At 42.6% G+C, this 144,179-nt stretch overlaps 3 protein-coding genes across 4 annotated transcripts in view; 1 reads left to right on the plus strand and 2 right to left on the minus strand.

The window, feature by feature from the left end:
* Positions 1 to 3,393, plus strand: part of tshr (thyroid stimulating hormone receptor) — a 20,759-nt gene extending 17,366 nt beyond the window's left edge. Inside the window, exons 9-10 of the mRNA XM_068708649.1 lie at positions 396 to 584; positions 1,060 to 3,393. Of these exons, the coding sequence (XP_068564750.1) occupies positions 396 to 584; positions 1,060 to 2,512 (1,642 nt within the window). The 3' untranslated portion in view covers positions 2,513 to 3,393. The remainder of the gene's footprint in view (positions 1 to 395; positions 585 to 1,059) is intronic.
* Positions 3,394 to 10,472: 7,079 nt separating this feature from the next.
* On the minus strand, positions 10,473 to 20,462 carry gtf2a1 (general transcription factor IIA, 1). 2 transcript variants are annotated; one of them, XM_068708651.1, is made up of 10 exons: positions 20,249 to 20,462; positions 18,445 to 18,546; positions 18,138 to 18,324; positions 17,034 to 17,098; positions 15,929 to 16,004; positions 14,991 to 15,112; positions 14,307 to 14,411; positions 13,778 to 14,053; positions 13,385 to 13,474; positions 10,473 to 12,253 (listed from the first exon to the last, which is right to left on the minus strand). In XM_068708651.1, exons 1-10 carry the CDS (start codon positions 20,276 to 20,278, stop codon positions 12,146 to 12,148), a joined length of 1,161 nt encoding a protein of 386 aa, XP_068564752.1. In that variant the 5' UTR covers positions 20,279 to 20,462; the 3' UTR covers positions 10,473 to 12,145. The 2 variants fall into 2 exon arrangements, with proteins under 2 accessions (XP_068564752.1, XP_068564751.1); XM_068708650.1 differs by having other exon boundaries at positions 14,973 to 15,112.
* Positions 20,463 to 22,644: 2,182 nt separating this feature from the next.
* ches1 (checkpoint suppressor 1) lies at positions 22,645 to 82,377 on the minus strand. The gene is made up of 6 exons (XM_068708652.1): positions 81,940 to 82,377; positions 54,255 to 54,854; positions 42,137 to 42,288; positions 35,558 to 35,616; positions 27,541 to 27,649; positions 22,645 to 26,456 (listed from the first exon to the last, which is right to left on the minus strand). The coding sequence occupies exons 2-6, from the start codon at positions 54,834 to 54,836 to the stop codon at positions 25,919 to 25,921; spliced, it is 1,440 nt and encodes a 479-aa protein (XP_068564753.1). The 5' UTR covers positions 54,837 to 54,854; positions 81,940 to 82,377; the 3' UTR covers positions 22,645 to 25,918.
* Positions 82,378 to 144,179: the final 61,802 nt, after the last annotated feature.

Raw genomic sequence — 144,179 nt, forward strand, 5'->3', positions numbered from 1 at the left:
CTTATGTCTGCCTGGAAAGACAAAATGGAGCATTTAAATCCAATATTTCCACAGACTACACACTGACCACTGCCATGGTCCATGCAGAGGACTTATACTACGTATGTTTCCAGTGAAAAAGAAAAGTAATATATTGGATTTCATGGATTTGTTAATTTTGACCCATGCACACATTGCATCATCACGCATTTGTGAAATCACTAAAAAACCTTTGAAGAACCCTGCATGGGGTTGGGATGTTGCCAAGAACAGTCCCATGCTTTGGAGGTGACTGTGGGGCCGCCTCCACTTTCTTTCATGACCACTCTGCCAATATTAGAGCCAACAACAAAAATCTATGTTAATGCACCTAATTGTATCTTCTTAAATTCTTTAATTTCCTTTCTGTCTTAAAGAGACGTGTCCCTAACAGGGATCACTTCCCTGCCGACTACAGGTGTTGATTCTCTCCGGGAGCTGAAGGCGCGCGATGCCTGGGCCCTTAAGAAACTGCCGCCCATCAAAACCTTCAAGCACCTCACTATCGCCAACCTCACCTACCCCAGCCACTGCTGCGGCTTCAAAAACCTAAAGAAAAAACGAGGGTGAGCTTTCGTCAATTCTTCTAATTTTGCATTTTAGGAATGTACTTACAAGAGTCAGAAAATTCAAGTTGAGGCATCACAAGAAGTGTGTCCATAGTGTTTGAAAGACAGAGTCCAATAGAATGCTCTTGTGTTTTTGTGTATTTGGATTATCTACTATAGTGAGTGGGGCAGCTGCACTTGTACAATGTGGATCTTGGCAGTGTTTGAATTAACTCTCTGACGTGTTTACCTATAACTTCTTACAGTGCTGCCATAATTAATGTCACTCATTGCTGTTATTGTAGGAAAAAGGTTGAGCCAGACTAATAACGACTCTCAAAACAAGAACCACTTTTCCTCAACTGGATATATAAATGAAATGATGTGATTTGACGCTTGAGTGTGAGTGAGAATTGAAGCCAGGTCTCTGTATTTTTGTCTAAATTAGGACCACAGTGTTACTTTATGAACTCAATCTGTATGTGTTTTTCAGCTTTTTGGAGTACCTTATCTGTAACTTGACTGCCTTCTACGACCAGCATCAAAAGCGCTCTGTGGGGCCCCTTGGCATGCCTTCCTTACAAGGGGACGTTGTGGAGGAAACAATCCCAGACCAGGATCCAAATGGCGGAAGCCACAGAGAGTCCCAAGACTGGAGGAGAGGTGACTTCCATGGAAGCCTCCACTACCACGCCTATTTTGGGGGCCAGCCAGATGAGGATGTGGGTTTCGGAGAGACCCTCAAGAACCCCCAGGAGGACACCAGCCAAGACTTTAACAGTCGTTACGATTATGTGGTGTGTGAGGAGGGAGAGGAGGTGGCATGTGCACCAGTGCCTGATGAGTTCAATCCTTGTGAGGACATAATGGGTTTTGGCTTCCTGCGAGTGTCTGTGTGGTTTGTGAGTCTGCTGGCTGTTCTGGGAAATGTGGTGGTGCTCCTGGTGCTGCTCACCAGCCACTACAAGCTCTCAGTCTCCCGCTTCCTCATGTGTCACTTGGCCTTTGCAGATCTGTGCATGGGAATTTATCTGCTGCTTATCGCCTCTGTAGACCTCCACACACGAGCCGAGTACTTCAACCATGCCATAGACTGGCAGACGGGCCCTGGCTGTGGACTTGCAGGGTTTTTTACGGTCTTCGCAAGCGAGCTGTCTGTCTACACCTTGACGGTGATCACTGTGGAGAGGTGGTACGCTATCACCTTTGCCATGCGGCTGGATCGTAAGCTGCGTCTGCACCATGCGGCAGCCGTGATGCTAGGCGGCTGGATCTTCTGCCTCCTACTGGCCCTGCTCCCACTGGTTGGGGTGAGCAGTTACCAGAAGGTCAGCATCTGTCTCCCGATGGACACCCAGTCCACAGTGGCTCAGGTCTACATCTTGTCAGTGCTGATCCTCAACATCCTGGCCTTTGTTGTTATCTGTGCTTGCTACTTCAAGATCTACTGCGCAGTGCACAACCCTCACTATCGTTCTGGATCCAAGGATACCAATATCGCCAAGCGCATGGCTGTCCTCATCTTTACTGACTTCTTGTGTATGGCGCCTATCTCCTTCTACGCCATGTCGGCCGCGCTGGACCGGCCACTCATCACTGTCTCCAACTCCAAGATTTTATTAGTGCTCTTCTACCCGCTCAATTCCTGTGCCAACCCGTTCCTGTACGCCATCTTCACGAAAGCCTTCAGGGGGGACGTATTCATCCTCCTCAGTAAGGTGGGCCTTTGTCAGCAGCGAGCACAGCTGTTCAGAGGCCAGACGGTCTCGTCAAAGGGCAGCAGCAGGACATCTCAGAACCGTAAAGACAAAGATAAGATTAAGAAAGTTGGAAACGGGGCCCAGGAAGAAGTGCCCATCCACCTGAAGAAGTGCTCCGGACAAACCGACCACCAAGCAGTCTGCCAGCTGACAAGTTCTGAAGAGAGCCAGAGCCTGAACACGTGAGCCAAACACCAACTCAAAGTAGTAATGCAGGGCAGGTTCCGGTGGGAAAGGAGAGGCCTTGATGTGTTTGTGGACAGATCTGTTTGGATATTTAACAGAAAGATCCAGTATTCTGTATCTGCTTCAGCTTGCAGGCCAAGTTCAGCTGTTTTCACAATTTCGGCTGTGATGATTTTACGGTTCCAGTTGTTGGAGAATATCAAGTGTCAGTGAAATGTGAGCCCGACTTCATCTCACTTATAGTCCTTTGTATTTGGAGGGACAGACTGGAAAAGAACAGAGATTATTTTAAGAAAAAAATAGTAAAGATAAGAACTATAATCATTTAATAATAATAATTATAATAATTTATGAGTTAATAATAACTCATACTTATAACTATGAATACAATCTTTTTTTCAGTACCTTTAACTTAGTTAAGATTTTGTTTAATTTAAAATTATCCTTGCACAGGGATAGCATTGCATATATATAATGCATAGCATTGATATACAAGAAAATATAACAGATTTTAAAAAATACTTAATTTTCCTGTGATAAAATAACTTTTCTGAGGCACCCTATTAATACTTGGTAATTGTATTCAAGGACAGCCTGCTGGCTCAGTGCTGTTCACAGTGGAAACTTTATCCAGAAAATGTAAAAAAAACATTGCATTTGTTATTGTCATATCAATACCTCTATATATAATGTCAGTACACAATAGTGTTCGGTGATTTATAGATGAAAACAGGACACATTGTTGGTGTTAATTTAGTCTTTTAACATTCCAGACAGGAATTGTATAGTACGAGATGGTGATGTTGGATGTTGGTGATGTTTTTACAGTGCTCTGAAATTGTACTTTCATGTGGCTTATACCTGCACCAAATTGATGTATCACTTTGTTAGATTCATAAAATATTTGTACAATTTTGTTCTTTGTGTTATTGTGAGTTTTTTATTATTATGTAACCAAATATTTAGCTTTCCCTTTTTTCACATCCAGATCCACCAAAACAACTTGCAGAGGTACATCCTCATCTCCAGAGAGCATGCGATCTAATTACAAAAGTAAACACAAGACATATTTTGATTATTAGCAATTTTCTACAAATTACAGACAGGTATGATAATAACAAATATATACTGTTAAAGCCTTGTCTCTCCTCTGGAATGTCATGGTTGTTTTTCTAGCATGATCGTGACATTTTTCCATCCTCTTACGGAAACAAGTGACTTATACAATCAGCTTTGCCTTTGCCGGGAGAGCTTAAAGCAAATACAGCTGAGACATGTGTGAGCTGCACTGCTGTAACTTGTGCGATATTGAGCCATTATGAGTTAAAGGACATCCTCTGCCAATGGCAGCTTAACATCTGGTTAGCATTTCATCTGCTGGGTGACATTTTTTTCAAGGAAATATACAGATGAACAGGGGGGACTTTCCAGGAAAGAGGGATCATTTCAGACCTTTTTTAATTTAGCTTGCAAAGTCGTTGTGAAGTTATTTTACCAGACAGCTGGACAGTGTGTTTCAGTATGGAAAATATAGTACATTTCCAACCCAATACCACTCTTATGGATTCTCAAAATATCAGTGAGATGAAACCTCAAAAAGTGGAAGGATTTCGATTGGAATGTATTAAGAGTGGCATCTGTTCCAGGTTTGCAGATCATTATTTTCAGCTAAATGTTTTCCACAGCATTGTGTCCATCTCCTCCAATCACCCATCAACAACAATCCAGTGTGGACCCTTCAAATGCTAAGCACACTGAGCTGGAGCATGATGTGCCTGGCTGCATTTGTGAGGGGCCTCCTCCATTCCACTGACAGTTAATGTTAAGCCACATTTCATACTTGTTTCGCTTGTGCGCATGTCCAGTTTGATCAAAATCAAAACCACTTCACATTTGTGTGGGTGAGCGCGAAGAGACTGGAGATAGTGACATACCTGCCCTCTGAAACTACACCTCATTTTAGGACACCACAATATCAGAGATTATATCAGAGAAACCAACAGACCGAAAGAGCCAAACGAACCCATTGAGACTTGGACTGGATTTATTTTGACACTCTTCATGTAGCTGGTTCTCAGGCCTGCCTCACCATTCCTCGATTGGTATTTGAAATAAACCCATCGCCGAGTCGTTCCTCAAATAAGCAGGGCACGACAATGAATCGCGCTAGCACCAGATTATGTTGCTAAACTCAAATACAGTGGGAAAAGAATCATGTGAAGGACTGAACAGAGAAATCGTGGTTTTTATCATAACATTTAGAATAGCCTTGGTCGCTCAGAGGAGGTCAGAGTCTTCAAGAATCCATCCAGCTCTTGTTGCTGGGAACAGAAAATCCCTGCGTTTATGACGTCCTTCCTTAAATTATTCCATGGGCCAGTAGGCATGGACGGTCCTCTTAAAGAGTCAAGTTTCTCTCTCTCACAGAAAAAAACCTCTTCAATCACTACTAGAGTGAACCACGGAGTTGAAGTCAGCGAAGACATTTGTCCTAGTGTTGTTCTGAAAGTGGTTCCACTCTTCAACCATAACACTTAGAACAAGTTCTATGTTTTCTACTATCACCAAACATTCCACCATGACATACAGTTGATCTGTGAACAATCCACGCAGGGCAATAAGAATCTCACTCTGTGTGTGATCTATTTGTGCGAATGTCTGGGTCATTACAAACTCTTTTACATTGCCCAGGTGGAGTGCAGAGCATGAGACCAAAATGACTAAATCAGAAGGACTTATTGTTAATTAAATGTGCACAGGAGGAACACCTTGCTAAAGGCCTCTGTCACAAATATAGTGTTTCAAATACTTAATGGAGCCGTATTTAACATTCTGAACCAAAAAACTATTGTCTATGTAAATATATAGAAGAGTAATGTCTATCTGAGCAGAGGATGAAGTCTCTCTCCCTTTGTGTGCGTTGTTATCAGAGCTTCACATTGCTTTGTTGACATAGCCGGGCCGGCAGCATATGCCCTTTAGTGCACGTTAGTGCATGTGAGCGTGGAAGCGTAGCTCCTACGGTTCCCCCTCAGGTAAACACTGTTATCTCTGTCAGCAATTTCGCTGTAGTTAGTGCCGTCAGCACTGTTAGCTATGAGGCGCTGGCTCGCCATCAACATATTGAAAGCCGTTGAGAGGCTGTAAGTGTGTTGCAATCTGTGGTGTATCGCTTCCTCACAAAGGACTGTTCTTGCTACCACTTAATTTTTTCAAGTTCTCGTCATAGAAACCAAAAGATGCTCTCTGACCTTTCAAAGCCTAACCAATGACATAACAGCTGTATGTGACATAGACCCTTTGTAATGAAGTATACCTGTGCAGCGCTTTGCCTCTGCAAGTGTCTGCTCTGTGCCCTACCTCGTTTAAAGGCAGCCTAAAGGTGCAGTAGAAGGGATACAGGGCAAGTGATACAAGTGGTCGCAGTGCTTAGTCGTGCACCTCTAAAGTTTTGTAACTAGGCACTCACTGTGAACCCCTCTGTGACTGTAACAAATAGTTGATTGATATATGCACTATTATGATGTCTGGGGATTTTACAAAAATGGCCAATTCTTATTGAAATGCTTTAGAAACAGGAAGTGTGGTGCAGTGAGATCTCTGCTTGCAGGAGGCCGCGGACCTCTCGCTCTTTCGTTGTTGTTTGAGCAACGAAGTCACGCCAAGAAAAATCAGCTGGATCCGGCTTACAATGAAAAAGTATTTATAATTCACAAATGCTAAAAGACAGTTACAAACTGAATTACACTTTCAACAGTAAGGAATCGCGAAACCGAGTTCAAAGACTCTCCCCCCCCACCGGCCTACAAACGCCAGTTTACAGTAAAGAAGATTGCCAAGAACTGAATAACATCTCTCCGAACAATGTTTTTATACCCAAAAGTCAGTAGTTTACTTTCATAAGTCCTTTGTCAGCTTTGTGATTGGCTGAAATCCGATTGTCTCCTCCTGTCCTCTGACAATGCTCTCCATTGGCCTAAGGGAGAGCATCAGAGGACACTAATGTCTGAATAGTGTCCTCTGATCCGACCTGTCCTCCTCCTCGTAAAACAGCATGTACCCGACCCCCACGTTTTCTTAGGGCTGTCTTCATCAACATCTCTGCTTGATCAATACATCTCCTTCCCCACTGTTCACACCTCACATTCCTGAAGTCGGCTCACCAAACTCATCTCATTATCATACAGTTGTTTTCGGATCTGAAAAGCCTGTCTCAAAGGTCTCTCTCTTTCCCTCAAAACATTCAGTAACTGTGTTTTATAATTTGATACATAAAATGATTATACTTTTATGATTCAACACTTCTTCAAATAAACATGTTATAACATTATATCCACCACTAGGAGTGCTTATTAAACACACTAACATTGCTTTTTAACTTTAAATACTTCACAGAAGTCTAAAACATTTACACTTAAGTATATATTTTGCCAGCTAAATTAAATTGTTGTAGTGCATTGTGTAGGTTGGTTTACCGGTTACACTCGTTGCCTTCTTACTTCTTCACAGTACATTTAGTTTTGTCTGCTCTCTCTTTTTGGAGAATAATGCAACAAACAGCACGTTGAGCACTTGAACCACGGTGCCACGTGCAAATGTAAACAAAGCTTAAACTCTGTCAGCAGTTTTGCAGTAGTTTGCACTGTTAGCGCTGTTAACACCATTAGCTGCAAACCGCCGGCTCAGAAGAGCCCAAGAGAGGCAATAGAATTCCCAATCTTCTTCAGCTTTATGCATTCACAGTGTGGCACTCATCTGTACATACAAAAAGTGACAGAGGTATTTGTGTGAAGAACAAAAGAACAAGTTTCACAGAAAACCCTGCTAACTTCCTCAACTCAACTCACCTGCTCAATTGCTCAGTGAAATGGGTATACTTCTCATATGCTGGAAAGCTTTTGGGGGAGGAGGAGTCAGACACTGTTTAACAAAAATGCACTTCAGTTGGAGCCTACTGTTATTTAGACTTGATTGACAAAATCACAAAAGACTTGACTTTAATGAGAACACAACTTCACTTGACTTTTTGCCCTTTGATTTGAAATAACTGGATATCTTCTGCAAGCTCAAAGATAAGAATTGACCTCACAGGACAGTGAGCGAATCATTTTGGCTTGTCATAGCAGGAAGAGCACAGGGGTTACTAATAACATAACGACGGCTCTGTTCTATTCAAGTGTCCCATTAAGCCATGACAGTGTGACAGTGAGCAAGTATGCCCTATACCAGAACCCTAAAACTGAAGTAGCTACATGGAATTCAACAACGGATGAAAACCAGGAAAGGAGGAATCTCCATTAGAAATGGATAGAGGCTCTTTGTTTCAAAGAGCTTCACAGACTACGATAAACTCAACATGCCTCAGCCAACAGGCCTGGTTACTACATTCCACTGAAGCCTACAAACTCTATTTTACCATGCAGCTGATTGGCAGTCACCGCCAGTTAGGTGGTAAGCAGAGAAAGCTATAGAATCTAAGTTAGACATCTCCAGGGCCTCATTATAAGCTTCATTCACCAGCAGCACAGACTCTTAGGTCGTAGTGCCCAGTAGTAGCAAGAGGGCCCACCTCATCAGTAGCAGCCAGGGATACATTCTTCCTCAACCAGGTCTGTTCGGGACTGAATAAGTCTTTGTGAAGCATGATATATCGTAGAAATGACAGCTTGCCTCAAATCCATTTACAATCAAGGGCAGAAATCTCCATGTAGTTTCTGATTCAGCTTTAATCCCAGACAGCACCACACCTTTATCTCATAATTGCCCACAAGGAAATACACAGGGATTGTATAAGTTTGGCTAGGAATTAGAAGAAAGGCAGGGAGAACGCCCAGTGCTGTGCATAAACTGACAGCTATCCAGACACCGGATTACACAGCTCCAAAAGTGGAATTGAAGACAGGCTGAGGCAGATTCTGGGGCTCACGCGCCCATGTAGCATCAGATGTAGTAAGGAAGTGATTTCCAACCAGGGCTCCCTGTACCCCACAGGCTACTTCTGCAGTTGCTAAGATACGTGGAAAGATTAGTGTGACTAAACTCATTTGGAAAAAAAGAAAAGAAAATAGGATATGATTAAAGAATATATAGTCTACACATTTTGGGTCAGCTGTAAGACTTGAACACCAAGTTGTATTTGAGCATGTAGTTGGCAAGTGAGCAGTCAGGTGAACACTTAGCTGAGGTAATACATGCATAAATAAATAGTTAGCAACAAATAATTGATACACAGTTTTAAAATAAAGCAAAGTGGTTCAAATTGCTAAAGGTGATGGATGAATTGTTACAATAATAACTAAAGGTAATTAATTAATTGTTACAATATTAGCTAAAAGTAATGAATGAATTGTTACAATAGTAACTAAAAGTAATGAATGGTTACAATATTAGCTAAAGGTAATAAATTAATTGTTACAATAGTAACTAACGGTAATTATTGAATTGTTACAATATTAGCTAAAAGTAATGAATGAATTGTTACAATATTGGCTAAAGGTAAGAAATGAATTGTTACAATAGTAACTAAAAGTAATGAATGAATTGTTACAATAGTAACTAAAAGTAATGAATGAATTGTTACAATATTAGCTAAAGGTAATAAATTAATTGTTACAATAGTAACTAATGGTAATTATTGAATTGTTACAATATTAGCTAAAAGTAATGAATTAATTGTTACAATATTGGCTAAAGGTAATACATTAATTGTTACAATAGTAAATAATGGTAATGAGTGAATTGTTACAATATTAGCTAAATGTAATAAATTAATTGTTACAATAGTAACTAAAGGTAATGGATGAATTGTTACAATAGTAACTAACGGTAATGAATGAATTGTTACAATATTAGCTAAAGGTTATGGATAAATTGTTACAATAGTAACTAAAGGTAATGAATTAATTGTTACAATATTAGCTAAAGGTTATGGATGAATTGTTACAATAGTAACTAAAGGTAATGAATCGTTACAATATTAGCTAAAGGTAATGAATGAATTGTTACAATATTAACTAAAGGTTATGGATGAATTGTTACATTAACTAAAGGTAATGAATGAATTGTTACAATATTAACTAAAGATAATGGATGAATTGTTACAATATTAGCTAAAGGTAATGAATGAATTGTTACAATATTAGCTAATGGTAATGAATTGTTACAATATTAGCTAAAGATAATGAATTGTTACAATATTAGCTAAAGGTAATGAATGAATGACCAAACTATATCTTTGGCAGTTCATTGTATAAAAAAGAAACTACTTAATCTGACAAAATAGTAACCAGTGTAGTATTGTAATAGCAAATAGACTTTTCCACTTGAATTAAGAGGTTTACAGTGAAACTCATTTCTTAGCCTGTTTAATTAAGAGTAGGGATAGGGCTTTTGTTGTTCCAAATTGTAAGAACACATTTCCCTTATTAGAACAGCAGTTAGAACACACAACAGAACATTCTGAAAGCAGAGAATACATTTTTAATATACATCCTTTTCATAAGCTCATCTACCATTTGTTGATATTGAAAAAATGAAAAAGTTCAAAAGGCACACGCAACATCCAACAATAAAGATAACATAATAACTAAGCAACTGTGAGCTGATTTTCTTTTACCAATAACCATGGAGAGCTACTGAATGCTGTCCGTCTTTAGTGTTCTTCCTGAAATATGTTGGAAACCTGTTGGCCCATCTATATTTATTATATGAATTCTATTTTAAAGTGCCTGTTTTTCTCAGTGTACATTAATCAAAATAGATGCAGACACTTAGTTTGAGCAAAAAAAATCTAAAATTAAAAAAATGATTGTTTTCCCATTAGATTATGCACGGGGGAAATGTAATTTTTTTTTATCTATTATTTTCATTGGTTCTGCATCGGTAACCTTGTCAGTGCTTCCTTGGTATCTCTTGAAAAACATACTCTATATAGCCAACTATCAACCAAATTGACACAACAGTCAAAAAACACATACTTTATTTCAAATTGCTGCAACAGGGGCACTAAAAACAAACTGCAGAGAAACACACAGGCCCCCCGAGTTAAACTCGCTTTAATAGAAAATATTCTCATTTAAAAGTCATGAATAAAATGAAAACCAAGGAGAACATACGGTGGACGAAATGATTTGAAACAGCGTTATGTAGCTTTGTCCAACCAACAGAGAAAAAAAGGAACACTTATTAGATTATAAGAGCACAGTTTGGTGCGGCTTTCCAACCTTTCAAAACAGAAAATTTCTTGAATTTTCAGGAATAAATTAAAAAAAAAGTAAAAAAAGGAAAAAAGACATTGCCTTGTCTCCACCAAAAAAAAAAAAAAAAAAAGGAAAAAAATGAAATTTTTAACTTTTTTACTGTTCTAACCGAGACATTTTGAGCCTATGGGTATGCAAAAAAAACCCCAAAAGGAATACATTACCAGAGTAAAGCGGTGACAACACGCACGCACGCACACACACACACACACACACACACACACACACACACACACACACACACACACACACACACACACACACACACACACACACACACACACACATCAATCAACATCCACACTCATCAACACACTCACCACAGGCCTGTACAGTCAGTCACTGTATCACACTTTGCCTCTGAACACAAACAGAAGAGAGCCCGCTGTGGCTATGGATTAACTTGACTGATTTCACAACACATTGATAAACTGACAGTGCAAATTCTCAGACGGCTGCAGGGAACTAAAATAAGAGCAAAGAAGATACACCGACGGGACACACCTTCAGACAGTTTGTACAGTTCTAAAATGAATTCAGTGTTGGAACGGCTCTTCCTTTTTTTGTTAAGATTAAAGATGGAATGAAACTCCAGAGAAGCAGATGAGAAAAATAACAGTATTTTTGGATTGAGCACTCATTAGATTAAAATAATGCCTTTAAATCACTATTAGTTATTCTAGAATTAATGTAATTGTACCTTCTTTTTCTTAACCCTTCATGAAACACATTTTTAAAAAAAAGTTTAAAACAATAACAGGTTGTTAACTACATAAAATGCTCCGGAGCACCATTTTCATAAACATGAATTGAGACAGAATTACAATCCAAGAGCAAAAATTAGAAGCCAAAAGTTGATTCTGGCCGCTCTAAAGGCAGCGATCTTGACTGGTGGCACTAAGTTTGGACTTAAATGTAGACACGAGTCAATCCAGTCAACCGACTACAGTGCATCATGAAGGTGTTTCTCATCTACGGGATATAATGAATGACCTCTGACCCTCCTGTGGCGGGGTAGGTCACCCTGGTCCACTACACCTGCATGATGTGAAATGCTTACTTTCCATTGTGTGTGAATTCTCTCAGGAAAAATGTAGAGAAGCCAGCAAGAAGCAAAGAAAGATCAAGAGGACTCTGTTCGCAGGCTTTCACTTCCCCTGTAGGTTTCTCATCCCGAAAGGCCAGTCGAGTGTTTTGACAACACCCGGGTTGTACGGTACCTCACAGTCCGCTGGGTTAGTCAGAGTTCTCAAAGACTCACAAGTTGTTTCCTGAAACGAATCCAGTCACAGGCTATGGAAGGATATTGAACTGTCTGTTAACTGGATAAAGGGAGTTATAGAGTTCCTGCCCCTGTTGCTTTCTTTTTTCTCCTTCACCATTCAGCATCCCCAATGGCTTTGGAGAAGACATAGTCTCTCCCATTCAGATTCATGATCCCATCCTTCAGGTGGAATTTCCATTTGTTCTTACTTCTGTGAATCTGGGGAGGAAAGAGAAGGAAATCAATGTTGTAGGCATCAAAGACAGATGGACACCGTTTCATCTCACAGTGGACACGTCACTAATGTCTTTATCCCACGCACATCGAGGGCTCAGCCGCACACATGCACATACATATTAACCAGCGTTGACCAATGGGGGGGTGAGGCAGACATCTCCCGAAAGAACACCACCGTTAAATTTCAGCCCGCCTGCATGCACGTTTTTTCAGCCCAACATTGTTGAAACAGAGCAGCTAATATTGCTAGCAAGAGCTACATGCTAGCAGACTGCTGAGTGCCTTCTCTAAGCTTTGAACACACGAGTGTGTGTGTGTGTGTGTGTGTGTGTGTGTGTGTGTGTGTGTGTGTGTGTGTGTGTGTGTGTGTGTGCGCTCCGTGTGTGTGTCTGCCCGCAACCCTCTGTACAACACCGACGGAGAGGAGAGAAACAGGCGTGACATATTCTTGCTGAGATGAGATGGAGCCAAACTCCTTATTATGTTCCGTCTCTACATCAATGCAGACTCGTTGACGTTGCATCGTGATGCATCTTAGAACCGAGAAAGTTCCACACCTATTATTAGCATTTCATATTTCTGTAATACACTTAAGGGTGTATGATACTGGTGATCAAACATTACACTCCAGGCAAAAAGGGGCATCCAGCAAAAGCAGCGGCAACATCCAAAAGTAAAGGATTGTGAAATGTCTCAATTTCGACTAAATGCTAGCAATTTCCTTAAAAAAAGGAGATGGCAACTGCCATGAGACAAACAATTAACGAGGCATTGATCACATTTACAATGGGACTGTATGATACAGGCAACTATTTCATAGCTCCAAAGGTAAATCAATGTCATAGTATTTTTTTGCAGCTGAAATAACAAACGTTTTACTTAGGTAATTTTGTTATAGTGGCTGAAAAGGTAAATTTTTTTATGATTACTGAAAAAACAAACGAGAATCAACGTTAGCCTATGTGTGTGTGTTAGTCCTGCAGTAGATGTGTGACCTGACCAGGGTTACACAGTTAATATACTGAAATTAAACAAATGATGTATGCGGGCTAGTGTAAATCAACCGGTATAAGATAATTACACATTTTGAATACTCATTGGTTTAGTTCTTACCTTGTCATACTGGCACACCACTACATTCTCTGTGTCAAACAGCTCCTGGTCCTCCTCATCACTGACATCATCACCACTGTTCAGAGGCTCCTGGTGAGGAAACAAAACCAACAACATTAACTCTAGCGTGCCCCATTGATTACGTTACAAGAAGGTCGGATATTTATTATATCTTTGGAAAGAAGATATCACTACACACTATAACATAACTTTCTCCTTAACATCATTAGATCATATTGCTTTTTGACAGATAAAGCTATACACTGATCCACTAACAGCTACTTAATGTATTCCTGAGAGCTTGACCTCATCCAAAACCACAGTACAGCTGTCACTACACAGCAGCATCTGTCCTGTGTCTGTTTCACAACGTTTGGTTCCTCTGGTGCCCACCTCTTCCACCTGCCCGTCCTCTCCCCCATCCTTGTCCTTCTCCTCCTCGTCATCCTCATCGTACTCCTCCTCTTCATCCTCGTCCTCCTCTGAGGAGGTGTCTCCGGTGCCGTCCGTCTGCAGTATCATGGGAGGCTGCTGCTGCTGGGCCTGCGGTAGGACCTGTGGTGCAGCTGAACTCTGGACCTGCTGGACCTGCTGAACCTGCTGGACCTGCTGGACCTGAGCGGTTGCTGCCTGACCAGGCTGCTGTGCCAGAGCTGCTGCCTGCATCACCTAACGGCAAACAGTGATTGTCAGGTTAAGAATTTATATTAAAAATAAAAAAAATCCAAATCAAGCTTCCTGTCTGACATTGTGCTAAGGATAACATTAACACACCAAGACACAGAGGCCCATTAGAAACGTAAAAAGGTAGGAGATATAGTGGAACCACATAAGAATGTTTTAGACAAGACTCTTAAAAGTAAAGCAACCTTCCAGAAGAGAGCAACTCAATATGTATTGAAGGAATTGAAGAAGTGCTGACCTGTGTGTTGCCTTGGACTTTGTTTCCTGAAGCTAAGACAATCTGCTGCGGCTGGATGATGACTCCCGTTTGCTGGGGCAGGCCTCCCTGCAGAGGAGCCAGGACCTGGACACACAGTAAACAGGAAGAACTCACATTTTGCGAAAGCTCTGGCATGAACATTAAGTGTGTTGTCTTTGGAGACCTGTGAAGGAATTACATGTTAAAATGCCAAAAGCTATTCATTTAAAACTCAACTGACTTATTGTAATTGTAGGTTTTGTTGAAAACTGGATTGTGGCTCATCATGTAGTGATGCATTTTACTGTTGCTGGTTCATTTTGAGAAGCAACTGATAAAAGGTCATGGATCAGATTTCTTAGGGTGAAGCGGTGATGTTTGGGTAGTCAAATGTCCGGATTTTCCAGAATATGTGATTTTCATGGCATTTCTTTTACATATTTCAAGTCTTTATTTCCATAAGATGCTTCTTCCACTGCTTCAACACCAGAGGACCCACAGCCATGCAGCCAAGCAGCTTACTGATTTGTATACACTATGAGCTGTTGATTGTTGTTCTGAAGACCACAGATAAACAAGATACATTCAGCCACGCTGCACTTTCAGCCATGGTGTTCTTAATTTTCAACAGTGTGGACTCTGTTGACCAAAGTGAGATGTTCCTACCTGTCTAATGGGGCATACCTGCTGTATGACCGGGGCCTGCACGCCGCCAGGCTGCATCTGCTGCTGCAGGAGGATCTGCTGCTGGGGCTGGATGATGTACTGAGCCCCGTTGGGAGCACGGACCACCTGCAGGATCTGACCTGAGAGACCGTGAAACAGAGGAGTTGTGAGTGCTGGAAGAGTGAACGTATTGATGAACTAACTTAAAGGGACAGTTCACCCCAAAATCAGAGATGCATATTTCCCCTCTCACCAGTAAGGCTTTTTATCAGTCTAGATATTTTTGGTGTGAGCTGCCTAGTGTTGGAGATATCGACCGTAGAGATGTCAGTCTTCTCTACAATATAATGGAACTATATGGCACTCGGCTCAAAGCGCCAAAAAATACCTTTGAAAAATGTAACATCAATGTCTCTCTAGAAATCATGACCTGGTTACTGAAGATAATCCACGGACCTGGTTGTGAGTAGTTTCATGTAGGAATTCTTTCTATCAAACCACATCCGTCAACCATATCACCGTGCAAAAGGAAGCGTGCATCTATGAGAGGCTCGTACTTATAGCTAACCAATACCGCTAGCTCACCTAGCACCACTGAGCTCAGCCAAGGAGGACGTCATTAATGTTTACATCTCATGCTGCCAGTAGCACAAGCCTCTCGTCCACGAGCCTACAGCAAAGTGCTCACAACCAGGTCTGTGGATTATCTTCAGTATCCAGGTCAGGATTTCAATAAAGAGACATTGCTGTTGAATTTTTCAAAAGGTATTTTTTAGGCGCTTTGAGCACCACAAGCCGACGATACAACCGATATCGCCAACACCAGGCAACTCACACCAAGACTATCTAGATTGATAAATAGCAATACAGGTAAAAGGGAAAAAATATTTTTTGGGGACTTTGGGGAGAAATATTTTTCCCATTTTGATGCACAGATAAAGCAGTGAGTGTTTCACCTTGGCTGGTGATGAGCTGTTGGTATGGGGTGACCCCTGTGGGCAACGCAAGGGTTGCTGCTGTTGCTGCTGCACTCTAGAGGAGGAGAAGGAGAACACACATGAGGGACTGAAACAAGGCAGTCAGGTTCGTTCACTCACTCACTCACTCTCTCTCTCTCTCTCTCTCTCTCTCTCTCTCTCTCTCTCTCACTCTCTCACTCTCTCACACTCTCACACTCTCACACACACACACACACACACACACACACACACACACACACACACACACACACACACACACACACACACACACACACACACCATGTTGTTAGGGTTCAAGAAATGTTGAAAACAAGAGTGTTTAAGGTTGTCACGGTGTAAATTGGCTTCTAAAATACACACCAGGTACACACACAGGAATATATAAAGTGTTAAGTACATTTCTCTGGAGAGAATTTAATATTCATGAAAGACAACACAACTTAAACAATTAAAGTCCTAATATTCATATTCCCTTGGCTGCTGTGGTAAAAGCAGCTGTTTCATATTTGCATTTGTTCATTTCACCTGCCAGGTTTGATGGCAAAAGGGTTAGAAATTTGCAAGTGAAGCTTAAACAAAGCGTCTGCGAATTAAGACAAAAACAACAGTTTACTAATACAGCCCAGATGCAGGCCTTGACACCAACAGATGGCTTGCTGAACCAAAGTGTTGTTGAGAGAAGGAAGCACAAAAGGATGGGAAGTGTTGACACTCTGTTGAACTGATGACGACAGAGTGTGTTTGTCAGTGTGTGTGTGTGTGAGAGAGGATGCTTCATCTCCTCTGTGATCCAGACTACAGGACAGCTCTCTGAGGGGCCTTCTCCTCTGCACTGAGGCAGAGACGCATCAAGATCTTCCTCTTCTTTCTGGCTGACTGTAAAGTATGTGCCTGGATAACACATTTTCTCTCAATAAAAATACATTACACTATCAGAGGGCCTCAGTAAATAAGGGAGTCACTGTAAATGTGTGTACAGTTGAGATCAGCGATAGTCGCATTGCATCGGCTGTTACTGTTATTAGCATGAATCACCAAACTATTATGGTATGTTCATTTTGACTGTACATTATCGACTTACCATCCCTGTTGCACTCATGTGCTGTAGAATCTTGGAATCCTGAACAATAACTTGCTGCTGGGGAGCTGTGCAGAGAGATAGGTTCATGTTAATGTTAACATACCATAATATGCCCCAAAACTGATTAGAATGTTCTGCTAACAAAACTATTAAACAAAGAAAAAGATATCTCGGAACACTTATTTAGTCAAGTCATTGAATCTAGTACTGGCTCTTAAAGCTACAATGGGCAACATTCATAAAAATAACTCATACTGTCATTGATTACAGAATAGTAAAGTACATGAGAAAGATAATCAGTGAAAAAATTCTGGTTCCTCTTAATGCTCCTAATGACATTTGTAAGATTCCACCGTACCGAAGGAAAAACAGCCAATCAGAGTCGAGGACTCTCCAACAAAGCTGCCCATCACTGCTTGTGACTTCTGATAAAACTGTCATACTAGACGGCGCTGATCCGCAGACCAAACAATTCTAGATTCTGTTACTGCATCGCCTATTTCTTGCTTCAAATAACTTCAGATACATGTTTAAGCGTTTAGCTGTAAAATGAGAACGTGGGCTGCTGATCACAAACTTAACTCATTTTACAGATAAACACTAAAATATGTTTCTGAAATATGCAATGCAGTAACAATCTTGATTCATATTTGATCAGTGCTGCCAAGTTAGACAGTTTTATCGTAATTCACAGACAGACATTGACAGCTGTGACTGGTTGTTTTGGTGGCATCAGGAGCACTAAAGGGAGGCAGAGGAACCAGGTTTTTTCTGTCTCGTGTACTACTTTTGTACTACTGTCAGGATATAGTGACAGTTTGAGCAAATAACACAAAAAGTTACTTTCATTTAAGTTACCAATTGCAGCTTTAAAAAGGTTAAAATACTCTGGTAGTATAATTAAACTTTTTCTATATCAACTTCTGTCAAAAAAAGCTTCTCTCCAAAACCACTTCATTTCAGTAGGAGGACAGTATATGACTTTTCCAAATGGATATTTGTTTGTGTAGAGAGGGCATTCACAGATGTTAGATAATTCTGCTGTAGCATTTAGAGCTAGTTGTTGTTTACCAGTGCAGTGTGGCAGCGACAGTGCCGACCAACCTTGCTGCTGCTGAGGGGGCAGAATGACTTGCTGGGTCTGTGCGGGCTGGGTCACCTGCTGGACTTGTTGGACCTGCTGAACCTGCTGCTGGACCTGCTGCTGCTGCTGAGCGGCCTGCAGGGCTGCCTGCTCCTCAGTATGGAAGCCCTCCACTGCCTTGGACTGCAACAGTTTGTTTTCCCACAGCTGGAGCATCAGGCAGAAGAAAAAGGATGTTTGATTAATAATACTTATAAATCCATCCGGGGCATTCACAATATGCATATACTTCATAACTGTATAGGGGTGAGGAGGGGGGACGGTTACCGTTTTCAGTTCCAGAAGCACCTGCTCATCCACTCCCTCGTCCAGGAACAGCTCTCGCACCTCATTGATCACATCCTCAATCACAGACTTATATAGTTTAGGCTATGAGGAGGCAAGCACAGAAACAGGAAAGACAGCTCTTTCATTACTGTGTTTGATAAGGAAACAAAAATATCTGATGATCAAAGTTACCACTTAGGGCTTACTTTTACAATGACAGTATGGTGTGTGCTATTCAGAAATGTTTAATAGGAACACATCAGTTACTAATAGTGCTGCACAGCTGCCATGACAGCAGCAGAGCATTAAATGTCTAACAAACCAAACATTCAGTTCCCCCTCGCCAGACAAGCATAAATTAGTAGATTATAATAAAGTAATATTCGGTGTATATCCGTTTCAAATATTTAACTCAATTCTAAATTTGGTCCATGGAAATAAAAGCTGGGCTTTAGCTATAGTGCGTCTATTAAAGATACATGTGTCTCTCGGTCAGTAGGCTACATGTCCATCTGTCAACACCAACAGTATACAGTGTGTCTCTCGGGATATACATGGCGCACGCTAACTACAGTGCATGTATACCGTTTAAATGTCTACAGCGACACGACAGTCGCATGTCAGGAAAGCGATACAACAATGGAAGCCTCCGCGACAGAGACACACTACACCGCACTGCGTTCACTGAACCGCATCGTCCCTAATGTCCGCAGCACGGACCTCGGTCTCTCCTTCCTCCCCCTCGGCCCGTCTGCTCCTCCACTATTTAAAGCTTAGTCTGCTGTTTATATGTAGAGGCGGTGACGTAGCGTCGAATAGCACCTTCCCATCCCGGCCAGTCTATATTAGAGCCAATATGGCCGTATAAAACCAGGCGGCAGAAAAGAGGAGGGCCAGAAGCGGAGCGAGGGGAGACGTGGAAGCCATTTTACGGAGCGGCGAAACGCGCGCCCGACAGCCCCGTACATTGAACATTATGTGGCGGAATGTCAGGATGTTTTCGGTGTGTTATCTTGCTCGGCTTTCACTAAGTAGTATGGCCGTTTCGGTGGGGAGCGGGACTACTTTGTTATGAGATGGGTAAAGGTGGTGGTTTGGGACGGCTATCCTGGCTGCTGGTCGTGGAATGGTGGACAATGATGAGGCATTAGACTGAGCGTTGGCGGTTTTCGGCTAAGGAGACTTTAATTAAAAAGGGGAAAAAAGCATAATTCATTCGCAGTGGATGGTGGCGAGGTGCTTTGCGAACATCGGCATCTAGTAAATTAGGCAAAATAAACTATTTAGCTCATTTAACGTTACCGACTTGTCCTTTGATGTCAGACTCATCGACACAAGCATTGCTTTGACCCTCAACTAAAGCAACAGCACAGACATCAAATCCAGAGAATCAGTATTAACTCAAATGCATTGAGCCATACATATGATTTTAGAGATACTCTTCTGAACTAATTCACGTAAAAGTCCAACTCATAAAAGCTTCGACTGGACAAATAGCCCATAAATCAACTTTTGCATTTTCATCCCCAACCCTAAACTTCCAGCACCATCTTGACTCTAACGTCCTTACATTAGCCATCGCTCTACCAGATGGCTTCATCTGAAGAACAGACTAACCTCAGTTTCGAAGAATGATTAAAATGGCCGATTGACTGAAGTTAGTCTTCATTTTATTTGATAGAACAGTGAAGTGTTTGTTAAAGCCCATTCATTTTACTGAATGATAAAAAAAACAGCTTGTTGACAGCTTTCTCTATCTTAACCCCCATTTCCCCGCTGACAATCCTTAGAGATTGATCCTTACCACTGGGTTCGAGTTAGCCGAGCTCGCCATTATACGCGTAGTGTAAAAACCACACGGAAATAGGCGAGAAATAGAGCCAAAAAATTACGAAAAACGACTTAAAACAACTGGGAACGGTCTCTTAAAACAGCCGGCATTACTTTTGTAAATAAAACACAGTTTAAGCGGTCTTATTTACAATCCCGGGCTGCGACTCCCAGCCGTCCTCCTTCCGTCGTTGTCCTGCTTTATATACTGAGCATGGAGCTGCGAGTGCGCGAGACATAGGGCAGGGTCAGTCCGTACATCGCGCGAGATCTCGTACGCCGTATGACGACCAAGTGACACGCCTGCTGCTGGGAAATGTAGTTTAAAGGTGTTTAACGTGGTACGCGGTAAATAAACGTGCACGGATCGCATTAGGTTTATAATGCTCAGTGATCTTGTTTACTGAATTAGGCCACGTGTAAATATTATGACCCATATAAGGAGATAATCACAATATCCCACGAGCCATAGTCTCCACACTCTGGTAGATCATTACATAATAGACAAATACTATTGATATAGTCTAAGAATATATACATCACACACGTATGAACCCCAAAGGAAAACACAGACCTCAGTTTGAGCATTCATGTGTAGTGTTTGGTGATAGAAGTCAGTTGACATAACGGTGCGAATTTGTGCACAATCTGAGGACAGAGAGGAGAAAGGACTGTAAAACCACACTCAACCCCCAGTCCTTAGTGATTGGTCTCCATTAAGACTTTAATCTGACCCTATTTTAATCTACATCTATGTGCTAACTAACTTACTCTGGAAACGCGTCTGTATTCTGTTTGAAGTTCTTTTTGCCTATACTTGTGTCAATGATTGCTTGTTAAGATGTGACGATGAGTTTGTAGCGTATTTCCACTTTTTTTTATTATAGATTTTCATTCCATTAAGTGTATTACTTTTGTAATTACATTTCTGTAGTGTAACAGTACGTCTATATGGGAGTATCTGGTGCCTTTGTTTATGTTTCCAGAACACTTTTAATTAATGTAGTAACATCTTGCTGCCACAAGAGTGTGATCACACCACATCGCAGAGCTCCGGAAAACAAGCTCTCCTTTTCTGATCCCATGACACACAAACACACACGATCCATCCACTCTGTCTAGGATACAACTATATCCTAGTGGGGGGGGTTGGATTAGCCACATCCATAGGTTCTGTTTAATCAGAAATACACCTGTCCTGACTACCAGGGGAACATTTCTAAAAAATCATTAAAGCTTTGCAGTAAATGAGAGCTGACAAGAGAACGTTACCTCCACTTCTGTCTCCATGGAAACTTGCCTCACTGGTCATTGTGTGGATATGGATGATATCGCCCGGGAAACACTCCGCTCTCTGTGCATCAGTCCACTTAGCACCTCAGTGAGCCTCCTCCAGGGTGGAATGTCACAACTGACTTCATTACATTTATTTCACTGAGGGGAAATTAAACGTCGACCCGACACTGATGAGAATATGCTTTTGAATTCACTTGTCACCTTTTTCTTTAAAAAAAAAACTAAAACGAAAGTGTTAGTTGTAAAAAGAGATGATTGGAGTCTTGTGTTTAATTGGTTTCTAAAACTATGAGATGTGATCAAGTATGAAGCTGCATAATGTGAGGCATGTCGTCGCTACCTTTGAGTCTCACTCTTGGTAACGGAGTGGTATGATGCCCTCTAAAGATCTAGAGAACGCACACTTTTCTCCCCCTCTTTCTTTGCTGTAGTTGCATAGCAACAGAGGAGCAGCTAGCTCCAGTTGTGTTGGTGGTGGGAGCGCACTGCACAGGGAGGCACTGGCTCCAGATTAAGCCTGTCTCGGCTTCAATTATGAATGGGCTTCCACTGCCACACGGCTCCAAAATGGCACCACTCAGATTGATAAGGCGTTGAGGAACTCTTTGGTACACTTAACTCTTTTACTTCCTTCCCTAAGGGGGACGCTGAGTCTGACTTTAATCAGAAGTATTGAACTTAAATGATTAGAGGAAGTAAATGAATAATTAACTGGCGGAAGAGGCATGGTTATGATAAGACCCTTGTTGATGGGAATATGTGAGGTTAATGATTGGGGTCAGTCTTGAGAGCAAATTAAAGAGTCTCCAGTCTCACAAAGCTAGCACTTTACCAGTAAATGGGGGTTAGTGTGTGTTGTATGTTGAAGTGGTGAAAATGAGGGGGGGTAGAGAGGGGGATGTGCTTTCTTGTCAGCCATTACTATATTTAACTCTGAATTCTGAGAGGAAAAATAGTTAAATTGCTGCTTTTTTAAGTTTGAAGTTATGCTGTGATTTAATGTGTCATGGATATTATTATTCTCTATGACGGACTTGTTCGGTTCAAGTCCGTCAGAAGGAGCAGCCAAACAAATCTTCTGCAACTTGTATTTTTTATTATTGCAACCAACTGGAAGACAATACATCACATAAACATCATTGCAGTTTTTCAGGAAATGGAAAACAAAATAAAACAACATTTATATATTTTTTGCCACGGTATTGGACAACGTTGATATTTACATGTAGTGATGAAATAGGTCTTAAAATCATTCTTTGGCAATATGATTGCACAATAAGGAGAGAATTGAACATTTACTGAAAAAAAAAAATCAACACCCCGGTGCACTCTGCATCACATCTCACAGATCAATAACAGTTTTGCATTTTGACATCTCTAACCTATGGCTTTCCAATATTCAGCTCAGACAGTCACCAAAGAAATAATGGCAGTATTGTAGATCATTTTGTCACAGAGAAAACAGAACAGAAAATAAAAATGCGCATAAAAACATCAAAAAACAAAAAAAATGGCAACTGTACTTTTTAGAGCGTTTCATTGTTATGTTTGGCAGGTTTGAAACAAACACTTGTTTTAGGGGCTTTTCAGGCAGTGAAGTATATTTCCTTTGCTTTGAAATGTCCAAGGTATATTTTATGTGTTGCCCTGTTTTTTCAGAACTCGTAGGTCAGGAGTTCATCCTTCCTGCATGTCGCCGAGTGAGTCAGAGGAAAAAAAGTGGTTGTTAAAGCAACACATTCCCCCCTCGACATGGCTCTTGCCAGCTGAACACGTTATTAGTCACCACAACAGTGGATTGTTGCTGACCCGGGAGCACTCGGACAGATATCAGACGAGAGACGGATGGCACACAACAAGAACACTGACAGTGTCTCCTTTTAGCCTTTTTTGTATATTTCGGCATGGATACCATCAAAAATGCGAAGCCAGTGATGCATGCTACAGGTGGCAAAAGACTGTACCAGTGGATGGGTCATGCATTCGTTTGCCTGCTTGGCTTGCTGACAATCACTCAACGTCCATTGAGCTTAAGAAAACCCTCGTGTGACCACTGCTACAACCAAACCCAGCTTATGTTTGCTCCTGCAAAGCTGCTTTTTATTTGCACTGCATCTCTGCAAGTGCGGGGAAATTAATACTTTTATGCATTCCTGTTTCAGCAAAAGCATGCCAAATCATGGCAGTGCAGTATTTATATCACTTCTGATGTAAAAATGTCAAAGCTCACTACTGCCCATGTGGATTTCAATTAAGTCATTGTTTTCTTGATCCTAAGTGAGATACACGTACTCTTTGAAGAGTGGCAAAATATATTAAAAACCCCTCTGATCTCCGGATTGGGCTCTTGAGATAAATATGTAAGCTTGACATCCACAAGGACAAGTCATTCCTTTAATCAAAGGGTTAACAATACTGTATGTAAAACAAAAAACAATATGCCATCTCCTACATTCCTCTTCCTTTTCTCTCTGATTTCTAAGTAGCCTATTTGGAGATATGAGGTTCTTTCAGGACACCTACAAAGCTTCCCATGCCTGTCTGATCCATACATTTACACTGAACAATGCCGATGGGAAATAAGGACACATGTACATTTACACACAGGAGAGAAAAAAAACAATACTGTTATAAATAAAGACAAGTAACGTTCTGTCAAAACATGTCAGAGACATGACAACAGAGGTACTGAGGGCAGGCAGGCAGGCAGGCACAATGTTAAAGGGTGTGTGCTGCTGGGCACACCAACTCACACACACTCTACACATGTGTTCTGAAATAACACTGGGGTTAACATTGAACACCTAAAAATCACTGTACAGGCAGAAGAAGACGGAAGCCCACCCCTAAGAGGTGATTCAGCTGGCCTACATAGCCTGAACCCGAAGCCCAGAGGTGCAGAGTGATCCCCCACGCTCCTCCCTGAAGACGTGTCTTTGAAAGCCCGCTCAGAAAAAAAAAAAAAAGAACCCAAAAGATTCAAAGAAAAAAATCCAATATAATCACGGGTATAACAATTGGCGGCAAAACTTTTTTTCTTTCCTCTAGGATCAAGGTTTATATGAAAATAAGTCATGCTTCATGCTAAATACATTGTTTATCTTACATGATCTTTGAATAAAAAAGATTTGCTTTTTATCTTATTTACAAGCACCCATGCAATATAACTGAGAAAGTCCTGCAGGTCAAATTGCTTCAATTAAGAAAGGAAAAAAATAAAATATTTTCTAACCTTTTTACAGAGTTGTCCACATGGGACAAATTGCTTATATCTTTATGAAGGTAGAGTGAGGGTAAACAGACACAAACGGAAATCTAAACCCACAGCTCATGTCTATAGTTCTTTGACATTGTTAAATGAAGAGGAAGGTGTGGTAGCTACTGGCAGCTACGATATCTATACCAGGTGTCTACGTCTATGGACAGAAGTACTGGGGAAGTTTAGGGGACGTTTACATTATGCAACAACAACAACAAAATGAAGGAGATATTGCCTCAGACCCGGCACACTATCCATCTCTATGGTGATAAAACATGATCATTTTTTTATTTTTAAATATCTATTCTTAAATACTATGAGTGCTCTTGAAATAAACCATGTCTTTACCCATGATGCTTCTATTATAAGTGGTGTTAAATAATCTTAAGTGCATGAATATATATCACATTGGGTTTTACAATTATTTTGACGCTTAAAGTCATTCTCCCTAGCTCTTCTTTACTACTATGCCTTCTCTTTTTTTTCTCAGCTGTCGTATCGGCTACATGAAGCAACCTGGTCGCTTATCTTTGGCACAGTCTCACATTTGTGCTCGTGGATGTAGGAGAGTGATGCTAGCGAGCGGCCAAGGGAGCTCTAAGTCTTGTTAAATAGGCTCCGCCGTCTTTGCTGGCATCGCTGCAAGATTGCTACAGATTCACATAGAAACAAACAGGTAAGACAAACAGCCATCTTCTGTGTTTATGTACTGTACGCTCCTCAATGTGATTCGGTTTTGTCGTGTTCAACTTGTCCAAATTAGTGACAAAACATGCATTTTTTTATGGCTTTCATCCCCTTTTAAACAACAAAAACAACAAAGACACATGAGAAATACCCATTGATGTTAGTGTTGCTGAACATGTAGGAAAACATAGATTTTTGATATTGCCACAAATAAGTAGGATTCACCTAATGCCCTGCAGATAGATAGAGGGAGATGAGAAGAGTCCGTTGAGACTAATGCTGTAGTAACGTTACCTGTTGACCTATTTGTGTATTGTATGTCTGTGTCTGTGTGTGTGTGCGTGCTTTCAGCTGTATAGCGTCTGTGTGTGTTTGCATGACTATGTACTGGTTCTATGAGTCTTAGTTTCTCAGGGCCTCTTTCTGCTCCTTCTGGCCCTTGGCGGTGCGGTTTGTGATGTTGTTGAGGCAGGCTCTGACCCCCGCCAGGTGGAGCAGCGACCCCGCCGCCTCCTTCATCTCCTCGTCGTCACTCTCCGGCGGCTTCTCAACCGCCGCCGCGCGCCGCTTCTTCAGCGGCAGCGTGTCGCTAATGCCCCTTGCTCGGTTTTTGGTCCAGGGCAAACTGCTTCCCGCCAGAGTCCCAGCTCCCGGCCCCGAACTACGTCTCTGTCCGCGCAGGGCCTGCTGGGAAATGTAGGCGGCGGCAGTGGTGATGTGAGAATCCAGCGGGATCTCCCGGGGTTCGGGTTTGACGTCTGACTGGATCTCCACAGCGATGATGTCGTCGTCGTCCAGGGGAGAGGAAGAAGAGCACAGCCTGCTGGGGGATTTGGCGGTGCTGTAAGTGTGGTCGTCCTGGAGGTCCTCGCTGCAGAGCGGAGGAGAGTACCGGGATGGGCTGTCCTGTCCTCGGCTTAGATAATCTCCCAGGGATGATCTGTATGAAGCAAGGACACAGAGTGAGGGAGAACATTGTTACTCGTGCTGTCACCCTGCCAGCCAGGTGGCCGGCCTGTATACGCCTCACTCCACCCAAGCTGCTCCAGTTTGCGCAGCGTTTGGCTGGAAAGCAAAAAGAATCCACGTGATAGTCTGTCACCCTCAAATAGCCCCCGAGGGCCTCATGTGCACGGTTCTCAGGTCTGATCAGAAGCTCGTACCTCCAGAGAAGAGTCAGCCTTTCCTTACAGAAATGAGCGGACTCATTCTCAGATTGCCACCTATGCATTTTTGGAATGAGACAGTGCATTTTGAGCAGCTCTCGCTCTCCCTAAGGTCGTGAAACTCGCTCAGCACATAAAGGACCTTGCAAGCTTTAAAGTCAGAGTGCCACAGAATGACGAATCTGCAGCGAAGCCATTTAACCACTGTCCACTAAACATCAGCCTCTACATTATATTGCAACACATATTTTGCTCTATTAGTTAGAAGACACTTTTCTCTGTAAGGTATCAAAGGACATGGGTGTATTCTGACAACCAATAAATCAAAGGGAGCTTCAGCAGCATGCCCTGTCCCCCGGACATTTCCTCCCTTCAGAATGAGAGGGTTAGCATATTAATATCTTATAAGAAAAACATGCACCTCATACAGTGATCAAATATTCACTGCATACCTTTAGTGAGACTTTGGGTATGTTTAATTCATAATGCGGTGCGGGCCATCATACTCTTATGCTCCTATGATGGATGTGCATGTCCATGCATGCTCCGAATGTTCTTTGAATCATGAGGCCTCTCCCTCTGATAAACCTGTTTGTGTGTGAGAGACCGTTATATAAACACACCTGGATAGAATGTGAACAGCAGGGAGCGTGTGAATGCCTCTCACTTTTGGACACAATGAAGATGTCATTATGTAAACTATCAGTGGAAGATTTTGGAGCGAGGTTTGCTTTGTGTGTGTGTGTTTGTGTGAGGCTACTGTGTGTATGTGCCTGTGGGTGTGTCTGTGTATGTCTGTGTGTACCCTGACTGACATTTATGACATGTTGGAGGGCAGCAGGAGCAAAGGTAACCCACCGTATGGCCGAGGTTCTGCTCCCCACAGGGCTTACAGGTAGGGGTCTTATCACAGGGAAGAGGGCCTGGCTCCTGACGCGAGCACCATTTTGGATCACACCACGAGGAACTAAAAGGGAGAGAGAGCAGCGGACGTAAGAACTTATGCACAACAGACCCATGCCACATTAGTTGCGTGCAACACACAAATGAGTTTCTAAGTAGGAAGGAAACAGAGGAAGCTTCTCCAGAACCCGATCGGACCTCGATAAGACCCGGGAGCAGCTCGATGAGCAGCCACTGGCCGTCTGAGGAGGCCAACAGGGCAATATTGATGAGAAAGGCAAGGTTAAATTGAGCGGGAAAGCGTCATAAATGAGTTAAGGCCGCTGCGAATCATTCAATTACCAACGACCGCTGGGCTCGGCTAAATCCAGCCTGTCTGATGCTGAGGGCTGAACAGCAGGCAGATGCAAGTTAAAGGGAGATACCACGTGTTTAGTAATGACGCATTTCTCACATTTAAGACTAATTAGAACTAATTAAATGTTGTTTTTAAAGCAATCCACATATGACAAGACATTTATTTTAATAACTGAAGTATTTAAGTATGATTCCAGATATTTTTTTTCAACCCTTAATCTGAAGATTATCTTTCTCACATAATTGTCAGTTTCCAAAAACCCAAGTCGGCATATTCAAATGAGTTGTTTTTTTAATCCGATCAAGGCTGCAAAACCAAATAGTCTGTTTAATAACATTTATAACAGAGGCAATTGGGGCATTTTTGCTTTTAAACTGTTAATCAATCATCAAAATAGTTTCGGGCAATTCATTTTCTATCAAATACTTGTTTTAGCACTTAAATACTTTTTCAGTGGGCTCCATCACGAAAGAGAAAAGGTTTGGAACTACCAAGGAACTACAGCCCGTCTGTAGTAACCAGTAACCAGGCAGACAGGGTGTTGGTTGGGGAGGAGAAGGTGGCACAATGTCCATGCTGACCAACTGAATATTGAAGGAAGCTGGAGAATCTACCAGAAGGACAACTCTCCAGCACTCCATCTAAGAGCCATTTTACTCCACTGAATAAACAAGCATATGGCAACCCACCTGGAGTTTACCAAATACAGTTTCCTCTGATCTAATGAGACAAAAAATGATTTCTCTGGTCTGAAGGCCAAACATTTCAACTGGCTTATCAGCTGCTGTCACTACACTGCAGCACCATGTTGGCTGCTTCATACAGACAGAGCCAATGATAGACAGGTCCTCCAAGACAACGCCACAGAATGGAGCAAAGATTCCCCTTCTATCAACACAACTCCCTGAAGCACACATCCAGGATAATGGACTGGCTTTGGAAAAAATCCCTGAACGTCTTTCAGTGGCCCACCCAAAGCCTGGACTTCAAGCCATTTGAAAATCTGTGGGGACCTGGAGATCACGGTTTACCGCCGCTCCTAATCCAATCTGACAGCTGGTAGACTCAAAGCTGTAGTCACTGTCCATGCATCTCCTGCGCACTGTACTGACATTTCACTTTTTGACTTTGAATACATCTGCATCTTAGAATTGTTCAAGATTTTGGCAACGCTTATTCGCTTTCTTGTTCAGGGTTAGACAAGAGGATCGATACCACTCTCATGTGAGTGCGCTAAAAATGAAGCTAGAGATAGCAGCCGGTTAGCTTAGCTTAGCATTAAGACTGGGAGAAGGAAGACAACGTGTCATTTTTACACTTCTGCTTTTGTACAGATTAAACAAACAACATGTAATGTATGAATTAGTGAGCTTCAGAGGTGATGGAATGCAGCATTTCATGATCCTTGGACTGAGCCAAGCTAGCAGTTTCCACCTGTCTAAGCTAAGCTAACAGGCCTCCTATTTGCTGTACAGATATGACATGACTGGTATCAATCTTCTCATCCAATTCTCAGCAAGTGAGTGAATACGTTTGTGTCCCAAAATTCTTTAAAATTTCAGAATATTTTTTTACTTTGCCATCGTAAATCAGGATGATGATGTTGGGTGTCGGCCAATACAGAGTACTGATCTGATACCAGTGTTTATCTAATAAGCATACGCCTCACTGTGTGGACACTGGGATCCTTCTTTATGTGTAACATCAGGCTGGACTTAAACATTACTTTTCTAACTTTGTAAAACTAAATTTAACATAAATACATAGGTTTGAATTTATTGAATTGATGCGTATTAATAAAATAATAAACCGCACATCAGCAGCTTAGTAAAACATCTTCAAAATGAACAGGAATTACACTTCAAGTGTAAACCTTTTTAATGCAGCAACAAATTGGTTAAAATGAAACAGTATATAATGTTTATAATATAGAAACATGAATAGATCAACCCCATTGTCACCGATAACCGAACCAGCTATTTATTGTTATTATATGATTATAATAGGTCAGTATCGACCTGATATCAGATATCAGTACAGGTGCACCACTGTTGACTACTAAAAGAAGAACTTTAAGAATAAAATAATTCAAATCAACCTTCTTTCAATGACAGGAATTCATGTAAGGCTCCAGTGTTTCTGAAGACACATAAACATTAGACACCACCAAATAATAACTAGTCTTTTATGCAGCTTCACATTTATCATCACGGTTAAAGTCTTCTTGCCTATGGTTTCCTACGACCTGAACATTTCCACAAATCCTGAACTGACTGAAGGGAACTCTTGTGTCTGCTTCCAACACTGCAACAACTCTACATCTGTATCTGTGCTGTCCGCTGTTGCAGATGAGAAGAAGAGTGTATGTGTAAATCTAAGCCAAACGCTGTCATTACTCAGGGCTGGCTGCTCACCACAGACATCCCAGTTCACTAACACAGCTGTCATTTCATCTCGGGAGTCAGTTTGCACACGATGACCTGCTGTTTGCTCTGTCTGCCGCAGAAGCATTTGTTAAGGTGCAAACTCTAAAAAAGGTTTCACCATTGCATCAACACACTGTAGCTTAAGCTTTGTTTTTTACAAAATCTCAGTTCATTTATAATGGATGTTATGAGGAGACATACAGGTTGTATGGCGAGGCCCCCCAGACAACCCTCCCACAACGTGTGTTTGTTTCATGTGGTAACACGCGGATGAATTATGATAGCTCTGTTTGTTGGTGGTGGGCTTCTGCAGCCTTTCCCTGGCCAGCTGTGTCCACAGTAATCTTATTGACTCCAGTTAGTGTGGCTCTGCCCCTGATATCTCCAGCTCTGCTCTCCATAACCTTATAAGTAGGTCCCTGCACAGAGTCTCTTTTGTAATCTTGATCACTCGCTGCATGGCTGTGTGTGTGTGTGTGTGTGTGTGTGTGTGTATGTGTGTGTGTGTGTGTGTGTGTGTGTGTGTGTGTGTCTGTGGGCAGTGCATTAGGTCTCCCTGGGTTGATGTGCGCCCGCCCCTCCTTCCCCACCTCGCTCTAGTCAGGCTTTGGGTTGCCATAGCAACGGCTCCCCTTCCACATGCCACAGAGTGGTAGATCATGCATCAGCAGAGAAAGTGATAGAGAGAGGCAGAGAGGGAGAGGAAGAGAGAGAGAGAGAAAAAAGGGGGAAAGGAAATACCAAGCTCTGTTTGACATGGCCTCTCATAGCTCAGCGACACACTCCTGACCACCACTGTTTACCCTTGATACACACACACGCACGCACGCACGCACGCGCGCACGCGCACACACACACACACACACACACACACACACACACACACACACACACACACACACACACACACACACACACACACACACACACCGCCCTCCTAGCACAAGCAGAGACAACTCTCCTCTCTTCTGAGCGTGCTCTGTATCTCCACCTCCACGCTTCGCTGTTTGAGTTTTTCAGTAAAACCCTTCTCTTTGTCTCTGTAATTCCGTCCTCTCGTGTTGATTCCTTTCTCCCTCTGTTGATGTGGCTGTCGCTTCCACGTATAGTGGTGACTCATTCCTCTGGCTCAGCGTGCACGCCGTCCCTGCAGGTAAGAACCTTGGGACATATGCTAAGGAGGTGAGGTGACAAACTAAGTGGGGAAAGAGCAGGCAGCTCTCCCACCGCCTGTTCCTGCTCACTGAGATTGAGCAATACATTTTTACAAGCTCAAAGCAATAATAAAAAACAGCGCTCTGCTTGGTAGCAAAAAAACATGTAAATACAGAAGAGAGGAGGTGTCTGTCTGCTTCTCTGCCTTTTTCCTGGAGAGAAAATAGTCTGTCTTCTTTCCCATGTCTGGTCAGCTGCTCTGCCTTTCTGTCCGTTCCTACGTCTCCCTGCCTGCCTGTTTTCCAGGGCAGCCTCCCTCCCCTCTCCGTCTCTCATGTGCCTCCTCTGCTCTCCTGTTAAATGAGTTCCACATGGCCCTGCAGGCAAAAGTCTCCACTCAGCCAATAGAGGAGCGAGCAGACCAACACACGCACACACAGACGCACGCACACACACACACACACACACACACACACACACACACACACACACACACACACACACACGCACGGTCCAAAGGTTCAAAGGTCACTCCTGGCCATTTGAAAGTGGCCCCTCACTTGGTCAAAGAGCCGCCCCCCTATGGAGCTAAATCCAGGCCAATAGTTTTGATCATTTGAAAATAAAATTTGAAACTGAAAGTTCAAGTTGTGGTCTTGAACATTGAAAAATACAGCAATGTATTAAAAAAATATATTTTTTGATTCAGTTTTGCTGATTTATTATTTATTTTAATGTTTCCCTTTCATATATATTAAGATATTTAAGGTCTTACATTTTTCACTTTCAGATTTTATATTTTCAGATACATTTTTTTCAGTTCAGACTTTTGTCCCTGATCTGGCGTGGGGGGTGAGGCATCAACTGAAGGGGGCATGTCATCATGAGTGACAGCATAACAAAGAAGGCTGAAGACTTTCCTCAACCACGTTGCCTTCAGGTAACATAGGCACCGCAAGAATTATGATTCAACACTTTCTATACACCATATTCACGTGAATATGGTGTATAGAAAGTTTATCTTTCTATAATTTCTATACCCCACCTGTTTATCTGCCTCCTTGGTTGCAGTGTGTTAAACTGAGTCCAGAGTCTGAGGGCAGGATGCATACTAATGCTGTCTGACTGTCTGACTGGGGGGCTGGTGGGCTAGCAGATTTACCGGATGGCTAACTGGCTCGTCTATCTGAGACTCCAGCTGAGCGTCTGAGAGGCTGCTGACTGACGTGCTGTGACAAAGTGTAAGCCACACTTAACTTAATACGCCTTTTAAACACATGGATGCTAACCAGCAGGACACCTTTTCCCATATAAGTATATAATACAATTAAGTCACTATATAATTGAAGTTTTTTATGAAGTGTGTGTTTGCATTATTTAGTCCTCAAACTGTGCAGAAGTACTCAGAACCGTAAGTAAAAGTAATATCATAACTGAAAAAAAGAATACGTTTCAGATGAAGGTCTTCAGTTAAGTAAGTTGTTGAGCACATTCACTCAAACACTGTACTTGAATGCAGATGTGAGGTACTTGTACCATTTCATGCTACTCTCAGTCTCTACTTCTACGTCACTACATTTAAAATAGAAATATTGAACATTTCACTCCAGCACATCGATTTTACAGCTAGTAACTTGCAGATTAAGATGATGATGGTATATGTGCCGAATAGCACAATATTTGTTGAAGTCATTACAGCTGACAGCGGCATTACACATATTTACAGCACAGTATATTTTTTCTCATTTTTTCATGCTGTGTTTTTTTCTCATTTACTTGGGAGGCCAAAGTAATCCAAAATCCATGAACAATCAGACGTCTTTGAGTTACAAACGGTTGAGAACCCCTGATCTAGAAGACACAATAGATTCTTTTATATGTACGAACAAACATGTCATCAGAAAAAAAAGAGTTCCTCTGAGCCGCACCTCAAACCAGCTCCAATATTAAAAAGCTTTAGCATCAGTAATAATATCATGATGATAAAGTAATATATAATAATACACTTTGAAAGGGGCCAGTCTGCATTTTGCACAAGTTAGATATTTTGAGTTAATTTTGTTGAAAAGACAACACATGTTGAAAGCAGGACTTTTACTTGTAATATAGTATATCTATACTGAAGATACTTTTATATGAATAACATTTCCACCACTGCTGAAGAAAAATACAGAAGTTTTATCAGAAAAATGAGTAAAAGTACTCATTATGCAGCAGACTGATCCCTGTTATGATATATCATAATACTGGATTATTACTGATGCATTAACAGGTAAGCAGTATTTTAATATTGTAGCTGCTGAAGCTAAATATTGGGTAGTTTTACTTTGTGCACAACAATACACCATATTTTATATGTTTCTTATAGGTTTATTACAAGTACAGTCGAATAAATGTGGTGGAGTAAAAAGTTTAATATTTAATAATAATAATACATTTTATTTATATAGCGCTTTTCAAAATTCTCAAAAACACTTTACAAACATAAGTATGACGTAGCATGAAATAAAATACTAGTAAAGTACCTCAAAATTGCACCTGTGTACTTTCCACCACTGCCACAAATCAGCTTTTGCTATAACATATCTGATTAAAAAAAAAGTAATCTAAAAAGAAAAAAGAGTTGAACCACATACACATGTGGTTGTGATGTGCTGATATGCTGCAATGAAACATGTAACAGCTGGTCAGTTTTTGTGTTAACCTGGAAACACCTTCCCTTTGAAGCTCATAGGTTAACAAAGGTTTCTAAATGAATGCAACTAACAGGGCTGCTTCTTAAATGATAGCAGGTGACCAAAGTCCTTAAATAAAGTAGGAACACTTAGACCACTGTATAATTTAGAGCTCCTGAATGATGACCCGCGGGTGCTGGTTGGATTAAGGACACAGCTGCCAGGCCTCGTCCTGGTGTTCATCCTGAGCCGGTGCTGGGCCATGGGGGGGGGGGGGGGGGCAGGTTTCAGCTCACCTCAGCTCTGAGAGGAGCAGCTGTGAAAGCTCTGGGAATGGGAGATGGAAGTAATAACAGAGGGCACTAACAGCCCCAAACTCTCTCTCTCTCTCTCTCTCTCTCTCTCTCTCTCTCTCTCTCTGGCAGTCCCGATCCCCTTCTTCCTTGTCTTTGCCTCTGGCTGTCTGTCACAACTTTACTTCTCCCCGCTGCTTCCGAATGTCATGCTCAACCATTCTGAACCCTCTCCTTCCAAACACACATCACACATTTAAAAAGTTTCCTTCTCCCGTCTCTCCCCGTCACATGTGCAATCCAAGTCTCCCTTCCTGACCGCCTCCCTCTCCGTCTATCCGTCCAGCTGTCCAGCTGCTCAGACGCATCACTCTCATATTGTGTGCGTCTAGAGGGAGTCCAGGTTTTCAGACACTCTCTCCAACCTCAGCTCCTTGACCATTACTACTCCATTATCAGCAGCGATGGAGGGCGCGCCGCAGACGCCTAATGTATCCATTTCCCCCTCCATTTAGGACTCGGCAGCCCAGCGAGCTCCCGGAGTGCTCCCTGATTGGGATTGAATGTCCATTTAAACTGCTGTCCAGCCACCAGGGAGGAGGTCGGGGGTAAGAGGAAGAGGAGGAGAGGGATAATGGGAAACACAGAGAAAAGGAGGTGAACAGGAGGAAAAGAGTGAGACGGTATGTTGTGTTGAGTGAGAAGAGGAGGCCAGGGGATTGCTCCCCAGCCTCTGATTTGAAGCTGAGATTTTCTCTCCCCTTCCTTTCTTTCCCTCCCTCACTGTGTCTCTATCGCTTCTTTTTTTTTTAACTTTCAAATACGCCTCCGTAGAAAAAGCTTTCCTCTTCTGGCGCCGAGCCAAGTGTCAGAACTCAGCACTCAGTATTCTCAAGGTGCGCTTCTAAAAAGAGGGATTTGGAATTGAGATGATTGGAGTTGGCACATCCGTAGAGGGGGGAGGAGAGAGGGAGAGGGTGAGAAGAGAGAGAACGAGAGAGAAAGAAAGAAAGAGGCGGGAGATCACACACATACAGTAGAAGACTTGTGGAGGTGAAACGGTACCTTGTAGGAGAACTCCTCCGTTCTTTCTGAAGAGGGGACTCCCCGACCACAATGGAGGACTAGAAAGGAAGTGGGGAGAGAAAACTGGTCAACCATTTGATCATGTTGCAGAAGCCAACCAGCCCGGCAGGCTTCATCACGAGGGAGATAGCAAGGCAGGAATTTGAGCCCATAAGCCAGTGCTTCTGATTATAGTGATTAGATTCCCGGGTGTCCCACTGTTGCCATTATTCCCTGTGATTACCTCAGAGAATTACAGCCTCGCCGCTGTAGTCCATGGGGGTAATTTCTCATGACAAACCCCCCCCCCCGCCCGCCACCAGTCCATTCACACACATTGAGACATAAAAAACCCCGTCATCAACGCACACACATTTAACACGCGCTTATGTCACAAAGGCATGTGTAAGATGGGCATGCGTAAAGTTTGACATGTACACACACACACACACACAAACACACACTCACAGGTACACACACAAAGGCGGTGATTCTGTTTAGGTGATCATTGCAACCCTAATGAGGGAGGTAATGATGGCATTTCTCACATAGACGGAGACATCTTCACTCACTCATATGAACACACAAGAAGACAATAGATACAGGTCTGCTTGATACATGATGTTAAGACTTTAAGAGAGAGAAAGATGGAGGGATGAGGAGAGAGAGGGGGAGTGAGGGGGGGAGAGAGGGAGAGAGAGAGAGAAAGAGAGGGAGAAAGAGAGAGAGAGAGAGGCAGGCTGTAAGAGCTCTTCCAGGTTGAGTGGTCTTTAGCTCTCCATTAGACAACACGTCTGACTGCTCCTCTCCTTTCTCTCTGTAGCCAGACAGGCTGGTCTCAAACAGTCGTAGGGTGTCTGACAACATGGATCTTGGTCATATGTATATATATACACACACACACACACACACACACACACACACACACACACACACACACACAGGGTAGAAAACACCTGGGGACGTTGTGAACCAGTTGTTTCCACTCATCAAGAGAGTTTCCTTTGTGACATGAGTCCTGTTTTATGTTCTGCTAAGCTGCTGAATGAGAGGATTTGGACGTCTGCACTTGTGATGTGGCTCTCGCCTCACCAGATGCAAGGGAAAGATGGACTCACACACACACACACACACAAACTGCTGCACGCTCCACACTCACACACACACACACACACACACACACACACACACACACACACACACACACACACACACACACACACACACACACTCACTCTGCTGCAAACTCCAACACACACACACACACACACACGCACGCACGCACGCACGCACACACACACACACACACACACACTCTGCTGCACGCTCCACACACACACACACACACACACACACACACACACACACAAACACACACACACACACCAATACAAAAAAGCAAAAGCAGCGAACGCAAATTTCAGCCCTGAGCCACCTGCTGTTGCCATGGAGAGTTGCCACATTGCGTTGCCACGGCGATAACATATTTTTCCTGCGCTAACAGCCTGTCTGTTTTCCCTACCACCCCACCCCCCGCCCATCTCATTCTCCCCCTCCCTCTACACCCCCCTCTCTCTCCCCTCTCTCTTCTCACTCTTTCCTTCTGTCTCTCTTCCCATCCCTGCGCTCTCTCTCTCTCTTTCTCTCTCTCTCTCTCTCTCTACAAATGTCTTCACAGTGCGACAGCACCTGCCTTATACTACATGTGTTGCCATGGCGGCGTTCCCGTTGCCAAGGCAACCCTGTGCATTTAATGTAGTGGGCGAGGGGCTAAACTCGTGGCAGACGCTCATTCTGCACCCCCCCCCCCCCCCCCCCACACACACACACACACACACACACACACACACACACACACACACATCGCCCCTCATCTCTTTTTTCTCCAAGGGAGGAGAGAGAGAGGGTGGGAGAGAAAGAAAGAGGGAGAGAGCTCCTCCTCAACCCCCTTGAGACACCCTTTCCTTCTTCCATCCATTCTCTCATCCCCTCCTCCTCTCCCCCAGATGCTGATGGGGTGTGAAGGAATGCACCATGGAGCTGACCTCACACACACACACACACACACCGAAACACATAACTGCTCTGACTAACACACATGCAGATCCAATCACACATGCGGACACACACGCTGAAGCTAACTGCAGGTGGGGGTCGGCTGGAGCGGTGTGACTTATTATGGTCCATGAAACACCGAGAGGTGTGAGCGACAGAGTAGAGGACAAAGAAGCATCATGGCTCTCCCTCTCTCCCCTCTCAGTAGCTGTCTGTTTTTACTCCATCTCTTCCCTCTCCCTCTCTCTCTCTTTATACATCTTCTCCTTCTCGTCATCTTTCACCTCTGGCTTGTGTAGACCAGCTCGAGACGGTCCTTGACACTGTGCAGCCATTCACCGTCATTACACTTCACAACATAATATTCTTTACAGTGAGTGCTCTTGACAGAGATGTTGTAGTATATTGATTGAACCTACTGCTTTATACAATATATATAAAGGGAACTTTTAATCTTCTGTATTCTAACACTTACATTGGATTTAGTGCATTAATTTTAGCATTCCTCCGACTAGATTTGTTCCCTAAATACCTTCTAATCCAATCCTTAAGACTCACTACTACATGTCTAACTTTATCAAACAATAAGTTATATGTGATGACCTTTTTTAGAGTCAAATGTTACATTTAAATTCTTAACCGTTAACTCTTACAAGATTAAACAGAACATTTATGTTAACTGACTTGTCTATTTGGATTTATGGTATACTGAATAGTATATGGGGCGGAATGGAAAGGGACGTTTTTTCATTTGTGAACAGAAATAATTTAAAGAAACTCATCGACAAAGCAATCCTAACTCAGGATCCCCTTCCTAGCTTTCAGCTGTATCACATGGTCTTCATGGAATCTTCTTGTTTCAATGAGGAAAATGAAATCTGCATGTTGACATATCCAGCTCCATAACAACTATGAACTGTGATGAAGACAGTGAGGTACAGTTGAAAGCGCTGGACAACTCACTATTTACTGTCAACAATGGACCTCTGTTCCACTCCTCATGCACATTGATCTGCGAGCTCCAGACAATACACGTTTGATAATTATCTAATGTCATCAAAAGTAGAAGTAGAAGCAACAGCGCCCCTATTGTTCAAAATGATTACATAAAACTCCAAGCTGATATTGATTACCCTTTGCCTCTTGAACCCGGATGTCTCCTTAAATTCAACTCTTTAAAGAGGCTTTAAAGTTAAGAAATACTGTAAATTCCCTCTTACTGCTTATATTGGGTGAACAGTTTAATACAACCTCCTGTAAACCTAAGGAGACATCAATGGGATTATTACAGATATCTGGTGCATAATATCATACACAGTGTACTAATTGAGCCTGACATGCTTATTATCTTTGGGAACTGTGGGATGTGGATCCAGCAGCACATGGTGCAACCTGAGAGGTTAGAGGACCGTACAAGTGGTGTTCATGTTTTAGGCCATTAGCAACAAATTGGCCATACTGTACACGCTGTGCGGGTGCTTTACGTTGCTGCTGGCCAATTTCTACAGCACACCATAAATTCTTAGATTGATTTCCATTTGACTTTCCAGACAGCCGCTACTTTCCATTCATGTGAGGATGATATAAAAAAAGTCAGCTCGCAGAGACTTGAATGATCCTGGTTATTCAATCATAAGTAACATTTACAATATAGGTTTCGTCGTTGTAGTAAACTGTTTACACCAACATGAATATATTTCAGAGAAAAGATCTTAAGACTTGACCTAGGACGCTGAGATGGACATTTTATAGAACAAACAATTAACTGAGAATAGAATTGTCAGTGCTGTAAAGCAGAACAATGGCTAGTGAGATAACACACACACACACACACACACACACACACACACACACACACACACACACACACACACACACAGTACACAAACAGTAGACACACAGTACACACACAACAGACACAAAGCATGCTCTTTATGTGCTGCATCACAAGGGACCCTCTAACCAAGAAATGGACTCCCCTCACTTACTCTCTCATTTCCCACTGTGTGTTACCATGCAAATGACCCCCCCCCCCCCCCACACACACACACACACACACACACACACACACTCCAACCTCTCCTCACCCCACCTCTCCCCTTCCTCCTCATGTTCCGAATCCGGCCTCCAATTTGTTCCACTTCCCCATACCTCATTGTTCAAAATGACACTTTTACATTTTATGGTGAACCAATTATTCTGTCTTACACAGTCCGCTGGCTCTGCAAGCCAACCTGCCCGGATCAACTGGGGAGCGGGGCGGTGGTGGTAGTGGTGGGGTATGCAGAGAGAGAGAGAGAGAGAGAGAGAGAGAGAGAGAGAGAGAGGGGGTTCAAACAGAAGAAAAGAAAAAAGAGGACTAATGGTACCTCCTGCTGACATATCCACAGGGATGGGCAGAGGAGACGGAAACTGAGAGGTTAGGATGGAGGGTAGAGGAGAGGTCAGGAGAGGAGAGGAGAGGAGAGGAGAGGAGGGGAATGCGGAGCAAACAAGGTGGATGCTGTACGTGTGTGTGTGTGTGTGTGTGTGTGTGTGTGTGTGTGTGTGTGGGGAGAGAATGACGTGAATGTAGACAAAGGAGGATTTAATTGAATGATAAAGTGGTGGAGAGAGAGAAGGAATAAATCACAGCAGGGATAAATAAAGAAGTGCCCCACCAGTAGTAATGTATGCCTGAGGATGAGCGGGAGGGTGTGTGGGACATTAAAAGAGGAGACAAGAGAGTGAGAGCAGAGGAACGGAGGAGAGGCAGAACAGGGGGATGGAGTGGATGTGCTGCGGAGAGGGCGAGGGAGTGAGCAAGTGAACATGTGGAGAGGGGAAAAAAAAGGCAAGCAGCACTTTTACCTGTGATGTGCCTGAGGGGGAAGGAGATAGGAGGAGGGATGGAAGTGTTGCTGCATGAAAACAGCGTGCAAAAAGATTTAAGGAAAGGATGGGGCGGGTCAGCTACAACGCCTCGGGCCAGGTGGGAGGAGAGAGGGCGAGAGAGAGAGAGTCAGAGAGAGAGAGAGAGAGACCTACACACACACACACACACACACACACTGTATGTACTATATATATATATATATATATATATATATATATATATATATATATATATATATATATATATATATATATATATATATATATATATATATATATATATATATATATATATATAATTAATAATCAATCTGGATATTATATTAATATCATTGTATATATATATATATATATTTTTTTTTTTTAATGCTTTGGCAATACTGTTTCTAAACGTTCATTCCAATAAAGCAAATTTGAATTTGAAAATTGAATTGAGAGAGACAGAGAGAGAGAGAGTCAGAGAGGTTGTTTCATAAGTTGTATGTTTTCTGTTCTACGTGACTTGGGCTGCAACTACCAATTATTTTTATTACCAATTTATGTAAGGATTATTTTTTTGATTAATCAAGAAGTCTATAAAACAAATAAATCAGAACATATAAAGTTGCTGGTTTTGTATGAAAAACTGTCAAAAGTCAAATTTCAAATCAGAAAGTCCTGACTTTTATCGTTTGACTCTCGAAGACCTACATTACATAAATACCCATATCGCATAAATGCAAAGCATTTCTCAGAATTGACTCTGGTAACTCATTCCACAAGTAAGCAACCATGTTCTCTGTGCTTTTCAATATAAAATTGCTTAAACTGCAATCCCATTTCCCTGCTGTAAAATTGAGGACCAAAAGAAGTACCACGCCCATAACTAAACCTTTTATAAAAAATAACCACAGTCTAAGAATCATTCATCGAATCTTTCAACTGAAACCAACCAATATTTATTTTTTCAAAGAGAAAAGCACAAATCTTTACTTTGGAAAACTTGGAAAATTACTAGAATTAAATAATTAAAGTTATTTATCAAAATTGTTGCTTGTTTTAGTTTTGTTTCAGTCTTAATGAACCAGTAAATGAGCCTCATGCAATAACATTTTCATATTCTAATAACTCACCTTTACTTTTATCTGTGAGGCTTGATGGTACATGTTTCAAATCTGATCCACCGAACTCTCTTCACTACACTGTAGTGTGTGTTTGTGGGATTGGATAATTTGCATAATCAACGCCCCTTAATTGACACATAATGCTGCATGTCCCACCCCGTTGTGATAGAGTTTCATCTAAACCAAAATGTCACCCAAGACTACACAAGCTTCAAAAGTTAGAGAAAACAAAAAAAGAGTCTGTAGTCCTTTTGAGGGGACCTAGAACAATTAGAAATCCTTATATACTAATACACTATACAGAACTAAAGAGGGGATATATAAGTAAACCATCGAGTACAACTAAAAAGAGACCTGCAAGACCCAGATGTAACCGTCTTAGCGAGAGAACTTTGCTAACAACTACTGAACCGCACAGTGATGTGCAAAAATAGGCATTCAAATCATAGAGTCTAATACAAACTCTCAAACCGTTTTCCAGCAGGATAAAGTGGAACTGTACATACCAACTCATCAATCAATCAACCAATCAGCTGCTCCGTCTCACCTGTGGTGAAATGTCTGAGGCAGGGTGGGAGGGGAGGTGGAGGGCGTGGCCAGGCCGGGCGAGTAGGGGTGGTACGGTGTCTTCTTCAACGCCTGGATCAGGTTGTGCCTGTACTCGGGGTCTATGGACCACAGAGAGCCTTTGCCTATGCTCTGCAAGAAAGACAGAAAGATGAGAGGGAAGTTATTGGAAGTGCTAGCGGGCCCCTCAAAGCACACCACAAACACAGCACAGCACACCGATGTGAGACAACAGGTCCAAAGCCCAAACACAAGCTCGCCGTCCACCCCCTGCACACACCGGGTTCTTATTTACCAAACTACCTGTGCACACAGCAACCATTCCCTTACTCCCGAGGACCATAACACTCGGAGGAATGAGAATTAATACGTCCTTAATTTTCCAATCCTCTGCTGCTCTTCGGAAAAAAATCTGGGTTTTTTTTTTTTCTGATTAAGACACAGGGAAACTCTTTCACTTTTTTTCCACTCCAGAGGCGATGATGGTGTGTATTTTTAGATCAAAGCAGCTCCCCCCCGCTCACCTAATGAAGCCGTCGGCTCCCAATCTGAGTGAAACCAGCCTATAGATTATAGAGGAGGGAGGGATCTCAGACGGGCCGCTATGAAAATACATTCCCCGTATCGCTCATGCCTTCTCCCTGCTTTCATCTGCCTTGTCATCTGAACGTGGCAAAATGTGGAGTTTGTGTACGGCAGAGACTGAGGATGGCAGGAGGAGGGGGAGGGAGCAAAGTAAATATAAAATGAAAGCCGTCGTGGCTCATGTTCAGCTCACTTTGTAGTGCTCTGTGATATGATACAGGTACAGGCTACAGGGTGGGGAGATGTCATGATTGCGGGCTTCTGATTTCTGTAAATACTGCAAGGAATCTATTAAGAGGGAAATGTCAGACATGCCAGAGCTGTGCGTGTGAGCATTAATTGGAGACAGATTCTAAAACCTGAGGAGCGTTTTGTATTGAAGTAGATGAGAAATACACCTTAATGTTTCCCCAACAGTCAAACGTTCACCAAAACTCACTTTTCTCTCGTGGTGTCTTGCTTTGCGGCTCATTTTGGTTACATTTGCCCGGGATGAGAGATCTCAGATGTTTTTGGCGCGTTTAAAAAATCCAACAGTCGTGTGTTTTTGCAGAAACAATGTCCCTGTTTCTGTGGATAATCCACTACTTCTACCCAAAACACAGTCCGTATGAAAGAGTCATGGAGGACAGTGTTTCTGGTAAAGTCATCAGTAACTCATGAGTTAAAAAAAAGCCAAATTACATCTAAAAAAAGTGAAGAATATGAGGTGGTGTAAGAGCAACATATAAGAGGATCACATGATTGATCACGTGTGTTCCGATCAGTTCTCGTGTTAAAAAAATTAAAAATCCTTACATTTCCTCTTATCTTATCCTACTCTGCTAAAGCCTTTTAATGTTATTATTTGACTTTTGAAGTTCATTTTGTGTAAGATCTTTAATATCCCCAGCAGCAATTATCATACGCCATAAACAACAATCTATACATCTCTGATATTCAAACAGAGATGAAAGGAATGTTTGCACCCCTGAGGATTAAAGAAAGGCTTTGTAACAGCCTATCAAATGTGCATCTGACGATAATACCTTACAAGAAAACAATAATGTCTCGCAGCTTCTGTCTCAGAAGGTTCCTACACTGCAACCATGAAGACATGCTAACCAGCTTCAGGTCAAATAACTAAAGCATAAACATCTGAACCTATGAACCCTCACATTAATGTCGGATATTTGACTTTTTTGGCTTTCTAAATTCCTTGACACACTGTGTGACGATACAAACTGCATCACTTCTAATGGGCTCTCTGGGTTCCCTGCGTCTCTCAATGTGTCTGCTGATCCCAGGATGTCCAGTGAATCAGTCAGAATCGGTGCTACCGCTCACTACATCCTCTGACCTTGTAAGAATGCAAGGAGCTAATAGGATGTGTGTGCTGAGTGCTGTTGATTTCTGCCCCCCGAGTCTGGCTCTTTGCATTAGTATGTGAGCCGTGTTGAACGCGGGCCATATGTGCCGTGTTTTGCTGAGTGTGTGTGTGTGTGTGTGTGTGTGTGTGTGAGGAGGAGTGTTTGTATGGCAAGTTCCCTAGGGAGTGTGATATTACCCAGCGTGGTCTGCTCCTGGGAGTGCTTCTATTACTGCCAGCAACGCCTCTCCTGGAGCGCATGATATTACACACACATACACTCGCTCCCACAGAGGTGACCCCCACTGGGCCAAATTTCCCCTTACACCTGCCAGCCGATTGCGTACACATACAAAATATATGTGTGTGTGTGTGTGTGTGTGTGTGTGTGTGTGTGCCTACTGTCTGCCCGCTTGCCAGCCGATTAAATCAATGCTCTCTACAGAATCTCTGTCTGCTGGGTCCCCTGCTTCTGCCAGCCAATCACAACGCTCAATCTGTAGACCCCCCCGGTCAATAGGCCAATCACAGGGCGCAGCTCACAGGAAGGGTCCGTCACCTGGGTTAGAGCGGTCGCCTTGGCAACAGGCATCATCTGGGCTTGGAAGCGAGAGGAGGTGAAATGGACTTTCCATTTTCTGGCAAATTCGCAAAGTTGAGTGTCTCAAAAAGTGTTATCATAAAAAGTGTTTGAGGTCAGAGATTGCCTTTAAGTTTTCAGGGGGGTTCAACTTTGATTCACAGATTTTAAAAATAGGAAGCCTCCACAACGGTGGATCTTACAGCGTAAAAGCAGGTGGTCTTGATCTCCATTTAGATCATGTTCTCTCCATCCTCTGATCCCACCTGGTCTCACATATGAGCACTATTTGATGATGTGGTTATTGGTGTTGCCTGTGTGCTAGAAAACAGTCACATATCTGTAGTATTTAGCAGCTAAAGAGCAGGATTACACAACAAGTAATCAAACAACTGGAAATGTTAACCCCTACTCTCATTCAGCGAGAAACTGCCACTGTATTAGACTTCAAATTGTAAGTTTAAGCTATATTACACTTAAAGGAAATGGATTTAATTATATGTATCTGTGTTACTACACCAGCTTGTAGTGGTTTTGTTTTAGAAAGCAGCAGTTTTTATACTCCTCTGTGTTATAAAACAGCACAATACTGAGTAATGTACAGATATTTTTATGATGGAGAAAACATACATACTGTAACTTGACCTGGACACGTCATAGTGTGAGCAAAAGACAAAAGAGGAAGAAAGAGTAGACAAAGGCGTTGAGAGAGAGAGCGAGAGAGAGCGAGAGAGAGACAGAGAGAGACAGAGAGACAGAAACAGAGAGACAGAGAGAGAGAGAGAGAGAGAGAGAGAGAGAGACAGAGAGAGACACAGAGAGAGAGATAGACAGAGAGAGAGACACACACACAGATAGAGAGAGAGAGAGAGAGAGAGAGAGAGAGAGAGAGAGAGAGAGAGAGAGAGAGAGATGATTGTGTGTTGCCAACATCTGTTTCCTGTGTTATATAAGCTGTGGGGGCTGGTCTCACTTGGAAGTGGGAGATATTAAAAAGTCCTGCTGTCACTGACCCACTAGCAACACCAGACTACTGCTACTGCATTACAGCCTATCTTTTCACATTTACTGTACGTTTACCTGTCACACATAAACTGTAGATCATGACTTGATACAAACTAGGACAGTTCATTTTAGACAAACAAATCCACAAAAATACAAATACAACACTAAGAGTAGGGATGGGACATCATGATAATGGTGAATATCCTCACGGTGATATGAAAAAGTTGTCTATGGTAGAGAAGTGAAAAAAAATGTAAGAATTATCATTTAAGAGGGAACATACTGCTATTTTTAAACCTTTATTTATTCAGGGAAACCTTATGGTTTATGATTACATTATTTAAGTCTGTTTGTTTTTCACTAAGGTGTCTTTAGACGCGCATAAAACTTAAAATATTCTCATCTTTTCAGTGCCAGGCACGGAGTCGCACCGCTTGTCAATGTCACACTTGATCGAGGCAGCCAATCAAATCAAGCAAAAGGCAGGCTTTACTACTTTACCACTGACTTCCTGTTTTTAAAACAATAATAAGACATTTTATTTGTATAGCGCTTTAAAAGGTACTCAAAGGCACTTTACATGGTAGATGTGGTTGGAACGGACATTGATATTAGCGAAAGTTAATTAAGATGAACTATATAATTTTCCCCTCCTCATTTGATCGCCTGATTACTAAATTGTTCATAACAACATATTTAATCTAAAAATGTAACAAAACTTTAATACTATAGTTGAATGGGCTAAATGATTAGTTTGACATTTTGGGAAATAGGTTTATTCACTTTCTTGGTGAGAGATATATGCAATCTTATGTCTGTATGCTAAATATGAAGCTACTGCCAGTTAGCTTAGCATAATGACTGAAACAGGGGGAAATAGCTAGCCCGGCTCAGTTCAAAGGAAACAACATCACCAACGCCTCTAAAGCTCACTAATTAATACGATATGTTGGATATTTGTTTAATTAGTAACAAAAGTAAAATCTACACATTGACTTTATTCATTCATTCATTCAACATTTTACTTCATATTAAACAAACAACATGAATAAACAAATCAGTTAATTGGTGCATCAGAGGTGCTTGAGATTTTTCTACTTTTGCCAGCTGATTTCCTCTGTTTTCAGTCTTGGGGTTATGCTATGCTAAGCTAACAGTCGAATGGCTGTTGCTTTATATCTATTGAGAGTGGTAACAATGGCATTCTCATCAACTCTAAGCAATACAAATGAGCACATGTCACAAAATGTTCCTTTGGGTTAACCAGATGATTTTAGTTACTGTCAATGAATCCCATAAAAAGACAACAAACTGATGCAACTCATACATAAGCCTCATATATTGTATTCCTCTGTGCCATAGAGCCCCATTGTTGTACAACACCTATTCAAAACACATCAATGAGCCACACTGTTGCATTGATTGACATGTTGCTTTAATACAATGAACACAGCCATTTATTTTCATCAGTCAATCCCACATGCACCACCATGCTGCTGTAAATACTCACTAGAGCTCCAAATGTGTATTAATCCACAGCTGGAAATAGTCCCCAACATGTGCACACTTTCCCCCTGTTAAGTAATGTTTGCTAAAAACTACAGTGCCCGGCTCTTATTTAGAACGAAAGATTTACATCTCCAGATTTCAGTTGTACCCGCTCGTGTCACCTCTGGTTGCAAAAAAACAAGATAGTGACGGCCAAAACCAAGATGGGGACGGCCAAAATGCCAAACTCCAGGCTTCAAAACAGGCCTGAGCCTTGGTGCCATAGACAGAGTAGGGAAGTCAGAAAGTATGGAGAGATTGGTTTTGCTCTTTTTATGGTATTTCATTCTAATACAAAAACAATCTTTTCAATCAACTGCTAAATTATAACAGATGTTATGATGCAGCTTTCAATAGTTTCATCAAAACTGAGTAGAGACCCATTTAAACTGTTCATTGTGGTTGTTAAGGGAGGAGAAAGTAAATTTGTTTTTTAGCTCAGCAATGAAATGAGATTAAAAGAGATGTATGATGCACAGAGAGCACGGAGCTGCCACTCTCTGTGCAGAGAAACATGATGGCATCGTCATAAGAGGCTTTGTTGTTCAGAGCATTTTCATGAGCAATATGACTTAACCTATACTACCAATCTAAAGTATTAGGACTGCATATCATTTTATGATGGACATCCACAGTCAGAGTGAAAGCATCAACCCTGGTTGTGTTTAAGCCGTATTAACCCACTGCCATAAAAGCAGCCACCATTACTTACTGTGTATATCTCTCTCTCTATATATACAGATGAACAGGGATTATTAATATAGAGAAGCATGGATACATGTCTGAACGCCAATTAAGATATTCAGTACAGTTGAATAAAAACAATATGAGGCGAAATGAAGCGGAAGCATGACTGTAAAGAGCGGAGAATTACAGCAGAGGATGCATAACAACGAGAGGAACACAGAGCTTTAGAAGAGGAGAGAGGCAGAGAGAGGCAGAGAGAGAGAAAGGCAGAGAGAGAGAGAGAGAGAGAGAGAGAGAGAGAGAGAGAGAGAGAGAGGCAGAGAGAGAGAGAAAGGCAGAGAGAGACAGAGACAGAAAGAGAGAGGCAGAGAGAGGCAGAGAGAGAGGCAGAGAGAGAGAGGGAGAGAGAGAGAGAGAGAGAGAGAGAGGCAGAGAGAGGCAGAGAGAGAGGCAGAAAGAGGCAGAGAGAGAGAGAAGCAGAGAGAGACACAGAGAGAGGGACAAGAAGAACAACGGGAGGATTTCTTCTGATAAAGCTTGATACAGGCCATTTCTGTTCTCGTTGAAGGCCGTTTGACAACAAAGAGACAACAGGACAAAGAGGCTCTGTTGGGTGTGAAAGTGGTACACGTTGGTCGGACACCACGATATTTTTGTCACTACATACATAATGGGGCGGAGTAATATGTGGAAATTTCTTCTGCAAGTGTTATGAATTGACTTTCCTTCCACTAGTACCAAACCTGTTTCCCATGTGGTTCTAATTTAAGCTAAAGCTTGCCCCAGTTTGTGCTTTTCCTGTATGTGTTTGCAGTCTTTTGCATTGGCTTTTACAACCCAGCCATGAAACTCTTTGCTTTCCTCACAAATACACAAACTTTTAAAAACGTTGCAGGTCATTTGCCAACACTGAAGACATTTACAGAATTTTGTTCCATCTGAACTTGTCATGGTGGCATCATTTTCCTGTGGACACGGCCATGAACCAGTCCTACAGATGTTCAAATGGCTTCACTTAGGCTACAGGAACACTAAACAAATCATATGTGACAACTAGGTTTGTCCTCCTACTCACAATGACAGAAATAACACAATAGTAAAAGTCTGCTATATATTATAATAGCTTATTAAAGCATTATTAAGTGGAACAAGCTGTTAAGACAGCATAAAGTTGGCTAACGTGTTAGCCAACAACTGTTTGTGCATATCCAGCAGACACATTAGCATTTATTTGGAGTCTTTTCTTTTATGTCTGTTTTGGTCGCCACCAACTCCTCTGGGAAATATCTGGCTCATTAGCTTCTAAACGCTCCACTATGTTCACCAACTAGTTGCTGACTTTCTCTGTCTGCTGTATACTGGGCAGGTAGCGTTCAGTGGGTTTATCTTGTCTTTGGTAGTGTTGAGGCCTTTACACACCGGGGGCGTGACCATTAAACGACATGAAAAGAGCAGCGTCTGGCAGTCTGTCTGAGGTATGTAGTTTAAGCTAATGCAAGCTTTTTATTAAGTTCCCTCTGGTAAACAGTCACACAGCATATATGTCTAGGCTTTTATTGTGAAGGGGAATAACAGAAGGAGTGGGTCTGGTCTGCCCTGCCTTTGTCAAGGTTGAAAGGAGTAATAAAGTTAGTTAGTCAGTGTAAATTTGGAATATGTCCTTTCTGCACAACGTGATTGGTTGATGCCTTTATTTGTGTGAAAGCTCAGAAAAAATTACGAGTTTGCGCCGCATAAAATACGTGTTCTGTGTCAAATTATTCATAACAAAAACCTACAAATGAATTGCACAAAAAACAAACAGTGTAGTGTTCTTCTACATGCACACTTTAAATGGAAACATTACGAAAGTGAAACCTAAAGAACTACCGTGTATGTGACTTGAGAGAACACGGTAGAATAATATTCACTTTTGCAGACACATCAGTGGCAGCCCCTGCTGATAAATGAGCGTCAAAAAAGCACCTCGGGCTGATAGATCTAAGCTCACTCCAAATGCCACAGTTCATAACGCTCCGAGTCGAAGAGTAAAGGAATCAAGGGCGCTTCTCATCCGAGGTTAGGTTAGAGGTGACACACTTAAGTGCAACACCGAGAGACTTCATAGTGAGCCTTAGATTACAAAACTGCCTGTTGTCTCTGCTGTGATTTCATAAGAGGCTTTGAGAGTCACTGTGAGCGAGCAAGCATGTGTGTGTGTGTGTGTGTGTGTGTGTGTGTGTGTGTGTGTGTGTGTGTGTGTGTGTGAGAGAGTCGTGCTGTTACAACACTGATCTTCAGCACTGATCCAGAAGTCTGAGGGCAACAACACTTGTCATTAAAGGCATGTCATTCAGCACAGAGAAGAATCCTGTTAGTAAACAAAGCCATGGCAACGCTGGGACACTCTCTCACGCTCTCCGACAGCAGACCGCACCAACACACACCAATGGAGGAGCGGCTTTATTCTAAACTAGTCCCCATCTTGTCATCTGCCTGGATATGACCCAGAAATACAGTCACTGGAACAAATAGGCCGCTGTCATATTAATCTCCACCTCTGTAAATTGATGGAAATATGATTTGGTGCGTTCACAGTAAGCCATGTCTCCCTGCTTCTCTCTCTCTCTCTCTCTCTCTCTCTCTCTCTCTATCCCCCCCCCCCCCCCCCCCCCCGTGTGTCTCTGTCTGTCACTCACAGCGATCACTTGACCTGCCCTTAACCAAAACCCCTCGTCTTCCTTCTTTACCACAGCGAGTGCAGAGTATAATGCTACATAAAGAAAAAAATATCCCAGACCCTGTAATTGCCTGCTCGATTCAAAAAGACATAAACAGGTAAAGGAAAAAGCAAAGCAGGGAGAAAGGGAGAAAAAAGCTGGAGTATTCACATGCAGATATTCTCAGTGAAAAGCTCTGAATGGCGGAGTCGGACTGAAATTACAGAGATTCTGTAATTGCTGCTTCAGATAAAGCGCGGCGCTTGGCAGGTAGAGTAGGAGTCTGCAGAGATGTGCCCTAATTTCTACACCGACACAGCGCTCACGCATGTGTGTGTGCGTATGTGAGTCCTTTAACGCATTCACGCATGCTCCAGAGTGTGTATGTGCGCACTTGTTTGTTTGTGTCAGACATGCCCTGTGTGTGTTTGGAGGTGTGTGTGTGTGTGTGTGTGTGTGTGTGTGTGTGTGTGTGTGTGTGCATGAGAGAGCGAGGGGAATAGGTTTGAAGGGTTAATTAGCGTGCTGTCTTAAACGGTGTGCAGTGACAGGAAGAAAAGACAGGCTGTCCTTGCCAAAATCACCTCTACACATGCTGCTCCACACACACACACACACACACACACACACACACACACACACACACACACACACACACACACACACACACACACGTACATATGTGCCTATAACGCATGATGAGGACATACACTCATTCTCCCCCACTCACTACCTCAGTGCTCCGACACACACACACACACACACACACACACACACACACACACACACACACACACACACACACACACACACACACACACACGCCTAAGCCAGTAAAGCCAAATCAGTTTTCCCGTTGCTACAGCAACAGCATACTTTTATGTCAACTGCAACCTAGTTACTATGGAGATATGTATACAAGAGAAACTGTGCCGTTGTAGTCAAGGGCCAGATGACAGCATAGCGTGAGGGTGTGTGCACAGATACACACATGAATGCACACACATACACACCATGTTCTCTTCATACTTCAACCATTTTGTTCCTCAACACACACACACACACACACACACACACACACACACACACACACACACACACACACACACACACACACACACACACACACACACTCCTAAGGAAGAGTTTAGGTTCACACGCTGGTCAGGGAAAGCATACCGAGCTCCCATATCCTCCAGTATAATCTCTATCAACTGAACAGGAAAAGCCAGCATCGATCATCGCTGTTTGTCCCCCACCCCCAACACCCCCCACACCCCCAACACCCTCGGGCAAGATGGAATCTGAAGTCTACTGGCATCCGTGTTATTAAATCCTCCAGTATTAATTTAGCGCTAATTGAGTGAGGGATTCATTCCCGTTTACCCCGAGTATTTAATGGAGTAAAATCTGGATAGGAAAGCCAGTCTAAAGACTGTATCAAGACTTAAATCAAAGGAGAAATGCTGTTCCCACTGGGGAAGCGCAGAACGTCTGAGTGAAAGAGAACTATGAAAGCAGAGATCATCAACTATTGATAAGGCCGAATCTGGTACAGCTGTAGACAAAATACAGAATATGTTTGACTTCAAGTTGGATATGCCTGCAAACCGCTGATAACCGTCTGGCTGTGAAGCCAGTGAGAACCACACATGACGGAGGAGTAATGGGCTGCGTACTGTATTCACCATATGGCTGAAGTGTATTTTACAATATACGTATTCAGAATATGACTAATGAAAAGGGATTAAGAAAATCCCTGCATTGGTTTGGATTGGGACTGGGCATTATTTGAGTCAGTGTCACAATATTGTGAAAACCAGCGTACAGCCACGCACTATGATATTAAAATGATGAAGGAAATAGGAATATTATATTGGACATAATTTATTTTGATTTGAGTACATTAAATAAATAAGAACTTTTGGAAAATCATAGAATCATATGGATGAGTACATCTTTTGTTTCACCATGGCTTAATTGTGACACTGACACATATTTTATCAGTATTTTATTAATATTTTACTTGGAAGTCAACTTCAAAGAGTTTGTGTAGCTCATATACTGTGTGAGATAATAGCTTAATTACTTGAAACTAATTCATAATTAAATTATTTTTACATCAAAAGTGGCCTTATATCCAGCGAGGACTGCTTTCCAGTTTCCAATTTTTCTGCCCAAGTTGACACTCGACAAGCTGCTGCTCAGCCCTGAACTGATCTTAAAACATTGGACTTCATGCAAGAATATTTTGGAACTCTTATCATAACTTTGTTTTTACTGTTTTTTGTACAGTGGGCAACGTACAAAAAGCATTTTCTAAGTCTGAGCAACGTCAGACTTAGAAAATGCTCCTAGCTTCAGATACCTATGACCAGGGTAAACACGATGAATGCACCTGTGCCTTCATGAGAATAGTACATCGGCATTATTAACGCTCCACTAACACCATATAAGGCTACACGTCCTGCCCCATATGTCCTATATTAAAGTCCTGATTCCAGAGATCCATAAAGGAAGTCTGTGATATTTAACAGCGGCAGAATTAAAGGACCTGTTGAAGACAAATAAAGAGAGCTGTTAATGCCGTGTCACCTGAGGGTTGTGCTGCCACTGAAGTAAAGAAGAAATGGTTCGGTATGAAAAACATCTCGCCACAGCAAGGCGGGGATGACGGCAACATGAGGAGGTCAAATCATTACAGATTGAGGCGTTTTACGATAGCATCAGTAGCCAATGTAAATGAATGATGATATCGTCAGGCCACATGAATCCATTTAGAATGACATTAGCCTATCATTTCGAATGGCAGAGTTAAACAGGATAATGTCAATTATGAAGTGAAATTTATACAGGGTTTCCATCTTAAAATTGCTTCGAAGGAATACAATACATTAGTGAACAACGTTGTCTGGACAGCAGAGTGAGGTCACATGACTCTCTGGACCTCTCTTGAATTGTGTTCGTAAGAGAAAATTAAAAATACGAGAAGATTGCAGCAAGTTCTCCTAAATCACTGCAACAAGACACTTAAGAAGCAATCAGTTCATCAGGTGCTTCTCTCATGAGGCCCATTGACTTTTAAAAGTAGCTGCTAGCATTACCTGTTGGTCAGTGTTCCACTGTAGCCACAACGTATGGTGCTGGAAACTGATCTAGCTAACGCTAGATTGTTAATCCACAGACAAACTCCACAAACATAAACAGACCACTCACTATCTTGTAAAATGTTAACACAATACAGAGCAGCCTTTTCACGACAATGCAATCTTTGGCCGAGTGCATAGAAATCATGATGTATGGTTAGCAGAGAACAGCTATTCTATTTTGAAATTCCACTTTGGCTAAATCACAGAATGAGTTAGTGACTCCAGCAGATACATTGTAGCCTGCCAACCACATTGATTCTGCCCTTCACTTTAAAGGAACAACTCGGACGCATTTAGGTCACAGGACATCTCATGTCTTAAGAAAATATGGTTTAAGAATAATAAATGAACTGAAGACGAATCGTATCATGTCTTTTGGGATACATTTCAGTACTACTTTGTTTGGTAACCACAAAGTAAAAGTAGATAGAAGCCCTTAGCTGGAGGGAAAGTAAACATTATCCAACACTGCGGTGCACTACTGCTGATGTCTTTACCTGACTCCGGTCTTTATCCACCTTCTTGAAGCACTTGTTGAGTGACAGATTGTGGCGCACTGAGTTCTTCCAGCCAGTGGGGGCGCTAGCAAAGTAAGGGAAGTGCTCCAGGATCCAGCCGTAGATATCCTTCACAGGCAGCCGCTTATTTGGCGCGTCCTCGATGGCCATGAAGATCAGGCAGCTGAAGGAGTACGGCGGTTTCCTGTTGGCCCCTGCCGCCAAGTCATACGCCGAGTGTGCATCGCCGAGCAGGGGGTCGTCCGGGGAGGGAGACGAGGACGAGGGCGAGCGGGGGTGCTGACCGTCGGGGTCCTGCAGGGGGGAGACGCTACGCAGTCCCGAGTGGCTGAAGCTGTTGAGGAGGTCTGTGCTCTCGTGGAGCCAGGAGAGGCTGGTGAGCTCCTCGTCCTCGGCCTTGGAGAAGGAGGCGGACAGGGACAGGGAGAGGTCGGCCGCCTCCGCCTCGGATGCTGCTGTGGCGGCGTCCCCCTGCCGATACGGCGGGCTCATACCCTGCGAGGCACTGGCTCCACTACTGGGGCTCTGGGCCTTCTTACTGGGGGGCATGGTGGGTCCCATCCAGCCCAGGGCTCACTCCTGGAGAGGAAGACAGCAGAGAGAGGAGACAGGGTAGGAAGCGAAGAGCCAGAGGGGAAGGAGGGACAGAAAAGAGAACGTAGGGAGGAGAGAAGGAGGGAAGAGAAAAAAGAAACAAGGTCAGCTTGTGAAATTTAGTTGGCTGCTCACATAAAGCCTCAATTCTTGTTAAAAGCCAAAGGGTGGAGACACGCAACAACATTTTGACCAAATTCCCAATTAGGCTGTGTTAGATCTGAGGGGAAAAGTATACATCATCCTTTTCTCTAGGGGTTTCTATTCTCTTCTGACTGGAGTGGCAAATTTAGTGCTTCATTGGTTGAGGAAATCGTGCTTTGTACAACTACCCTCTAATTACTAGAGTACCAGTAAAGTATTGACTTTACATGGGGTTGCTGTCATAACATGTGAATACTGTTAAAGGTCTAATGGTTGTTGGGTCACAAAGATGACTCGGGTGCTTTGACATTTCTACGCCAGGAGAAAAGTGTCACGGTTGGAGCTATGGATGAGTGCAGAATTTAACTAATGGATTTACAACATCACAAAAGCGTCCAATGGTCAGACTTAGTTGCACAGCAGGTGACCAGAGGTGACCACGATCGGGAGATTTGCCAAGACAAGAAAGAAACAACTTAGTGTGTTCAAAAGCCCAACCCTGTTCTAATCAGACCATAATTCTCCTGACATCAGAGCGACGCTGTGCTCGTTAGACGCTGCTAATCCAAGTGTGGTAATTGGAGGGGAACGGGTCTGAGTGTGACACCACAATCAGAGGGCTCACTACCAGGCCTTTGATTGTCCTCCAGCACACAGCTGTGGGAAGGACCCAGGCAGCAGCTACAGCTGAATGGAATCGGCTCCACTCACCCTGTGGATGTTTCAACACACACCAACATGTGCACACACACGCACGCGCACGCACACGCACACACACACACACACACACACACACACACACACACACACACATATTCTGGCAAAAAGGGGGCATGACCACACGCACATATGCACGCACGCACGCACGCACGCGCGCACACACACACACGCACGCGCGCACACACACACACACACACACACACACACACACACACACACACACACACACACACACCAAAGAGCAGGCCTTTGGGACGTGGGGATTAAACCCAGATATGTTGTATCACTCTCTAATCCAAGGTGATCATCGGCCGATCTGTCCCCTCACTCCGCGTGATTGACTGACAGCTGTCACCCGTGGCAACCCGCTGTGCCGTGAGAACTGTCAGTTCACTACAGCTCCGGTCGCGTTGTCACCATGGCAACAGAGCAAAACAACTCGGCTCCTCTCTGATTCCCCCCCCCCCCCCCCCAGCTGTGTCTGTCGTTCCTCCACCTCTCCCCGTCTTTTCACTTCTCTACCGGCGATACCTCCGCGTAACATTGCTGCTGGCTGTAGGAAGGACTGAGCTAAATATAGACACGTGATGTATAGCTGCTGCGCGTACAGCTGGCCAGCCTGTAGTCACCCTGCTGCTCCATCCGACTCTCTCCACGACGCTGCGTCTTTCATCTTCTTCTCCACTTCTCTTCTTCGCTTCTCACACTTTGTGACAGCACTGAGCGCTCATTCAACAAGCTGTACCTGTCTGAGGTACGCCGTTGTTGCACCAATATTGACGTTGAGCATAATGAATTCAAATTGCCCCAGTGACAATAACGCCGTAGCTGAAAATAGCGCGCGTATAATCAAAGGGATGGGCGAGGTGGGAAGGGGCTCTGACAGGCTTTTGAAGGTGTGCGTGCGTCTCTCTGCACGAGTGGATTTATGCACGTGTGTGACGGTGTGTCTGCGCGCACGTTTGTCTTCAGAAGGAAGTGAGGGCACCGCGGCGACTCTGCTCCTGGTAGGAGTCCGCTGGAATGCAGAGATGGCTCTGATGCTCTCTTCCTCTCCATCTCCTCTTCCTCCTCCTTGTTATGTTGCCATAGCGGCAAGGGGGCCATGAAACATTACGGCTGACAGTAAAGTCATCTCATTTTACTGTTGCTATGACAACAAACTCCTCACTGTTGGTTGGGGCCAGTGCGAGCTGCCGCCCAAGCCTCGTGCCTGTGTGTTTGTGTGTGTGTGTGTGTGTGTGTGCGTGTTTCCCGTGGGCTCTCATAAAGCTTAACACACTTGCTCAGCTCTAAACAAACTTTCATGCAACTTCTACAGCGGCCCCTCAGGACCAACTGCTAAAGGACAAAGGCAGATATCGCTCAAGTTCAGACTAAATGATGCCTGCTGTGTGTGTGTGTGTGTGTGTGTGTGTGTGTGTGTGTGTCACATTTGTTTGACAGATGGCTGTGCTGTTGTCTCTGTCGTCTTCATTCTCTGGATCTCCTTTGTGTTTGCATGCTTTGTTTTGATTTGTGTTCGTTTCTGTTTGGCATGTCCACATTTGGCTTAGCGTGTGCATGTGCCTCCCCCCACGTATTTGTATGTGTTTGCATCAGAACATAAGTACACTCTGTGACTATCTGCCTATAAGTACAGTCTCCATCAACTGCCTGTGCATAGCAGTGTGAGTTAACGCAGCTGTGATCTGTTCCCTCTGTGGCTCTGTTTGCACTCCGATAACATGGACTTAAAATGACACCACTCAATTAGAGTAAATGACTCTCCCCGTTTAGAGATTGGTGGTATACTTAAGTCAGATTGTTTCTATTATTATGCCTGCCATGAATATAGGTTTCATAAGGCTCTGACAGGTAACAAAGGCGGACAATTACCGCGGCAACTGTGTTGAACATTCAAACTTCCTCAGTCTCACAAGCGAACCCTGCCCTTTATTCAGTGGCATTATTATAAATGACAGCAGAAAATTATATTCTACAATTTCTAGTTTCAACGTCTCAGTTTTTGCTGTTTGGATCAATCCTTTGTTACCGGCACTATTTATCTGACTTTGACAACACAATTCTGACTCAAGGTCCATTTAGTTTTTCCAGAGCTTTCAACCACATCTCATGATCTTCATCCGCAGATGGAGTTTGCAAAGTGATGGAGATGGATCTGTTGACATGCATCCATCCCTTATGATTTCATCCAAAGCACAAAGTGTTGACTTCAAAGATAAAGGAATAATTCAACATCTTGGGAAATACACTTAGCGGCTTCAGTTAGATGAGCAGATCCATACCCCTCACTCTCATGTGTGTGTGTGTGTGTGTGTGTGTGTGTGTGTGTGTGTGTGTGTGTGTGTGTGTGTGTGTGGAGCCACCAGCAGCCAGTTGGCTCACCAGAGTCTCCACTGGTTGCCTGGCAACCTCACAATGAGGACAAGACAGGGTGTGACTGCACCTGGCTAAGAAATAGTCTGGTACATAACCCCCTTTAAAACCACAACTTGTCATTTTAACACTTTGGTTATTGTACCGATTAAACAAACAAGATATAACATGTCAGTGAATGAGCTTTAGAGATGCTGGTAGCAGATATAGTCACTTTTTGACAGAGCCACACCAGCTGTTACCCTGGCTCCTGGCTCCAGCTTCATTTCTATCTTATGACATGGGAGCAAAAAAAAGCAAAGAAGCCTAATCCTAAAAATGTATAAACAATAAGCTCTACTTAACAACTGAGTTGTAGAAAAAGCTAAAGGGCACCTTGAGTATAACATGTTTTGTGACACTACCATTTCCAAGGTCAAGAATGAGCTCTCCTGTTAATTAAAAAAGATATATATTTCACAACGCACCATTAATAGAAAAAAAACATCCTAGAAGAACCCTCAGAATCATTAGAGGACATATTGCAGTAAACCATCACCATCACCTTATAGCAATTTGATAAAAGTCCCATTTCTGAGGTAGTACACCTATGTAAGATTTGCACATTAATCTTCCTCAAAAATGATTTTGAGGTTAATTTTGCCAGGATATGTCTGAAAAGATATTGACAGACCTAAAGGTCCTTGACTCGTCCTCAGTGTGCTGCTTGGTTCCAGTCATATCGAGCCTCAGGTAACAATGGTGCCATTAAAAGCAAACATTTTTCAGATCAATGCGCTCTGTTGTCGTCTGCATAAAAGAATGAAGGGGGAAGACATAGTGCTATTGCACATTCAAGAGCTAATAGTGGACCAATTAACAGATTAGAAGCTGTCTAAGATATTTATTTGTCAATCAACATTCGAATGTCAATAAACTGAGATGGGAACTTTGTTTTTGAGATTTAGAGATGACAATTGGATGTGACCTTGCTGACTCTCTGAAGCCTTTGTACCATGTGGGCAGGGGCCCCCCGTGTTTACATGGAGGGGAGGAGGTTATCAAACCCCCCTGAGACTGGAGAGGGTGTATGATAATTCATGTGCTCTAATTGACGGTGTAATCATCTTACACTGCATTCATGCTCTCGCAGATACTTGTCTAAATCACATGCCACATTTACGTAATCCTCAGAAGATCTTTATTCCCCTGTTGGCAGCTCTGTCTGTATGACGTGCGGGTGGTTTGTGTGCCGACAGAAGAAAGATTTCAATAATGTCTTTCATTTCACTGTCTTGCACCGAAGCCTGCCGCAATATTAGCCAAGCTGACTTTCAGAGAAATCCCCAAGTCGTCAAGTTACAGTACCCCCCCAAAACCACATCAATGCAGAAATATTAAAATCTAACCAAGATAGGCTTATGACATGCCGTCAGCAGCGCATTTATGCTCTGCTCTGGGCCTCTATTACAACTTTGTCAGTGTGATCGCAGCTCGTGACATGTGTTGCATGTCACATCCTCCTGCTCCTCGCTTTCCTGTCAGTCTTCACTATAGAGCCCAATAAAGCCGGTGCCATGAAAATAATCCTCCTACCCCAGAATGGAGTAGTAATAGTAGTGTAGGAGATAGCGGCGGCAAATGCAATAGTAGCTGGTAGGAGTTATTACTTTGCAGAGGGGTGAGCCGAACCTTGTGGCTCCTCTGGCCACAGTGATAAAGCAGAGAGTCAGATGCACCGAGGCAAAACTAATCTGGAGTTTTGATGACAAAAGGACGACCTTTATCCCTCCTACACATTGGCTGGACGGATGGAAGGGCAGAGGAAGACCAACAGAGAGAAGGAGAAAATGAGAACTCTCTCAGCGAGCGGGAAATAATAACTCCTGCTACATATATGTCAACACCGGCTGTAGGAAGCCTTGTGATGTTCTCCATTTTCAGCCCATGAAATTGTTTCCCCTCTTCTGTATTTTCTGCTTTTCCCTAACGACAAATGTCAGGATTCCAGGGGGCTTTAAGGAAGCAGAGCAGGACCAATCACATCCAATGAGGTCTGACCGTTTCTTCCTTTTATATCATCCACAGCAGCAAAGAGTTATGGAATAGAGGTCAGGGGTCAGGGTGTCCCAGAGGACTGCTCCTGACCCCTCGGTCCTGGCTACCGGGCCACTGACACAGTCGCCCCCGCACACATATATAAACACGCACACATACACACAAACACAAGCACACAGGCTTTCTCTGCCTTTTCCTCCCAGGACTGATTTGGTCCGTGCAGAGAACGACTTTTCACCAGAGTAACAGTGGAGCGCTTTATGCTCGACAAGCAGACATTCAAACAGCAGCTTTCCTCTATGTCATGTCATTGTTAATGACAAATCTTCAGCTACTTTCTAACAACTATAATTTACAGCAAGGCTCCAAAATCAGAGTAAACCGTTATGCTTTTATGTTGTTATTGTCATCTATTTGCATAAAAACACAATTCAAATAATTAGGAAAAAATAAATATTTGCCTTGATTAAAAGAATCTAGTCATTATTAATTTTAATATTGTATTATAAGCTGCTTAGAGCTAGTGTTATGAAGTTCCACAGCTCATAATTCATCTCTAACATCTATTTTATATTCATGTGAAAACTGGATTTATTCAAGTTTATCACCAAAAACTACATTTTACAGATTTCATATCATGATTATGTTTTAATTCAACTTCGCCCAATACTAATTTTCACAGAATAGAGCTTGAATGCATCATAATGCACGTCAATGGAACCTCCGGTAACTTTAGCTCCGTTATTAGCAGGACTGTGCTAAAAAGAGACCATTTCAGGGATTAATCTGAGCAGCATGCATGGGAATGAGTTACAATATAATATATAATACGTGTTTGATTAGGTCAGTTTTGAGGTTGTTCCTCCACGGCAGATACTGAAGCCCAAACTGTTCCCGACGGCTGTGCCATTGGTGTGTGAATGTGCATTAGTTTAGATCTTTGCATGGGAGTCTCTGCCAGCAGTGTCCAACTCCTTTTACTTAAGTTGAAATGGGTCCTTGCTTTGTAGCCCAAACATTCTCAGTCAGAGTACAGAGCCGGTCCTGCTAGAGAATAAACACTGCCCCGCTGTCTATTGGCAAACCAACTAAGCAGATGATAAGCACATAATATACAGTATATTTAGGGGAACCGAGTCCCAGAACTTTCACATTGAAAAATGATAGCACAAAACACATCAATGAGGCCACTGCTTATGCTGTAAACAGCAGTGTACTGCTTTGCTGAAAGAGAAGCGGATGTACACACAGGAACTTAGAGGCAAACGCTGAGAAAGGACACGTGTGATGTATGGTGCAAGAAAATCAAATATTGCCAGTGAATAATTCAGGAAGACACACACGCAGCCTCATGTACTCCAAAGTAGGCTAACCAACAAGGCAAACAGACATCTGCATCAGGCAAACACCGAGTAAGTTTGGTATGATTCATCAGCAGCCAGCGATCATGAAGTCACGCTCATCCTCGCTCTCTGAGGACGGAGAACAATCAGACTCACACACATGCAGACACACTAAAGCAAACTGAGGTTGCGAATGTGGATGCTTGAAGGTGACTTATGTGAGTGTTCAGCCTGGAGGTCCCTTGGTGGAATGCAGGGTTTGTGTGTGTGTGTGTGTGTGTGTGTGTGTGTGTGTGTGTGTGTGTGTGTGTGTGTGTGTGTGTGTGTGTGTGTGTGTCAGGTCAAGCTTAAAAAAAGCCCCGGCTCAGGGCTCCAGACTTCCATGGCAATAGCCATGACACACCACATGCAATAACACGTTGGTGCACGCTCACTCAGTTACCCACTTGCTTGGTTGCTCATTCGGTCAGTCCCTTATTTTCTCAGTCACTCACTTCAGGTCAAGTCAGTGCGCTCTCCTGTTGTGGCGATCAACACATGTTGTTTTGTGAGAACTACCAGATCCTCACAAGGTGGGATTCTGTTTTGGATTCCAAACTGCTACAATACCCAGATCTGATAAGCTAAGAGGCTAACAAATCTATCATTGAATCTCCTTCAGCAAAGACAATTAATTAATGTAGGACACATGCAAGTCGCGGGCTTTGCAGGCTGATCATTGCTGTTGCCGGTTGAAATGACAAATGTAGCCAAAAGGCCCAGATGAAACTCTCGGCTGGTGTCTAGTTAACATGCTCCTGCGAGCCGGAGGGTGTACGTGCTAAAGATCATTTGTTAGAAACAGAACTACCACTTTATTACTGTGGGCTGTGTTTGTGCACTTCAACAAGACCAACAGAGCGGTTAGTCTCCTGTCATGAACCATCAGCTGATCGCTTCATTTAAAAGAATAGTTCAACATTTTATAATATACTGCAGATCTGATTAGATCAGCATTAGCATGTAGTACAGAAATGTAAAACTTACAATTTAAGTAGTTTGTTTTTGCATATTATTTGCCTTTGAACCAAAAGAATGTAATTTTTACATTTATTATTTGTGTTAAAAAAAGATACATTTAGTGTTGAAGTCTTTGAAGAGAGCCAGGCTAGCTGCTGGGCTTCCCTTTTCTTCCAGACTTAATGCTAAGCTAAGCTAAGTGGACTGTACTTGTATTTCTCTTTTCTAGTCTTTCGTTCGACCACTCAAAGCTCTTTAACACTACATGTCATCATTCACACCCATTCATACACTGATGACAGGAGCTACCCTGCAAGGTGCCACCTGTCCATCAGGACTATCTAACATTCATACCCATTCACACACCGCAGTAACAGCCTGCGGGAGTCATTGCTAATCACTTCTTGGCTTTAGCTGCATACTTTAACACACAAACAACTATTTACCTTTCCATTTCAAGAAATACTTGTTTTTCCTGGCATGCCTCCAGTGATGGAATAATCAAAAAGCGATGCTAGATTAATTGAAGTTAATGGGGGGAGGTCTTTAAAGGTGCAATATATGTGAATCAGAACATATATATTATCATCAAAGGAGAGCGTGTCCCACTGGTTAGCTCCTGACCACCGCTCTGCACTGCTCTCACACGACGGCTACAGACCGGTAAACTCTGTCTGCACTGCTGAGAGCCCTTGAGGCTCTCAGCTACAATCCTGTATATTGCACTTTTAACAGCAAAACTATGTCAAAACACATCCGCTTACTAATTCTCACACTTGTGCAGTTTAATCCAAGTGTCATTCATCCAGTGGCATGCTTACTGCTTCACAAACACATGTATTTCTACTAAAGCTGTAGTATTTAAAACACTTCCGCATGAACAGTAGCACAAGTAGCGTGCTGCACATTTGCTATACAAATATTGGTTAGGGTTAAATTGTCTTATCAAATTAGGAGTTCTGACTTGGGACCATCAGTACTTGAAGTCATTGTAAGACAAGCAATAGTAACACTACATCTGTTAGCTTGCTTTTTGAACTTTAATTACTTACACATGTTGGAAGCTGAACCTAAAAAAAACTAGACTCTCTCACTGTTACCACCTTTTCCTCCTCTCCTCCCTCTCTCCCTCTCTCCCTCTAAGGCCTCCCTGTCTCTTCTCTTTGACAGTGAGCAGGTCCCTGTTGGCACTCTGTGCTCTTTTACAATATTGTGGGAAAGGAGAGAGGCAGACAGAGAGAGTGAGAGAAAGAAAGAGAGGGAGATTGCCAGAAACACTATACGATATCAAAGCGGTCCAGTTCTGAGCCAACAGAGCTTTGATAGCGGGCGGGGAGGGGTGCGGGTCAGGGAACCGCAAGGAGAAAGGCTGGGTGAACTGTTTAGAGATCTATCGGGATCCCCACATTGAGGGGAGAGGGTGGTGGATAAAGCTTTGAGGTGGTGAGTGTTTTTCAGCTGGATGTCCTGAAGTCAAAAAGCAAAAAACAAAACAAAAATGAAGCAGGGCTCCCTCTCTGTCTCCCTCTGTCTCTCACCCCTCTGGCTTTTCCACTTATCTTTAACAAACAGCAGCTCAGGCTCTCAGTCACTGGCCGACAGTTTGTCCCGACAACAAAAAACCATGGCAACAACCACTGGAAGAGCCTGTCCGGTTCCAAAGGTCCGCCCTCTCTGGCTGCTCCGACTCGCTTCGCTCTTTGAGCCTTGTGCAAATTTGGCTGAAACGTTAGATTGGAATCAATAAGCAAATGAGCTCAAACTCCAGTGAGAGAAGTTTGTGATCCAACTGCCCGATGCTTGGTTGAGAAAGCAAATCAAGACTGAGGAGTTCATTAGATCACCTTTGGCAGAGAGAGGTGAAACAGAACAAATATGTTCTGGTGGAGAGGAGAAAGCTGGATTTGAAAAGTGCAAAGAGAAGGACAAGAGGGTGAGGCAGCAGTTTGTCCTATTCGGCCGGCCTTTGCTGACGATACTTACACCACTTCTGCTGATGATACAACTCTGCTTACACCCTTCACTCCTCCCTCCCACTCCTACAAGCTGTTTTTAACACTGCACAAGATACCTTATGTCGACTCAAACGTGTTCTGAATGCTGACAAAACTAAATTCAGACTGTTTACCAACTCGCAAACAGGCCCAAAAAAAGGGAGAAGTGACGTGAGGAATCGCACTAGTAAGGGAAACGCTGCTCTTCACAGGGCATGTTTCAGCACCTGACTGAGAGGTTGATCTCCATGTTTTGTACAGTTAAATAATACATGCAGAATTGATTTACAACGATCACATTTTAAAAGGATATCAGTCTTATGTTTTGTTCTCTGAATACTTGCACAATCTTAAAAAAAAAATCAATTATCAACTCTTGTTGGTACCAAACCAAAATGTGTCTACAGCTTGCAGTGTCAAAACATGTGAAGTGTGGAAAACTGGTCTCCAGCTGTGAGCTATGTGCTTTTAGCTTTGAGCTATGTGTGTATGTCAACAGCACACATAGAGAGACTTCAATCTCTGCTCACGTAGAGCTCTACATCTTAACGCAGACGATCGTTGTTCGCTGTTATATCAATGCTCAGATTGTTCAACACAGCTCCTTTAAGGTGGACCAGCTGCTCTCATTTGAGTTTTGCTCAGTGCTAATCTTCAAATGTTTGCATGCTGACATGCTAAACTGAACATGGTGAACATTATACCTAATGAACATTAAAGTTGTCATTGTGAGCATGTTAGCATGCTAACATTAGCAGCCTCATGAATGTGTGGGACTCCACCAAAATATGTGTGCACCACCCAACTAGTGCTGAAGGACGAAGCAAATCTCACTGTCATGGAACCTCTTTCTCAAGCAACTTTCAAATGTTTGCTACTTGACTTTGTTGCTGTCGAAGCTGAATGGAAAATGGCTGCCTGGAAAGTAGGACAAGCTTGTGCAAAGGAGTAAGTGGGCTCAAAAGCATAAAAGGTTTGGCCGAAATCCGTTTTTCTCCACACCGTGATGTTTTTTTGACTGTTGCTGAGACAGAGTGGTTACTTCTATTGCCGTGCTAGCACTTGAGGAAGTTGTTTTATATTCACAGGCCTCACTCCATCTTGAGCTGCATTACTGACTCTACCTCTGTCTCTCATCAGTGTCACCTTCTATGCTCCACTGTTCCACTTATTCCCTGCTTCAGTTTTCTATTTAAATATATAAGGCCACTCTGGGTCTACTAATTCACTGTTTCCTTCCATCTCTAAAAAGAGAAATAGCAGTTGGTAAATCACTGTTTGCAGTCCCAGGATTTGTTTTTGCTATCTGTCCCTGAGGTCACAGCTGAATTAGGGAAAAGTGCCTTTATGTACTCTGCTCCCTCCTCGTGGAACAGGCTGCAAAATGATTTAAAGCTGGAAGCTCTCTCGGCGAGTTTACACGGTTAATGAAGGTTCTTGTGGCAGACTCAATAAGGAGCTGTCTTTGCTTTGTTTAGTCAAGATTTAAATAGGTTTGGCAATAAGCCTGCTGGTTTGACGCTGAAGTGTTGCCTATTGGATTGCTTATAAAGTAGTCTCCCGGCTATGTCGCTTTGATTGTATTTTGCTTTTGTGTGTTTTTCTCTCTGAGACTTTTATGTTTGTCTGGATGCTGTGTCTCTGGCCGGCCTCCCTTGATGTAGGAGATTTTCATTCTGTGAGGCTGCCCAGTTTAAACAAAGGTTAAGTAACATTTGAACAGAAGCTCATCTTCACGTTAACCCTTAACGACTTCACCTGCCAGCCTGTCCAGTTTGAATTATCTTACAATATTAAAAAAAAAGGTATGACTCCTCGTTCCCTCTCACACTACCTCCCTTGCGTTTTCTTATCAGCAGATCCAGAGAGTTGCAGTGAACAAGAAAGAGGATAACCGAGAGTGCAAATGACAGGAGTGGACAAGAAAGAGAGAGTGAGGGGGAGTAAAAGAGAGAGAGGGTAGTTATATCCTAGGGTCATTAGCAGCATTTCAAAGTCACCCTGTCTTTCAGCGTATGCTGTTTGACAGGCCCTGCCAACAGAATTACGGATGAGGGATGATGGTGGCGTGATTAGATGTGTAACTCTGATCCATGGGTACAGCACCCTCACATACATGCATGAACCAGGAAGAAAGGGAGCGTGACAAGAGATGATAAGCCCAGTCTTGAGAGGTGGCCAGTCATTGATTAGATTGCCCTGAAACTCTCCATTTCAATGCACACACCTCACGCTAGTCCTCCTGATAAACACCACGGGCTCCCCTGGCTCCCCCTATGAGTGAATTGAATTCCCAAATTACCAGGCTTAAGATAACATACCTGGCTAAATTGCCACTCTTTATAAGTCTCAAATCTCTTTGTAGATATTAATCAAAGGCTGTTTGACTCCCGATGCGGAGAACACAGGAGATGGGAAACAGGAGAACAACACACAATGTGGTTGGTATTAAGGCCTGTGATCTTCTATCTCGAGTCCCTCGTTTTCCGCTACATTCTTTTAGCCAGGGGTGATGTGTGGGAAAAGAAGAGGGGGGCTAGCATCCTCTCTGCCAGCGCAAAATATGTGGTGAAGCTTCCTTGTTAGCTGGAGATTTCTGGAGGAAAGGGGAGGGCAGCTGAAGCTTTGTCTGCCGCCACTTCTTCAGCCTTTTATGATAGCATAACATGACCTAGCTTTGCTTGAGCTCAAACGCAACGATTGCACATCCTCGTAGCTTTCTCCACATTACTACATCGCATACAGCTCATCATACGGCTTCCTCCCTGACTGAGACTTCGGAGCAAAGTCTGAAGTTTCCATCTGCCCGGTGCCAAATGAATGCCAGTGATAGTAGTGTTTGTTGGATAAACTGAGAAGGGTCCATCTGTTGGCTGCAGACTAACGCAAAGACACACCCACTCTAACATTAACCCTGCACACAGCCATCATGCCCACTCACTGAGACGAGGAAATGCCATCCAGGAGTGGTAGAGTCATGAATTGAACAGGATGTCATGGGGTTTTATCTTTCGTCACAACATTCGTGAAGTCCGTTCTCAGTCTCATTATCAGCATAAAATCACAACTTACTGTTGGGACATTCACGCACAAGAAAGCCAAAGGAAAGGAATTTAAGAATTGTGCAGTGGTTGGGACGAGTGCTCGCTCCTGTCAGATGATTACTTTGGATGCACGCGCCACCAATGGAGAAGTCTTTATTACATGAGGTGAACAGTAGAACAAGGCTGATCACGTTGCAATCTGATCTATCAGAAATGTGTGTTTGAATGCAGTTTATTGGCCAATACAATGTGCGTTGTAGGAAAAGTTAAGCCAGGTTCAACTGTTCCTGACCATATACCGAGGTGGCCTGGCTCGCTTTGATTTTATCTCAGTGAGTTGTGGAGAGCATGGTGGCACAATCCGGACAATTCATCAAACGTAGGTCTCCATCATCTTCACTCATCCCAAGGAGAGCAAAGGGACGAGGGACAGAAAACTGGGGCTAGAGCCCAGACCTGCTGTCTGAATCCTGTTAAGTTAGTGCTGATGAAGAACCCAACGATTCCTGACGTTGCAGTTTCAAAGTAAAAGCTTTAAATAGTAAAGTAATAGGGGACTTTTACTGTGAAGAGTTTATAGAAAATTGAATGTGTGTATCCAGTTTTACAGCCGTTTCTTTGACCACGCAATATATCTGATCACTATCAGATCAGGCAGGTAGCATTGAAGTGTCAATTGTGGACACAGCTGAGTTCTGATCTTTTGTGATCACATCTGATCACAAAAGTCGCATTGAGAAGACAAGTGTAACCCATCGCCTGTTTATAGGAAGTGGATGACGACAATGTGACGTCACAGTCTGGTGTTATAAATCCAGGGGTGTGAAGGCTTATGAAGTTGTATGTATTTGATTGGCCAACGCAGCGCCTTGCCGGATACTGTGGCTCAGTGTTAGATAGTCCTGATGAGCAGGTGGTACCTTGCATGGTAGCTCCTACCATCAGTGTGTGAATGGGTGAATGATGACATGTAGTGTTAAAGAGCTTTGAGTGGTCGGAAGACTAGGAAAGAGAAATACAAGTACAGTCCATGTACCATCCAAGTCCATTTACTCATTCTGCAGCCAGCGCAGCCCAGGAGGCTCAGAACCATCCCTGCATACCTAAAGAATGCAACAGAGGAGTGAGGGTGAGCAACGACTGTGGGAGGAGAGAGGCGTCAGGGGACATGGGGACACGGACTGACCAGCTCTCAGTGTGGCATAGACTGCCATGGAGCTGGTCAGAGCTAACCAGCCATGAGAAGCTACCGTCAGACGCTCTTTTTCTCTGCTGGAAAGACAGGAAGTCTGGTGGAGCTTTGACAGTCACTAGAAGCATGTTTATGGCCTGACTTTCACAATAGAGGTATCCAAGCACACAACAATATGTGTATTGTTAGAACAATCACCACAGCATCTATGTGATGATGTGTAGAGCACAAGCAAAATCATTTTGTTTTCAGATCCTCTCAGGTTAACCCTATCAGTGTCTGTTCAGGTATGTCTCATAGTCATGTTCTGAAGCACACTAATCTACTGGCTGATAGCATTTCAATGCCTCACTGCAGAGAAGTCCTGTTTTAGCCTCACCTCAAACTTTAAAACTGCTCTTCACTTCTGCTCACTTGATCCACTTGAAAACATGTACGGGAACATGTTACATGAAAATGTATAGAAGTAACGCACTAGTAGCAGTCACAGTTGAGGGTGGTAAAAAATAATTATGTTTCGGTCTAACAGTCCCTGAGTCAAAAAGTTGATTTCAGTCACTGCTCCTGAAAAGAAAAAACTGAACCATAGCATGGAGACAAAGCATCAACTAGACAGGCAAGCGAGTGTTTCCTCCATAATCGTGTTCCTGTAAGGGCGGAGGAGCCCATGAAACCGAATCAGACACTTCAGCTCTCCAGTGGAACCCATCCTAATGAAATAGCTTTAGGTGTGCGAGAAGCTACTCAAATGAAAAATCCACCTTTAAACACAGACCTGGAGGAGGTCTGGTCTCATCGTGCTGTTTAGTGTGGGTTTTGGGCTCTATTTCTCTGAAGATCAAAGAGCAGGAGCTCCTCTCTGGAGGCTCTAGTCTGCAACAAATGCATTCATACTGGGAGCAGTCCGTCATGGACCAGGCATTCTTACATATTTCGCCAGTGACAACGTTCAGGGTAGACCATAATGCAATGCAACCACAAGACTGGGTGTGTTGAAAGGGGGCAACTCACTTTTCTCCAGACTGGAAAATATAACCTTCTATAACTCTCCCTTAAGACACCAGCAGCTAGAAATCAACAAGTTAAAGCACATTCTTAGGCTGGAGAAAGAGTGGAGAGCTGGGGTGTCAAGAGGCATTCTGGGAAATGTAGTAAAACCCTAACTGAAGATGACGTGAGAGGCTGAGGGAAAGTGGATACAACAAAAAGGCAAATGACAACCGCTTATTCACCAAATAACAGAACGCATTGGACATCCCAGCCGGATGATTTACGACAGCGTAGGAGCAGCTGAGGATGGAATTTTCCTCTGAGGCAGGGCGTTCCACTCCTTTACCAAACAGCAAGGGAAACTCCAGTGTTCACTCTTGCACAGGCACAAACACACACACACACACACACACACACACACACACAAACATACAAACAGCCAACAAAACCACGCACATTTGTATGCATCTGTGCATACATGCACTTGTTCTCTCTTTCTCTCCTTCTTCCCCTTTTGCTCTTTTACAGCGGTTTCCTGCGCACACTGTCTACCTCTCATGGTACATTCAGAGCATGAACACCCGGAGTCAGCAAGTCTGGACACACAGCTGCTGAATATTCAGCCCTGCGCTCCCTCTTTCTCCCACCATCTCAGTCTTCTCCCACCTTAAACGCTCCTTGTTTTCCCCTCACTCTGCTGCTCGCTCCATATCTGCCTGTCTCCCCAGTAGCTCTCCACAGCTCTGCCGCCGCTGCCTCTGCTCTCTGTGCTCCACTTTCATTAAGGGGCTCTCCTCTGATAGCCCTTCATATAACACTTAATCATCATAACAATAAGAGCACTCTCTCTCCGACGAATCACCTCGAGGGGCCGGTCCTAAAGATCCTCCGCTAACTGATGTCATTAACTGCAAGGGCCGCTGATTGGCTGGAGCGGCGCGGGAGAACCCGCCCCAGGTGTTTGACGGAGGGCTCGGTGGGAGCACGCAGGTCGGACAGGCCAAGGACATTCCTCTCATGGAGAAGAGCGGAGAAAACACACACACGAGCGCTGGCGTGTGCGCGGGCACAAAGGCTCCTGCCGGGAAGCAGAAGACAAGGCGTGTTTGGTTTTGCAGTCAAGAGAGAGATGAATAAGACTATTGGATAAGGGGGAGGGAGCTTTGAATAACAGTATTTTACATGAATGGTTCTTCAGGGAAATGATTGCTCCGTCGCTCCCTATGCTCTCTATTTTTGGCTGTGATTTGACAATGTGTGTGTGTGTGTGTGTGTGTGTGTGTGTGTGTGTGTCTGGGTCTATGAGTCTATGAGTCTATGGCGCTATCACGCTGTGGAAGTGACAGTGTGGCATATTATGTTGTTGTGGGTGTGTGTATAGATGAACAGTGTCGAAGGCTTTGTGCGACACACACAGACACACACACACACACACACACACACAGTGAAATCACAGCTGTTCTCAGTTGCTATGCGGCAGTCGCACCATCGTCTCAGATAACACACGCATACGCATACAAGTGTGAGACGGGGACAGTAACACCACACTTGGCAGGGTCGGAAGGTCACAGGGGTATTGTGGCAAAGTTGCCTAGCAACAAACACACGGCACATATCCTTTCCAGTGTGAGGTGCCCCCCCGACCAGATCAGAACGCAGTTATGATGAATGTGGTGACAGTCGATGATTGTTTTGCACCTTGCTCTCACCGTTTGTGGAGTGTTTGAAAGTGCTGGTGCTTCATTATAGACCACAGTCAATCATTCCACAGTGAAACCAAAGGGGACAGTTAGCACACAGCTACTGGTGACTATGGTGTAAAGAAGAAAACATACAGACATGTGTTAGGCCACACCGGGTCACATTCTCACTTTTGAGAAAATTTCAGTTCAGTTTGATCGTTGCTAAACTGGAGCTAATCTTGTTAGTCTTATTCTGTGTTTTCCATTATTGTCCCTTGAGGCTTGCCATACCCATGCTCTCATGTAACCCTGTACAGGAAGCCCCTTAGGACAACATAGAGTACAGTAACAGGAAAGTGACATTGAATATTACTTACAAAAGTGTGTTTCATCAGGACTGCAGTCAGCTCAGCCCATCTGTGTACTGAATTCTTTATAGGTTATCACAGGAACAAGGCTCCTGTCCTCTCTACCTCCACCCCTTTAAGCACAGTGCTGTTTCAAAACACTAACAGTGAGCTTTGAGTAGAGCCAGTCCATCGATGCAGGGGGTCCCAACACAGGGGGCCCCAACGCAGGGGGCCCCAACGCAGGGGGCCGCAACGCAGGGAGCTCCAGCAAAGCGTTTGACCATGCTCAACAGACAATGCGCTGCAATGGCCAATCAGGTACTATTTCTGAGTATTCTACGGTTTACCATGTGAATGTCACAATGAAAGATCAAACAATAGATGCTATTATAAATTACAGAGTTGTAAACTCCCGTCTGTGAGTATTGGTGTTTTGGCGTCTGATAAACCTTTACATGCATTAATCTGTTACTCCAACTGGACTTCCTGGATGAGATTTACCTTAAACCGGTGTTGTAGTACTCCTGGTCTACCCTGGTCTTGAGACTATGTATAAGAAGTGCACATAGTCACCATGACGTCACCCATTGCTTTGTGAACTGCCAGTTTGAAGCCTTAAGTTTTGGCATTTTGTCTGTCACCAGCTTGGGTTTTTTTTGCAAACAGAATTGACACAAGAAATGAGTACAACTGAACACTGTTATAATTCATTTTCATTAAGTGAAAACACAGTGTGAAAGGGTTAAAGTTGTAGGACAAAAACAAGGACAACTTCCAGACCAGACAACTCCGTTGCAGAGACCTGTCAATCACAAGGTAGCCCCGCCCTAAAGCATATTCTGATTTATGGTCTATTTGACTCCATATGGACCATAATTGAACATCATGCTGTATTGAAGAAGACTTGAAACTAGAGATTGAGACCATAAACTCATGTTTACAATGTTTACTGAGGTAATAAATCAAGAGAGAAGTCATTTTCTCATAGACTTCTATACAACCAGAGGAGTCGCCCCCTGATGGTCAGAAAGAATGCAGCTTTAATTAAGGGACTCATGGCTTCACTTTTCAGATCCGGAGGTTGCCGCCTGGTCTCGATACACTCTTGTCTTGGTCATGACTTGGTCTCGGTTTAGGTGTTCTTGACTACAACACTGCCTCAAACAATGTAGCCCCCTGCGGTGTTAACATACATACTGTCAGTCTGAATCCATGCTAAACAGTAAATTCAGAGTGCAAATGATCTTCTCCCTGACACAAATACTAAGGATTTCTATCATTTGTCAAGATAAATCAAAGTGTTGGATCTGGGATGTATCAATTGAGAAATAGACATAGAAATGCAGAACTTGCAGTAGCAGAAAATGCAGTAACTTGCAAATCCGGTGTATTAGTTTATTCATCATGGGAAGTACAACTCGGCCTGTGAAATCTGGGGATGTTTCGAGCCGATCCTAAAGATTGGTATCAAGGCCGATCCAGGAATATTTTAATGGAAAGCTGATCAAAATCCAATTCTTTCTTTATAGAACTATACTGACTTTTGTCCACTTCAGCTAGCTAGTGCTGCAAGCCAGGCTCTACACTGCAAGTAAGTGAGAGTATAAATGAAAGTGTGTTAATGTAAAAATGATTTGGTCGCACCAGTGATAAACACTGTTCTGATACTTAGGTTGGCAAAATAAACAGATTTGCTATGGTATGCTCCCATGGTAACACATCTGTTATCTCTCCTCTCTCTTTATTAGCAAGCCTCAGTACAGTTCTTAGTTGCTGGAGTTACCTTTAAGGTAACTAATACAGCCGATCTTACTGCGTAGCTGTAATAAACTGATGTTATATTCCCTGGTCTATAGCTTTAAATATGTATCTTCTGTTATCTGTGACAATATACGTACAGTCAGTTTGACATTTTCCTATACGTGCACACACACAATCATACATTACACATTTAAGATGTGAGTCATGAATTAAAGAGAAAAACTGAGAAGCCTCAAAAGACTCAATAATTATATTTTCTATAAAAGAGAAAAAATAAGTTCACTGGTTTGGCATTTCTCAAAACAAAGTGCTGCGTGCTCTAAAACCATCATGAAATCAATATAAGACTCTTTTTAAACTGAGTTAAAAGCAGTGGCCTGTAGTTTTTTACCTTCAGTTAGTGATGTCACACGTCAGCTCCTCTGTCTCCTCCATCTTCACCGTTTCTTTCCACTGTGTGCAGTGGAACAAGGCGGAGATGGCAGAGAAACTTATCTTTAAAAAGAAACTGCACAGTGTTGTGGAATAATTTGGTACACTGTCACAGAGAGCGAATCCTATCTCAGAGAATGCCAGTCACACACACACACACACACACACACACACACACACACACACACACACACACATACACACACACATACACACACACACAGGGACTTTGGTGTTTACATCATATGGGAAGGTATTTTTTCCCCTCACACTGCCAGGGAACAAGCCCACGCATGGACACACAGACGCTGACTAAGGCCCTAAGACTGCTGGGGGTGGGGGGAGAGCGTGTGCATGTGTGTGTGTGCGTGTGTGTATGCGTGTGTGTGCATATGTATATAATTACATGTTAAAGTGAAGTTTGGACATTTGGACTGAATCTACGATATGTTTGTGCTGTTATGGTCGTAAGTGTACGTGTGGGTTTTGTCTTTGTGTTTATTATGTGTGTGTGTGTGTGTGTGTGTGTGTGTGTGTGTGTGTGTGTGTGCGTGCGTGCGTGTAGTGGTATAAAATCATCTTGCTCAGTGTTGAGCTGTTGTCCGGTTAGTGGAATGCACAGTGGACTGTTTGTGGTTTGGTCTTAGATTAGCTAATGCTAATCAGTTTATTGGCAAAATCTGCATATTTTCTGTGTGTGTGTGTGTGTGTGTGTGTGTGTGTGTGTGTGTGTGTGTGTGTGTATTCAAACCATTTGTATGTGTGTTGCTGCTCAGATCATGAACTATTAAGTCACTGTGGTGTGATTTCCCTTCGGTTGGGGGTCTGAGGTTAGAAGGACGGCAGAAAGACAAAGTGTGTTTGTGTGTCTTTGTGTGTGAGTGTGTATTCGGGTCTGTTAAAAGCTCCCAGTTCTCCCATCCAAAGTTAGATGGCTGATGTTCAGAGCTTCAACCACAACGCAGGGAGAACACAACAGGCGGCCTATTCAACCAAAGACACAAATAGAGCTCTTCCTCTGTGCTTAAAACCCCGTAGCTCAAGCGGCCAGCTAAAAACAGATATTTTTGTCGAGAGCTGAAGAAGGCCAACCACCGAATCACTTCTCTTTCTCCATGACGCCGTGTTTTCTTTTTGCTAAAATAAGAACTGGCACGTACACAGCGTCTGTGGAGACGACCCAGCATCATCTCCTTCTCCTTTCATTCACTGCCTGCCTGTGATTGTTGGCGAGTCTCTGGATGAATCAACAAAGGTCAGTCAGTCGCAGACGGAGGGCAACGAGGCGATGGAGTTACCAGTTGCGAGACACTGGGATATTCATTTCTAATAGAGGCCACTCTCAGGGGGCACAACAGGCTGCAACACTGTGTGTGTGTGTGTGTGTGTGTGTGTGTGTGTGTGTGTGTGTGTGTGAGAATGTGCTCCAGCGCATCTTTAAATGGTTCATGTTGCTAAGAACAACACATACAGCACAATAAAATACCTATTAGCTGTAAAGTCTTCTCACTTTAAGAGGAAGGAAGAGGGGAAAAGAGGAGGAGTAAACACATTATATAAATCAGATGGTTCCTGAGGTCATTTCTGTCTCCACACACGATTATCCATGCCAAAACACACACACACACACACACACACACACACACACACACACACACACACACACACACACACACACACACACACAGTGTATGGCTGCATTCACTTATGACATCACTGTAGCTAGCCAGAAAGACAGTTGGAGTCAGAGCGAGCCAAGCTGACGTCACCCCATTCACTCAATGTCAATTACGTAATCATGGGGTCCAACGCCTGCAGGACGGCCATGCTGTGTGTGTGTTTAGTTTTTTTTGTGATCGCATGCAGGGCAAAGAACACATAATTGCAATCTCATGTGTGAGAGGAGACATAAAATGAGGCATGCTGATGACATCATTAGCGGGAGGCGGCCTGGCATGAGCGTGGCGGCGGTGACATGGTGAGAGTTTTGGGGCAGGAGAGGAGGAGACAGAGCGCTGCAAACAGAGCAGTTATGCAACGCAAATCACACTCAACAGACGAGAAAGGGCCCTTTTTGCCTTTCCTCTGTGTGTACAGTGCACACAGTGTGTGTGTGTCTTAAGTGACTTTTCTCTAGCACTTTTACTTGAGGCGAAGAGTGCATTAAAAACACACAAGCACTCAAGCATACAGCTGAAATACACACTGAAATCTACACATGCACACACACACACACACACACACACACACACACATATACATACACGCTTACTCTCCCCCCCACTTATAAACAAAGCTTCCTAAGGACAGGAAATCCTTCCACCCACGTTCCTGTGTTGCTTGGCAACCAGAGCAGCGTCACCGTGTGCATGCCTCCACCGCTGACAACAACACACACATAGACAGAGAGACACACACACACACAAACTGCAACTCCTTGAACTCTGCTTCTTTAAAAGCACAAAAAAACAAACAGCAGCTAGCCGAGCCGAAGCTGAGCCGGCTGATACTCCCATTCGTCAGCTATGGATCTAAACCAAAGCATGACATCACCCCTTGTAAACATATAACACTTTTTCCCCCATTTATAAAATCTATTTTTACACCTGCTGACGTCTTTCTATGCGCGATAGTGCGCGCGTGTGTAACTGTGCTCATGCCTGCCTGCCACTGAGTGTGTGTTTATGTGCATGCGCTTGTGTATGTGCCACTGAGTGAGGATGCGGCCAGCATTAGCTCAGCACGACTAAGTAGAGAGAGGCTAATTGAGCAGAGGTGCTGCCCATCACTGTGGACAATGAGTCCATCTCACATCAGCAGGAAACCTATTGAAGACAATTAGAACCTGGGGGATACAGAGGAGCATTATTCTTTCAAGCCATTTTTTGTTTCCACTGCGACTTAAGACCTTGCTTTGAACTCTGCAGTTGTTTCAATACATGAAACCGGACATTACAGACAAAGGTCACCTACAAACTAATGAAAAGAAATGTATTAAAACTCAGTCATTAACTAATCACTCTTCTGTCTGAAAAAAGTGGAGGAAAACACATTGGAAGAAAGGTTTCTCCTGTGCAGCACAATCAAGCTGTTTTATACTGAAACTATTGCAATGTGGATCCAAAAGTCAAGTAAACAGTAAAGCAATGGGATTAAAGACACACCCTGGTTTTTGTTACATTTCTTAATCCTACAATTTCTGCCCAGCTGGCTGACAATGTTTAAAACGTCAACACAGGACTCACTCAGTTCAGTAAACTAGGAAGGAACTTTAGGATTTGAGGGCATCACTGATTCTTCACATGCAGCTCATTAAAGGGTTAAATATTGGACATTTGGAGTCATCGTAGCAGTAGTTTTGCATAAGATGTTTAGAGAAATTTCACAACTGATAAAAAACACTTTTGGGGAGCATCCTGGCCTAGTGGGTAATAACATGCAATAACATATTTGATTCCAGTACCTTTGTTGCATGTCACACAGGGACCGCTATAGAGTCCTGAAGAACTTCTGGTTCCCTCGTCTGGAAGTCAGTGTGTTTTCTGAATGTGTTTTTGGTTTGTTTTGGTCTGAAATAAGCTCTGTGGTTAACACAATCTGAAGAGATTTTAAAGTTTTGTTCTATGTCAGTAAATACTACAAGTGTCTAAATGAGACTACAAAACGTCACCACACTGAACACCAGTTCACCTTTGAGTTAGTGGTGGTGACGGGAAGTCATGTGATCGTGGTGATGTTTGTTTGTAACCTTATGTTTGCTTTTCACTTTTGTTGATTGCATTCACCCTTTAAAAATCATAAAAGTATGAATTTGTGAAGATTGTCTTGCTGAACAAAACGTGTACATTTCATAAATGTTTTTTGCCACAGAGCTTGTTTTCTGCAATAATCCAGAATCCAAAGGAAACATCCCATTGTCTTTTTCATCGAGGGAACCAGTGCGATGCTAAATGACCTACAAGGTGAGGGTCACATGAGGTAGCCCAGCTAGTTCTACCGCTAACAAGCTAATCTGCTAGCATGTTTACTGCTGAATGACCACTGATTCACATCTCTGATATGTTCAGCAATTCAAAATGGTAAATGGACTTTACACATTTTTCAGAAGAGCTTAAAGTTTTGTTAAAAGTGTCTTCTTCATTGATCCGCTTCTTGTGTTACATGTAGACAAGCTAGTCAGGCTAGTGAAAGGCAAGGCTGGCAAACAGTCAGCTAATAATGCCATGGCTGTTCTTATTTTGGTGCGATCGCAAGTCAAGTTTTCATTAACCAATAAATAAAGGGTTAATGAATGAAGTTGCTTTAATAATCTTTCTCTTTAGGGGGGAGGACCATGCCTTTAATTAGTTTAACTATATTTAGTAGCCTTGGTTCCACTGGGAAACAACCCCTTGAACGACAGTGGCAGCACCACGACTCACTGTACTGAGACAGAAGTACCTCACTCTGTATAGATGCTGTATCTCACTCTGTATGTATATATTGTATGCTGTACCTCACTCTGTATGTATATATGCTGTATCTCACTCTTCCACTATAGATGCTGTATCTCACTCTATATGTATAGATGCTGTATCTCACTCTGTATGTATAGATGCCGTACCTCACTCTGTATGCATAGATTCTGTATCTCACACTATATGTATATATGCTGTAGCTCACTCATATACTAAAGATGTTGTATCTCACTCTGTATGTATAGATGCTGTATCTCACTCTTCCACTATAGATGCTGTATCTCACTCTGTATGTATAGATGCTGTATCTCACTCTGTATGTATAGATGCTGTATCTCACTCTTCCACTATAGATGCTGTATCTCACTCTGTGTGTATAGATGCTGTACCTCACTCTGTGTATAGATGTTGTACCTCACTCTGTGTATATATGCTGTACCTCACTCTGTGAATAGATGCTGTACCTCATTCTGTTTGTGTAGATGCTGTACCTCACTCTGTGTAGATGCTGTACCTCACTCTGTAGATGCTGTATCTCATTCTGTATGTATAGATGCCGTTTCTCACTCATATACTATATATGCTGTTTCTCACTCATATACTATAGATTCTGTATCTCACTCTGTGTGTATAGATGCTGTATCTCACTCTGTGTATAGATACTGTATCTCACTCTGTATTTATATATACTATATCTCACTCTGTATGTATATATACTATATCTCACTCTGTATGTATAGATGCTGTATCTCACTATTCTACTATAGATGCTGTATCTCACTCATATACTATAGATGCTGTATCTCACTCATATACTATAGATGCTGTATCTCACTCTTCCACTATAGATGCTGTATCTCACTCTGTATGTATAGATGCCGTACCTCACTCTGTATGTATAGATGCTGTATCTCCCTCTGTATGTATAGATGCTGTATCTCACTATACTACTATAGATGCTGTATCTCACTCTTCCACTATAGATGCTGTATCTCACTCTGTATGTATAGATGCCGTACCTCACTCTGTATGTATAGATGCTGTATCTCCCTCTGTATGTATAGATGCTGTATCTCACTATACTACTATATATGCTGTATCTCACTCTTCTACTATAGATGCTGTATCTCACTCTTCTACTATAGATGCTGTATCTCACTCTTCTATTATAGATGCTGTATCTTTACATGACTGCAGCTGTAGGAACTTGTCGTACTATATGACCTCATAACACCTTGACCCTTTTAGCAGAGACATGCAGAGATACTGTACCTTTTATGTCCTCTTCTCACTGAGTAGACATGCTACCAGCCCATCTGACATATACAACTAACTGTCTGTGTATTATGTACTTTTGCTGATAAGCTGTACTTCTTTAGTGTTTACCTTTCAGAACTGGATGTACCTCTGCAGTACACTTTTTTCTGACTTTGCATTTTAAACTCTGCCATATGGCTCATGGGCCCCAGCTGACCACAGCACAGTAGTGGGTTATGGTGTAGCTCAAGGCACGGCTAATACAGTCAGAAATATTAAAAGAGCCATTTTTGAGTATTTACACTGAATAAATCATGCACTGGCGTCTGTGCTTTTATTCTAAACACAGACTTGTCAATTCATTCACACATGAATTATAGATCCATTATGGACTGTTGTGGCTGTGTTGAGGGAATCAGACTAACATCAGTTGTTCTGAGAGCACTAACCCACTGAGCCATCCATACTGATTATCTGTGTCTAGGGCTGAGTCTGAATTCAATATTCAATTTAAACAATTCAATCTCACATCAGAGCCGAAAAACTCCCGGCGTCAAAAGAGCCGTAACGGGCAAAAACAGCGCGGGCTTCCTCTGAGAAACTCAGCTGTCTCCAAAGTGAAAAAGAAGCGGGCTAACTGAACGTCACACCGCAGGGGTGTCCATTGAGAGACAGGGAGAGGTGGAGGGGCGAGAACTCCATTGAGCGCAGCCATGGGGGGTCAATATGTGAATGAACGTTTGGCATGGAGGTGAATTATGAATGAGCAGCACTCCGAGCACTCCTGGAGAGAGCACGTCGGCCCCTGTCTCCTTCACTCCGTCTCCTCCGCTTTCTTTCCATCTCCTCCTCCTCCTCCTCCTCCTCCTCCTCCTGCTGTCCTAAAATCTCCATCATCCTCTCCTTCCTCTCTCGTCTCTGTTTCATCCCTCGCTGCTGGATTAATCTTCTCATCTGCCTTACTCTCGGTCATCTGATCGCTCTTCCTCCCTCCTGCCCCCCCTTAACCCTCCTCCACCTCCTGTCTTCAGAGAGGGGGCGGGGGGGTAGACTCACACACAGCGTAAGTCTGAAGAGACGACATTCTTTCCCTGCACATACATATTTACACAGCCTCAATTGGGTACACACACACACACACACAGTAGCAAAAGATAATAGAAAAGCAAACAGTCCTGCACGTGCAAAGGCAGACGCTGCATTATGTGAAACGCTTTCAGGCACTGACACACACACACACACACACACACACACACACATTTCTCCCAGCTGTTCTGCTGGCCACAGAGCTTGTGTGTGTGTGTGTGTGTGTGTATTGGTGTGTGTGTAATCCAATGTGCTGCTGCTCAGCCTGTGCCACGCTCTCTCCTCTGTTGCTGTGCGTCTGATCAGATCTGCCTCCCCTCAACCTGTTTGCCGTATATGGCACACACACACACGCACACGCATAAGCACACACACACACACACACACACACACACACACACACACACACACACACACACACAAATGCACACGCACTAGAAGCTATCCAGCCTCAGTGTCAACCAAGAAAACTAAAAGATCCATTCTATGGTGGGTGCTTTTGAAACCTCCTACCAAAGTCTGTGTGTGTTACCTGCTGCACCGAAAACTGTGTGCTTACACACACACACACACACACACACACACACACATACATACATACACACACACACACACACACACACACACACACACACACACACACACACACAAACAAACAGAGTGAAGGAAAGGGGTTAAAAATGGACTCTTAAAAGAGTTACGTTACCTCCGCCTTTCCTCTAGCTCAACTTCAAGTAGCCTACCTGTGAGTGTGTGTGTGTGTGTGTGTGTGTGTGTGTGTGTGTGTGTGTGTGTGTGTTGGAATGGGATCACGCTGTTCCCTTAAAAGTATCCACTCCTTTTGATCCCTTCACTCCAGTTTACGGCGGTCAGCTCAGCTCGCTTACACACTTTAGCCCCTTTATAGCTTGTGGAAAAACAACCCTAAAAACTATCTCTCTCACACACACACACACACACACACACACACACACAGATGTATATATAGGCTGCTACAGACACATTTGCCCACCCCTCACACACACACACACCTCCACTCTTCCCTTTAAGTGCCGAGCCATGCAGCACATGTCAACACCCCGCGCGCACACACACACACACACACACACACACACACACACACACACACACACACACACACACACACACACACACACACCTCTGACGAACCTGCGTACAAACATGAAAGCCCCATAAAGTCACCTTAGGATCCTTCGGTGTTCCAGACGAGCCCGTTCTTTACAGTCTTCTGCTCCTCTGTCAGACTTCAATCTCTCCTCCTCTCCTCCTTTCCTTCCTTCCTTCCGTGCTGTCCGTCCGTCCTTTCTCTCTCTCTTCTCTCTCTCTTTCTCTGACCCTCTCTTCGTCTCGGTCTCTTCGTCAGTTCCCAGCGTTTTTCCCGAGCCCCTCCATATCCACCCCGCCAGTCGTTTCTACCACCGAGCGAGCGTACCTTCACACACACACACACACACACCCACGCGCACGCACGCACACACAAGCCGCTGCGTTCCTATAGTCTCTCTCTCTCTCTCTCCCTCTGTTTATCCCTCTCTCTGCGCTCGCGCTCTCTCTCCTCTGTCGGAGAAGAGCTCGGCGAGTGTGTGTAAGTGTGTGTTCGTGTATGCTTGTGTGCGTGGACGTGTGTGTTTCTGTGTGCTCTGCCTTGCCCCGCCAGCAGCAGAGGACTTCCCCAAGCGCCCGCCTTGGGTCCTAGCGCCAGTTTAGTTCACTGAAAGAATGCCATTGTATACGGAAGGTACAAACAAAGATCGTCTATTATTTTGATAAGACGATTCACACATTTTTGGGGCATCATTGCATCTATAGCTCTGTCTATCCATAATAACAAAAAAATAGAACAAGTCAAATAGAAGCTGTTTATTAAGGAAAAAAATAAAAACAAAGAGAGAAGAAGAAGAAAAAAAGATTCAAAGAAGACTTCTTCAACAAAGTCTAACACACTCTCCTACCACCAAAAGCAAACTAATGAAAACTAATATCCTAAATCACATCAAATGCTTTAGCCTTATTAGTGGGTTTTCAGTGCGTGAGAATTATACATTGGACACACATAACTTTCCATATACCACAAACATAATTGCATATAATTGCAATACTATAAGCTATATCATCTATTGCCACAGAGAGCTGCTGTTCTGTCCATCTCAGGCTCATATGGCGCTATTAACATCCAAAGGTAAAATGTATGTTTTTTGTCAGTAAGTTGTTTTGAGTCTGTACCCGAGTGGTCGCTATGGCAACAGCAGGGCCGGCGCAGAGATAGAGAGACATGCAAGGGTGTAGGAACCATTATATATGGAGGATGGAGGGGACGTGCCCTCTGCACATGATCACGTATGAGTTCTGTCCGACACATTTGTTCAGATAGTTCATCATTATTTTAACATTGTCTGTGCTGAAGTCAGGCTCTGGTCAAGCAGCCTTTAAAACCACTTCCTGTATATTGTGAGTGAAAATACATCCCTGGTCAACATCACCAACACACAAACGCCTAGGACTCCCCTTCACCCACTTCCAACATACTGTAGTTTCTGAACTGAATGTCTGTGTGAAGCACAATCAAAGACTGCAACTGTGAGTAATGGCATATAGCTTCTTTTTTTCAACCGAGTGAGTCATCGACTCAAATATACTCAATCTTTAGTGCAGCTACCTTCTTCCTCATCTCCCTACACCTCCCTCCCTTTTCTCCCTCCCGTCCTTCCTCAGAGCGTCATCAGGTTGCCATAGCAACTGCCCGCCTATGGGAGACAGAGATCAGATCATTATGGACCATGGGATCCAGAAACTGAAGGACATGATTTTTTTTTTCCCTCGAACACAGGAAGTGGGAACCCTTAACAGGAAAGCTTGAACTCATTCTTAGTTAAACAACCAGAGCAGCAGTGCACAGCTTTGCTGACTGCTGTTTGGGGTGAAAAGGCGCTCTGATGATCCATTTAATTCCTTCAAAAACTCTAGTACTGCTTGTCTACTATCCCAGTGCCTTGCTAAAAATAAACCCAATTTGATTAGAAATGCAAATGAACTGTTTTGAGATGTAAACATGTTGCCCCAAGAAACAGTTAAGCAGAACTTGCTTGCACACTTCTGAATTAATGGATCTGACAGACGTGGCAGTGAAGGGCCTAAAGCCCACAGTCAGGAAATCCAAATGTGCTCTCATTTTATTTATGGGTGGGGAAATCGAAGTGGGAAAAGTGCACCGCAGCTTGTTCAAGTAGAGATGGAAGCACAAAATACACCAAGGAAACTGTTTTGTTTGATAAAGATCAAAGAGAATTGTTGGGAGAGAGAAGTGTGTTTACGAGTCCTCGAATCCAGACTGCCTCTCCCTGCCCCTATTATTAGTGGGAGGCTGTGTGTGTGTGTGTGTGTGTGTGTGTGTGTGTGTGTGTGTGTGTGTGTGTGTGTGTGTGTGTGTGTGTGTGTACTGAGAGCCCAGAGGGCTGCATTAAGCTGAAGTGACAGTGGGGATCTTTAAGATGTCTCCCAAAGTTTGCCATTGAGGGAGATCTTATCTCTGAACCCCACAAAACAGTGGAGGAGAGGAGAGGAAGAGAGGAGAGGAGAGGAGGAATAAAGAGAGACGAGGGACAACAGAGAGGGAGTGAAAGAGTGATGCAGAGAGTCCAGGTTAACCTCAGAAATATGTGGTGATTTTAAGGGTCCGCAAGAAACTGTAAAAAAAACAACTGTATTTTGCTTAGCTGTTTATCTGCGTAAAATCAAAGTGTGGCTGATTGCTGCTGTTTTGCGGTGCCAGACGACCAAATGTGAGCTGGTGTGAGCCCAAGTAAGGCTGCAAATGTTGCAGATTTGGCTGGGCTTTGAGGGTGAAGAGTTGGATCAAATTCAGCTGAATGAGTAATATACCATTTAAACATGCAGTCTGTCGGGCAGATTTGTTTCTTAACGGCCGAAAAAATATTTTGTCAATCAACTTTTTAACGTGAACACAAAATATTGTGCCAGTTACATTCTGTCTGTGCTCTTCTCACTGGTTTCAAGTGGGTCGGGGTCAGTTGTCAAATGCTGATAGTAATTATGTGTTGGTGATTCCAGCCCACTGTCAGTCAAATGATCAAACCACACCCACACAGCCTTGATGATTATAGACTTTTTGTGTGTTCAATTTTGAAGATAGACTAGAACCAAGGCTGTATTGGTTTGTGGACTGCCGCTTTGAAGCCTTGAGTTCGGCAATTTTGGCGTCGCCATCTTAGATTACAGCTGTCACCATGGTGTCTTTTTGCAGCCAATGGACGGCCGTTACCATATTTGGAATGCAGAGCAGTGACGTAGAGATGCCGTATAAAAGCAGCAAACTGTCAATAACAGTAGCTCCGCCCTAAAGCATACTCTGCTTTATGGTCTGTTTGACTCTAAATGGACCATAATTTACTAAATGAACATCATGAAGACTTGAAAATAGAGATTGAGACCATATACTCATGTTTACAATGTTTACTGAGGTAATAAATCAAGAGAGAAGTAGAGTCATTTTCTCATAGACTTCCATACAATCTGTCTTCTTTTTGCCATCGGAGGAGTCTCCTCCTGCTGGCCAGTAGAGGAAATGCAAGTTTAAAGACACTTCTGCACTGGCTTCACTCTGCAGAACCGGAGGTTGCCGCCTGGGTGTGACCAGCAACATTATACACCCACATGATATTTATCCATGACCAATGTCTTTTATGTCAAACATGAGTTGAACTCATCAGTCATCAAGTTTGTACGTAGCTGTTTTCTGTACTATATGGCATCGATGGCCTTCCCATAAAATAATACTTTAATGACAAAGGTTTTGTGTTCAAGTTATGTCACCAGGGTCCAGCTGGACATGCTAAAACAAATGAACTGCAGAGGTATTTCTGGTAGGATTAAGAGAGACAGATTAAGGCTCACCGTAACGGGGTGAAATGGGGTAAAATGCTGAATCTAACATTCTCATGTATGCGATACGCACACACAGACACGTGCGCACAGCCCAGAGAAAGTGAGCGGCCTGGGAGGTGTCCACCCATTCATGATCCTTCATTCTTTAAATGGGGCTGCCATCTTGGCTTGTCTACCCAGAGGCCTCAGCCGGGCAGAGGGGTGGGTCAGCAATCATGTGTGTGACAGGAAACAGGCAGGCCTATTGGCTGTCAATCAAACAGCCTCTTTATTTCCTCTCTCCATTCTGTCTCCTCGTGTGTGTTTCTCCGTTTTTTTTCTCATCGCGTCTCTCCCTCAAGTCTGACAAGCAAAAGATTTTGACTTACTTCAGAGAGGGAACTAAGTGAGAGGGGGGTGTTACAGTCTCCCTGTCTCCTTTTACCACTCCTTCTCTTCCTCACACACACACACACACACACACACACACACACACACACACACACACACACACACACACACTTTGTCTCATACGTCTGAAAGACAGCAAGCAGTGGTTTGTCATTGTAACACTTTAGTGGACTGTGTTTTCAAATCATCCCTAACACTTTTTCTGCAGACAGGCAGACACAGAACATTCCTCAGAAGACTAAGAGTGAGAGAGAGAGAGAGAGAGAGAGAGAGAGAGAGAGAGAGAGAGAGAGAGAGAGAGAGAGGAAGTTGTGTACTCTGTCTGTCTCGCTCTCTCTTTCCAAATGCAGCTGAGAGCCCCAAACGGATCGATAGTAATCCTCGGTGGGAGCCGTTTATTTTGAAATGTGTGTGAGGCCCAGTGGGCGACAGAATCCACATTCACACTCACACATGCGTGCAACATTATAAATCTCGCTGCAGCTGGAGTTGGTGCTGCGCTTGCACACATAAGCGCGACACCGCGCGCACTGGAGCAGACAAACTGACACAAGAACGTACGCACGCCGACAAGTACACACTCAACACGCTCAGGGCCTGACAAGCAAAGCCTCCTGTTGGGCTGGGCTCTCTTCTCTCCTCTACTGAGCAGAACTCACAGGGCTCCAGGCTGGAGGAGGGGACCCAGTGTGTCTCAACACTGTCCCCTGCCAAGGTCTCTGTTCCTGGGGATGGCAGCTCTCAGCAGCTGGCTAGGCTGGAGCTCTCTGTATGCTGACTCCAAGCCGCTGGCTGTCTATTCCTGCCAGGAATTTATAATTCTACAATCACAGGGGAACTTTTTCCCCTGACCAATAGAAACAGGAAGCAGGGAGAAGTTTATTTTATAAGATGGAGACACAGTACAAAAACAGTTTGCGATTCTTTTTTTTTTTTTTTGCTGTAAAAGACCAATTTAAAATGGATACATTTCATGGCAAAGTCAATTAATTTGAGTGGATACACTTGTGTGAGAGTGATGTGAATCTAATAAAAACTCAATTCCCGTTGTTGACTAATAGTAGACAACAGTGTTTACCTTTAAGGGAAGCTAAGCTAATAAACTCTGGTAGCTTATATTATATTTAGACATTTATGAAACAGGAGTTGATGGCATAATAACAACTTATTGTCTTAGCACACTGACCCTGAGCGTCAAAACACAACAACATTTCATTAAACACAACAACATTTAATTAAACACAACATTTCATTAAACACAACATTTCATAGAACACAACAACAAAAGAGAAACCACAACGACATTAAGGTGAGACTCAAATCTAAACATGTAGGTATGTATTGTACATTGATTCTGATTGGTCTGTCGGTCTGCGACGAACAAGTTCTTACTCTTTTTTTGGATTTCTGGCAGACTGGATGCCTTTTGGCACACTGCTGCCTCTCAGGTCGGTGATAATGATAAGATACACTCAGTGTTTATTTATACCGAGAGTTATTACTGTACAGCCGTTAAAATACAAAGTGGAAAGACTGCAAATACAAAGCGTAAAAATATAAACGTATTATATTGTAGTTCAGGAAGTATTTGCTTTCGCAAAGTTTTCACAGAGTTCTTTTTTTTCCACTTACTGTGCGGCTAGCGTAAGTGTAGATATTGCAGACAGTATAGCCACCGTACCTCAGTGACCAAACTAACAAGTTTACTAACGGTCAGGTAACAAGCGAGCTCGGAAGGGTTTTTTGGACACTCTTCATTAACACTTAAACCAGAGGTCTTCAACAGGGGTCCGCGAGGGGGTCCGCAGAAGTACTGCAAGGGTTCCGCAAAATGTTTCTAGGAGTTTCCAAATGGCGGTGGCACCTACTCACTGTACCTTGCACATGTTTAAAATAAAAACATGAATATATGAACCTGTGTATTTTTTGAATAGCTTAGTATTGAATGCACAATAACAAGGTCTGTTTATACATGGCACTAGGCCCAGTTTAATATAAAACACAATTATAAATATAATTATACAGTATACTGTATATAGTAAGGGCTCCCTGCTCCATCTCTCTATTCGTTTGGGGGTCCTTGGCCTGAAAAACGTTGAAGACCCCTGACTTAAACGATGAAATGACAGAGGGGAGTAAACGGCAGTATGCAAGTAAAATTGGCTTGCTAGGTACAGTAGTCAACCAACTAGTCCTACGTCAGGATCGAAGCAGTGCCAAGCTTTCTAGAACACCATAACTTAGTATTTTGACCACAATGCTCCATTGGCACTTTTACCAATTAACACCTATTTCCTGGACATAATATAAGAAATCACTGCAAATGGCCTTTTAAGTTTCAGAGAGGATGATTTGTATTGGTGTCCAATAATCACAGCAAAAGCTCTGGAGGGTTTGTTTGGCAGCGTGCTGTGAGGGCTTGTCTGGGCTTGCTGTTGGACTTTTGGGAGGATCAGTTTGGATCTCTGGGCAGAAACGTTCCCCTCAGAGGCAGCCAGGCAGGCCCACACACACCACACACACACACACACACACACACACACACACACACACACACACACACACACACACACACACACCTGTGCTCCGCCTGAGAGCATTGCATTATCTGAGGCAATCTAGCAGCACCTTGAATCCCGCTGCCATTTCTGCGGGGCAAAGTGAGAGCAGTAAAAATGACCAAAAGCAGAGAAAGAGCATAAAGTTGAAAAACGGTCATTTTCAACATAAAATTGCAAGGTATGGAACGAGACGCTGCAGTAAGCACTGATGTGGAAATTGATCTTTGCTAACATGACTCCATTTAGTTAATACTTTTACACTGACTGTGCAATTCAGGCAGCGGTGTAAGCTAGTTATGACGGGCCCCATTGCACGCTATTATGACAGTCGTTTACCCAACATGCAGCCTAAGCCGACCATAATGTCTGTATAATTGAAATTTATATCTAACACATCAGCCCAACTAAGGCTACGATTATTAAGGACCAATGTTATATCTAGCTTGCTATCCTAATGTTACCTCCAGCATGGTTGTTTTTCAAAATATCGTATTGTCGCATCACATGATCAAATAGAGACTTGACATTGGACAGGCAGAGAGAAAGTCCCTCCCTTTCTTCTGTCCCTCAAAGGACCTTATTTCAGAAAAAAATATGTACGTTAGTCAACATTTTTTTTATCCCAATTTTATCCGAATTGTGCCTCACTTTAAAAAATACATCCTGGTACAAAACACACGTCAGGGCCACACACTGTGTATAATATGTGGACGTCGTCACTGTGAAGTCACCCGTTGGTTTGTGGACTTCCTTTGACACAAGAGGGTGGAGCTTAGTACAACGGAACGCTGACCAAGACATTTTCAGGCAAAGAAAATTGTTACAATAAACTTTCATGAAGTGAAAACACACTACTGTGAAAGAGATAGTTCCAAAGTTGTAATACTAAACACAGACTGGGCAACATGCAACTGTATTGTCTGTATTTATGCCCCCAAAGTTAAGGGTTTAAAATTTCATTTTATTTCACTTTCAATTACTTTTGTATTTATTTCAAGTCATACATGAAATATAATTAAATAAATAAAATAGTTGTATCATTACATGAGCGATGCAACACCGTCTACCTGATTTGAAATAAAAGATCAGTCTAACTCTAGTCAGATATGGGACCTTTCTATCAGATGATATATCTAACCAATGAGCAACCATAGTGCCCTTAAAAGTACAGTAAGGATATATTAATGGTGCACTAGGGGCATAAGCTGCATGTTGCTCGACAGGCACATGGGACCTGACCACTCAACTATCTCTGGACTTTGCAGGAGTCAGCAATACAGACATATCCTCAGCAAAACAGCCAGCTCAATAGTGAACCTCCTTCAGTGCAGTATAATCACCTCTTGTGACAACATCCCTGGCTGCTCAGGAGTCTATCTACCTCCTCAAATACCCTCACGCCATAAGATAAAGACATTAGAGACTGTGGGATTTGGAGAGAGTTAAGAATTGGGTCTACAGTCTGTGATGCACAGTGATACAGACCTGGAAAGCATAGAAGTTTGGGATCTCTCTGACAGATACCATCAAATGAGCAGAGCAGAGCAGCAGGACAGACTGGAGCGGACTCAGCGTGTTGCTGAGCTGGTTAGAGGAATTGCTGTTGTTCATAGCTGAATGCTGCAATGCAAAGAAGAAAAAGGGTTTTAAATGTTTAGGGAATCATCTGACTCAACAGGGGACTGATGAGAATCATATTGCTGTGTTTGCTGGGAATAAACGGCTGTGAATAACTTCTACAATGCCACACAATCGGATTAGCATAGCATTGAAATAAAAGGTCAATAAGAAAATGTTTTGTACCATATGTTTCCTCTGTGAATCTATATACTAGTCTTTCCCTCTCCACTGTTGTGTCGTCCCTCACACACTCCCATCCGTCTCCTCTGTCTCTCTCCTCCCTCACTCTCCCTCTGTCCCTGGGTGGGATGAGTCATCGAAGAGAGAGAAGAAAAGAAAGGAGAGGAGGTGTATTTGTGTGTACTGCATATGAGTGTGTGTGTGCATGTGTTGTTTCATTCCTCCTGAGGTGCTGTGCCCTTCACACTCCTTCTCAGCTTCATGTCAACCTTGCTGCTAGAGTGCAGTGCAGACGTATGCAGCAAAGGTACACACAGACACACACACACACACACACACACACACACACACACGCACAACTTTACTCGGCTATATGATTATCATATACAATAAAGTCTCATCCTGCACAGATCCTTTTATTTAAAATCTTCAAAAGTACATGCCGGTATTTCTCACACAGTATGATAGGATGAAACCACCTACATTGTGACTACCTACATTTGTTCCTGGTAGACAATGAAGTCACCCACAAGGGTTTTACAGTTGCTATCCTTAAGAAACAGAAACAGAAATACCTTTTTTAACAACTTTCCCCCTCATTCTCACATTAAAGATGTCCCAGTGAAACAGAAGTTAGAGTGTCTTTAGCTTTAGCTTGAGCTGTGTACTGGCACGAGTGAGATTTCAATTTAAATTCTTTGTATTTGATTGGACTGCTAAAAAGTGGGCGGGCTTAGAACGTAGGGTGATTCCAAGCTACAGAGGATTGTGGCTCCACACACACCTTCCTCGTCGCTAAAAGTTGCAGATTGATTGATGGATGGATGTCATGATATTGTTGGTTGAAATTGGGTGGTAATGCTTACTTAAAGGAACAGTGTGTAACATTTGGGGGGATTAATTGGTAGAAATGGAATATGTTGCCCATAACTATGTTACCTAAAACTAAGAATTGCAGTGTTTTCGTGATCTTAGAAAAAGCCATTTATATCTACATAGGGAGCGGGTCGTCTTCCACAGAGGCCACTATGTTGCGCCGGCATGTTTCTACAGAAGCCCAGAACAGACAAACACTAACAAACACTGGCTCTAGAGAGAGCAATTTGCATTTTATGTTAGCTGAAGGTAGGGATGCATAGTGAAACTCGGTATTAAACAGGCTTGAGTTCCTCCAAATACACACACACACACACACACACACACACACACGCACACACACACACACACACACACACATACACAAACAAACAAACAAACAAACAAACACACAGACACAAACAAACAAACACATAAACAAACAAACACACACACAGACACACACCACAAGCGCAAGCAGGTAGGCCGCTGTGGTGAGGAGAACCAGGTGAAGTGAAACATACTCCAGTTGAACATGCTTGGAAAAGGGAGGGGTAAGCTGAGGGGTATTTACTATAAACCACTAGATGCCACTAAATCTTACACACTGTTCCTTTAAGCGCATGTCACATTTTGATTTTGACATTGTGATTATATTTTGAATTAATTAACAAAGTTTCACTGTCATTGAATAATATGGGATTTCAGGATCTAATATAAGCAACAACTCTTATGATACAGGTTATGATACTATGTGACGAGAATGCTCTAATTATTTGGCACCTATCAAGCAGACAAGGGCATAAACACCTAAAATATGCATCAGTCTTCTTGGGACAGCCAATACATCTTTGTCACTTCACCACCTGTATTGTTGTCCACTTTTGACAACCTGGTCGAGATGAAATTTATCTGTCCTGTCTCTGTGGCAGGTGATGGATTAGTATAGATATTTTCAAAATGACAAAGATTTATGAAACGGTGATGATATAACTATGATAACATTTCCTTGGAACAATGTTTGGGCTAGCTGTTAGCTGGTGTGTGAGTATGTAGTACATTCAAAGAAGAAAAATGACCAAATAAGGTGCTATTAAGAATATGAGTAAGCCATGTACAATGACTCAATTTGTGTGAGTTCAGGACATACTGTATGTATAATGAAGGAGCGATGGGAAAAAGAAAAAAAACTTAGACGAGTGTGTTACAGCTTTGCACAAATGCTCACTAGACAAAGAATGAATTGAAATGACAAAATAATGGTACTTATACTACTAATAATATTGATAATGATGAAAATATATTTGAATGGCAAATTAGCCCTTTAAACATATTGGAAAATGTAGTAAAACCTGTAGTAAAATTACGTCATTTTATTTCCCAGCAATTATTAACTGAATGTACAGTAATAGCTGAACTGATGATGCCGTAATAACACTGACTATAGACCCTTTTACAGCCAATGACATGATTGTTAGCTGAAGGCCAAACAAAGTAAAGACTGGAGGCAAACACATATCACCTCAGAGTACTGGGCTAAAGTTATACATCAAAAATGTTATCCTGCTTGTTGTCGGGTGCCATTATATAGCATATAATTGAGATAATAAACTGTGATTCTAGGCTCTAGCAAGCTAAAATATCAGTGAAGCATTTCTGAGATGGAGAAAAATGTTGCTACTAGTTCAGCTTAGCATTCTTCTAACCTCCTCAGTCATAATTGATGCTGCAAAGCAGGTGGCTAAATTCTTAGAGGGATTGAGAGAAATGAGGCTAATAGACTAAACTATCAGAGAGATGAAGAGATGGCCCGCTGTTGGGCTTATTTTCAGTATTAAGTGTGGCATCAAAACATGGTGTTTTACAACACTGGTTACAGAAAATGATCCTAATAAAGTCGTCACTTATATGGTGATAACAATGTGCTTTCCTACAGTGTAACAGCAGTATGTGGATGAAGCATATTTTTGTAAAATTTTGCCCATTTAGCAGCTGGCCAGTTAGCAAGTTACCGTGCTAATTTCACCATCCTTTCATGCTAATGTTACACTGGTTACTGAAAATCAGCCCACCTGCGGGCACTACTTTACTGGGAGGAGAGAAGGGGGTACCTCTGGAGACTAGCTAGCTAACCAGCCAGCTCTGGAGATGGACAAGCTAGCTTGCTAACTAGCCAGGCATCCTCTCCAGACCTCCTGTCTGCTCTCCTCACAGTGTGCTAGCATTGTAGGGGTCGGCTAATATGGACCTATTGGTTAATGTTAACTTTCACAAGTAATTCTTGTGTTCTTGGAGAGTGAGTGACTGTACTTAAAAAGAAGCTCTTACTTTCGTCAGCCATTATGGAAAAAAGACACGTCAACAAAACTTGCAAGCCAGCATTAACTAGCGTGTTCAAAGAATTATTCTGCATTATTATGAACAAAACATAAAAATTATTTATTTAGAGCAACATTTTATCAATTTATCCTTCCAGATGACATTTGCATCAACAATGTTTTCTGTCGTGGTCATCTGTTGGCTCTATACTGTATACCCGTACCCCAGTGGTGGGTCGTCAGGGCCAGCAAAGCCTTCTCTGCTGGCCTAAACAGAATCACAAAGTTATAGCTATTTTATAATTTAATAATTTTTCATAAATACACTACATGTATTCAAATAATTTTTCCCATTAGCTTATTTTCTCATTGCACAGCTACTGTCTTCCTCAGTTGCTCTGCTTCCAGCTTGCAGCGCTGCTTCCAGTGCAGCTTGTATTAAGTAGAGCTTTTATCCAATCAGATTTCGCCTCTATGTCTCTAGATAAGAAGAGAGGCCTGAGGCCTGCTGGATAGCCTTTGCAGTTTAAGTAAATGGGGACGATATTGTTGATTGTCATAGTCTTCAACCAATCCGATTTTTAGTTTTACATGTTGGGCGTATTCTTTGACGTGTCAGAGCTGTCTAGGTGGCCTACAAGTACGTCAGCATTAACGTGCAGCTCAGCATTAAGGTTTGGTGCGATTGGTCAGTGGGCTACCATCGTTGTGAAGCTGAAGCTAGCTAGTAGAACTTAGTAGTAGTAAGAGTTCATGTTGAAAGATATGTAAGAAGTTATGACATCGACATGATATTTTTAGCGTTTTGCTTGGTGTAGCTTTGTTTTTTTAACACTCAATGGCTGAAGGAGGAGGAGAAACGGATTTGGGAGTTACTGGCAATGCCTTTCTGGAGGACATTGTCCAGAAAAGCTGGACATTGTAAGAAAGGGTCGTCCAACCCCACAGCTAGCAGCCCTGACCCAGCCAGGAAAAGGATTTGTACGAACAGTATTCCTGGCTGACAGCGAGGAATACCGCAAAACACAAAGTGATAAAGAAGATATCAATATTTATTACTAGATGCAAACAGTGGACTCGTAAATACAAACCTCTCAGCCATTCATTCATGTAAAAAAACAAAACAAACAGATTATCCTTCAGGAGAACATGGCTGGATATAAAACATTTACAATCGCTCCACTCATATGAACAGATAAATGGTCATCTAACATTGTCGTTATCATATAACCTCTAGTTAGCCAACTGTCTCCTGGATTGCTCTATTTACAACGGAGGTAATGTTGTGGCGTGCGCCGTCTCAGGACCTCTCGTTATTGACTTGCTAGCTGGAAGGCTAGCTAGATACTCATCCTACATAATGTGTAACGTTACGGGCCCGTCAGCTGTCATTTTTTTCTGGCACGGGTCGGCGCATCCTTTCAACTTAAGTCGGCGTTTTCCATGGCGTAAGGGCACTTCAGTATCAGTTCCTGAGCGAAACGTTTGTCCCACGTTGATGACGTTTGCGCGGGCTTTTCCTTTGTCCCACATTGATGACGTCTGAAAGCGGGATTTCTCATTTCGCGGTTGTAAACACTGAGCAGATCCGCCGCCTGCCATCCGGACATGCAACTGAAGAAAAGTGCGAACAGTGGAGATCGATATGCTTGGTTAAAACGAATAATTAAATAAGTAAATGTAAACTAATATGCAAAGCTCCTGGCTAGCGCCAGTTATACATTTGCAAATGTTTTATATCCAGCCATGTTCTCCTGAAGGAGAATCTGTTTTTTTTTTTTTTTTTACATGAATGAATGGCTGAGAGGTTTGTATTAATACATACAATATTAAGTATATTGTGTGCCTCTTGTAATAAATATTGATATGTTCTTTATCACTTTGTATTTTGTCTTTTCTGTTGAGAAGATAACATTTGTGGGTTTTGAGGCACTGATGGCCTTTCAATGTGATTTATAAATGCTTTGTAAGGCATAGATAGTCCACACTTTAGATGAGGATAAATGACTAGTAACTACCTGAATTAATCATGAATTGCACTATTAATACGCATTTATAAAGCATATATTAACATAGTCCTTAACCATTAGTGCATATCTAAATCATTATATATATATATATATATAAATGCATGAATAATGTGCATCTAAATAAGTTCTTAATAATTTACTAACAGTTTATAGAGGATGTTAGTAATCATCTACAACTCCTTAATAATTGGTTTGTAATATATATAATACTTAATTTACAAATCCATCATTTATAAAGTATGAAAACACAATCACCAAACACATAATAGAGAAGCTTATTAATCAAGAATAAAACATTTATAACTGTTATTATAAATTGTATACTAATGAGTGTTAATGTAGGAACAATGCTTTATAAATGATGAATTAAGTGTTTACTCTTAACTAATGCTTCATAGTGTGTAGTTATTATAAAGTGTTACCAAACTCTTTGTTCACGTGCATAATATTGTGCATAGTATTTGAGTGGCTCATGCTCTTCAGTGTGTGGAATACGTGTTTTAGCATCGCAGTTTTGCTGGATTGATTTGTTGTCATATAAATATATGTGACTGGTTCTTGTGAGTTTGTTCTTGTCATCGTGTTAATTATGTTGATTTTGTCTATATGCATTGTCCGTTTATGACGAAGCATTACATTGGGTGGATTGTCATGTTGAGCGCTGTGGCTCCACCGAAAGAACATTATATTTCCCACAATTTAAGCTTCTGCATTTTCCAAATACAATAGTATTATTGAAACGTATTGTTTGGTTTGTAATGCGTACCGAACCGTGAGCCTCGTACAGAACGGTTTAATACGAATATGTGTATTGTTACACCCCTAGAAACAAATAATAACCGTAGCTGTGGCATCATAATGAGGTTATGAAAAGGTGGTTCAATTGTAGTAGGACAGCTCTGAAGGCCCAGGTACAAAATGCACGGCCCACCACTGTACCCACATGTCTCAGGTGCCTTCACCACTGACCAAACTTGAGAAATATAACATTGACCATCAACCATCACTTAATTTCAAGCCTGTTTATTTCAGACTGCATCGTTTCCTGTGCAGCTGTGGATGTTGGAGGCGAAGCAGTCCAAAAACTGATCTGACTAATCTGACTGGATCACTGCAGAGCTGTCCAAAGAGACAGACAGACAGACGGACAGATAGAGAAAGAGATGGACACTTCAGCCCCCTCTCTCTCTCAGACAGCCAAAGTGGATGGGCTGTAAGATATTTGGCCTTCATTCGCTGTGACAGGTCAGCCTCCGTGCACTCTTGCCAAATGTGCAGCGGCAGTGTCGCGGCTTAGTCCTATTCAAGTAATACAGACCCAGCTCATCGCCCAGAAAATAAATAACCAACCACAGAGCAAACACTTAGACATACACATCATTAGTTGTGCACTACCGCAGACGCCAGCTGATATTCACACAACACAACTAAATCCTCCCTGTGCATATACACACATGCACACATGGATACACATGCAACACACACACACACACACACACACACACACACACACACACACACACACACACACACACAAACACACATTAAGCAACCAAGCAGTGTGCAGCCCTCCAGAGTGCTGTACTGTCATTTCCATAAATACTCTTAAAAGGTGCAGCCAAAACTATGGAAGGGTGCGATTGCCTCTCGGCTAAAAACGCACAAAAAAAAGCTCATTTTTCTTTCAAGAGACTGTAGGAGAGGATGACCCACTTAATCGAACAATTTGGAGCGCCTGCGAATGTGAGCGTTTGTGTGTGTGTGTGTGTGTGTGTGTGTGTGTGTGTGTGTGTGTGTGTGTGTGTAAAAAGGCCTCCCAGTGCCGGGAGACAAACAATAAACAAAACCAACGAGCTTATGGCATTGCAGAGACATGGCGTGATGGCTGTCTTGCAAGAGTTACGTGTGTGTGTGTGTGTGTGTGTGTGTGTGTGTTCAGAAGGGAATTGCACATGTGCTCTACATTTATGAGTCACAGCTTCATCTACTGTACAGGTATGTTTAATGGTGGGAACACTGTGCAGGGCACAACCAGCGGTTTTATTTATTTTTATTTTTAGCAGAGTGTGTTTGTGTGTGTCTGTCATTCCCAGAGCTGCAGCAGTAATGAAGCCTTCCATCTGCTGTTTGGAGCCGGGTAAAGTGGAGTGGGGCTGGGGTGGGGGTTGTGTACGCGTGTGTGTGTGTGTGTGTGTGTGTGTGTGTGTGGGAGGGGGGGGGGGGTCAATCCCGGTTTAGCCTTTAACTACTCGTGATGTCACCCATGACAATTTTTAAAATGTATCTACTTATGTTTCCTGCTTCTTTTTACATAAGAGTTACTTCATTTCAGAAAGCAATTGTTCCATTTCCCTGCTGGCTCATGAAAAGCTTTCATTTAATGACAAGGCATCATGCAAAGGACATCACTGAATTCTGTCTTCTATTCTTTTTTTCTTTCGTCTTTCACTCACACTCCTCCCTCCCTCTCTCCTTCCAGCCATTGAGATCCACTTTCATCTCCATTTATAAAGCCATGAAACATCAGGCAGCGGCATAAATCTAACATGTGATTGCTGTAATGACCAAGAGGCGCAGCATCGGCAACAGGAGCTCGACGGATGCACGACTCACAGGGTCAAGGCTGCAGTATCTGTGCCACATAGCCACACACACAATTTACAGTAATGCAACTGTAGTACTCCAACGTAGCAGGCTAGTTTGACATGCTACTCATGCACAGGCTCACAGAGTACAAGACACGCCACAGAGGGGCAAATCTCCCAGCTCAGATAGCGTCTGTATACACACCCAGAGACACATGCTGAATAGAACACTAATGGGATTCCATTTTCTTGGTCCTCCAGAGCCCCGATACAAGCCTTACAGTCTAACACAAATATCACTCACTGAGCACACAACACAGAGACCCATTCACAAGAGAAAGGACAATGAATGCGGACACTTTAAACAGCTCGTCTTCCTACACACTGCTCAATTTCATAGAAACACAAGCTCTGTTAGGCCCCAGCAGTGTCCCAGAGAGAGCTTAGTCAGAATCTATGGAATTTGGAAACTTAGACAAAAGTGCGTTTTGAATTGAGTGGCTTGAAACACATAGCCACTGTGAAGGCCCAAACGCACTGAAAGTGTTAAATGACGCCTTATTTGACGCCTGTCAATTGATGCTCCTGGCACACTGTAAGGCATCAGATTTAAAATGCCAACACCACCATCCACCTTTAAATCCTTTGGAGAAAAACAGCATTGTCAGAGAAAATATTCCAGGCAGCAAAACGGTTTCCGTGAAAGAGTTTCCGTGTTCAGCAGAGAATGTTAGGGGTACATTATTGTATTTGTTGGAGACAGGATTCAGAAACAAGTGATAAGCATTTTACGTAGCATCTTAACAGATGTAGTTCTGGACAAAGTAAAGGATGACCCCTTGATCACAACTCTTTGAGTACTTTTTCTGTGTGGAATATTTCCAACTTGCACTGCTAATTTTGATGTAATATGTAAGCTTACAAACTCAATCTACAACAAAAGTGACACTTTAAGGAGACAATTTTGTGTGTTTGGTTTCAGGCTGGGAAAGTTTTCAATACCCAATGAACTTTACTTTACCATAAGAACATTGAGTGGTATTCCCCTTTAAGCAGAGCCAAGACAACATGCATTTTTTTCAAAATGCCATAATGCTTTTGGCTGTGTGAGTGTTAAGTGCGTCCCCATTGAGACAGGCCTGACCCTGGCGGCAACGCCGACGGCCATACATCACTGTGACCTTTCTGAGCACCGCTGCAGCCTGCTGCCTTTGTTCGCTTAACGGGTCCCACACAAAGCAACTTTTGACCGACAACGGAGAGAGAAGGAGGGCAGAGATGGAGAGATAGCGACACAGGGGAGGGGATGAATGAATAGAGGGACAGGCATCGGCTGGAGGTCCGCGCTAATGGCCCCTGTGTGTTTTGTAATTAGGAGCAGTGTCAAGAGACGCAGGGGAAGAAATGGGGGGTGGTCAGATGACGAGCAAAGAGAAACGAGCCGACAGAGAAAGGAAGGCAGAGAGAGGACAGATATCCAGACAGACAGAATAAAGCTAGTGTAAAAGAGAGAGGAAGAAGCAGAATACTGAAAAGAAGAGATTAGGGGCCAATTAAGACAGAGCTGGAGAGGTTGACTTCTAAAGAAAGCCAAGAGAAGGAGCTCCCATCGTCTGATCAGTAATAGATCTGCCTTCTGCATCCATAGTGTGGAAGTATGTGTGTGGAAGGGGGGCTGCACTGATATGCAGTCTGAGAATGGCCCCGGACAAGCACACGGACAACGAGGATAAGGGGAGCACATGTTTCTATCTGTTAGTCAGGCTTATCAAGCTTACTTTGAAAGTCAAGTCAAATTATTTTGCTATGCTGACAGTCTCCAGGAAATTCACTTGTTTCATGATAAAATACTCATATTCAAGAGATTTGCTTGGAATACTAGAGGTTACAAGAGGTTAGGAAAGTATTTTTTCCTATTTTGTTTTTTCTTAAGAGAAAATCGTCAGCATAGAATCTCCCAGACAATGCAACAACCCTATAGGTTTATGTTATGGGTGCCAGTTTTAATTATTTCAATCCTGTTTCTGAGAAACAGTTTCTGTCAGTTTGGCATAACAGACTAAATATCAAAACTAAATATTCAATCAGTGTGACCAGTGCACCTGCGCATGCCCCTACTGGGCTAGGTTTATTTTAGGAAAGTTTAGGAAAGGATCATGGTTTGAGTTCAAATAAGAACATAAGTGGCGTTACTTAAGTACAGAAGTTAAATGACAAAAAAGTTGTATGTTGACTTCTGGTTTTCACACAGGACATGAACAGTGGTCTCTTAAAGGACAGTCTTTTCACTCCCAACTCGTCCAATACCGACACTTTGTCAGTGGCCCTATTCAAACTCTGATAGGTGCCCTTCTAATGTCAGTTTGGTATTTTCCACTTGTTACATATGCAGTGTCTTTTCAAAGTAAACTTCTTTTTTCACAGGAAGTTTATTTTGTTGATTTAGGAAAAGAGTGTGGTTGACGTTACCGTGACTGACGATTGTGACTACCGAGTGACAAACGAGTCCTGTGACTCGCAACTCACATGACTAATGACACTAACGATTCACGTCATTAGCAACTGACAACTTCACGACTGACGACACTTTTAGTGTTGTACTCAATTTTAGTTTCTCACCGGACACAAACAGCTTTGTTTGGCTCATCCACTTCTCCCTCCCACATGCTCTGTGTGGACTATCTCAGTCTTTATACAAAATCACGAGTACTAATTACTGAAAATGGATCCAGAATTGAAAAGTGATTTGATTGAAACCGTCTTTAGCTCTGGCTCACCGTTGGCAGAATCTGAAGCTCTGTGGTGTTTCTTGCTGAAATGCACCATTGGAGATGAAGTTAACTTCTCCCCTGAAGTTTTATGTAGCCTACACAAGCTTGTACCTTTGACTTCTTATGAAAGAACCAAATATTTTCTAAAACAACTGTTCATCTTTCGTGCGGATGATTCATTTAGAGTTTCGTGCTGATCCAAGCCAGAGAAATGCTCAATCTGTGAGCCACGTAACATTGTCAATGGGAAAAATGAATGGGACTTTCAAAACCAGGGGCACCTGAAATAGCTCCTCCCATTTTGCAACCCCTACAATGCCACAGACAAAAATGGTGAAGATAGCTCATGTTTGCCAGAGCAACACAACACGCTCTCTCACGCACAAGAGTTTTCCATGGGCACATCTGTCAGGAATTGAGTCTGTCTGAGGAAACAATAGGAAGTATTGTTACTGTAAATAGAGCTCAACAAATACATCTGACCTAAACAGCTCAAATCTGACTGTACAGTTAAAGCTACTTGTCCTACGGTATTTTGTGGATAGGAGGGTAGCTCTCCCACACCGTCAAATGTGGCAATGGTGCCAAATAATAGCACTAAATACAGTCAAAAAAGAGACATTTTGAGGCAAAATACCCCTCTTTAGACAGCAAAGACCTGAAATACGTAAAGCAACTAAGCGAGAGCATAACAAATGCTGGGAAGAATATCATTCACTCTGTGTGTTAGAAAGCAAATATGTGTTTTGAATGTGAGGCCGGCTATAAATGTACCGTGTGGGTCTATGCAGCTCCTTGTCCCCTGTGTGTATCAGCATGTATGTGTGAACGCCTTTGTAAGTGTGTGTTTGCTGCACATGCGATGAGGGACGGACATCACCAGGGCAGCGCTCTGAGTGAACGAGGTAGATCAGTCAAAGACTTAAAGCCCTGCTCCCCGACGGAGGAAACGGACAGGCTTTGATGTTGATGTGAACAAATAAAAGGAAGCCAAAATGAGTGGAATGGACCATTATCTGCTGTGGAGAGGCCCTCCCATGGAAATGAGCCTGCCTGCTTTGCTTCCAATCTGGGGGGGTGAGGAGGGGATTGAGGAAGATGGAGAGAGAGAGAGAAAGAGGAGAGAGTGTGTGTGACACACACACACACACACACACACACACACACACACACACACACACACACACACACACACAAAAAGACTGGGAGAGAGGGGGTAGGGGGTCCAGAATCCTATTGATTTCACTCTTGTGCTAAATCCAAATACTGCAGTGTTCTATATTTGCTAGTGTGTGCAGCTTCCTACAAAGGACATATCTATATACAATATCCACTTTAACACTGCAAGAGGCCAAGTGAGGTTGCTCATCAGGAGCATGATGAAAATGCTTAATATAGATATATCCACCATGCTATATCTGGTGTAGACTATTTAGATCACACACTGAAAATATTAAGATTTTCTTCACTGATTGAACAAGCAAAAGGCATCGTTGTACTGCTGCACTGCTTGGGGACACTTTTAGTGGCACTAATAATAAGACTTGGCTAGTCCTGTTTAGCACTGCTAATGTTAACTCACAAAGAGACGAGGCGCTTTGCCAAATACACAAATCCAAGAATAAAATCTGCATTGGCCTTGAAAGTGGTGAAATACAATACTAATACCTACATCAAGTGGTAACTAAACAGAAGGAGGCCAGCTAATTCAATAATTATTGTATGTTTGTCATAGGCCAATTCAATGCCTGACTTTGCCAAAAGCAAAAACCTGCATGCAAAAAAGGTCATTCATGACAGAAACCAATAGAGCACTTAAAGGCACAGGGAACTTGTTTGCACAAGCTGACACATGTTAACCATCTTTTGTACTGGCTGGAAAAATTGGGTCAGACACACAACAGCAAATGCGTTCAGGACTAACAACAGACAGCAAGTGAGACAGAGGAGAAGGACTCATGAAACGCTGACCCACAGAGTAAAGTTATTCTCTCTTTGTAACAAATGGCATGTAGAGTGTGGTTAGAGCATGTCATTAGTGCCAGAAGTGATGCAACATGTGTGCGTCTGAAAAGAAAACATTTCCAAAGAAGGGATGTTTGGACACAAGCAGAATTTGGTTTGAAACAGAAAGATGAGGCTCAGTTAAACTGAGAATTCCCCAGCGATCAATCAGTTTTGTTGTTTCTACCTACCTACACAGTGCTGTTCAAAACACTGCACTTCCTTGGGTCCTGTACAACACACCTGCCAAGTGTGAAGTCGATCGAATGAACAGTTGTTGAGAAAATGACTAATAAATCTGAATCTAAAGAGCTTTAACTCGGCACTTCCTTGGTCCTGAGCAACGCTCTTGCCAAGAAGTCGATCGGATGATCGGTTGTGGAGAAAACCGAAGGACAGACATACAGAGAGAGTCTCCCTCCATTTTAGTTAGAAGCTAGCACTCTTGGCTCCTGTGATGTTGGTCTGCCTGCCCCGTCATTCAGACAGAAATATCTCATCAACTGGATCAGGCTGTTCTCTCAACATTCGTACCTACCTTCAAAAATCAATGTGCTGTAATTTGTAGATATCCTACAAAATATATTCGTATGTAATGTATGTATGCATGAACCAGGAACTATAAAGACAGCAAAAACCCACACAGGTCTTTCACCCAGAAGACAGCTGTTTGTGCTCCATGTAATACGAGAAGTAATGCCACGTCCATAGTTATTTTATCCCAAACCACGATGTTTTCCTAAACCTAATAGGGGCAGGCGCACTGATTGCTCGTGTTGCTGGACATTCAAAGGAAAACTACTTCCGAAACCTAGTTCTGTTGCCTATCAAAGTACTTCAAAATCTTTTCCTAAACCTATTTGAGTTTCCTGTGAAGATGGAAGTAAAGACATGTATGCATGTTACAAGTGGAAATTGACACATGTTGCTGGACTCGTAGGAAACACACAAAATATCATATCGTAAGATATCACTACAAACTGTTGTTTGAGGATACGTTGACTGGATTATTATTAAACTTTGTACAGAGATTCATGGTCCCCATTCTCCTTATAAATAAAATGAATAGAGGACATACATTTACAACAGGATCTTTTTTGTGTCTGTAACCCCCCTCCCACTGTCTTGGAGGCTGTCCCCCCAACCTTAGCAGGGGATCAGCTAATGAAGCTGTCCTATGTGCTCACTCTGTCTCCTTCACCCAACGACTGACATCCAGCCTGCATCACTTTCTTTTGCAACACCTCCAGAGCACGGCAACCACATCCATGCACTGCTTCCATTGCTGACATTGCTGATCTACACACTCCATTGTTTGTTTGAGTTAAGCTTACTTTAGATAAATCGCTCTTGTTATTCCCCATCGCTCCCTCATTTTCTGTCATCTCTCTAGAATACCAAATAAAGGAATGAAAGGGCCAAAGTTATTAAAAAAAATTATAGGAGGAATAGCACAAGTATAGTTTCCAATAATTGTTTTTCCTCCCAAGTGGGTAAATGAGCATCCATGAGAGGGATTGAGATAATGCAGGAAATTAGATAATGGATTGTAGAGACTGGCTATGGAAATGGCAGGAAACCTATAGCTTTAATGCAAGTGATAATGAATAATTAAAAGCAGGACCTTTTACCTGCAGGATGATATATTGGAATAAAAGACACAGGAGGACTAAAGATGGTTGCTTCACTGAAGTATTTCCTGCACTGACCACATCAGTGGCGTTTCTACATTAGGGGCACGTGGGGCACTGCCCCACCAGATCCAGATGCCGCTGTTTGGCAGAAAGCTCAATACATCTGTGCTTTGTGGCAAAATATATTTTATTTTATTTAATATGCAAAGTAGCGTGAATGTGTGTGTGAATAAACTTGACTCACAAGCTTTATAGTCCTATTTTGGAGTAATTTGATTTGTGTGTGTTTCTGTCTGTGTGCTTGCTCTGTGAAATGCTCCTCTCCACTGTCCCTCTCTGCTCTGTGGGGCAGCGGCGCAAGCGTAAGAGTGTTGGAGACGCCAATGAGCGTGAACCACACAGGCCAAAGTTTACATTGGGAGATGGGGCACTTTCAGATGTGCCCCACGAAATCTGCCTAGCAACTCGACTCGAATATTGCGTAAACCGCGAAAACTCTCGTAACGCCCTCTCCATGCTTTCCATTGAAAATCCGTTAGTTCATGGACTGGTGGATTTTAACAGCAAAGTCATCGAGAGGTTTGCTCAAGCAAAGAACCACCGTGCCAACTTCCTATTTAAGTGATCTGCATTGGCGAGTCTAACCTTTTTCTTTTTTTTTTGGAGCTGATGGACGTATCAATGCAATCTGCAAGGACATCGTCTTTTTACAAAATTTTGCTCATTTAGCAGCATGTTTTGTTGCTGTTATTTGTTTCAGTTGTGCCTTTCGTTTCATATTGTATGCCACACATGTGCAACAAGCTTAATAAATTATGCAAGTTATTTGAGCTATGTGTCTGTCTAATCGTTTTACTTTGTGGCAATCATTTTGCTTTCATGCTATATTATAGGCAACATCTTTGTGTCGCGCTGAGCGCTGAAGCATGTGAAACGTATTTGAAATAGGATTTCTGCTCCCTGCTGACACTCAAAATGCAGTCCATAGCATATCTTACTGGTCTATATAGGCCTACTGCTTATAATAATCAGCTACCTCTGTTTTTGTGACGGTGACATGACGTCATACAAAATTGCCCCACCAGAAATTTCAGCCTAAAATCACCACTGGACCACATGTTGAACAGCAAAAGCCCATCTCACTGAGTGCAGCTGTTCACACTCTATCTAAACTTTGAAACAATGCGTCTATCCACGCATCTTAATCCTAGTTGATATGCTGGGACACTTGTTTCCTCTTTCAAGGCACCATGACAGTGAATGAGGGTCGGGGGCGACGCCGGCTGAAAGTTGTAATTAGTTTGTGATGCCTCGTGTGCTGAAGGGCAGTCATCTTTAATTTTATCAGCAGCCCTAATGGAGCATAAAATGACACAAAGAAATACAAGCTGCTGTGGTCAACAAGGGGACGGCTGCATCAGTCAGGCCCTTCATTCCTATGCTCCAGTTTAGACAGATGACGAGGACGTCCTCCATCTCCAGCTTTCTCTACATCAAAACATGCCTCATTTCAGTTTTATGGACTCTTAAACCGCTTCAACAACTTGATGTGCCTTCTTCAGTAAGAACCGCTGAGATGGGATGTCCTATTTATGATGCTCCTTTTACTCCCCACCCTCTGTGTGCTTCTCTTTTATTTTAATAACCCCAGGTTTTTCTGTTGTGAACTGGTGCTGTGGAACACTGAGCTTGACCGAGGCTTTGGTTTATTCATGAGGTTCAATGAGCGACGCCTTTGATGTCCATGAATTATTTAAAGGCAACACTTTTTTGAGTTCTGCTTTACTTTGGTAAATACGTCCCCGCGCTGCCCCACCAAAGTCTTCATCGTTGTGGTGGTTAATTGGAAGATGACATCTGGACAGATAAATCGTGTCCACTGCTGAACTCTTACTGTATTTCATATTTCAATTCTATAATCTTGGCATTTTCTCAAATAATCTTTTCTAAACTTTTGTCCTATTCTTTAAATGTTTTCATTTATAGAGTTTCATATTTGTAGGTGTCTCTTCTTACTTCCAAATGGTGGGCACAGTATTTCATCTTGGCACAAAACTTTTTTTTATCATCACAGTTGGTTGATGCTGCTATCCAAGCAGCTATACTAGTGAGTGGCAAATACAAGCATATATATATATTTATTTACTTTATCTGATGTCAGCCAACGTCACACATATAAAGTCATTATTTGATTGATGGGATCAGTGCTGCCTAATAAAAATGCCTTTGGTTGCAGTTTTGTTAGTCGTGGGTTCACGTTACAGTTTGAATAACTATGAAAAGAAATACAGTTCATTGCTTCAAAAAAGGAGAGGTACAGGTAAGAGTTCAGAATAATAACAATACAAATTTTTACACATCATAACTTTCACAGTTTCTGTATACGTATTAACTGTAATGCTTCATCTTGTTCTCTACTTTTAGCAAGTTATCTTGGGATGGCAAGACTATGTTTCACTAGTTTAATGAGAATAAAGCTGCATCAAAATGAATGCCCCTTTTCCAATGAGTCTTTTTGTGGGAATGTTTTGAAGGATCTCTTCTTATTAGTTATAACTTGCTTGTTTAGTTATAGAATGTGAAGAAAAAGTGAAAAAATAATGCATATCCCATTTATTCTCATTGGTGTGTTCCATATCATCTACAGCATTAGCACGGTGTAATATTATGTGCACAGTTGATAAGCCTGGTGATTAGTGATAGCTGAGACCCCCTGCTGGTCTTCAATGTTAAGTCCAGCAAGCATCAACAGAGCTTCCAACTAATCTCAGCTTGTCTCTCATTTGATTTGTCCACTGAGTGGTAACAGAGTCTCACATCACATTGTAAAACCAGCGTTTCTGTCATGTTCAGTTGAGCTGCAGCATTCCTCTTTGTGCTCTGGCAGTTCTCTCTCTCTGTCTCAGTTTCTCATTCACGTACCGGTGCAGCGAGCATGCAACACACATGTTCACTCTCCCGCTCCCTGTCTTTCCTCTGTCTTTGAATGGTGATATTATACGATAGCATCGCATAATGTGGTGTGAGGGCAGCGGAGAGAGCAGTGACTGGGATCCTCACCCAGTCGTGCTCTGCTGTTTTACCCCATGCGGTGGCACACAGCGCAGGCAGGAGTGATATAATTAGAATGGAAATTACAGAAAGTTACAGGCGAGCTAAATCCCCCCTCGCATCGTGTGGCTAAAAATGTCCCGGGCAACGCCAGTGGATGTATCACCATAGCAACAGCCTTCTTCTGCACTCTATTTTCAGACTGTAAAGGGAGAACCATCCAGAGAGAGAGAAAGAGATAGAGAGAGAGAGAGAGAGAGAGAGAGAGAGAGAGAGAGAGAGAGAGAGGGAGAGAGGAATGCAAACATTGCCGTTTCTGTAGAAATTGATACATTATTCAAGTAAGGAAAACATCTCAGGGTGAGTGCTGGCGGATGCGAGGTGGGCCGCGGCTTGTGCTGCCTGTCAGGGCTTAACTGAACTGTCTTGGGGGGCATCAGTGTGACGGTCACACAAGGACAACGGGGTGCTGCGGGGTTGACGTACACGTGTGAGCAGAGGTCAATGCTGAAATCTACACCTATAACCGGACATGTTAACATCAATGCAGCGGCGTCACGAGGCTTCTATTTGAATCAATCACACATCATACGGTTAGAGGATGAGCCGCTGTGGAAAGTGAATCATCTTGTGGAGGAAATGGAGTAATTTGGGCATTAACAGGCTTCAATGAACGCCGACGTTGAAGTTCAGCATTGTGTCAAGGGCACGGTGTCATTGCTGAAACGTGTTTCACGTCTCCAAATAGCTCTGGAAAGGAAACTCAAAATAAAATCGTGCAAAAGAAGACCTGCTCCCAATGCACTTAGTCTCCTTTCCCCAATTCTTTTCAGTTCAGTTCAAATTATTATAATTCATTTCGGCACAATGTGGTTTATTGGCATGGCGGTTGAGAATGAAATGCCAACGCACCAAGACAAAAGATCCACATTTTCTCTCTTTCTCTCTCTCTGCTGGTCTAATCAGGTGTTAAATGAAAGCATTCTCTCCCTCTCTCTCTCTCTCTCTCTCTCTCTCTCTCTCTCTCTCTCTCTCTCTCTCGCTCGCTCTCTCTCTCACACACACACACACACACACACACACACACACACACACACACAAACACTCTCTCTGTCCATCTTTCCGTCTCCTAATGTTTCTCTCACCCCCCAGGGGGTCTGATTGAGCCGGCTGGGAGGCATGGATCTTTCTCTATTGATCCGCCTGCTGAATCACTTATCCCTTTTCCAATGGCCTTCACCACCACGCTCAGATTTTAGCACTCTCTGCATGCACAGATTTCCTTACTAGTACAGCCAAGAGCCGTACTTGGAAAGAAATGCTTCACAAGTAGAAAGAATATAGTAATTAGATGCAAAAAAACTTGTAATGAAGTACAGTTTCTACAGAAGAAACGTGTAAATCACACTGATTGAATGTGAAATACCTCAAGGAACAAAACACAGTGTCTAAGATGAACCCAATTTCCAGTAGCAATCAATAAGGTTGCTAAAGGAAATTGGGTCATTGTTATATATAGCAATACTACTGATGAAAACATCCTGGCCATGCTAATGGACAATTAAGAGTTCAAAGCAGGAACATATAGCATGCAGAATTAGCAAATGGATTGCCATTACTAGATTTAAAGGTGTGAAATCTATCTAGAGAAGTGTGTCCAGAAATACAGTATCTTAAAGGCTGATGGACAGAAAAATGTCAAAGGTCAACATCCATGAAGTAATGCACCTGATTAATGCAGCAGGACTCCGAAGAACCTGTTTTTCATCTCGGTGAAATGCAGAGCTGAAGTTCTCAGTTCTGTGGTGACACTGTCCACGTTCAGCCGACCTGTTCAAAGAGGCTTTCATCTCCAAACAAAGCCGTCCAAAGCAACACAACAAAACTTAGAATGGGATAAAAAGCAAAGCCCGGACACATGTTGAGTTCCATTATGTATCTCAAAAAACATACAAAAAGTTGAGTACCGTATTTTCCGCACTATAAGGCGCACCGGATTATAAGGCGCACCTTCAATGAATGGCCTATTTTAGAACTGTTTTTATATATAGGGCGCACCGGATTATAAGGCGCATAGAATAGAGTAGGAGTAAGTACAGTACCGGTGTTTACCGCTATTACTTCGGCGACGCCCCTGACTACGGTAGCCGTAATGCTGCAAGCGGTGCGGCTTTGTAGTTTACCAGTCGTACTGAAACATTTTGACAGAGCGCCGTGTACAACCAGTATGGATCAACCAATTAACCAATTGATCCATATATAAGGCGCTCCGGATTACAAGGCGCACTGTCGTTTTTTGAGAAAATGAAAGGCTTTTAAGTGCGCCTTATAGTGCGGAAAATACGGTATCTCAATAATAATCAGTAGAATAAGTACATTTTCGTCAAAGCCCGACATTTATCAGCACAAAACATGTGCAGCCAGAATTCCACTACCCATATTCACATGGCTGTGAAACTATGCAGACAAAGCAAAGCTGGGACATATATTTATATGGCACGCTATGTAGGCTACTGGAGATCATTTGAATGCAGCAGTGCCATACACAAACCTTTTATTATCACCATCCATCAACTTGTCATGCATCTTGTTTTTTTCCTTCTGCTGAACTGACCAGCTGAAGAAGAAAATGAAGAAACAAGAAACTGTCCTTACTGGTCCTTATTTGAGCTGAATAAATCAAACAATAATGTGGATGATTCATTCATTAAATCAATACAGCGAGGAAAAGAAATCCCATCTGAAGGCTTCTGGGTTCAGCATTGCTGGCCTCGTGGGCCTCACTGGTTAGGTATATTCACACTGTGCTGGTGTACACCGCTGTAAACATGTTTTAAAGTGCTGTGGTTTTTGGAACGCTGAACTGTTTTCAACTTTCAGCAGCGGGCATTCTTAACACTAAAAATATGTCTCTCCCATACGGCTGGGAATGCACAAAAAACATGTTTTTACCATTGAGAACAACCATGACAAGAGGCCAACACTGTACAGACAGGTCCCTCGTGGTCATGCAGCTTTTTGCAATGTCAACCAGATGCCTGTGGGCTGATACAGATGCTTTCATTCTCCAGCAGGATGGACTCACTAAAGCTGCCAGCCTCTGTCCGGACAGAGAACAAGTCCCAGCATGCATCCTGATAATGCCTATCTGCCTGTTTCTGTCTCCCGCTCTGGTTCACTTTCTGTGACTGTCACTCTCTCTCTCTCTGTAACGCTAACCATCTCTCTCTTGAATTCTCTCTCTCTCTCTCTCTCTTTACCTCTGCCTCTCTATCTCTTCCTGTCGCTTAAGTCTTAATTCTTTTGCTCCATCTGCCTTTTTTTTTTGCCTCCCTCATGCTTTTATTTGACTTTATCTTCATCATCAAACATGACGATTTGTCACTGGTGACACGGTACGCTCTGACCTCCGGTGCGCTCCGTCGCTTTGAACCTTCGCCGATGTTCTGTTGGGATGACTTGCACAGACAGAGGACGCAGGCAAAGAGAGACAAAATGGTAGAATAATGATGAGTCTTTAGCACATGGTTGAAAGTCCGCAAGAAACAAGGGCGCCAGATCAAATGAGACAGAAGCAAAGATGAAAAGGGCAAAGAAAGGGGAAATTGAACGATTCCATCCCAAGATAGTTAGCTCCTGTAACACATCTCAGCTAAGTCTATGCAGAGCATATTACAATGATGATGTATCATGTTAAGTTGTCATGCCACAACAAGGTCATGAGAGTTATTCCTGGCTGTCAATGTTAGGATAAATGTATGCTAACACGTGACAACAACAACACACACATAAACTCACATACATATCTGTAACTCCAGCTGTCAGTCAATTACAGATGTAGGTCAAATAAGCAGGCGGTTGGACTGCCTCAGATCAGTAACAGTAGACTGTGGTGCAGAGTCAATACGAGGGGAGTGAAGGGGGACAAAGAGAAGGAAGCGAGTCAGCACAGAATGAGAGACAGTGGGGAAAAAGAAAGAAAGAGGTGAGAGACAGGGAAAAAGAATCCACATGAAAAAGTGGGAGTTAAAGGGAGCAGGCAGAATGAGGTTTCTAGAGAAGCACATTTCCTGCTGGTAATGCCGTCTGCCTACTCCGACACGAGGAACCTAAAGTGGCTGTGTCAAGAAGAGTACGACCCCCTTGTTAAGCACGATCAAGTATACGACATGTGCGTCTCACGCAAAGAGGTCTGCGTGAGAAAAGAGAAAAGACCTTTTTTGAACATTCACAGTGTGTTCCCAGAACTGGACTAAAACCAGCAGTGAGAGAAAGAAAGAGGAATGGATGAAAACACAACCTGTTTTTGCCAAGTCGCCAGTGGCCTCAAACCAACATTTTTTTTGCAACATGATGGAGCCAACAGCGCTCTCAAACAATCAGAGCTTTTTGGTAGCTTTTTTGTGACTAATTGTGTCTTCATGTGCTTCTCATCAATTTGTTTTTCCATTTCCCAAAAATTGTAGACAATGTGTTCCAATAAGAAATTAACCTGATGGATGCAGTTGTTTTATGAAGATGACAAGATGAAGAAGATTATGAAGATGAGACTGCAATATGTAGATATTAAACACACAGAAATCCATATTAATCCAAAGATCTTTAGTGAGAAATCCATTTTTGATCCAAAAATCTTGAGCATACAGTCAGCAGCTCTGAAATATTTTGAGAGAAAGCGAGGGAACCTGATTGTTTCGGATGGAGTTTAACGACCCCATAAGAATGAGAAGATGAGCCTCCTGGAAAACTGTGTCGCTTCATCACAGTTTACATAGCCTGACATTAAGCTTCAACTGCTTAAAATGTACAAGGATGTGGACAAGAAACACACAACTCGAATGTTTTTATTTAAATATTTGCTTTGATTAATCTGTTTTGGGGGACATTAGTAGTTTTAATTAGTATTATAAGCTGCTTACACGCCATCATTATTTCTCTAATATCTATTGTATATGCTGTGGGATGCTGTGAAAACATCGTCAAACAACTGTACTTATTCAAAAATATTAAAATGTATTCAAATACAAATATATTTACATTTACAATGTATTTAATTTGAACACATCATGATAACGTTGTAATTTACCTTCGCCCAATATTCACTTTTACCATTTGAAGCTTGAAAGCACCATAACTTAATTCAATGTAACCACCATTGACGTTAGCTGTTAGCTCCTTTATCAGCAAGCCTCCAGGAAGCGCGCCGAGCTTTGAAGCCAGTTTGACAAACGGTGGAATTACAATTTCCGTCATGTGATGCCAAGGGGCCCAAAAATCATTTTCTCCATAGACTTGCATTGGGAAAGAGACATCTGTAACTCAGTCGGTAATTCTTTTTTTGGTAAATCTTGCCAGCACAAACACATGAATAGCCCTTATTTCAAGTTGAAGTTGAACTCTTTTTGCTTCATGCGCCACTGAGCAAATTTCTTAGGAATGTACAGGGCGCCACCTCAATGTATCCAGTTCTCTTCATACATCCGTGGTTAAAAGCAGGACTGTGCTACGTAGAGAGCTGTTACAATACATCGGAATGAAGACTAAATAACGACGTTCATAACAGATTTGTTGTTCATATCATAGCATTGTCAGGGATCTGCGACTAGAAGGCATGAGGGCCAATCTCCCGGTCGCATATTCTTACTGAATACTAGGCCAACGGAGATTTAGTTTTCACTTGACTGATCGGACAATTACATGAGGTATTCCACTTGCCTGAACACAAAGTCTATTTGACCCGTGCGAGTGAGCAAGGGTTAATGTCGAGCCCTGATTTATTATAATACTTTTGTAGGTTTTGATCAGAGGAGGGAAAAAGTCTTGGTAGGTATATGGCTTTGTGTTTTCTAAAGAAGTCATTAGAGGAACATTTACGGTATCATTAAAGTGTAACTTCACCCTGAAGTCCACCAACTGCATGATTTTGAAAAATGCACAAAAGTGGGCAAGAGGCTAAGAGATGAAACTACACCCATTTATGTATGACGTAAGCCTTGACCTGGCCCCTTGGACCCCCTTCTTCAAAAAAAGGTCAGGCTTAAAATCAATTTTTGTAGTGGTAAAAAAGTTGGGTGCACCTAAATCATGTGCCGCACCTAAATGAAAAAATGAGTCAGTCTGGAGCCCTGCTTTGTGCAGCCGCTATTGTGGAGTTTGAAATTGATGTATGTTGTTGACATGTAATCTAAAGTATCATCTATTGTCTGTCAGTGGTGTGCACTGCCAAAATCACCTGTCCTCCCTGCTTGCACATCACAATGGACCCGTTTTACACCTCTCTTCTACTCTTCGGCACTGCGACTTTGGACTCTGAACCCCCGACCCCCGGTGGCCATCAGGCACAGGAGGTGGGGTAGAGGGCAGTGCTGTTCGTCTCCCGGCTTGAGGGTCCACTGCGAGCCAAGACATCTCCACAGGCTGAGAGGACATCCAGCCGACATGAGAAGCAACAACCTGAGGAAGTGCCTTCCTGTGCCTGGTTTCTAACATGCTACGATCAGGATTTATAATGATAATTTGAATCCTGCACGCTAGATCTCTCCATCGCGACACTGCCGGTTCTGCCTCTTCTCTGGCCTTGTGTTCTTGACCCGTCGACTACGGTCATCCTGTGCCGTCTAATGTGCCATGCAGCTCCGACCTGCGAATTCCGGACTTTATTGAGAGAAAGAGACTCTAAAAGAAAAGCCTCTGCGATGAAAGACGTTTTGAAAACTGACAAATGTGCCATAATGACCCCTGCTGCTACAAAGGAGGGTGATAAGATGATTCATCATCCTGCTGAGAGAGATGGAGACGAGGAAGAACGGTTCAAGCCGAACCTCAACGAAGAAGACGAGCAGAATCCAAAGATATCAGAGACAGCCGAACCAACTGCCACAAAGTGAGAGATGCCATTCCAACAAACTACCATCACCAACAAGATCCAAGATGCAGAGATGTCCACATAGGAACAGCTGCCACTTCATACAGTTCATAACCTCCCACCTGTCAGCACCGTCAGGTGAAACAATACAATTTCCAGATTTTTCTAGGCCAAATAAATTGAAGTCAAGTTTAAGTTGATGTTTGTAGTGCTATCACAGGAAAAGGGACACAACTAAGTATAGACAAGAAAATCAATATGCATAACACCTGACTTTCTAGAGCATCATTTTGATGGACACAATGGTTCAGCCAACACATTCTCGCTCCCGACTCGTCTAACGCTTGGTCAGTGGCCCTATAGGGTCCCCTCATAGTGTCAGTTTTGGATGTGTCAGGAAGGGCGTGTCTGTTTCCACTTGTTACACGCATAGTGTTTCAAAAGAAACTTGTGTCTTCATAGGAAGTAAGATTTAGACAGCAAAACCACTTTGTTAGGTTTAGGAAAAAAGCGTGGCTGCCGTCATTATTTGATGAGTTTGGAGTGACACCGCCTTGGATCAACTTTGCAATGCAAAAAAGTTACAGACAAGCACTGCACAGGCAGATAATGAACACCAGAAATATTGCAAACAAAACTTTAACTCATTGGTATAAGTATAGTAATTTCCTTTCCTCTCAATCGAATTAGCTGTCTCTTCATAAGTAGTAACACATTGATTTACACTTAATAATCACGAGAAGCAGTGAAGCTCTTGTGAGGAGCATGATGGGATTACTGAAGAAGGAGATGGACAGGCAACAAAGAGGGTGAAGTTTAAATACAGCCCGTGAACTGTGACCCGCAATGAGAGATAAATCACTGCACAGTAACCAATCACACCTGAGATCCAAGGTTAGATTTATTCTATTTAAATGCAAATTGCCGCTTATTATTATAATTATTATTCCTGAACTGATCTCTATCATCTGTGAACTTAAACTGCAACAACAATGGAATCAAGCGTTAAACTGCATTTGGATTGACAGCGTGATTGATCTGCCCACAAGCGGCCGATAGTGAGCGGTGTCGGCGCTGCCTGACGGGCTCACTGTACTTTTGTCCAAGCTCAACATCCATGTTTCAACAGTAACTGACACACACACACACACACACACACACACACACACACACACACACACGCACATATATACATCGACCAGTCGTCACCTGTGGATTTTCATCAATCTCTAATTAACGTGTGTGTGATCAGCGTACACCAGTCCACTCACAACGCTACATGTAGCTGTGTTAACCGTGTAGAAAGTCTGTATGCCGAACACACATGCTGCTGATGTGTAACTTGGTGATTAGTAGGAGCTGAGTGAGCTCTTTAGCTATAGAAAATGACAACAAAGGGAAGGGCGGATGTTGCGGAGGCAGTGCGAGGGAGAGACAAATGAGCAACACGTCACTCAGGTTGACTCTGTATTGACAGCTGAGGTCATGTTGAGAGATTGGACCTACCTGTAGCTTCAGCACGGGGGCAAAGTGAAGGCCTCTGGTGGCTTCGACAGGATGTTAAGGGAGGTCTCTTAACATGTTAACACTCAGACCAACAAGCATTTCTATTTACCAATGTGCTGCTCTTAATTAGACACGAGACTGTGGGCCCTCCCAGTGCACATTGTGGGCCCTCCCAGTGCACATAGGCAAACACACACCCACACACACACACACACACACACACACACACACACACACACACACACACACACACACACACACACACACAGGTAACCCCTATATCCATCATAGGCCAAAGGTTCACCCTACCAACCTGCTGCTCTTTATAAACTCTCGCCAAGGTTTCCTCAAAGTGACACACACACACACACACACACACACACACACACACACACACACACACACTCACAGACAGACACACACATTGGCAGCAGAAGATGACTTCAGATATAGAAGGACTTAATCCACACCTGGGGTGTTACAGAGGTATTATGGACAACAAAGGCCTGATAAAGATGCCATTTTAGTCAATTTAGCTCCGGGATATGATTAGTAACGACCCGCAACTGGTGAGACGCCTGGGGCTACCGCACCACTACTAATAGTGAGAAAGGGGCGGAGAGACACAGAAAGACAGGGACGGAATAAGAGAGAGTGGTCATTGTGTAGGGGAATGAACTGCATCTTTAAAAGAGGCATGAGAGGGATACATTGGTAAATGGGACAAAGTAAGAGTGGGAGGAACAGAGCAGAAGTATGAGAGGTTTCAGATGATTGTATTATAAACAGGGCACCTAGAGTTAATGGCAGTATGCCAGCACTTTAGTTGTAATGATTCAAAACAGAGAAGAGAAAAAAAAGCAACATTTCACAAGGAAGGCCGGGGGAATGAAGGAAATGAGGGAGGAAGCAGTATGAATGGGGCAAAGGGAGGAGATAGCGGCAGTTCTCTGTCGGGCACAGCAGGTTAATTTGCTCTTGTCAGAACGAGGGCTTTCCCTCCAGCCGTCCTTATCTTTGTTGTCCTCCTGGATGTCGGTGTCAAACCGAGAGGCGGTTTGTGGATCCCGCCTCGGCACTGTCACCTCGCTGGTTGCAGCCCAGGAGTGACAGAGGAGCAGCTTTACACTGTAATCCTCTAATTATATCAATTAAGGGGCTGAAGAATTGAGAGGAGGAATCCAAATTCTTCTTGTCAAGAGGGGAAAGTAAAATGACATACACAGGTACACAGGGATACAACTATGGGACCAAAGCACACATGAAGGAGGATCAATGCTCATTAATTGTGCACTTCTAACTTAAAATGTGTTCATTTGTTAAAAATGGTCCAATCACTTGACTGCATTACTTCCAAAAGAGAACCAGATACAGCCGGAATAATGAAGAAAAGAAAGAGCAAGATGCAAATTCAGGATGAGTGTCAGGCAAGAGGACTTAGGGAGCCTTAAAGTGTTGTACATTACCTCAAATAGGATTTACAGCAGCCATTGAGAGAGATTACACAATGACACAGACTACCGTCATGTACTAATCATGTTCATGTCAAAGTCCTGTGGACCACTGTTTGTTACTAGTTTAACAGGCTGCTGGAAGACCGTAACACACGGAATACTGGTGATCTACTCACTGAAACTCGCTGTGGCAGCTGAGGAGAGTGTTGAGTGTTGGTCAAGGCCTTACTCACTCTGAAGGTATGAAGACCAAGAAGACAAAGCTGATGTGTAAGCTTAAGAGTCCCTGACTGTAACCTGGATCTGTATAAGTTATAACTGAAGGAACTTTAAAAGGAATATACTCCAAGAAATGCAGCATGTACCAAAACCCAAGCATGGAAGTAGAAGTATAAAGCGAAAAACAGTTGGAATTTAGAAAAACTAAAAATATGTAAACACAAAAAGATTTATGCAGCAAAAAATATATATATCAGAAAACAACAAAGCAAAGCTGATGTAACTCAACAAATACATGCACTTAAACACATACTGTACAAGACCAAGAGAATGAACTAAAAATGCAGCTTGTGGTGAACAAATTCAAAAAACAATATTCATGTGAACTGCAATTACAGACCTTTTTTCACCAGTCCTGGCAAAACACAGCTATAATTAATAACATTAACAACAATGATGCATAGTTGAAGTAGTTACAGTATCCAACATACTGTTTGACCCATTGTTAGTGTTGTTAGAAGAATCTTTTTCTGCAGAGACGAGTCAGAACGTCTGCTGTGAAAAAACAGTATATCGAAGAGCACAACAACACACATGTAATGAACAGCAGGCTGTGATAGTAGCACTGATCATAGCTAACGTTGTAATGAAGACAAATGATGCTAAGTAATGTTAGTAATGCTAACAAACTGCCCTTAGCTAGGCAGTTAGCATCGCTTCCCATGGACATTATCACTAATGAATTTAAACAGTACCGGTTCAAATATAGTAAAGTTTGAATTGGTAATTAGGGCTGTTAATGAGTTAACATTAATAATATTATACTAGTAACCCACAGTTCTGCAGATCATAAGTATCTTTTTATAATAGCTGAGCACAAATTTCAAACTTTTTCATTGTCCAGGCACATACTTCTTGGCTGGTGTCTGTACATTTGGTATGACTTTATTTGCATTGTCTCTGACTTGTATCAGGTTTTTGGGGGTTTATGCTGATGGACATTTCTGTTGTCTGCCTTTTGAAATGTTGTCTATATGTCTTGGTATATGTAGCATTTCAACATATGGAGTACAATACCTTTCATGTCTGTGCTTTCACTTGTGTTTGTTTTTATACATGTTATAGAATTATAGATATGATGAGGAGATGATGTATCACTTTTGTTGTCACTGTTCAGTTGTCCTACTCTGGAGATGAACATTACAGTTGACCAAATTATCCTGAAGATAATGTTCCCATCCTCCTGCTTTACCCACATCCCTAAAGTAGTTTAAATTCTCTGAGTACAAGTTCACGCTCAGAGTAACCAGTGTTACATTATGTTATTACAATGCCAGCTAACAGGAATGGGTCAGGGATAAATAGTCATAAATAGTAGATTTCACATCCACTGAGAGCAAAGAATTTCCTGTTTTACTCAGAGTAACGGTAAAACAAGCACGGGCATTTTCACACCTGGGTGTAGTTGATGCAGTGTTATTCTTGTTTTCCACCGCAGTACTGCAGGCTACTAACCCTCTCTGAGGTTCTGATCCATGTCGGCCATCAGCAGCAATCCCCAGGAGACGTCCCTCGTTGATGACATCATCTCTCAGCATGGGAAGTTGATGGATCCCTCGCCATTTTGGTGCCCGTGGTTTTGATGAAGTGGTGAGCAGGTAGCTGAGGGGGGAGGTGAGGGGAGGACGACTGCCAAAAACACCCATAGCGCTTTGTCAACGTCAGGGAGGTGCACTCAGGGTCCCCATGCAGCCCAGACAGAGATTAAGAGCAGGGAGCATAGTGGAAGTGGTAAGTGTATGTGTGTGTGTGTGTGTGTGTGTGTGTGTGTGTGAGTGCTTGCACCATCATCAGATATCAGGTTATCTCACTACACTACCATCTATTACATATAGTGAAATACCTCCTCATGACTCACTTCACTAGCGGCACCCGTCCTGTGATCCCATCCAATCCTTACTGAACCTTTGGCCTGTGAACCAGCCCAAGATAAAGAGTCACGAGGGGATGTCAAGTGAAGAGAGAGAAGCAGGGAGCGTGGATGTAACATTGGTGTCTCGCGCTCTGAAAGAAAGTCTCTGTTCTTCAAAAGGCTTCGTCTCACTTTAGTCTCGAGCTGTAACGGGCCAGCAGGGGGCCTCGCAGCTGGGAGGCTCGCCATGAGATCATACAGTTAAAATGTAATTTAACTGCATGAAGGCATGCGTGTGGGCATATAGATGTGTGTGGGGTATGTGTGTGACAGAGTATGACAGTGTATATGGTAGTGTATATGAGACAAGGACAAGGGGAGATGTGAGACCTGCAGCCGTATTCCTGTCAAGGGCAAATCAGACCTGTCAGAAAGCATCAAGCCGTGCTGCCATGGCAACAACGTTAGCACCCGCGAAGGTCACAAGATGGAGAGTGTGCTCCCCTCCTGCTGGGCGACTGTCATGAATGACACACAGCTAAAGTCACACACACACACACACACACACACACACACACACACACACACACACACACACACACACACACACACAAATTCAATCTGTATTAATAATAAACAGCCGTACAGAATAGTGTTTATCACCAACTGCATTTTTTTTATGGCTTGCCGGGAAGCAGACAGGACTTTGTGTTACCAAGGGAGACAGCTGATTCTGTGGTTCAGACGAAGTTGATTTCATTTTGTATTTATAGTGAGGGAATATGAAGAGCTGCGTTTTCAAACCATAAGAGATGCGTCCCTCTAAAAGTGTTCTATTTTTATTGAGTCTTGGGAGAAGAATTACAGATTTAAAAGCACAGTAGTGTGTATACACAGTCAGGTAAATACACACACACACACACACACACACACACACACACACACACACAGACGCACTCACACTTCTCAGCAGGTTCACAGGCTCATTAGAGTTTTCCCAGCTGTCTGGAGAGGATCTGTGGGATGTCGCCATCACACACACACACACACACACACACACACACACACACACACACACACACACACACACACACACACACACACACACTCACACTCGACACTACAAGCAAATGTGAGCTCAGAGCAATGTGTATTGTCTTTTCCACAGGGCTGGCCGCTGGCTGGATGATGAATGTGCTGCTCTGCCGTGTGTCCTCCCTTTGTTAATAGAGTGATAGAGCCACAGTGGCACCCTGCGCTCGCTGCCCCTCCTCTCAGCTGCACCCAGGAAGTGCTCATAAATAGGCACACAAAGCCATAAAGCCCTTGGCATCTGAATAGGGTCAGAGAAGCTTTGTCATTTTTACCTCATTACAAAGATGGAATGGTTTCAGTACCGGAGTGCCCTTGGGATGAAGTCCCTTTGCCTTGATGCAGAACTCATTTAACAAGAAAACAACCAAATTATGACTTACAGTGCTTTGATCACTCTACCTATCGTGGGATGAGATGATTGTTCCTGTGCAAACTTCACCTCTGGGCCCTCAGAGGAGAAACCTCTTAAATGATGCTAACATTGGTAATTTTCTGCCTAGAGGCAGGAAGGGTATCGTCAACTCCGCCCTTCTCTTCCTCAATTGGTCAAGTTCACTAACCTAACACATGCCACTCATCTGGATGAGCCGTCTACTTTGAGGCAGCATCTAGCCTCAGGCTGAGAGATCCAGCATCAGCAAAGCTTACAAGAGATGCTGAAGAAACAGACAGAGAGTGATTTTGAAGGGATCTCGTCTAGAAATGTTTTTTGTTCAGTCATTGTTTTCTGCTTTTTGCTAGTGCTATTACTTTGCTACCCTCAGTTTGTTGTGGCCTGTCATGCTGCGCATTGCTTAGATAGGCCCACATAAGACAACAAAACAAGCAGAAAATGGTATGGGATAAAACCGAAAATGTTGTGCAAGGTAAATGTTGTGCAAGGTAAACTTGATTATTTGGTCACGTTTAAACCCTCTGTGTAGTTTTTGGTATAACGGACTTTTGAGCTTTTTTTCGGTCCAATGGATTATTTTGCGGATTATTGGTGTTTCGGACTAATGAGCCTTGAGAGCAATGGGTAGCCCCCTTCTCAATACTCTTTAATAAACTCAATAGCAAAAAATGGTTAATAAGTTCATCTTCTACACTGTGATGGCAAAATTACCAACAAAGATTAAGGCAGGTTGACGTTATTTTTTGCCAGACTCATCCTCAGGACCCTTGTCAGAGTATTGTAATAAGGCCATAACAGATGAAATAGCACGATTTATTTGCAAGGATATGTTGCCCGGTGGGTTGCATTAAGCTGTGTCGGTTGTGCGCTATTGACTAGCTCAGGGGTCGGCAAGCCGCGGTTCTGGAGCAGCATGCGGCTCTTCAGCCCCTCTGTTGCGGCTCCCTGAGGCCACATCCACACTAATATGTTTTATTAAACAAAAACCATCTCCGTCCACATGGCGTTTCAGCATCGTTTTAGAAATGATCTCGTGCCTGAAAACAAATATTATGTGACTATTCATGTACACTGGGCGTGATGGTGGGTGCCAGTGTAAACAGGAAGTAGATTGGTTGCTTAGTTACTCAAACAAACACATTTCGTGGAAAGTTTTAGAAGTTTTACTTTTCAGACTTAGTTACAACACTGCAGGTCTGTCTCTCTCTCTGTCTCTCTCTCTCTCTCTCTCTCTCTCTCTCTCTCTCTCTCTCTCTCTCTCTCTCTCTCTCTCTCTTTCTCACTCATAGCTCTGCTGGTGTAAAAAAATAATCGGTGGTTTGATCCCCGGCTCCGCTAGTTCATGTCCTTGGGCAAGACACTTAACCCCAAATTTAATGGGTGTGAATGGGTGTGAATGGGTGAATGATGACATGCAGTGCTAGAGCGCTTTAAGTGGTCGGAAGACTAGAAGAACTGTCCATTTACCATTTTTTTTATCCCCCCAGCCATTACTAGAAGTGATTTAAATTACGTTTATGGTGGAGAAACTTGTGTTAAAAGTGAAAATCCACAATTTATAGTGGTGAAAGTTTACTGCTCCTTTCAGTTACATCACAGTAAGTAGTAGTTACAAAAACTGTGTCAAAAAAGATTGTTTTTCCCAAGAACATTTGTACCATAGCATACTTATGGTGTTTACACAGGAATGAACTCGGGTTGATGAGAGAACTTGTTTGCCAAGGACTCAGTTCATACGTCAGCTGTAGCATAATACCTGGCGAAGGCTTCAAAAGGACACGTGGTATTTCTATGTTTTCTAATAGTATTATACTGCCAATGTTGTCAGCATGCTGGTTTTCTTCAGAAGCTGAATAGTCAGTTATGATCCTTTATCACTGCGGGTGCCATGCTGTGTGTGTGACACTCTTTCATCATGGTGCAGTTTAACTGTATTCCCTGTTGAACAAAACAAACCTCCTCAGCCTCAGGGGTTTCTCATGTCTAAACATAGACCTCAGAGGATCATTGTGATCAACTGCAGAGTTCCCAAGGTAGTCCTTTAGTTCCAGTCATGTTTTTCTGTGCATTCACTGTCTGTATTCCAGCCAGACTATGCATAAAAGCAGGAATTCAAGCTATAATATATTACATTTTTATATGAATAAAGGCTGTATTCACTTTTTCTTTCATATTTGCTGTTGTAAACACTGATCAGTGGGCAGCTGAGGGAAAAAGCCTTGGGTGCACAGGCTGTAATGAATGTGATGTTTCTCTGGAAGCTGCAACAGCGGTTTGTATAGAATAAATAGCAAAAATGGGCCCATAACATCAAAAACCACCGTGGCTAAACACAAAGAAAACAAGCATGCAGTGGCTTCCCTCGTAAACTAACAGCAGCTCAAAATATATCAACAGAAATAATCAAGGGAAATCATTTGTTCTGTGATAAGTGGAAGAGAAGTGTCTCCATGCCAAATGTTGACTGAATATCTGTGCTGCCTTTCGAGGATAAACAGGGCTCAAGGATGAGAAGGACTGAGGAGAGGTGGAGACGTGTCCTTTGTTTTACTTTTGGACAGGTGATGAATAGGTTTTCTAAGATGTTGTCTAACTTGTGGGACAGTAGTTGCTGTCAATTTTCAATGTGCTATTTGCACGGGAAAAGTGTGATACCCGTATAATGAAAAGAGAAATGCTGGGTTTGTTTGTGTTTGTCAATTCTGCACCTCACTATTTACATCCCAAACCACTGTTCACTGCCAGTGCACAAACTAGCATGCCCTTTATGTAGCAAGATAGAATGTGAGTGTGAAGGTTGGGGTGGGGTGGGAGATGGGGGGGTTTCTGACTTTAATGCAAGAGACCAGAGCCTGCGTCCCACAGATACGCAGTCAATGTCCCCAAACCTTAACCTCACTTGTAAGTGTTTTAGTTGCCGAAGCATATCTTAACCCAAGCTTATTTTCCATTACCACAACGTCCCCCTGACCTTAACTAAACTATAACTGCAATGCATATTAGAGGTGGAAATTATGACTCATTTTGCTGATTAAAATTGTTCCTTTCATTTCTGACAGCAAAATCTTTATCTTCTTAATCTTTATTAGCGAGGGCTAAGTTTTCACCGTTCACCTGAACTTCAGCCTAGCTCAGGCATGTCTTGGACCAGCCCCTAGTCATAGGACTTCCTAGGGTACACTGAGCTCCTCTCTCCCCGCCTCCCTCTTCATCTGTATGCATTCATGTCCCATTAACGATTGTTACTAACTTGTCTTGGAGTCCTGTGCAGGCTTCCATGGATTAGGACTGTACCTGGATAGTGAGTGCGTCTGTTACTGTGGCCCTGCCTGACACTCACTGCTACTATCATTATTATCAGGCATATTACATTAATATTGCTTGTACTATTACTGCTATTCTCATTCTATGATATCTACAGCTGCCGTTATTATTATTATTATAATATTATTATCATTCTATTATATTGCTATTATTTTTGTTGTTAGTCCCATTTATATTATTATAGCTGTTGTGCTATAATAATAATAATAATAATAGTATAAGTCATATTTCTCTCCCTCGAGATATGACCTCTTTTATGATTTTACATTGTTATGATTCGATGCTATATAAAATATATTGAATTGAATGTAAAATTACCAGCTTGTCAAATATCAGCACTCCATACACGACACATTCAATCACAACATGGAGGAACATGCAGCGTTACTTAGGGTGAGCTGCAATCACAGACATGGAGGGACAAAAGAAGAAGGAAGTTGACCTGAATAGTTACCTCCCTATATTGGAAATGAAGTGACATTACAAACTATTTTTACATTCTGCCCCCACACATATCACATCAATCTACTGGGACCAACACTGTTTGAACCAAAATGTTTTATCCACTGGAGAACACTAATCTAGGGGGTTCTATCACTGCAGAAAAATAATGGTTAATAAGTTAGAAAAGATTCTAAGGATACTTGTAGGCCTCTGATTTCTTCACAAAAATGTATTTCCATTTTAATTCGACATTAAACATTTCTGGTGCCAGAGAATAGGCTTGAAGAGCAGCATTTGTTTGTTACCATATTAACCATAATTATACAGCCATTTAGTACACATCTGATGAATTTGCATCATGTTGACATAAATGTCTCGACACATCAATCTCAGTCTGTTATTTATAGTCTCTTTACTCATCTCAGTAGGAGCCCATGCTTGTGGTCTTGGCAGCTGCTGTCAGTCCGGTGATGTCAAAGTAACTGTGACACTGGTCTGAAGTGATCGCACCAAATGATCGCCACAGAGGTGATCATTTAGCACCAACGTGTTGCCAAAATAATAAGGGAAAAAATGACAGATTATCACTTCAACACATGGTAGTCAGAGGCCTGCAACACCTGTCAAGCCAGCTGATGGCTAAGCCCCTCTGGATCAAGGTCTCTTGTATTTGGTCCCACAGCCTCACTTGGCATTCGGGTTTTTGTTTCATGGCTCTAGCGGGAACAGAAGACGATTTAGTGTAAGACATGTTGGTGGCCAAACACACAAAACAAAACATTAGCAAAGCAATGCTTCTCAGTGCAAAAAGTGTTTCTTAGGGATCAAGAGGGCCAACGTTTTGCATCATATGTTCAGCTCCACGTTAGGCCTCCTCCTCTTTGCTTAACTCCTGTCATTCAACAGAAGTGCTATTTGGTAAAATGGAAACACCAGACAAAATATCAGCAAGGGAAGGAGTGGGGAAAAAAAGGCTTTTCAAAGTTGTGATGTTTGACCTAGAAAAAATTGCCTACGAATCCTCTTTGAATTAGTGTTTGGAATTAGAAGTGGCAGCAGCACAAGCTCTCGCTTCAAATACAAAATAACAGTCAGGTTCCGACAGGCAGGGTCAGACTCCAGCTTTAATTGTTCGAGCTGCTACATCATCGTCTTTGCTGTTTGGTTTATTCTAATTAATGACATTTGAGTGTCTCATTGATGTTTATCGGCTGTGATGAGAGAAAGCTGCCACCGTCATCGCCCCGCAACAGCGAGTGTGCTCGCTCTCACGCTGATTATGGCTTTATTCATCTAACACTGAATCTATGCTGGAACATACCCCATCAGACACACACACACACACACATAATTAGTAGTGTCCATTAGTGTGACTGTACACGGACATAAATGCAGTGCAGGGATATAGAACCTCTTATGCTGTGTTTTGCTCCAAAGAGCCTAAATGCACACACGCACAGTCACACAATGTTGTGACAGATGAAATGATCAAATGGCAGCAGAGTGCTGATTACAAGAAGTGATTCACCGTCAACAGATGTTGTGTGATCATAAACAAGAAGCGTTTTGTCAGGGCCATGAATCAAACTGCCTGCCCTAATGCTGCTGCGTGCGTCACGGAGCCTCATCAAGGTGCTTTTATTATTCCAGGCAAACTTGTATTCCAACTCTGAGGAGAGAACAACTGGCTGAATTAAAGCTCAGGTGGAGCTCTTTGATCACAGGCAAGAGATTCAAAGTTTCTTCTAGATCTGAAACTTCAAGTCCAGCATTCTTCTGACATCAACCTCTTTTTACTGCTACATCTGTTACTACAATTATTACCGCGCTATCAGTAATGCTACTCCTACTAAATAACTCATAAAAATAATACTCTTTATTTATGTCATCGCATTAAGGGTTCTGCAAGGTTTATTAAACTGGCACAAAGTCAATTAAAATCAAATTCAATCAAGGCTCCACGCAGTGTATGTGACTTTATTCAAAATTGCTTTACTTAATCTTTGCTTGATATTTGATAAAATCCTCCAGGCACATTGCAGCTCAGTCGATTACACACTTCTGTGATTTGCCATGCACTCCAGAATTATTCATGTACTACTTAAACGGATGCAAAATAAATAACCTTTAAATGGTTAAGTAAGGGGAGACACTACAGGTGAATACTGTAAAAAGCTAATATACAGTATATCACACTTTACTTACATTAAGACATTTATTTTTTGTTTCCTGAAATTGTATGTTTAAATGTGAAAATGAGGCATCGTATAATGCTAACCGTTTTAAATTTAAAAGAAATCTACGCAAACAAAGTGTAAACAAATACCCACCTAATGTGAATTGAATGTGTGTTTTCTTTCCATTAGTTGAACAAAGATGTGATGGAAGCACAATAGTCCAATTTTGAGTGATGTTTTTGCCTGGGGTGTCTCCCCTCCAACAAAATAAAATGAGAAATATGAGACCTGTGATCGGTATTTTGATAAGGGTCCAACCAAGAGCAGATGTTATTACATCTGAGGTGAATATTCTGTTCTCCAAATCTACACACACAGATGGTTGTATAGGTGATACAAACTTACAATAAGTAGTGCACATTGTTACCGTGGCAAAACAATCCTGAGCCCAAGTAGAACTGACAGTGAAGACCCACTGAGGGTGATGGGCTAAGTTAAAAGGTGCAGTGTTGAAGTCATAACACACACATTAGAACACATTAAGACATTTACAGTAATCAAGCAATATTCATCATTTATTCATTTCAAAACATCCATTCTTTTTCAGGCCGGACATTTTTCAAAACTAAATGACATAATATTTTTCAAAGCCTGTGTTTAAGCCTAAAGTGTTTAAAGCAACTATTGCGTTTTAACGAAATAGCCTCTGCAAAAAGTTAAAGAATACTGTTTGTACTTGTATCTCACAATTGACAACTTTTTATGAATATTATGAATGTAAAATATAAAACGTAACCTGTCTGGTTACAATCACAACATCTAACCTACAGAATCCAGCAGCAACAGCTTATCCATATGATGGCTGCACATAGAGGGAGAGGAGAGCTGTGTGCATGTGGAGTAAGCCAGACTGTGACTGGAGACCTCCTCATTAAGGTGTTAATTGGACTGGTTACCTGCGCTGTTCGTCACCGCCCTGGGCACTGTGTGCGTGAAGATGTGGGGGCAGATCTGTTAAGTGTATGCACTGGTAAGATGTGGATGGGTGTTAGAAAAAATAAAAAGATATCGGCAAAAGCCAAAAGAGGTGTGGGGGGTGATGGCAATGGGAACTGGGGAGAACCGGGGTTCTCTTGGGGGAGAGGGAATCAAAAACCTATGTGCGTTTTGATGAGATGTTATTTTATTTCTGATTGATACAAGACCCTCTCTAATTGGTCCGCGCCATGAGAGCGATGGCTCCCAGGCACAGCTGTCACTGGATCAGATGTATGCTGATGTGCCCCTGCATCATCAATGACCTTTTTGAAAATGTAGGCCCGTGCTACAGAGAGCTGTCATGTTGAACAGAGCCCGAGATGACGGGAGGGTTACAGAAATCCAGTTACCAACCTGATTCTACTTGTCATAATTTATTTTCCACGACAAATCGGCTTTCTATTAAAAGAGGCCACAATGGAATACAGCCATTCCAGCCAGGCACAATGATTAAAAATATCAACTTTATTATACATTCTTCATACTTATACAGATCCTTTAAAGGCTCCCGGTTTGAACTGGGCTATGAGCAATGGGAAACAAATGAAAATTGTCATCTATCCCACCGCGGCCATTTTCAGTTGACTTTGAAGCTGCAGTAGTGGTTGCTAGGTCTAGTTAACTGGATGTCTGTCATGTCAATCAAAAATACATGGAGGTCTGTTGTCTTCCTCTAGGCTTTTATTATTGATCAGCCAAGGAAGTCACATGGGCACTTTATCCTTGAACTGTAATAATAAATAAAGATACATACAAAACAGTAAATAAATAAATAAATATTTCCCCATAACATTTCCAAGGCTTTTTTGCATATATATATTTAAACTGTGTAAGCAGATTGTAAAGAAAAGAGTTTCAATTCATTTCAGTTATTCAGTTACTGTTTTCTGTAAATTGTATTTTCTGAAAAGTGGGGAAGCCTTCTTACATGTATTGGTCTGCTGGCCTAAAAGTAGTCATATTTTGAGAAATTGAGTCTAAAAATGGCTTCTAAAATACCCACCATGTGGAGGTTTTTAATTCATCAAAGACATTACCCTCTGAAAGTAGAGTGAGGACTGCCACTGAGGACAAATGTTGCTATGGCCTTATTTGCACTTCTCAGCAATATTTCTGGCCGCTGCATCAAGTTGGGTTAAGTCGGACCATAAGCCCATAAGTTGAGCCTCAGGTGGAAATGCCAGTGTCTACCCTGAACCGTCCAGCAGCCTCGACAGATGTGACTAGCTCAACCGCCAAATCCATTGATTTTCCTGAGACCAATTACCGCCGGCGTCAGAGATCTCACTCACAAGTTCTGGACGGCAGGGGGATTCTCTGACTTTAATCACACATCAATGCTAGTCGCTCGCAGCAATCTCCACTGTTTATCCCTGGCCCCAGCCCTTTGCCAACTCTGTATCGATTACTACCCAGCTTTCGCCCTGTACTGCGATCCGTCGCTTTCCGTGTCCATCTGCCAGCCGTCCCTCTTGCTCTCTCTCCTCATAACGGGAGAAAAACAGCCAGAGGGGCTTAGGCAGAGGAGGACAGAACGCAAGAGGGATGATTTCCTCATGAAGCTGCCATTGATTTTATGACATGCTGATGCCATCTCTTTCTCTGTCAGGAGAGAGAGTGAACCCATGATCTGGTCTTGACAGAGCAGAATTGGTGGTTATGTAAAACCATGCTTGTGGTGAGTGGGGTGAAGCCCAGGTGTTTGATTAACAGCAGGCAGGTGGACCGTGCTAGGATATGATGATTTACTCACACCGTGTTGTACTGTGTGAGGTTTTTATTCAGTCTGGAGGCAATGTGTGGTATTTCACTGTTAAAATCAGACCATGTCTGAACAGGAAAAGCACAGGTGTAATTAATAACATCAATTATGGCGACATTTCACACAGCTGCATCAGTTCCATGGTCCTGGTGTTGTGCTTACTGGCCCGCCTAAAGAGCAGAACCATCCATAATGGCATTTTCCTGCTGTGATGAGTGAAAATGTAAGTAACAAAGTTCTACATATACTGCCTTTCGTGGTGTGGTACATTGGTTGAATGTAACTATAAATTTACTAAAGTACATACTATGTATTTCTACTTCATTCTTCTTTTTGCATTAATTTCAGAGCAGATTCTCTGCTTTTCATTCCACTACAACCCTATTTGCTAGCTACAGTTCTAACTGCTTTGCATATTAAGAAATTACATGCAAAACTCATACAAATGTCCATTAATGGTGGCTAATGTGAGCAAACTTTAGGTAGATATGTAACTGAGTCAGTTTGCTGACCTTATGACTCCATTTACACAACCACTTGTGATCTGTATCTAGATAATGACACCTAATCACAGGCCTCTGCACCTGGTATTAATTAGCGCTCTTGTAATCTCAATTCAGACCTCATTGTGATCAAATCAAAAAATGCAAATTAGGTTGGCAGAGCTGGTGAATGTGTTAACATGCAGGTCAAAGGAAGTGATGGAGGACACTCTAAAGACTGCAGGGAAGTGTTGCATAAAAGACAACGACGTCAGGAGCAGTGGCGTAAGGTAGTTACGATGGGCCCCAGTGTTGTGACGGGCTCCCACACACAATAATTGCTGTATATATAATTTACCAACAATGTGATGGAGTTTACTGTTGAATGAGTCTCTTCTCTAAGATGATCTAACCTACAGAATCCAGCTGCTACAGTTTATTCATACAGCCTGTTCTCAGTTCTAGGACGTGAAACACAAGTGCTTTCTCACGCCCCTCTGCGTCTGATACCGATGCACAAGGGACGCTTTAGCGCCTGTGTGAGACGCACAGGGCTTTCTGGTAGCTACGATGTAAACCCACCCACGTCATTGTTAGACGCTCAGAAAGAATGTGATGAAGTGTGATGCTGAGTAGAAACTGAGAAAAACCCACTCAAAGAAGAGGGGGAGGCAGGGTTAGGTGCATGAGTCAAATACAGGATTTTTAACCGATAGTTAACCTTTTACTTAACATACTTTCATTAAGCCCAACGATTATCTGAGACTTGACACTGGACAACATCAACATACTGCCAATCATCATTGCATTATGGGGGTTCTAAGGGGTGGCAAGGTGTTGCCAAATTCTGTCATTATCCTGTCATGGCCACTTGTTACCATGGTAGCCGCTGTTTGACAACAATAACTTCAGTAAAGTATAATCATCTGCACCAAATGTTGATCCTGTCTTCAGACTTTGGTGATACGCAGCACTTTTTCAGCAGAGTCCTTTTAACTGGGAGATAGATGTGAGATAGCTCACCACTAACTGCAGTTTGATTACCTCATCATAATTTGGCTTTTCACTCTGGACAGTCAGAGAGCCAAAGTACTTAATGTGTGTGTATGTGTGTGCTTGCATGTGAATTTGTGGCTTTGGGCATACATGTGTATTTCGTGTGCATGAGTTTGGCACAGTATTTTTTGTAGAATGTGGGTTCCAGCATAGGTGTGTGTGATTGTGTGTGTGTGTGTGTGTTTTTTGGCTGAGTCATGGTGGTTCTGGCAGGGTCGAGGCTGCTGGGCTGTGATGGGTTGAGTTTGGACGAGGTGGAGGAGCGGACGTGGGAACCCTCTCTCCTGTTCTCCCATCTGTTCTTCTCCGTGGAAGTGCAAGAGGTGACAGTGGTGCTCTGTGTGTGTGTGTGTGTGTGTGTGTGTGTGTGTGTGTGTGTGTGTGTGAGTGTAGGTGTGTGTGTGTGAAGGGCAGAGTGTATAGGAACAAAAACACACAGGCATGTACAGAAGTATACAGGTATGTAGGGAAACACAGGAAACACACACAGCTCATCACTGATACTCATATGCATGAGGTTATATTGCACACACACATGCAAACTATATATATATATATATATATATATATATATATATATATATATATATATATATATAGGGAGATTTTTGTGGTTTTATATCCTACTAAAACCAGAAAAAACTCCTTTTAACACACAAACTACACCCATTCCTTCACGCACACGCACACACACACACACACACACACACACACACACACACACACACACACACACACACACACACACACACACACACACACCTCTGAGCCACAGATGGTACAGTGAAGGGGTAAGGACTTCCTGAGGTTTGTGCCTGAGCTTCCTGTGGTCAACATCTCTAGAGCCAAATTTCCTCTTCCTCCTCCTCCTCCTCCTCTTCACCTCCTCCTCCCGTTCTCCTCCCCTCCTGACATGACACTCATTCATCACTTGCAGGATTTCTACTTCACATCCATTAGGATGCAGGTGGTGCATCACTCTAACCTTGGCCAAAGGTCTGACTCCTTCAGAGGTTCTGATGTACCTTGCTCTGCCTTTTACACCTTTTTTTACCCTTTATTTACCTTTTATTTCACATAGACAGTCAAACATTCAGTGTTATTTTTGGCCACCATTTATATCAGTTGTGATAACTTTGAGCTCACAGAGTTAACTGCTTAGCTCTAGGGACGTGCTCACAATATCTGACAGGGCAAGAAACCAGAGCATCCAACGATCAGACAGGTTGTAAACAAGCCAACCGTTTAGCCAGATTATCTAAACGCATGGATAGATTATAGCAGAGGCATACTTGGCACAGGCCCAGAGGCCCAACTCTCCATGGCATGTGACTTATACTAAATAAAAAATACTAGGTAATAAAAACTGTGAAAGCTCAACCACGTTAAATTCAGTAGGTCATAGTTGAATCAAAAAGTCAGCCTGTAAACTGTGATAGATGTTTATAGTTTGGTTCCTGGTTTGCAGTTCACCTTCCATCTGTCTTCTAGATTAGTTTGGCTGACCTGGGGGGGTTTGTCTAAAGCTGGTGTCATCTTCTGACTGCTCATATATATATTTTTCAGTGATGTCACCATGTTCCTAGATGACAGCACAATGTATAGAGTAGTATCAAAACATATAAAAATTATGAAATTATGCCAACTAGAAAGGTGCTCTCTGTAGAGTGCAGATCCCCACCAGGTGTGTCTGCAATGCTGCTGTATCCTTGAGCCTGCAGCCAGGACTGGCCACCTAAAATATTGTGCCTTTTGAAGCAGCAGAATGCGAGATTAGCCGTGGACAGACACAGAAAGCGCAAGCATTTGCAAGGTTCTCCCAACAGAGATATAAAGACCAAAGTTATACGAGTTATCCTTGAGAGGAGCAGAAGCTAGAAAAGCAGTTTCTGTTATATTATTCTAAAATATTTTGGTGGTCTATAGCTAGAGGTTGCTCATTAATATTGTCGGTCAGATAAAGCAACCACCAGTCACCTGCCAGGATCGTCAATAATAGATTATTCTGTAAAACCTAGGTTATGCCAATGCCAACGTTTTCAAATTCGTACAATATTTATGCAAGACAACTACAGTATGTCTACGTTTAGGGGAAACATCACGTTTATGATAAATAGAAACATTGCTTGCACATCTGTGAAAGTTGAAGCCAAAAAGAAACGACACAAACCCCCATTCCCTTACTTCCCACCTCACTACATAAAGAGTACACTTTCTCCTGGACTAACACGGTTATTGCCAACATTACGTCCAACGTTATTGGACGTAACTTGTAAGGTTCAGAATCGTCCATCAAAGAAGCTGGATAAAGTACACCACTGCTGAAGTAAAGCAGCTTCAAACACAACCTTCTGTTGTACTGATATTAATATACTGTTTCAAAATCAACAAATCCAGATTATTGAAGATAATACATGAAAGACCTACAACAAGGGTACATGGAGATAAACTAAAGGAGGCTTCTTCTACCTCAGTGAGTCTATTTATGTTGACTTCAAACATATGTATAGGTTGACAGATGTACAACTAAACATATAGAATCACATGCATGCATGAATACAACTATGACAAGATAAAATGAGAGAACACATGTTGTCTTCAGAAATTCACCTCCGAACCCCCCTCCCACACACACATACATACTCCCCTCCCCATAATCCCTCCTCCCCTGAGTCTCTCCAAACAGGTGACATCCTGTGCTGTATCTGGTTTGAAATAATCTCATACAACAGATGGGTCCGTTTCCCCGAGCCTGCCAGCCAGGCCCGCACTGCACCGCGGGCAATCGTGGCAAAGAAAATACGAATGCTACCCACGCCAGGAGATTTTGGTCCAGCTCTCATCGCAGAGCCCACCAAGGCCGCCGCCACCGCACACGCCGCTCCAACGGCACGGGTTTCTCTCCAGAAATACCAGTGGGCGTTTGATTCACTTCCTGTGCTCTTCTGGGCTGAGGTGTTAATGCATGTGTTTTTTGTTTTTTTTAATGTAGTGTGGTCAGTGAAGCTGAAGAAGAAGAAGTGAGGGTATGAGGTGTGGGGCTGCGGCGACAGGTAGGCAGCAATCTGACTGCACAATGCAGAGGTGGCCAAGACACCAATAGACAGGATAGGCAGGCAGTAATGTATGAAAGCAGGTATGTGTCTTAATTCATCTGTCCCCTTGGGTTTGCCCAATCAGCTAAGCCCCAATCTGCCTTCACTAACACCATAAGGAAGAAGATAATAAGAAAATTGAAAGAGAGAGAATTAAATGAATCAAATATAACTTTTCCTGTAGTGCCACTGTGAGATGACATTTCTGTTTTTTACTGAAAAATCTATGGATTACCATATAATTTGGTACAAACATGCAAGTCCTTGTCAGGACCGATTGTAGAAACTTATTAAGATTTAATCTAGCACCATCATCAGGTCATCTTTTTTGTTTTTACAACACTTTAGTTTATGACCATACCTGCAAAACTAATGACATTCCTATGTCATCACCATTTTATGATTTTTGAAGCTTGAATTTAATCACCAGAAGTAAAAAGCTGACGTTAGGGTATAAAAGAACTACATAAAGGCCACATGACTTCACGTCACCACCACTAAGCTGAAGAAGGACTTGTGTTGTTGTGACGACGTTAAGTCGTCTCAATCAGACACTTGTTAACAACCTTTAACAGCCTTTTTTAAGAGACGTTATAGTTTCTAAATTCACCAGAGGTATATATAGTGATGTATTTTATGTCATAGAACAGAACATTCAAATCTCTTAAATCCATGTTAACCACAGACCTTTCTTGAGGCATCTTAGCAAAAACATATTGACTTGGAGACACAGGAACCGAAAGTGCAAAAATGCTGAGTCATTTTTGGGACTCATTCCTGCAGCACAATATTATAATAATATTATCTTCTTCTACTAATACTACAGGGAGGACGTGTAAGCAGCAAAAATAACGGGGGAATTTCATTGTGAAGAATTTATAGGATATGAAATGTCTTTATCCACCGCTTTACAGCCGCGTCTTACATCACTATCTGATCAGGCAGGTTGCATTTAAGTGTCAAGGGTGGACACACATTCGAGGACACAGCTGAGTTCTAACCCATCCAGTCACAACAGGTGCATTGAAAACACACGTGTAACCACAACCTTAGTCTTGTTTACCTTTGGACTGAGGTTAAGCTTCAGTTTCTTTTTCTTTGTGCTAACCAGCTCCTCGCTGTAGCTTCATGTTTAACAGATGAGAGTGGTATTGATTTGTCTCATCTCATCAGATAGCAAGAAGGCATATTTCTCAAATGTTGAACTTTTACATCTTTTTGCTCATTTCATTTTGATATGAACAGCATTTTGACTTGTAGTTACAGCTGTGCCCTTTTGATAAGCCTGAGTTGAAGTTTTCATTATGTCGTATTGATACGTAACTGTGAGACCTGATGGATATTGCATAAGGATAAGTTCAAGTTTGAAAGGCCATATTTCTACAACTACTACCTCCATTCAGATGCTAATGTATGAGTGTGTGTGTGCGTGTGTGTGAGTGTGTGTGTGTGTATATGTGTTTGCTTGCTCTGGCCAGAAAAGCTCACTGCATCCTAAATTAATCACGCCACTTTAACATCTATGTGTTCTCTGCTGAGCCAGCTCTAAAGTTGGAGTGAGTGTGAGAGAGAGAAAGAATGCTAAGCATCTTCCCGAACTCTTCGCATCACAAGGGGAAACTCAGCACAGCTAACAAAAACACTCCTCCTAGTCCTCTTCTTCTTTTATTTCCCTTCATATCCCCCCCCCCCCCCCCCCCCCCCCCCATCCTTTCCTTCCTCCCCTGCCCTCCACCCGCATCCTCCTCCCTTGTCCTCCCCTACTTCGTGCCCTCCGAGCACGGTTCTGTAACAGCTCTTCTGGTGACGGCGTGCCAGGAGACTGCTCCTTTTGTGCCTTGCTGAAAAGGACTATAGCTTGTGAGTGTGTGTGTGTTTGAATGAAAGGGGTGGGGGGTCAGAAAGATTGACATGGGCATCCATCAGCTGCGAGTGTGCGGCGTCCCTATCGCTGTCACAGAGATTTCAGTCGAGCTTGTCCACATCAATTATCTGTGCTAGATAACTGGGACACACACACACACACACACACAATCACACCTACTACTACCCCCAAATACCACCTACTGCAGCTCAGATTCTATTGATGCCAGCCTCTCTAAACACACACATACAAGCTCAGTAACCTCAAACTCATCTCTTTCAGCATCAGCTATAATAAAGACACAAAAGACGGCCGCGCGTTTTGAAGGCCAGTAGAGCATGACACTGAGGAGAAGAAGAAGAAGCCTTGTTAAAAGCTCCAGCAACTCTGTCTTCTTCTGTGTCTCCCACTAATGGATGGGTAAATTTAGAAATATAGTCAAAGGAGAAGACAAGAGATGGAGGAAAATGTTTCTGCCTGAGGAATCTTCTTCTTTTTCGGTTGAGGATTGTAAAGAGCTTCCCTTAATATGCTGAACCGGAGTTTAAAAAGAACAACCTGCTCAAAGTGTTTTAATCCAGAGCAAAAAATACTCACTCTTTCCTGTTGTCATGTAAGAGCGATACCAGCTGTAAGTTAAAGACCACATGGCAAAATGGCGGTGTGATGGTCAGCCATAAAATATGAGGAAAATGACAGAAGAAAGAAAGGACCTGTGGGGGATGATATCATCATAATGATATCCATCCTAATGCACCATCTGGAGTAAAGGCTTTAGGATGGTCCTTTGACCAAGCCCCAAGCTACAGTGATTTAATGATTTATTGACAGTGGCATGCCTTATGGCTAGACAACCAACTAAAAGCTTATAATCACGCCATTCTGAAATCATTATTTCATGTACATGTAATGCAGGTAGTCTGGGCAGAAATGTGGCACGAAATCTCTGAGTGCTACATGTGACGGTCCTGGAAAACCCCTTCAGTTTCTCATAAAATTCTTTACTGGAACAATGTTGAGAACAAAAAGCTCACCAGATGGGAGGCAATCTCATTAACTTATGAGGTGGAAAACAAGAATGTAAAGAATATATGAAGTAACCAAGAGATGTGCCTTCTATGAAAGTCAATACAAACTAAGTAAAATCAAAGATGGCGGAGGACTTTGCAGTTTACTTTTACATGTGTTGCATTGACTTCAAAGAGATCTTTGTCTGTCTCCTTAAAGGAATGGGTCTGTGACTATACTCAGTCATCAAGATACACCTTAAAGCGGAGGTTTAAGCATGAAGTGCAGGAAAGACTGCCGGTGTTCTAGAAAAGAAGAAGGGGAAGTCAGTTTGCAGCTTGGCTCGCAGCAACATGGTCTTGGTTTTTTGGCAATCATTTTAGTGTCTGTATATGACGCACTGGCTCACAACTAAAACTAAGTAAACCTATGTTGACACTATGCCCCTGATACATCCGACACTGATGCTAGAGTGACATAATTTTTAGGGCCATTGATCAAGCGGTGGTGTTTGATGAGTTAGGAGTGAGAACGTATTGGGGAGTTAGTTGTGAAAATCACCACCCTCGTCAACATACAGCTACAGTTAGCTACAGAAACCCAAGTGTAGCAGTTGGCTCCTGTCCAAGAAATAGTCTGGCTCGTAATCCCCAGTATACCCCAATAGGTCGGTTTTACCCTTTGGCTTTTCAAAAGATTAAACAAACAAGATACAATGTGTTTTTGTGAGATGCTAGGAGTTGCACCTTTGGACGGAGCCAGGCTAGCTGTTTCTCCCTGTTTCCAGTGATCATGCTAAGCTAAGCTGTTATATGTTACACTGGACAGGTATGAGAGTGTTATTGACCCTCTCATCTCACTCTTGGCAAGAAAACAAATAAGCGCATTTCCCAAAACATTGCCTACTATCTGATGAGCTCATATTTCCAACATTCTTCTGGTATCACATTTCATAAGCCAATGAATGGATGCATAACCAAGTTTTAGGAGGTGGCCATCGAGAACAACGCAGTATTGACCGTTTTGGATGAGTGCTGGAAAGCTGTTTGAGCTGCACACAGCAGCCCAGACTTTGGAGAAGTGGGCTTATGAAGATAATGTAGAGGGTTTGACTGGTTGGAAAAATCACTGAACACAATCTCTGTTCTCTCTGCAGCTACACCACAGAGACCCCCGAACAAAGCAGCTGTGCTAACTGCTCCAGTGGAGATGCTCCATGTCCACAGGGAGCGTAGCAGCTCCCAGGTATGTTCAGGTTGGCTACTGAATCAGGATACGCAGGACATTGCTATAAAAGAGCAGATGTGTTTCATTAATCTATTACAGTTTTTTTTAATAAATGGTCAAATTTTGCATTTAGAGTATTTTCCACACTGTTTAAAAATCTAGAAAAGAAGACTGTTCTTTATGTGCCTGATCCAAAACTGAAATATGTCACATCTGTGGAAAAAAGTAAACCTAGCATGTTTCAATTCATTGCCAATGAAATGTTCCAGCGCAATTGTTATGGTTTCAGCGACAGCCTGCACACACGTCTCCCGCCTGCCATAAGACACAAAGACACGCGCCACAGCCATGCAAACAGGATTTTTACACTCCCAGACAAAATGAGATTATTTTCTGCCATTGAGATTATTCCAGGCAAGCGTTCATGTTGTGTCTCAGCCCCGCTCAAGCACATATTGCATTTATGTACATCCAAGAAAAAGAAAAAAAATCATAATATTTGAAGAACGGGAGTCAATTGCCATGGTTTCACCTACAGGGCTGAGCGGGCTCGACCGGGGCTTGCTCATTATTCTCATCATTCATTCTCCTCCCTGAACATGTTTTTATGCAAGCAGAAATGAATTATCTGCTGGGCTGTAGTTTAAAATAAACAAGTGGCACTTTCAATCCATTTCTAAGTCGGAGACGGTAAGCTCTGGCAATGGCCACTTTAGCCTGATAAGTGGTTATTGTGGGCAGGGGATGATGCAGGGATGGTGAGTGAACATCCCATCCTCCCGGCCCCGTCATAAACACAACACTTGATCTTCTTAACGTCCCTCCTGGTGAATATGAACAAATTAACCACCAACTGTGCTTGCTCTAACTTTGCTCACCATTTGTATTGTCTGTATCTCAGGTCTGATTTTGAACTCTTGAGATGCATTGAGCAGCTGCACAGACATAACAGAAACACGTTGTATACTCTTTTTAATTTAGATGTCAAAAAAGTGTCTCTTTTTGGATTTTAAGGTCTAAAGTTTCTATGGGCTCCACTAATTAAAAGATCAACATCTAACAGGTATGCCTAGTGGAGACAGCAGCGCAGACACTGTAGTAGTTAATTTCCCATACTACTCCTGTGTGGCTTCAAATTGCAGCAATTGGATTTTAATCTGTGTACCACTGATTAGTCATTTGGCTCCCCAGCCGCTGTGTAATTTGTTCCACAACAGAGAGTGGAACAGGCACGTGCACACACACACACACACACACACACACACACACACACACACACACACACACACACACACACACACACACATATACACACACACACACACACACACACACATACACACAGTTAACTGAGACACACACACACACACTCATGCAAGCATGCAAAGAGATACACACTTACAGATGCTGGGGAAGTTGGACACTTGAGAGAGGCGGAAAGAATGAGAGAGAGACAAAAAGGCAGAACAAGAAAGACTCGCTTAAGCAAAGAAGAGCAGGAGCAGTTGATCAGAGAGATTCAAGAGTATCTCAGCTCCCTCTCATGGTGACTCACTGCAAGGCATGCACTTAAAAAGCCAGATTGATTGTCTACAGCGAGTGAGTGTACAGATGTCCAGAGGGGATGGACAAGGTCGTTCACTCGAGTCAATCCTTTTGGACTGTCACAGCTAAGTGGTGGGACTCTTCCAGCCCAGAGGTCAAGAGCCTAGCAGGGAGCCACAGCGGAGAAGAAGAGAGTCGTTTCACCTGACAGGCAAGGGCACGAGCGTGGACTCCACGTGTTCCTGTGGGTGATTGAGTGTTATGGCCCTTTATCCTCTTCCTTGTGACAGCTGTCTTTGTAGTTGAATAATCTCTAAAGCAGCGACTGTCAATTACCTCTGTCTGCATTAACGTGTTTTAAAGTGAGACCAAACAAAGTTCACCCAACATGTATGCAGAAGTTCCATTTAGCTGTAGTGCTATCACTTACTTTTAAAACTTAAAGTTTCCAAAAATATTTATTTCATTTCTTTGTTTTGGGACATTTTATGTTTTTGCTAATAAGCAGTTTTAAAATCAGAAAATGTGAAACTTGAAACTGCTTTTCACTGTCCCCAAAAATGTCAGCTAGCTAATGTGTTATAGAGGGAACCCATACTATAGTTTTAAATCACTCTTTTTTCTATTTTAAGGATTTTCATATTAGTACTATGGATATCCTTAAAAAAAGCTCTCCATCAGAATGAAAGTTGAAAAAAAAGAGAGGAACTTGTTTCATAAACTATATTTATCTTACCATTTCAGGATTACTGGTACTTTGATATCGAAACAAGCATACACTAAAAAACACTATATCTGATAAGTAATGAGAGTGAGATAAGATAATATGATTATACAAATGTGATTGTGGTTAAGACAGAAATCAGATTTTCAATTTCCTCATTAAAGGTGTGCTGCATGTCTTTGGCCACTAGGTGGTAACAGTAACCCACTCATACTGTCACTGGGCTTCCACAGAAGTAATGCTCTCCGATAAAGTACTCACTGGAGGACAGTTTTTGAAGTAGTGGACATTGGGTATTGATTTTCCAACAAGGCTCGGGATTATACTCTTTTAAACTTTATTTAAATGATGCTTCAATAATAGTATACTTGTAAATAATGTACTTGAATAAAATAATACTCTTTGAATTATTATAGAGATACACAAGTTAGTTATTGCAGATTTTCATATCAAATGTTACGTTAGATATTGTTTTCTGATTGCTTTGGCGCTATCTTGAAACTATAGGCCAGAGGTCTTCAACAGGGGGTCTGCGACCCCTAGGGGGTCTGCAGGGGTACTGCAGGGGGTCCGCGAAATATTTGGTTGATTAGACTTTTTTTTTTTTTCCCAAACATGAATCTGTCCATTATTTTAATAGTTCAGTATTGTATGCAAGATAACAGATATGTTTATGCATGGCAGTGGTACTAATAGGCCATCACTCATTTTTGTTTCCACATTTATGTTTAAAATAAAAACGTCAATTTAAATAGCTTGTATGCATGATTATTATACAAGGTATGTTTCTAAATGGCAGTGGCACGGCCACCCTACTCACTGTGCCTTGCACATGTTTAAAATAAAAACATGAATACATGAACCTGCTTAGTATTGAATGCACAATAAAAAAATATATTTATACATGGCACTAGGCCCAGTTTAATGTAAAACACAATGTTATACAATATACTGTATATAGTAGGGGGTCCCTGCTCCATCTCTCAGTTTGGGGGTCCTTGGCCTGAAAAACGTTGAAGACCCCTGGTGTAAAGTATGGATGTGTATTCCGAACATATATCAATACAAATAAGGGGAAAAGTTAATTTTTTTTCTCAAAATGTTCTAACACTCTTCAAACAACAAAAGTGCAGTAGAAGAAAATCAAAACATTTTTGCTAGGAAAAAAAAATCTCTTCTAAGACCTCATCCACATCACAGGCAATGTTGACTTGAGTTAGGCAGCGTTAAAATAATCGCCTGGAGTGACCACTGATCCACTGAGTGTAGAACAGGTATGGTATTGGTGGGGCTGGCAATCAGAACACCTTCCAACGCCATACAGAGAAAAAGTCTTCAATAGCATTCAGGAGCAGACAATATGAGGGAGATTGAGTGCGCTGAAAAGTGGGTGACCTGTGAACCACTTTCAGGCCAAAGGAGAGGGTTGGAAACTGTCCCAGATTAAAACCTGGGCTGCTCTGGCTCCTGTACATTAGGACTTAGTCTGTTGTGGAGGGAGTCCAGAAATGTGTTACTGTGTGCAGTTCTGTATGGGCCTAGGATTGGATGATGGTGAAGGATGGCTATTTGACTAATAGCCGCAGACATTGTTATGTTGTCACGTTGTCCAGGGACGTCGATAATGGCATCATGTCCGATGATATTTCTGCAGCGCCCCCTTATTTTTGCATGGTTGAAACCTGCCTCGTCTACATATATGAGCTCATGATGGACTGCTTCTGATCTAGCTCCATGACTCACTGGATGAGATTAGACAAAACAATGTAGCACAGTACGAAAAGACAGGGATCAGGCAATATGGGATACTATGGCTTACCTGCACATATTCATATCTGTTGTTTTTTGTTTTCCTTCGATATAGACTCTGTACAGCTGCTTCATCCAAATGATATTCAGTTTCAGTAGACGTGACAGTGCAGTAAGTCTCACTTGAAATATGGTGTTAACTTATCTGCCATTATGTGGTCCCGCAGTGTTTGAGTCTGATGCAGTTATTTGCGAAGACCATATACAATGTGAATATCCTGCTCTGGGGTTAACAGTAGACCTCTTACTGTTACCTCATACTGGTTTTCTTGCAGTTCTACAAAAACCTATGACTGGTTTTAGTGATAGATCCTTCTCATTATGAAAGTATGTTACTGTACCAATAAGACTGCAGCACTTACAGTTACAGTTTGAAATATCTGCAGGATACCTGCAACAGTTTAGGGGCTCAGATTTGGTTGAACCCGTTGCACAACCCCCCTTTATGCTCATGGTTGACAACATGGTCAACCACAGTTGCTCGGATTTCATCAGTGATTGTGTTCTGATTTGTAGGTGAACTCTGTGCTGTTCACTTAAAGACAAAGTCTATCCTCCTTTCTTTGTTAACAAAGAGTTTAATGACGAGGTTGTACAGAACATCGGTGCGGTTCAGTTCCAGCCAGAGGTCCTCCTGCGTATGTGTTTGTTGAGTTGTAGATCCACTCGGGTCTCAGCAAAAGTTTTCAAAAGCACCGTAGCTTGTAAGTGTCCTGTCGTGCTATGGTGTCTTGTTACTGCCTTGGTTAGCTTAGCGTAGCTCCAAACACCAAGACGCTCAGTCGCAAATAAAACACATTCCCAGCCATAAGATGTGCAACGCTTCTTCGACGCTGTCAGCCAGGAATACCGTTCGTACAAATCCTTTTCCTGGCTGGGTCAGGGCTGCTAGCTGTGGGGTTGGCCGACCCTTTCTTACGATGTCCAGCTTTTCTGGAAATGTCCTTCTCCAGAAATGTGTTGCCAGTAACTCCCAAATCCATTTCTAGTCCTCCTTCAGCCATTGAGTGTTAAAAAAACAAAGCTACACCAAGCAAAACGCTAAAAATGTCATAACTTCTTACATATCTTTCAACTTGCACTCTTACTACTAATACTAAGTTCTACTAGCTAACTTCAGTTTCACAACAGTCACGCTAACCCACTGACCAATCACGCCGCACGTTAATGCTGACGTACTTGTAGGCCACCTAGACAGCTCTGACATGTCAAAGAATACACCCAACATGTCAAACTAAAGATCTGATTGGTTGAAGACTATGACAATCAACAATATCGTCCCCATATACTTTAATCTGCAAAGGCTATCCAGCAGGCCTCAGGCCTCTCTTCTTATCTAGAGACATAGAGGTGAAATCTGATTGGATAAAAGCTCTACTTAAAACAAGCTGCACTGGAAGCAGAGCAACTGAGGAAGACAGTAGCTGTGCAATGACAAAATAAGCTAGTGGGGAAAATAATTAGAATACATGTAGTGTATTTATGAAAGATTACTAAATTATAAAATAGCTATAACTTTGT

Source organism: Cebidichthys violaceus, unplaced genomic scaffold (genome assembly GCF_023349555.1).
Source record: "Cebidichthys violaceus isolate CVI_PGR_0920_01 unplaced genomic scaffold, fCebVio1.0.p SCAF_14, whole genome shotgun sequence".
Lineage (NCBI taxonomy): Eukaryota > Metazoa > Chordata > Actinopteri > Perciformes > Stichaeidae > Cebidichthys > Cebidichthys violaceus.

Bases quoted from the DNA above. Each gene is read 5' to 3' on its own strand.
- gtf2a1 (XM_068708650.1), bottom strand. From the start codon at position 20,278: ATGGCGAGCTCGGCTAACTCGAACCCAGTG. The intron at 18,547-20,248 runs GTAAGGATCAAT...GCCTCCTCATAG, and splicing joins CGGCTAACTCGAACCCAGTG to CCTAAACTATATAAGTCTGT. The intron at 14,412-14,972 runs GTAGGAACATCT...CTGTGTGTCCAG, and splicing joins AGGTATGCCCCATTAGACAG to GTCCTGGCTCCTCTGCAGGG.
- ches1 (XM_068708652.1), bottom strand. From the start codon at position 54,836: ATGGGACCCACCATGCCCCCCAGTAAGAAGGCCCAGAGCCCCAGTAGT. The intron at 42,289-54,254 runs GTAAAGACATCA...TCTTTCTTGCAG, and splicing joins TGGATAAAGACCGGAGTCAG to AGCATAGGCAAAGGCTCTCT. The intron at 35,617-42,136 runs GTGAGACGGAGC...CTTCCTTTCTAG, and splicing joins CCTCAGACATTTCACCACAG to TCCTCCATTGTGGTCGGGGA.